The 120,834-nt window shown below is 44.9% G+C and overlaps 4 protein-coding genes across 10 annotated transcripts; 1 reads left to right on the top strand and 3 right to left on the bottom strand.

The window, feature by feature from the left end:
* Positions 1-847: 847 nt before the first annotated feature.
* Positions 848-28,229, bottom strand: SLC12A3 (solute carrier family 12 member 3). Of its 3 annotated transcripts, none has more exons than XM_020806103.3 (26): positions 26,003-28,229; positions 23,416-23,562; positions 21,997-22,072; positions 21,321-21,416; positions 20,595-20,734; positions 19,525-19,635; positions 19,000-19,111; positions 17,429-17,559; positions 16,812-16,896; positions 15,434-15,588; positions 14,040-14,147; positions 13,165-13,288; positions 12,219-12,320; positions 10,946-11,101; positions 10,271-10,370; positions 9,133-9,244; positions 7,573-7,713; positions 7,056-7,162; positions 5,988-6,070; positions 5,439-5,507; positions 4,773-4,874; positions 4,483-4,594; positions 3,308-3,394; positions 2,233-2,368; positions 1,862-1,929; positions 848-1,412 (listed from the first exon to the last, which is right to left on the bottom strand). In XM_020806103.3, exons 1-26 carry the CDS (start codon positions 26,477-26,479, stop codon positions 1,271-1,273), a joined length of 3,279 nt encoding a protein of 1,092 aa, XP_020661762.3. In that variant the 5' UTR covers positions 26,480-28,229; the 3' UTR covers positions 848-1,270. The 3 variants fall into 3 exon arrangements, with proteins under 3 accessions (XP_020661762.3, XP_072836600.2, XP_072836601.2); XM_072980499.2 differs by having other exon boundaries at positions 20,631-20,734; XM_072980500.2 differs by lacking the exon at positions 5,439-5,507.
* Positions 28,230-34,365: 6,136 nt separating this feature from the next.
* NUP93 (nucleoporin 93) lies at positions 34,366-102,559 on the bottom strand. Of its 5 annotated transcripts, XM_020806125.3 has the most exons (22): positions 102,454-102,559; positions 94,020-94,227; positions 93,272-93,389; positions 56,723-56,785; positions 55,685-55,813; positions 51,767-51,841; positions 49,282-49,371; positions 48,436-48,575; positions 46,542-46,674; positions 45,598-45,755; positions 44,960-45,125; positions 43,725-43,818; positions 43,070-43,261; positions 42,348-42,474; positions 42,153-42,225; positions 41,723-41,767; positions 40,845-40,961; positions 39,943-40,061; positions 38,959-39,076; positions 37,598-37,681; positions 36,795-36,923; positions 34,366-34,602 (listed from the first exon to the last, which is right to left on the bottom strand). In XM_020806125.3, exons 2-22 carry the CDS (start codon positions 94,196-94,198, stop codon positions 34,492-34,494), a joined length of 2,460 nt encoding a protein of 819 aa, XP_020661784.3. In that variant the 5' UTR covers positions 94,199-94,227; positions 102,454-102,559; the 3' UTR covers positions 34,366-34,491. The 5 variants fall into 5 exon arrangements, with proteins under 5 accessions (XP_020661784.3, XP_078236591.1, XP_020661787.3 ...); XM_078380465.1 differs by lacking the exons at positions 93,272-93,389; positions 94,020-94,227; positions 102,454-102,559 and adding an exon at positions 72,613-73,901; XM_020806128.3 differs by lacking the exons at positions 93,272-93,389; positions 94,020-94,227; positions 102,454-102,559 and adding an exon at positions 72,522-72,964.
* Positions 102,560-103,145: 586 nt separating this feature from the next.
* On the top strand, positions 103,146-110,324 carry POLR2C (RNA polymerase II subunit C). The gene is made up of 9 exons (XM_020806139.3): positions 103,146-103,302; positions 104,325-104,374; positions 105,647-105,715; positions 106,176-106,228; positions 106,503-106,631; positions 107,008-107,059; positions 107,652-107,820; positions 109,276-109,350; positions 110,005-110,324. The coding sequence occupies exons 1-9, from the start codon at positions 103,217-103,219 to the stop codon at positions 110,147-110,149; spliced, it is 828 nt and encodes a 275-aa protein (XP_020661798.1). The 5' UTR covers positions 103,146-103,216; the 3' UTR covers positions 110,150-110,324.
* A 7,467-nt stretch (positions 110,325-117,791) lies between these two features.
* On the bottom strand, positions 117,792-120,633 carry LOC110085696 (metallothionein-2). The gene is made up of 3 exons (XM_020806101.3): positions 120,477-120,633; positions 118,611-118,676; positions 117,792-118,023 (listed from the first exon to the last, which is right to left on the bottom strand). Exons 1-3 carry the CDS (start codon positions 120,505-120,507, stop codon positions 117,929-117,931), a joined length of 192 nt encoding a protein of 63 aa, XP_020661760.2. The 5' UTR covers positions 120,508-120,633; the 3' UTR covers positions 117,792-117,928.
* Positions 120,634-120,834: the final 201 nt, after the last annotated feature.

Here is a 120,834-nt window from a genome sequence, read left to right as displayed (position 1 = left end):
GGACTCAAACTCCCAGAAGCCTTTGCCACGAGCTGAGCTGGCCAGGATTTCTGGGAGTTGAAGTCCAAGAATATCTGGGTTATCCAAGGTTGGGAACCACTGATCTAAACAGACCTAGTCAGAAACATCATTCTAGTGTGCAAAAAAGAGTCTCCCATTGCCTCCAGGTGGTGTAGTTTGTAGAGGGGCCAATGTTGCACCTACCCTGCCGTACAACTCTTGGAGAATGAGCCTATCAGAAAAGGAATAAGAGAGGTGTCAGCCTTAATTCAATGCAGCAAACCACTGCTTCAAATGTTGTTTTTTAATGAGTAACTTCTTATGTTACTTCCTACTTTTTGACAGCTAACGTTGTCCCTCTTCAATTTACTAGAGTAACTCCTTGAGTTGTTTCTTGCTAATGTGATGTGTTGTCCTTACAAGCAGGATGGAAAAATGCAGGAAAATATTCTTTAGTGCCCACCAATGTCCAGTTTTGATATTGCAGATTGAATATATTTACCAAATTTCAGAAGGCAAAAGCGAATTATACTTCCTAGGATTCCTTGGGATTCCTGTCAAAATTCACCTGAAAAGGCCCTAAAATGCCCTTTAAAATGATCCTTTAATAGTTAACTAAAAACATTCGAAGGAAGCAAAGGTGGAAGGCAGCAGGAAATGAGGAAGAGCAAATATCAGATGGATTGACTCCCCTGAAGGAAGCCACAGCCTTGAGGTTGCAAGAGCTGAGCTGGCCAGCTGAGGACAGGGCATTCTGGAGATGGTTCATTCACTGGAGGCAACTTGATGGCACATAACAAAAAAAGAAATGTTAATCTTTAGACCTGTAAAATAACTCTGCAACTGCTTCTTAAATAACGTTTACTGTAACTTTGTAACTACCCATTACATGACTTGTTACCTAATCAGTTACAGGTAACTATTTTACTTGTAATTAATTGACTTTAAGCTTTGGCATGAGATTTCGTTTGCTCCGACATACAATCACATCCTTTCCATCCCATTTATGAGTACTTTCAGGTAAGTTCTTAGCGAATCACATAGTCCTCACTTCTCCCGATCTCAAGGGCTGGGCTGAGAAAGCCCCATGCTTAAAATTCTTCCTCAAATCTCCTGTGCCATGTAGACAATGAGGACAAGGTAACCTGAGCATTTGCAGAATATTTTCTATCACCAGTCTTTTATTGTCTGCTTTCGCCGGCATGGATGGCTCAGGCCAAAAGAAGGGGCCGGCCTGTATCTCCTGCATTCCCGGGACGTTCTCCAAAAATCATTGGCAATAAAATGTCAAGACGCTTTCCTGGTTCCCTCTGGCCAGGACGACCGGAGGTCTCAGATCTTGTGAGAGGGTTTCCAGCCAGGCCATATAGAGGCTACTGGGACATCTCCCCTTTCTGCCGATCGGCAGGGTTCTGGGAAAGAAAACGAGAAGAACGGAATAGGACAAGAGACGAGATATGTTATGAACTAAAAGCAAGGTCCGTACTTAGAAACGTTGTGTGTGGAGAGGCATTTGCAGTATCAAATAGGAGAGCGGATGGGTTCTTTAAAGGCAAAATGGCATACTATGTTGCCTGTGCTCCCTGAGATTCATGGGAGTTGTAGTACCCAAAAGAGAGCTGTTTTTCTAAATCAGGCACCTCGCTGTAGGATGGTTTACAGAAGCTGGAGATTTTGGGAGAGCATCAAGCATAGCTTGTGGACTTTCTTTAAGGCTATGGTCAAAAGTTCTGCAGGCTTTGCCTCTAAAGCACAACCTTTCCTTGTTTCACCAGCGTTTCTTGAGGGTCCCCTGACCTCCCACCCCCACCCCCTCCTCAAGTTGAGATCAGTCCTTGGGTTTGCCATCTCTCCTGCTTACATGAAGATCAGGGCCGCGTCCCGGGAGTAATCAAGCATAATCTCATTCATCCTCACTTGTCGGAGAGACTAAAGGGCAGAAAACAGAAAACATGTCATGGTGTGAAATTTTATATCGATAAAATAAATAAATGATTACGGGGGGGATATGAGAAAGGTCACTCTGGAAATGTGAGAAATAATCATAAAATAGAGGTCTGGATTGGAACACGCGCTAGTTAGAGGTGACATTTGCTAGAGTAACAAAATACATGTAAAAGGGTTTGTTCCAGAGTTAGTCAAAACTAGTCACCATATACAGTATATATATTTCTTAATGATCTTTTCTCATGCTGGCAACATTTAGCATCTACACCAATTAGGCTGTCAGACCTTAGCTTTGTTTTTCGCAATTTCTTCATCAGAAATCTTCCAGGGGCAACCCTGTCTCATCTCATTCACCACCGCCTCATCTTTGAAGCCATCGTTCAGTCTGAAAGGGGCTATTAAGTCATCAAATCTCTTCACGCTGTTGGAAACAAACAGAAAAATCAACCCCAGAGTGTCTGCGAGTAACCTGACCATCTTTTCTGCATTTGATGCGGGGATCCAGAGCATCCTGTCTTTTGCAGTGTCCCTGACAACTGAGAAGTTCAGTTCGGGTCCAGTTTTAAGTACCAGTGGTGCAATTTAAAACCACAGGTATACAACTTTGAGGAGCCCAGGGAGATCATTTCTCTCTTCACCTCCATCATGGAAACCTCCCACCAGCACCCAAAGTTGAAACAAGATGGGAGTCATGGAGGTTGGGGGGCTCCAGGGTCAGTGAATCCGCTCTGGGCTCCAGTCTGAACATTGAAGGAACTCTCCAAGGTGCTGAAGACAGAGAATATACGGAGAACAGGGCTCGATAATGTACTGTGGTTTGCTCCTGTAGAGTTCAGAGTGGAACTTAAGAACAGATTGGCCATCCCACTGATGTTGAAACCTCCAGCCCTCCTGGGGACTCCAGAGTCATTTCCAGAAGCCTTCCTCCCCTCCTTTAAATAAACTTTAAAAAACTCTTTCTGGTCTTGATTTTATAGGAGAACAACATTTCTTCCAGCCCCCTTGCTTTTCTCTTTACTTATTGGCCTCCATGGTGGCCTTTTTGACTTTGTATGGGTGGTACGCATTTCCATCCCAGTATCTTACATAGCGGGTTATGACTATTCTATTCCAGAAAACCTCTGGATTATAATATAACATCTGGTAGGGACTTGAAATATTAACTTCAGCTTTAAGGAAAGAAGCAGGGGCTGTTATTCCAGATTATGCTTTTCTTTCCCTATCTTGCATTTATCTTTAGCATTGCTAGCTGCCTTGTGGATTTCTATCTTTCTGGAAAGGCAGAGTACAAAGGTTTAAATAAAAAACCAAGTCAGAGATTAAGTTGGGTCAACAATGAGCCATAGTAGTAATGATGTACCGTTCAGGTCGGGGTTTCTGATTGATGTCTGGAAGGATGTGAACTTCATGGAAGCCGAGCCGGAACTTGCTTAACAAGGAAATGATCCTGCAGAGTGGGAAGAGGAGAGAAACAGGGAGAAAAGGATGTCAGAGGTTTTAATAATATATTACTAATGTATCAGCTGGCTGGATAACTCCGTGGTTTAGGCACCCGGCTGTGGAACCAGAGGTTGAGAATTTGATTCCCCCACTGGGCCTTCAAGGGGAAGAGGTAGCCTGGTTAGCCTTGGGTAAGCTGCAAGAAGAGAATGGGAAACCACTTCTGAGTACAATGGTGACTTGCTTAACGGGCGCTCCGTTTAGCAACTAAACCGCATAGCGATGACATTTTTGCGATCGCTTTGCGATGTTCCCTATGGGGAAAATTCGCTTTGCGATGATCGGTCCCCTGTTTCGCTTACCGATCATTGCAAAGCGATGATTTTTTAACAGCTCATAGGCAGTTCCAAAATGGCTGCTGGGTAAACAAAATGGCTACCCGCTGTGTTGCCTCGCTTTAGAGGCACCAAAAATGGCCGCCCCTGTGGAGGAGTTTTGCTTAAGGTTAGTTTTCAAGCCCATAGGAACACATTAAACAGGTTTTAATGCGCTTCTATGGTCTTTTTAATATCGCTTAGCAATGAAATCGCTTAGCAGCGATTTTTGCTGCACAGATTAACATTGCTAAGTGAGGCACCACTGTATCTTTTATCTGAAAAACCCTGAAAAGGGTCACCATAAGTCAGAATAGACTTGATGGCACATCGTCATTATGATGGTGGAAGGTTATCAAACACAAGATCTGAGAAAAGTTACACACTTTTTAAGACTAAAACTCTCAGAATGCTAGCATGTGTAGATGTTATAGTTCAAAACAGAAGTTTTCTGAGCGCTGTTTGAAATATCACAGTCTCATATACAGTAGTGACTAGACAGCTCAAGGCACAACTACACCATTAAATCCTTATTTTCAAGGAAGGCACAGGCTTCACTTGCAAGTCTGATTGCTCCGACGTGGAGATTTGAAGAAAGTGTGTGCACAGGAGGAAAAAGCCACACAGTTCTCTTAATGTGCGATTTGGCCTTGAGCAATCAGGACTCCTCAACTCCCTTGAAGCTGAGCATCTGTTAGTAAAGCCTTCTGAGTCAACGTACGCTTTCCTCTCTTCATCCATTCTGTTGATCTGCCCACCGACAAACACACGAACTTTGCACTTCCCCCATCGTTTCTTGCGACCGAGGAGATACGGGATGAGGAGCGTCAATCCTGCCAGGTGGGAAATTAGATTTTAAGCACTACAAGCCTGCTGGAAAATAAATCTTTTTCAATATGTCACTGAAAAAAGAGGAAGCCAGCCTGGTGCCTCTGGGGACAGCCCTCCACAACCATGCTTGCTACAGCCAATGTCACCCCTGTGTGTGCGAGAGAAGGAAGTCCAACGCACCTCCATCATCAAAAAGCCAGTAGATGTCAATGGTTTTCTTGCCCTGTTCCATCTGGAAGATGGTGCTGGCCTGTTGTTCTGCTACCAAAGCCTCGGGATCCACTGAAAAGGTAAAGCACGATCATCGGGAGGAAGGTACAGGCTTCATTTGCAAGTCTGATGGCTCAGACATGGAGATCTGAAGGAAGTGGGGTGGGAGGAAAAAGCTACAAAAGAGGGTGTCTGTGCAAGGTACAAAACAGAATTACAAAGCTCTTTAGGGAATGAGACAGAGCAAGGAAGTGCACCCTTTTTGGGCTGTAAGACTTTGAACCTTGCAAGATTCAAGGAATTACAGTTGAAAAAAGGTAACTTTCCCCAGCTCTGATTTTTGTGCCTCCGGTGTTTAGACTGCTGTGCTTCCTGGGAGGAGAAGAGCCAGCCTGGGTGGCCTTGGGCCAGTTGCACCGTCCCGAAGAGCACCCGCAGAAGAAGGGAACGGGAAACCACTTCTGTGTGCTGTATACTTGGAAATCCCTGGAAAGCGCCTGCTCTCCAAAGTTTTATATCTTAGGCCTAGAGGTAGCAATGAGCAACCAGGATCCGTACCCCCCCCCCAATTGAGACTCTGTTAACTGAAAGACAAACATCTGGATTCACAAGCAATTTAAGCTGCTCAGAACTGACATGTCCCTACGACCGCTGGGGCCTTGCCGTCCTTCTGGGGATCATCCCCTGGGTCAAAAACCGGATTAACTGAAGAGAGAGAAAAAAAAGAAATCAACATTATTGTACGGCGCTGTGCATACTCAGTTCTACTATATGACAGTGAATTGTGGGGTTTTACAATATTAAATAACTATAACTATAGAAGAATTTGAAGTGTGGATTTATTAGACGGTGCTAAGAATTTCTTGGATTGAAAGGGTGGTTCCCCCCAACCCACCCATAAATGCCTGTTATGATGAATGTTGAGTATATCAAGAAGATTTGGACAATGAGTTTATTGTGACTATATAGGATGCATTTCAGTTTTAATATATTGTGAGTTCCTTTGAATGCAATCTCATAGCCACATATAAACAGAGATTAACAAAGATATTTGGAAATGGTTTAATGGAAGTTTCCCAATGATTATGTGCTCCTTAATCAGAAAACAGAGGTCCCATTGAGCTACACGTGGCTATGAACCCCATAAGCCCCCAGCCCTTGGAAAAAAGCAGCCCAAAAGCTTACCATGTGCTTGCATGAGCCGGGAAATGTTGAGTCCCTCCTTCATGCGCATCACACACACCCCATACCTGAAGTCGAAAGCGTCGCTGGAGCAGAAAAACAGACGTGGTGTGAGATCCATGGCCATTAAGGACAGGGCAAGCCTAGCTCGTCAACTAAGTGCACTGTGGCTTAGAGGTTGCGCTATCCATTTTGACACTTGGGGCTTTGCTGTTAGCCTTGGGCCAAGTGAGATCCGTATATGCAGGAAGAGAACGAGAAGGAATAATTGAGGCTGAGCGCAGGAGGTCCACAGCGGTTCTGTGCTAAGCCTTCCTGCTGTGCTTCCTTCTGCCTGAGAAGATGCGGCTGGAGGCCGTATATGGTGTAGTTTCTACAATCTGTCAGTCTCTCCAGCTCTAACCAATCCTTCCCTCTCACCTCTGGATTCAAAGAGAGCCCCGCCTCTCCGCTGAGCATCCCTCTTCCCTCTCCTTAGAGGGCTGCAAACAGCGCTATCTGTTTGTAGGTTTGCTGTTGATCTGTTCAAAACTCTAAGTAACGAAACATTTTTATTCTTTCTAATGTTTCAGAGTGAGTTATTGAGATCGTAAGTGCCAGCTCATGAGAAAGTGGGGGGAGACCCTCTGAGGGCACTTGAAGCCCTTCTCCTCTTTGAGTCTCTGTACTTCTCCTGCATAGAAAATGAATTTTGCCAGAAATTCTAAACACTGCTACGGGATACATATCTTATTGTTTAATTTGACCCTAAGCTTCGAGCCATCTGGCTGTGGAGATGGAGCTCTGCCTCCTGGGAGGAGAAGAGCCAGCCTGGGTGGCCTTGGGCCAGCTGCACCGTCCCAAAGAGCACCCATAGAAGAAGGGAAGGGTGAACCACTTCCAGATATTTCTCAGCCTAGGAAACTCTAAAAGGCATCACTGTAAGTCAGAATGGACTTGAAGGTACACGATCCTTATGACGTTCAAGTCCCGCCATGGTCTTCAATGTGATCTGCTTTGCCGAGAAAGGGTCCAGGGACCGGCTGCTTCTGTGGGATCCTTTGAAAAGATGGCAAACCAGGACCGACTTACTGGAGAATCCCGATGTAGTCGTCGACCGTCTGGGGATGGGCCGTCTGCCAGTTCTTCTTGTATCCAATCACGAGGACATTGGGTTTTATTCTTCCAAGTCCAGAGGCCTTCACCAAAAAGAAGAGATTTTACTTGGAATGACCGGGGGGGAGGAGAGAGAGAGGTGCACCCTTGTAATGAGATAAAATGCCTCCCCAGTTCATGACTGCATTTGCAGGTTGACGATTTGGCCCCACAAAAGTTACTTTTTGGAGAACCGTTCCAAGATCCTTTTGCTGCCCAATTCTCAAACCCAGCATTTGCCAACTCCAGGCAGAATGTTTCCCGGACGGAAGATTCCGTCTTTGACTGGGGTTTCTTCCGAGGTTCTGCCTACCATTAGCCTCAGCCCCATTCAGCAGGGTTAAAGGTCAGCCACCTCGAGTCCCAGTTCTAGAAGAAAGGTGGCCTATTCTCCCATTCCTTTCTTCATGACCTGATTTAGTGTTCCTTTTTGAGATTCCGTCTTTCATTTTACCTGCATAAGGATTTGCACCCCGCTTCTCAAGTCCTCGGCTAAGACATCCGTGTAGAAAGCCTTGATCTTCCTCTTGGTCAGCCACTTGATGTGGCTGTTGGTATCCCCGCGTAGCTCAGGCCTCACCTGTTTGCACGGCCCCTGTCACAGAGCAGACGGTGGGAGAGCCACCAGTCAGAAGCACAATACGGTTGGGTTGTGAGGTCTGCAACCTTTTCAACAGAGGTCGGCACGGAGTTATACAAACTGCACAAGAATCCTGCATCTCCCTGAACACTGTAGAATTAAGAGTAGGGGCCATGCTCAGAAGGAATTCTGTGCTTAAACAGCCTGTAATTAGAGGACAGTGGCCAGGATCTTCCTAGTTATGTCCGATGGCATAAGACTAAGGTTGCCGTAAATCTCAATGGTGGATTAACGCAAATTAGGAAGCTTTTGTAGGTGTTTACTGTTGTGTGCTGAGTCACAGAGCTCAGTGTGCAACAGCAAAGTTTTATGCCACCGGCTCCCAACCTTGGGTCCCCAGATGTTCTTGGACTAAAGCTCCCAGAAGCCTTCACTTCCTCACATCTGCCCATGGAAGAGAGACCTTCTGAGTCCAGAGATTGGCCTCCCAGACAGGATGCTATTATTTTTAGAATTTCAGCACTGACAAAACAGAGCATTGGCAAACTATTTCCTCAAAGAAAGAAAGAAAGACTCAATTAATTTTCTAATCTGTGTGGCAGAGCCTGTGGAACAGAATGTCATCTCGTGATGAATGGGTCCCACTTTCAAAAGCAGCCTCTGATCTCCATCTTGGCAATTAAACTGCTGGAAGTCATGCTTCCCCATCCCCTTCATTATGGTTTAATTAGCCAGTAACTGTTCCAACAGGGGTGGACACTCATGACAGAGAGATTCTTCACCTTCACACTTGATGGTTTCAGGACTACCAGGAAGCTGATGAGAGGCATTAACTCTGTATTCCCCTAACGTCTTTCCCTCTCCTCTCACCATCAAGAGATGGTTGACTGCATTCCTTTTGATTATGATAATTCCAGGACCATGAACCTCTCCATATTGACTGAGGAATTCTGGGAATTATTGCCCCTAACCTCAACCTATTAAAACTCTCATTTTAGCAGACCCCAAGCATCGTTTGCAAACTCTGCCATTTCAGTTCTGGCTTCACCCCCGTCTGGCTACCATCCTCAGCTCGCTGTGGGGGGTCACCCTGGGTTCGGGATGCATTTTGGGGGCAAGATTCAGCACCTTGGATAGCTTCTGTAAAGTTCAGACTGACGCCCAGAGTGGATTTGCAGCCCCTGTAAAACCAGAGTCACTGGCCTCCATGGGCCGTGGCCCCTTCCGCTTTCCATACCTCCTCCTTGTCAAGTTGTTCCTCACGGAATTAGGTTCTTGATGCAGAAAAGGGTTCCCTAGTCTAGGTACGATCCTTTGTAAATAATTTTGGAGCTGATTTGACCCAAAGGCAGAGACTTGTTCATTCACCAGAGAAGTAAGCGGCACGTTCGTCAAAACGGCCTGGCAAATGATCTTGTCGCAACAAATACTCACAATCAACACATTCCCGCAGAGCATCAGGCTCAGGTTTTTTGTGAAGGTGCCCACAAAGTCCACCAGTGCGGGGCGGAAGTTGGGAGGCCCAGTCAGGACCAGGCATTGGGGCCTGAAGGAGAAACAATGATAGGTCACTCATGACATCGTCAATAACAGAGCCAGCCCTGACATAAGGTAAGCGGAGGCAGGAGGCGCTATGCATGCCAAAGGCTGGGTGCCGTTAAGGGCTCAGAAGACACCCTAAACCACAACCCACAGACCTCATCCTGCAGGTCCGCTCTCCATGCTGGCTTCGTTGCAAACAATGGGAACTCTGCATGAGTCCCTTGTGGGTTTCTCAAAGCTCGGCATGTGGACAGAAGAACTGTCCTGCCGCAAGACTGTTAGTTGAGGGGCTGAGGGGCCTTTGGCATTTCTGCCAAGGACTGGCACATCTTGAGTTAGCTCTGATTTTGTAGCCTTCACAGGGATGCAGTGGAAGGACCCACACACACATACACACTGAGAAATCACAGGAAACTGCCTTCTACCAGGTTATTACCATCCCCTCTCTCCAGGGCTTAAGGATAAAGCACTTCGCAAGAAAAGGCAAAACATAGGCTTTATGACTGAATTGTGGCCACTCCCCAAGGATGGAATGCAAAAGTAACAGATAACGAATTGCCTGGACAGACAAACGGGCAAATTGTTGCCACTGTGTAAGTCCAAAATCTTTCAGGAGCCATTGTGATGCAAAAACTTAGACAGGGAAACCTGGGTTTGAATTGTTGCTGCCGCATCATTTCTACCAATTCATCTTCATCCCAGCTCTCATCGCTTCGGGGGACTCTGGGGCAGTTCATCCTTCCCAGATGACTTTATCGGACTGGAGGATTGTGTTAGTAAAATTGTGGTTGTGGGTTTGGCTGTTCAAGACTCAGACCCCCATCGAACTCTGCCTGCATCATCCGTGGTGAGGGACGTGAGGAATCACAGTCTGGCAAAGCCTGGAAAGGCCACATTATGCTCATCCTTGTTCTACAAACTCTCTCAGCCTCTCAAGGCATCGGTGCGGTCTGGATTACACCTAGAGAGATTTAGTTTGCAATCTCTTCCTTTCCTCCAACACCAACATCACCACGTTATACTTCCTTACCTGTAATTTTTAATGTGGTCGTCCACCTCGTTGAGGCCGACAGAATAGTTGAGGGCCATGTTGTAGGAACCGGCTTGTACTGAAGAGCCCCAGTTCACCACTGGAAAGAAATGTCCCACTAGGATCAGATCTGTCGTCTTATTTAACACCAGCTCCAGTTGCATTAAACAGGAACAGCATGCTTTCCCTGCTCATAGGACCCCCTCCAGAAGACATGAATGGATTTTTAGTTCCAACGCTCTGTGCTTGGTGGGAGAGGAAGCAGTCTAACTTCCCTTGAGAGGGAGGTTCCACAGATTGGAAACAGCCACCAAGGAAATTCACTCTGATATCTTTATCAAATAGGTGTGCAGGGGTGTGTGGGACTGAGAGAAAGGCCTCTCTTGAAAGTCATTAGACCTAGAAGACAGGGTGCTTTTAAAAAGCCAGTTCTAAGCTGCATGGGCTTTACGGGGTCATAACTAGTGTTTTGAAGTGTGTCTGAACACAAACTGATAGCCAGTGGGTTTGTTGCCAAGAGGAGCATCCTTCTCTCATGAAATGAACCCCAGTCCACAATCTGGCCACGCCATCCGGGCCAGCCTCCCCTAGCAGCCCTGCCGTTCCCTGCAGAAGGGTCTGCTCTGATTCTCCCTAGCGATTTCAGCTGCGGTTCCGCTGGTTCCAGTGACCTACCAGGCTTTTTGTAGAGGACGTAGGCCAACAAGAAAACCACGATCCCAATGGCGATGAGGGCGGCCCACCAGGTGAGCAGAAACATGATGATGACAGACACCACGGCCCCAAAGAGAGCGGCCCATTTGCTATAATACTTGAACGAAGGCCTCCAACCTGTTCGGGGGAGAATACAAAAATAGCAGCAACGTCCAGCCACAGGTCGGCTTTAGAGGGAGCTGGGACAAGCGACAGGAGCTCCCTCCGTCGCGTGGATTCGATCTTACGACGGCTGGTTCTTCTGACCTTGCAGCCCAGACGCTTCTGCGGTTTAACCTGCAGTGCCACCACGTCCCTTCTGCGATATCTAGTACTGTCCTATTGCACTCATGTAAAGCCTCAGTGAATATGGAAGAAGAGAGCTATTATGCAAGACAAGCTCATGTATTCTACAAGACCAGCTAGATTGGATAGTATTGGATTTAAAAAGAGTCACTTCAAACATTTACATTGATCTTTCTGTTCGAATGCAAACATTTACTTATCTTGGGTGGTTTTGGGCTAAGAAACCACAACAAACCTCTCAGGTTGCTCCCGTTCCCTCTGGGATCACCGGCTGGCCACCCTCTTCCCTACCTATTGTCTGCTCTTCCTTTCATCCCCTCTTGTCACTCATCAGCTGTCAGGGCTGGAAGATGCTGTGTAGGCAGGGAGTCAGCCTACCAACTATCAATCATAGCTGAATTTGCTGAACCATCCCTGTGTCCAAGATTATGACGAAGCCCAGAGTTCAGAAAAAAAAACACACTTTTGGGGAACTTTTGATTCCCAGCAGCTTGTACCAGTGAGCCCCAGTTTACCACCAGCAAGAACAAATATCATCCATTAAATTGTTTCACTTAATTCTAGCAGCCCTTGAGTTAAACGGAGACTTAATAGGTTCCCTACCCCTCAGCCTCCTTCAAAGGATTTGCATGGATTATTAATTCCAACATAGTGTGTATGTTTCTCACGTGGTTGCCATCTCTGGGCCAGTGCGTGAAACTCCAGAATTTTTGAACTATAGCTCCCAGGACTACAAATCCAGAATTTAAGGAATGGTGGTCCAAAAATGGTCACACACCCCATGCTGTGCCTACATGGTTAAGCTCCTGTGTTGTGGTGCATGGCTCACAAGTGCCAGGGAACCTTCTACGGACATGCTTTCCTCATGCAATAAAATTCTGAGAGTGGAACATTCTGCTTAATGCTGTGGATCATCTTTGTTGCCGAGCTCTCTGATGCTCGTCCTCACCTGGTGAGTTGGTGATGGAGGCATGGAAGCAGCTAAAATTGATCAGAGCATAGGAACACAGGAAGAAGTTGGAGATGATAGGAGCAATGGCATTCAGCTCAGCTGCAAGGATCATGGAGAGAAAAAGGTTGTTAGGTCCAGTCAACTGCGTGCAGCGTGCAAAGTACAGCATCAAGGAAATCAGACAAAATAAAATAAAATAAAAACAAAATAACAGAAAGGTTGTGGCACCTTAAAGACTAACTGGTATATTTTAATTTAAGCTTTCATGGATCAAGTCCGCTTCCTCAGTCCACTAGCACAGACTAACGGCTGCTTGGAAGAATCCAACAAGCAATTTAACATTGTGGAATTACCAATGTACTATTTTTATTTATATGCTGTTATTCTCTCCAAAAAGAGCTAGAATGGTACACAACACAGAACAGCGCATAAAATATACACTGCAATAAATTCCTGCCTATAACTGATAAAGCACATTAAAACCTACCAACAACATAAAGGATTTTAGCTACCAAAATACCATTGACAGAAGTGATGGGATAGCAGTTTCTAGCCTCCAATTCAAACAACTCTGCCTGCCACCCTCTTCTGAATCCCTGCATCATAGGGCCTCAAGGAAAAAAAAATGCCACAGCATGGGGGCAACAACAGAAAATACAGGATCTTAATACAGAACTCAAGACCTCACAGTTATTCAAACCACTCTTAATCCAATGAGTTGCTTGTGGCTGGTTTTTAGGAGAGAGGTGAGATACGAACGAACAAACAAACAAACAAAGGAACCAACCAACCAACCAACCAACCAACCAACCAACCAACCAACCAACCAACCAACCAACCAACCAACCAACCAACCAACCAAACAAACAAACAAACAAACAAACAAACAAACAAACAAACAAACAAACACTTTTGGATGTTTTATCACTCCTCAAAATCTTACCAATAAGAATGAAGCCGACTGCAATGAAATACGTCAGAACATAACCCCTGATGGGTTCATTGTTCTTTCCATACCCTTTCCCAAAAAAGCCAATGACAGGGTACAGCTGATCTTTACAAAGGCACTGTTGGAGAAATGAAAACACCACGTCCATTAAAAGATCCAGAGGTTCTCCTCACCCTCCCCAGCAGTTAAAGACATTCATTAGATGGCATTCATTCAATTAGATACTCCATCTTCTGAACATTAAGAAAATAATGAATAGAAGGCTTGCTTGCTGGAGGGGCCCAAATTATAAATAGGCTTGGCACCCTCAGCCTTATCTTTTAGGCATCCGTTATCCGGTTTTTTGGGGCTTTGAATGAAATTTGTTTCCCCCTTTTTTAATCTGCTCTGTTATCCCCTTTTCTCTACTCCTTTTCTATTTAGCTTCAGTAGTTTCTGATTTGCTAAATGTCCAAGTTCTCATTGTGGTACCCATGGGAACAACTCGCAGATCTCTGAGCGATTTGCAGGTGATCAGCCTAGACATCGGATGCCCAACAGTTGGCCTCGATAAAATAACTTGTTTGGCGCCCTAAACGACTTTGTTGCTAAAACGAAGCAAGCTTGGGACACCGAAAGCAGATCTGTCTATTGAAGCAAGAATGGGCTCTCCCATTAGTTTTGCTACCCCAAACAGGGATCCCTACTTTGAGTCTTTTGCATTAAGCAGGGATCAATGAATCAAGGGGTTCTAGGAAGAAAAAACATAGGGGATCCTGCAAGCTTGAAGTCCGTCCACCCTTTCTGTTGGTGCACAACATGCCTGTCGACATGCCTGACATTCTTCTGAGGGATTTCTTTTCCTTGATTAGCAAAGCAATCCATCTCACCTGGAAAACTTTCGGTGCAGAAACGAGGCAAGCCAAAGCCGAGGAGAGGGTGGCGCCAAAGATCCCGGCTGTGATGAGTGGCGCAAAACCAGACACCATGCTCATGGTCTGGGGGGAAGAAAGCATAAACCAGCAGAGAGCACCACCAACAGATCTGATGCTCCCAGAAGTGCAGGGAGACCCCCCACCTCGCCTTTCCCCTGCGGTGTCTTCATCAGCAGAAGAGCCAGAACCCAGTTTCATGGCAGCCTTTTATCAGAACCACACCAGCAACTGTGGCAGAGGTTCCTAAAACTCATGGCCCCAAATGTTCTCGGACGATCATACCCAGAATCCCTGAGAATTGGCCATGGTAGGTAGATCTCCTAGGAGTTGTAGTCTGAGTACATATGGGAGCCTAAGGTTAGAAACCACTGTACTAGCACTTGACCTTTTTCAAGCGGAATGAGCAGAACCCACTCAGTCAAGTGAGAATACAAGAGCGCCTTAAGACATATTGCTGCCCGAGGCAGAGGAAAAAGTGGAATCTCTTCCCTGCTTCCATTGACTGAAGCTGACCAGATTTGGGAGTTGTGCCTCACTTCAGAGCTGGCTACCTCTACTTCACTTGAGAGTAGCACCTTAGATTATACTGTGCGGGCTGCATTGGATTTGTAAGTTCAACAACTTCCTGGCACTCTCCAACCCCATCCTGTGCCTACTCCACTCTGTCTCCTGCTAGGGCTGGCTCAATGGGAATGTTCATTCACAAATGACCTGAGATGATGAGGCTGCGGACGAACAGTCATTTTGAATGCAGGCTTTAGATTCAGCCATAGGGCCTCTCAAGGAATCGGTTTCCACCTCTCCTTGCTGTCTCCTTCTGGGGCATGATGTGTGTGCATTGGACTCCAAAGAAGAGAGTCACTGAATGACTTGGGACCAAAGTTCTCCCTCTTTCCAAGTGACTTGTGTCTGAGATGTTGGAGAGATCCTGCCAGCCACAGCTGGTAATATTGGTCTAGATGGATCTGAGTTAGTCTAAGGCAGCCTGGTGTGTTTAAAGGAGAGAATGAGATTATTCAGAGATTGCCATGGACGGAGAGGCTAACCTAGCTTTGGTTTACCCCAGGGTGTAAGAAGGCTGAATCCTCCTTCTCCGTATTGATCTAAAGGTATCCATTCCTCTCCATTCCCTGCAATAACAGAAGAACCATCCGTAGCCACAGACTTGGCTACGTCCATGATTTCCCAAGGAGTCCAACCCAAGTTTCATTTGGGATTGAGGCTTTGAGGGAGAGGTTGTGGCTGGCCCCAGCATCATTCCCATACTCCTCCCCCTGAGCAGGCCTTCCAACAGATGAGGGGGAAACAAACGGCATGCCCATTTTCCTTCAGAGTGGTCGAGATGGTACCTGATAATAATTGATGAGCCCGTAGCGACAGCTGTGACTCTGCGTGCACTCGGTGAAGTTCCAGCCATAATGACATGCAGTTCCCTCGCAGCCCACGGAGCCTACGGGGATGGTATCGTTCACATTGCCAGATGCATCCCGGATCACACAGGAACCTGAGGATGGACAAGTTGGGATCAGTTTTGACTTCCTTCTCTCTGTTTCCAACATGCTCCAGGGAGCGACTCACTCATCTGTCTGCGTACGTCGTAGCACCTTAAGGGCTTGGGAAGACTTGGAACTGACTCGTGCTAAAACTGAGGTCGAGAAACACCAAGCCAGGAACTAGCTGTGGTCCCATGGGTGTCCCCATTCAACCTACAGAGTCTTCTCTTTTTCACATAGTCCCTAAAATAAGGTTCATTATTATTTTTTAAAGCTCTAATTGGAGACCACTGGTGGTCAGTGAAGATAATGCTTTTAGAAATGGTTAGCCTGGCAATACAAAGCCAAGCCCTTGTGACTGAGGTGGATAGCTTACGCTGAAATATTTCACACTGGGATTTTTTTTTAAAATCTTAATTTGTGAAATCTCTATATGCATTTGGTCACTCGTGGCTTTTTTTTTTTTGCTTGGCTTTTTTAAAAAAAGTCAAATTCCTGCATTAGGGTGTGAAGGGTTAAGCCTCCTTTTCCTGTGCCCTTTGACCCCACCCGCCCATCTCAAAGCACCTCTTGAGTTGGATCTCTAAATACCTTGTCTCCAAATAAGCCCTGAACAACAGAGCAGGAATGACAATATTTCAGCACCCTGGACAGCAGCAAAGAGGCTGCCTTCTCAAACTCTGGGTCTCAGGTCAAAGATCAGGGGGCATGAGAGTTCAGAGACGGGACCTGTACGGTCATGTTGAGGGTGTGGGGTTAGGACTCAAGAGGGCTTGAGTTCAAATCCTCATTAGGCAGGGGACTCCCTGGATGATCTTGGGTCATGCACAGACTGAACTACCTTGTTGGGTTGGGGTGACACTAAAGAAGGAGGAAGAGAGGCATATATCCTACCTAAAGTTCATTAGAGGAAAGTTGGGACACCATTGAAAGTAAATAAAGAGAGAGAGGGAGGGAGGGAGGGAGGGAGGGGGAGAGAGAGAGAGAGAGAGAGAGAGATCACCTGGAGGGTGAAAAGGGGAAGTTTTGTCTATTTCCACACCAAATATTAGCTATACCCCTTCACCACAAGCTTCCCCAGGTCTGTTGGACAACAACTCCCATTATCCCCAGTGAGCAGAATATAGGCATGCTGGCTAGGGAGTATGGGAGATCAAATCCAACATTTCATGGTGAAGAGAGGCTGTTCTCAAGGTGGGTTTTCCCAATAAGCAACGCCTGGCTGTTCACCTACCAATGGTAGCGGAAAGGACCAGATAGGATATGGTTGTCCAAAAAATAGCCATCAGGGTCCCTTTCGGAATTGCTACCGCAGGGTCCTGGAAGGAGGGAACAAGTGGCATTCAGAAAAAGCAGCATTCCTTGCACATCCTAAAATCATATTAATCTGTCATATAATCTTCTAAATAAAAGCAGAAGCTGGTGGGTGGGTGGGTTTATCCTGAAAGATCTCTGAACTAGTAAGAGCTAGAAATATGATATTTGGTACAGATGTTACCGGGATCCCACCTTAAATAACTGGGTGGGCTTTATCTTAACTCAACACACTGGCTGGGGGATTCTGGGAATTGGAGTCCCCTTACGAAAACAATGAGAGCTAGGAACTTGTAATGTTGCAGACAAGTGGATGAGTTGTCGCGTAACTAGCTGCTCACGGGGCTTGAGGACCTGGAGTTCAGAGACATTACCTGGGGGAGGGAAGTTCAAGGAAAGATCAGGGAGAGTGAGCTCAATGGATTTTCTAGGTTTCAGAGTGAAACATCCAGTTTCTAGGGGGTAAAGTGCTCCATATTACGCACACCCATCCTCACCTTCCCCCTCTTCTCCATGGCTCTGGCTGGCAACACCTACCTTCAGGTCACCGGAAATGTTAGCTCCTGCCAAGATCCCAGTGGCTGATGGGAAAAAAATGGAAAACAAACCAAAGAAGCTCCCATCCGGCCCACGCCACTTTGGTACAAAGTTCTGAGCAAAAATATCCGCTGAAAATGGGGGGAGGAAAAGGGGTGAGTGTAAATTTATATTTCTTTCTTTCTTTTATAGGCTGCCTTTCCCCTGTTCAGAGGACCCAAAGCAGCTCGCAATATTAAAAAGAATAGAATTAAAAACATAATAAGTAAATCATTTTTTAAAAACCCTGTTAAACTATATGTTAATAAAAATACAATTGAATAGTTAAAAGCAAGTAAACATTAAAAACTATCTTATGTTTTAAAAGGCTTTCAGGGACTCAGTCGTGATGGTTAAAAGCCACTCTGTTGTCAGTCATTCCAGGCTCCTTTAAAGGGATTTATTGAGAACAGACTTTTCAAAAAATGAACTTTATTAAATAAATTCACTGGCCTTAATAGAAAACAAGATGCTGGACAAAATAATCCAACAGCCAGGCTGTTTCTGTACTTTTAGGATTCAGAGGCACCATTGGACGTGTAGTTGGCTTAAACAGTTATTTGCCTTTATATCACAGCATACCGGTATATAATTGTGGTGCTGTAATATAAAACTAAACAACTATTTTAGCCAGAATCTGGAGAGGTTACTTTTCAGTTACAACTCCTAGGATTCCCCAAACATTCAGGGTCCTTGAACTATCTCAGAGCATGGTGGTGGGATTCCTGGAGCTATCATCCAAGCAAGAAGCTTTTCCACATTCTGATTTTAATTGGCTGAATCAGGGTGTGGCTACACAGCAAGGAAAACACACTTAGATTTCCTGCAGTCTGCAGTTTTTCAAATCAGATTTCTGCACACAAATGGCTGTAGCTGTTCAGATGATGAACAATTTGCAGGAGTCAGCAGGGGCAGAAGTAGAGAGCTGTGTTTGACCAGAGCTCCAAGAGCAGAAGCAGCCTTTGACAAGGTGCTAATTGGCAACATGACAAGGTGCTAATTGGCACTTCTCACCTCTCTTTTACTCCCCCCCTTGATTGGCCTAGCAATACTCTGTTCCAGTGCTGATTTGAAAGCCTTAAAAAAACCACTGCTTGGAGACAGGTGGCTCTCGGTTAAGGGGAAGATACACCTCATGAATTTCCCTTTGCTTACAGATCAAGCAATAATACACAGCAGAAAGTGGAGAATAGCAATATCAGAGGATTGGAGCAAATTTGATCCTCCATCTCCCCACTAACTGAACAATAAAAAGATGGCTCCCCATAGAAAAGTGACGATTCCACAATAACCTTCCTTACATTGAGCTTTACTTAATCTAGTTGGCAGGTTTCAATTTGAATTCAATTGTGCCTAATCCTATGCAAACAGAGGATGGAGGGAATGGCCAATGCAGTTTTCTCCACTTTTGTCCCAAAACAGCTTCCACTATTTCATTTGGCTTCCTTGAAACAAACGGATTTTCCTAGAGCCCTTCAAAATGTAGGTTATCCACTGGATCTTCTCAGCTCATGGCAGTAACAGTAGCTCACCTCTGTAACTAAAGAATCCTTTTGCTTGCTTCTCCTCACTAGCTGGTATGATTGTCCCCACTATGTAGTTTACGAAAGAGATCATGATGACTACGAAGAAGAGAACCTGGGCCTGGAAAACCAATGAAATGGAGGATGATAAGAATCAGACCGGAGCATAGAGGTGAATGTGCACCCCTGCAAGGCAGTACTCTCCAGATGAGAGAAGGGGTGTCAAAGTAGAGTTGCTGGTTCTAAGGGCATTGGACAGAGTCTTGGGCAATTACTGGTCATTTCCTAGTCTCCAGATACTGTGGGCAGAGTCAAATCACAGGGCAAACGGCAGTTTTGATTTTACCAGGTGGAATGGCTTTAAAGTGCCAGAACCCACTCGTCCAGTGCAAAGAGACTGTACAAGAGTAAAGAGGGTGGCCTCACCAATTTAATCTCTCTCTCTCTCTCTCTCTCTCTCACACACACACACACACACACACAATATAAAGCTTTCAGCAGAAAAAAGGCTGCTTGTCATAAATAACTTCTTACCTTGGCCTCCCACTCCATTCCCGCCAAGGAAATGCCAAGCAGCACTGTCACTGTGATGACCCCGATGATGCGAATGTCATTTGTGGGGTCAACAATCACCGAGTTGTATTCCTTGTGGAAGAAACCGAACCCTCAGCTGTTTGTGGTTTCTTGCATCAGAACAAATGCACTGAATAATGATGGTCAAGACCTCAATGGCGCAAGGAGATGTAGAAGACCCTAGTAGAGATGGATCCATCTCATTGCACACAGACAACCCTGTGTAGAATCCCTGCTAACTGCAGCTAAGAATCTTGGGAATCCATGGGTGGGTTCCTAGATAACGGCACGGCTAGAAGCAGCTGGTGAAGACCCCAGCTTCAGAGATTATGTGAATCCACTTCTGTTTTTGATCTGCTCCTCACTGGAGTTATCCAAGGTGCTGAATCTCATTTGGGGATAAGACTCAGCACCTCCTAAAGCTTGAAAAAATTGTGGAACAAAACCCAGAGTGGATTCACAGCACTTACCAGCTATCACTGGGCAGAGCACAGACTATGAGAGCAGAAGGTTCAAAGCTTGGGAAAAAAATATTTATTTGAAGGGAAAGTCATGGCTTCCCCATCTGTCGGTGAGAAGATCTGGTTGTCAGGAATTTTCCATTCATTTCATGCAAGTCCCACCTGGATATCTGGCAGGGCCACCACACAAGGAAGGCTTGCTGCCACCTTTCCCTTAGAATCATAGAAAGGGCCCCTAAGGCCACCGGGTCCAACCCCGTGCTCGTCAGGAATCCAAATCAAAGCAGATCCAACAGATGGCTGTCCAATTTTCTCTTGAATGTTTCCAGTGTTGGAGGGCTCACCACCTCCCAAGATCATTGGCTCCCTTGTCGTACTGCTCTAACAGTTAAGAGGTTTTTCCTGATTTTCAGCCTAAATCTGGCTTCCTGTCACTTGAGCCCATTATTGTGCGTCCTGCACTCTGGGATGACTGAGAACTGCCCCTGCCCCTCCTCTGTAGGACAATCTTTCAAGTATTTGAACAGTGCCATCGGTCTTCTTCCCCGCGTGGTTATTGGAAGCACTCACCAAGATCAGGTCCCGCACCGTTTCTGCGAAGCCTACCGTATGCATGGCCACCGCTACGGCATTGGCGAAAGCAAAGATGAGGCCAATGGATCCACCCAGCTCGGGCCCGAGGCTTCTTGAAATGAGGAAATAAGTCCCACCTAAGAGATTCGGAATCCAGAATTGTCATTGCGGAAGCGGTAAGCTAGTCCCACTCCCCAAAGCTTGTCTGCAGGAATGGTGGGGGCCACACGGAGGGAGAGCTCCTGATGACAGTGAGGGGGAGAAACAGTGGAAGGAATGGAACTAGGCTTTCTGAAATGATGATGGCTTCTCTCTTTCCCCTATCGCTCTTCAAAAAGGCCAGTAGGAACAGGCTTAATACAGGAGGAGGGATCAAGGGGAAAGCACGAAGACAGAGAGAAGAAATTTAGGATGTGTGCATGAGGGAATATTAAGAAGGCTGCCCCTCTTGAATTTGGGTGTTGTTTTTTAAAAAAATGTTTTAAAAATGGTCTTAAGGGTGGTTTTTAATATTTTTGAATGGACTGTGAACTGCCTTGAATCTCCCAAGGAGAGAAAGGTAACATGAATAGAATAGAATAGAGCGGAGCAATACATTTAAAGCTCAGCGAGGATTTTAAGCCAAGCCCAGATCTTAGAGATGAGAACGCGGGGAGAACCCACTCGCCTTCCATTTCTCATCCTCAACGACATATCTCGTGTGATTTTGGCAAGCCCTTTTACCTGATTTAACTTTGCCGTTGGTGGAGATGGCTGAGATGGATAAACCTGTGATGGTGGTCACTGTCACAGACATCAGAATGATCACCCAAGTCAGTGCTGTTAAAAGAAAAGTCATTTGAATTATTATTGTTTAAGGCCTACTACTGTAAGACGTTAAGGACAGAGCTGCGTTTAGAGAGGAACTCCTGTTTTAAGGGGGTTAAGAGGAACCCCTTATTTGTTGCAGGAACAGGGTACTGATGCATGTAGCGTATGCACCAGTGTGTGTATGTTTCAGGGCAGGAGGAAGCAGAGAGATAGGGAGATAGCTCAGACATTTTCCATTCTTGCCTTTTTCTGATCTATGTTTAGATTTGTACTCTTAGGCTTCTTTCCTTCCTACTTATGCCTCTCAGGTCACCTCTGTTTTTTTCTTGCTTTTCCAATTTAGTTAGAATATGGCTGCCTTGCACATGTGCAAAACAGATCTAGCAGCTGATCGTTCACCATGTTTAGACTTCTCTCCCCCAGCACTTTCTCTAAAAAGGATAGCTTAAGTTAATTAAAAGTCCATCCAGGGGCAAAAAAGGGCAGGTGGCAATATGCTGTACAGATTATCATGGAGACAGATACTGATCCTAACCTGATGTGGACCTGTAGGTGCTCAGAAAAACCCTAGGTGCTCAGAAAGACTTACCTATTCCTGCTTGCGCCGTGATCCATGGCAGCCGCAGGTAGAGAATCACGCCCCAGATATTGAGCATACAACGGATCTAGAAGGCAGAGGGACATGGGCTGTGGTTAAGCTGGGAGAGACCACTGAAGCATGAAGGAGTTGTGCATGCAGGGGGATCAGAGACAGGAATCGGGTTAGATCAGATGCAGATCAGATCACATCAAGTTTAATATGGTCATAGAGCAATATCCAAATGTACAAGTAAACGGACAAAAACAGTAGATCAGATACAGGAATTATGTTAAAAAAACCTTGGGAAATTATTTTTTAAAAAACAATCACTGCTTTGTATCATCAGAAGTTTCATAAAGTTACAATTGTCCCCGTCTGTACTAGTGCAGTTCTACCTCTCTCCCATTTTAAAAAAAAATCTTCTCTTCTGTGCCCTAGTGATAATGTGTTACAGCGCTGAGTTTTTGCTTTTTATGAAATGGTTTGGAGACCAGGTGCACTTGGTTGAGGGGGATTCACACCCCTTCAAGTGCCCTTTTCCTTTGGGTTCGGCAATCACACTAGCAGGGAGTGGACACGTGAAATGTCAAACCGACTGGAACAAACTTAAGCCACCCCTGCCAGCTGGACAAAATAAGAGGCAACACCCCACACAGAAAAGACGAACCCACAGTGCACTGGCCTGGATTGAGCTTAATGTCTGGATAATACACTTCAAGAAGGATGATGACAAATTGGAACTAACTCAGAAGAGGGCAACAAGGATGATCAAGGGGGCTGGAAACCAAGCCCTAGGAGGAAGGACTGAGAGAATTCGGCATGTTTAGCCTTGGGAAAAGAAGACAGAGGGGAGAGTGAATAGCACTTTTCAAACACTTTAGAGGCATTTTTACAGAGGAGGGGCAGGATCTGTTCTCGATCATCCCAGCCTTTAGAGCACGTAATAGTGGTTCAAGCGACAGGAAGCCAGATTTAGTCTGAATATCAGGAAAAAACATCTTAAATGTTAGATCAGTACAGTAAAGATATTTTCCCTGATATTCAGCCCAAATCTGGCTTCCTGTAACTTGAACCCGTTATTATGTGTCCTAAACTCTGGGATGACTTAGAACAGCACAACAATGGAACCATTTACCTTAGGAGGAGCCTTCAATGCTGGAGGCATTCAGGAGAAAATTGGAGACCCATCTATCAGATCTGGTTCGATCCTACATTGGACTCAATGGCCTTATAGACCTCTTCTAACTTGATTATTCTACAATCCTATGATTCTACGTCATATAGTTACTGGGTTATAATCTGAATTCATTTATGCCCAATTTAAAGAAAATTGCAAGGTAAACAGATCATGTGAACCCCCCCCCCCCCGAGTTTACTGTACAGGCCACTGTTCTGGACTTCCTTTTACTTGACGGGTGGCTTACTCACCATCACCCCCTTCACCCATCCAAAACGAACGGGCTCTTCTTGGGGTTTCGCATCCCCCTCAGCCGCTGTCTCTTCAGTTCCTTCTTCAGAGAAGCTGTTGTTTCTGTGGGGCTCATATCTCGGCGAGTGCTGATGGCATGTTTCCTGCTGCAAAACACACACGCACACACACAATCGGATCAGAAAAATAAAGACCAAGGCATCCACGCTAGAGAGCTTCTAGTCCCATTAGAAACATTTTATTTTAAAATTGTGGTTTTCAGGATTCCTTGAGAGATTCTGCAAACTGCAGTCCAAAGAACTATTTTATGTGTATGTGTGTGTGTATAAAATGCAAAGGGATTTTTTAGAATGCAAGTTTTTTGTGCTTTTGTGATTTTTTAAAATAAAGTCCTAAAATGCAAAATGGAGGTGGGGAAAACTCCACCTTGAAATCATGGCTGGCATTCTTGCAAAATAAGAAAAGATTTTCATCACTAGTCCAGAGACTGGAAAAGTTAATTTTCTGGATTACAGTAAAGCACTAAAATTCCTTGGGTGGTCTTGAGCCGGACCAGTGGGAGGGAGTTCCAAAGTCTAGGAGCAGCCCCAGAGAAGGCCCTCCCCCATGCCCCATGTCTGCAGAGTTTTCCCTTTCTGTAACCTTTCGAGACACCATAAGGACTAGAAGGATGTAAAATCAAGCCCCCAGGATTTCCTTTCCCGCTGTGTTTCTCAACATTTATCTTGTGGAAGAGGAAGATGCATGATCTCCTAAGCCTGCACATTTTGGCCCCTTTTGGGGCACCCTAATAGCACTATTACCTCAATAGGGTTCGGTTTCTATCCTGCTGTGGATTTTGGAATTTGTTTTACAGCCAGGATGATGACTACTGCCCTTTTCATTGGTATTTGAATTGCTGGTTGGGTGGGGAACAAAGCAGTGTCTGTCCTCTGAAGATGCCCATGGCCACAGAGACTGGCGAAACGTTAGGAAGAACAACCTTCAGAACACGGGCCAAAGAGCCCGAAAAACCCACAACAACCAAAGCAGTGTCCCTTTATCCCCTCATCATCACCCTCTTTTTACATGGGAGGGGCCCATGCCATGCCCTGGGACCCCTGCATCAAGACCCAAGACCCATCAGGCACCAGAATTCTTTTGTCCAGTTAATATGTCCATGCTGCCTGGGGAGACTCTGGGATTTGTAGTCCAAAAATGGGTGCATAGGTGTTTCGGGTCATGATATTGCTTTCAAGAAATTGGCAAACTTGGGCTCCGTCTTCTCCCTGTATCTATCAGCAGATATTTTCACAGTTAAACCTAAGATATATGAAGGTTTGTCTCCTGCCTAATGGATGTATTTTTATTTACACCAGGTTTCAGTGTCTTAGATTGAAAGCAAGGAGGGCTCACCAGAGGTGGTTGGACTCCAACGGCCATCATCCTCATCCAGCAGGGACAAAGCTCAGGGATGATGGGACATAGTCCAAGCAACATCTGGAGGGCAAGGGATTCCACATCAAGGCCTTAAAGTCCTAATGGGTGATGTGACTTCTTTATTATTTCTAAGAGCCTTGTTCATTTAACTAAAGCATCGGATCAATATGGTTCGCATCCAGAAAAAGGGCTGAAGTCTCAGAGAAACTGTGAGGTTGTGCATTCTTGGTTCTGTGGTATGGCATGGGGTGGTGGGCCATTAAATAAGCAAGATGCATCGGAACTGCTAAGATACAGGACACTAAGAATTTCTCGAGAGGTTGACGGACATAGAAGTGCTCAGCACAATGAATGAAGTCCAAGAAAGAATAAAAATAAAAAAAGCAGAAAACTAGAATACCTTGACCGCATACTGAGAAAGATGGTACACAGATTATCCAAAGTAAAATAAAAGGGAAAACAAGAGTAAGGAAGGACAGGAATTTCTGGGCTGGAGAATCTGAGAAGCTGGCATGGATGCAAAACAATGCAAATATTGAGAACTGCTGCATCCAAAGTCTGGCCAGGAGGGTGTCCGGCCACTGGCAGGGAAGGAAGAGGCAGAAGACCTTTCTTGCTAGAGATATCTTAAATTGCCCTCAACTTCCATGTCGTGCATTCCCCAGCTGCTAAAGTGACCGACCACAGTCTATTTTTCCATTTTGGTAAAAGAACACAAAGAGAGAAATGCTTTGGTTCCTGTCGTGTGTGGCCCAAGACATTATGCTGCCTGAGGCAAAGGAGCAGCAAGGGCCCCTCCATCCCATAGACACAGGCTGAGCGGCTTGGTAGACGAACCTTCCGTCAACACCCCATCACAGAGAGGACCATGTCCGTGCATGGGGTATCGGGCAGAGAGACTGACAGACCTTGCTCTATTATCCGTGGGCTGAGATACCAATGGGTTTGGAAGGAAGAGCTGGGAAGCTCTAATGGATGCCCCCCCCATCACTCCGTCACATGGTAGGGCCAGCCCCCTAGTCCTCCGTCCCAAAATACAAATGGGTGGGAAAAGCTACTGGGACAAAGATACCCTTTCTCAGCCTCTAGCACCCACCCACCACCACCACCACCACCAAGTGGAAGAGTAGAGTCCAGACCTGAATGCATGGTTCAGCTTCAGTTTACCTTGAGGAATGAGTGTAGATCAGCCAGAGTGGGCCTGGGCTTCTTGTCTTCCCCGCTGACCTTCGTGTGGGCATAGTTCTCGTACGCGGGCACAACTTCGACCGTGTTGTAGCCAAAGGTCCGGAGAAAGAGTGTGGCACTGTTGTGGGTGAGGTGGTTGGCTTGGGTGGTGTCGTACACAATGTTCTCGCCGGGGCCGTATAGATTTCGGCCGCTGTCCTCGGTGCTGATCAGGGTGCTGATGGTGAACCTTCCGGTGGAGTGGCCCGGATCGAAGGTTCGCTCGCTCACCGGCATTTCAGCCATTTCATTGTCCCCGCTTGCCGATCTGACTGACCCGGAAAAAAAAACTACAAAGGAGGAGAGGGTGCTGATTTGGGTCTGGAATGCCTCATCTAGGAGGCACGGAAATTTTATACCCCGTGAAACCAGAACAAACTGACCCCTGAAAGGGGAAACTAAATTGACTTGAACCATCCTGAGCTGGTTGTTGGGAAAAAAAATTAAAGAAAAAAAAAGCCTGCAGGAATGTCTAAATAGGAGCTTGCTGGCTTCAGTTCTAGATCAGCCGTATGATAAGAGGTTTTGCATTAAGCCCTAAGGATAAATCAGCTTTAAAATGCAGGGTTGATGAGAGGCTGTGATGAAGACACAATCCATTCTGTTTGGGTACATTTCCTTTCTCGTAGGCCTGGGTTTGTTTAAGCCAAAAATACCCAGCCTGGACTTGTGGGAAAAGAAGTAAAATCTGGTCTCGCCTAAGCAAGTCTTTCTTAAAATAATAATAAAAAAATTTACTGGGTGTTTTTAAGAGCAAACTTAAGACCTGGCTCATTAGGCAGGCTTTCGCTCTTCTCATCACCTAATTATTCTTTGCCATCTTGAATTAAATCATTACTTTTGTCTTTGCTTTATACTGTTTTTATTTTTATGTCTTGCTGTTAGCCACCCAGAGTAGACTTCAGTCTAGATGGGCGGGGTATAACTACATTAAATAAATATTGACTAGCTGAATCACATTTGGGCCATCACATCATCAATGGAAGATATTTTCTGGACTGCATCTCCTGTGATCAATTTTCTTCTGATTGTGGAATTTAGCACACAATCACATGCAGGAAAGTTAGCTACTGGGGGGTGGGGGACGGGGGGATTAACAACGGATCGCACATCTGCCTTATACTTCCAGATTTCCACAAGAGAATTCTGGACCCAGAGCACGGCAAGCAATTTTTTTGAAACATCAACATAGGCTTCCGTTCCAGAGCAGACCAGATAACGTATTGTGATCCTTTTTTCAAAAATGCATTTTTGCCCAACAAACTGCCCCCCTCCTCAAAACATACAAAATAGGCTCAATGTTGCTGGTCATGCCGGGAGGTTTAAGCTCCAAAGTCACATGGCAATTTAAAAGCAGTGACAGATACTGATCTGGGGCGAAAAAAAACATTTGGAATTTAACACTGCGGCTCGCTCCCGCCAGTTAATTAGTTTTCTTCTCCAGTGCCTCCGGGGGGGGGGTGGTCCCTGAATAAAACGTTTCGTTCTATTGTTAAGGTCTTACTCAACACAACCATATTAGTAGCATCTTTCTACTTCACTCCTCCCCACCTTTAAATATTAGTTCCTCCATCATAACTGGTCCCCTTCTTTACCCATCTTTAGAATATTTAGGGCATCTAGTGTCCGTAGAAGGCACATGGATGGCAGCTGAGCCCAAGAAAATGAGGTCAGAAAATTGAGTGCATCTGATAGTTTATTGCAAGGGAAACAATTCTGAGGGTTTTTATCAACTAGAAATCTCTCCGGGGAAAGTAAAAACCCTACATGTTCTTGACAAATGAAGAAAGAACAGGATTAAGCTACTCAGGGGGCTGTAAATTCTCAGGAAGTTTCTCCCCCAAACTCAAGGTATAATTAACTTGTGAACTCAATCTTTGTGGATCCAGATTATGGGTTGCCACTCAAGAGGTTTGATTCCAGTTGAGATAGGTTTAAATGATTTGATTCTTTTTTTTTTTAATGGTTTATAAATGCGGGATATTGTGCTTCTTTACCCATGATTCAAAAAGCCAGGAAATGGCCTGATCCTGCTGCATAATATTGTGCCTTTGTTGCCAGCAGGAAAAAAGATGCCAAGCTTTACCTAATGAAGGGCAGCCCGAATGTTGAGGATACCCATGTCCGCAGTCAAGATGGTCTATAGAGGATGCCTCCTTGGAACCAACTGTGGTTTTTATTGACAAAACAGCATGAAAGCAATCCATGTAGGCATACACACAGAGACACTGATCTTAAGAGTAGTTTTATTTTTCAGTACATTCTTCTTGCTACAACAGGAACAGAATCAATAGGGAGAGGCAGGATGTAGAAGCAAAACGATACTGGAGCGAATCCGTAGCGACTCTGTTGCCGGCCGTGCCGGGAAGGTGAGCGGTATGATGCAACCCTGGTGTAGTGAAATAGCCGGATAGTAAGATGCGCTTTTTGTCGGCCTGATTCACAACACCAGCTGCAGCAACGATACCAATACTGGAAATCCAGCCTGGACCGTTGCTCTTCACGGCAGAGCAGCTTCTCCATTCCTTGTTTCAAGAACAGTCACACTGCAGTAAAAAAAAGAGGAACGGAGCAAAACAGCCACCACATCGGCATTTCCCCCCCCCCCCACAGTTCACATCGTCTTTGTCTCCCAAGCAAAATTTGTGAACAGCCCTGCAACCCACAGGGTCACTGACAAGAAACAAACATAGGGAGTCGTACAGTTCGTTCACTTCACACAAGCTGTATCGGAGGAGACAAGATCAGATTTAACGTTGCCAAACAATAGAATGACTGTACCGATCAACAGCATTTTGAATAAATGCAAATAAAAACATTGCAATGATCAAACCCAGAGTGTGCTATGGCTTTTGAAACACTGAAGGAAAACCTCTTTAATACATATATTTTCATTCTCTGCCTTCAAGTAATGCATCAAACCCAGACTGCCAAGGGAAAAAATGAATGGCAGCCCAAATTCTAGATTAAAATTCCACCTGGCTAGTGAAGGCAATCAACCGTATCCTGCGCACGCTTATCCAATAGTAAGACCAAGTGAGATTAAAGGGCCTTACCCTTAAGAAAGGATGTGAACTCACCCAAGACAAAATGCTTTTTGTCCCATTACGGGTTCAACAGATACTTAAGAGTTAACAACAGCAACAATCCAAAGCAAGCCAGTGTGTTTGTTACCCAGGACAAAGGCAGAAGAATGGACACCTTTATTAGACCAATAACAAATTTCCAACCACATGGTCCTGTGTGTGTGTGTGTGTGTGTAAAGCATTAAACCACAACCCCACAGTCTGCCTGTAACCAGCTTTAAACTCACCTTAAGAGGATGGCTGGCAGACTTTTCCATGAATGTCTTGGGACATCCATTGATCATTTTTCTACACTGTTCACAAGTGACTGGCGCACAGCCAAAGAAGGGATTTGTAATCCATGAAAGCTTGCATTAATTTTTATAATGGTCTAATAAAGGCATCACATTCTTCTACGCCAGATTTAGAGGATCCTTAGATTTAATCATTTCAATGAAATGCAGTTCTTAGGTTTTTTATTTGTCCGAAAAGGGGGTGGCGGTGGTGGAGAGCGCGTTCTTCAACTGAACTACAACTCCCATCATGCCTTACCACTAGCAGTGTTGACAAGGCAAATGGAACCTGCAGTGAATAATATCTGGAAAGTTACTCATATATTCCGAGCCCTGTCTTTAACTGGACGGGCCTCTGATTTGTACAAAATATCCAAGTACAAAATATCCTAGTGACAAAAATTTACCCGAGGCCATGCGCCTGATTGCCTGCAATTTCCAGAAAGCCAGGCAGACGAATTTGAGCAGAGGCACAAAAAAAAAGCGCAGTTGTAACAACAACAACAACAGTAATATGCTGTCAAGTCAATTCTGATTGAGGGCGACCCTTTTTCAGGGTTTCCCCAAGCAGAGAGTACTCAGAAGTGGTTTCCCCTTTCCTTCTTCTGGGACTGTGTACAGCTGGCCCAAGGCTACCCAGGCTGGCTCTCTTCTTAAAGACCCAGTGGGGAATCGAACTCTTCACCTCTCGCCGGAAAGCTAGATTTCCAATTTGTCATTTGAAGAGCAGGCTTAGCCTGTTCAAACGGCCCACCAGCAAATTGCTGATCCACACAAAAATGGACCAAATTCTGTAAGCCACAAAGATATGGTGATAAAATCAAAATGCCTGTTCATCATATGCTGGCTGACATGTAAAAAGCACGATTTCCGTTTTTTTCCCCAAAATAAAATCAAAGAATATGACAGGTGGGAGAAGCAGAAAAACCCTGGAGGTTTGTAAACAGCCCCCCTGCCTCTGCGCTGCCCCCTTATAGTGCCGTTACGGGACTCCGGAGGAAAAACACAGCCCTGGGTAAGGTCAGAGCAATAGTCATCTGTGAACTCACACGCAGGTTAGTTCTGAGTGGAGTCCTACCAACCCCCCCCCCCCCCCCCGCGGCTCACATCCAAACCACTCTTTCTTTCCATTGCAGCCGTTTGTTTAGGAATGTTCTCAAAAGCTGTTCCCAATTCAGTTCTCACTTCGTCTTTTCCATATCTTTCTAGCTTTTCCATTCTTTCTTAACTCCTTCTTTCGTTCTTCTTATTCCTTTTCAAACCTTGGACTAAGGCTTAAAATGGGCACCATGTCACTTGGGTCATTAAATAAAAGCAGAGCTGCCTTAACAAGATATAGAGTGCAGGGGGACAATATTCCTCAAAACTGCGGATCAAACATCTGGAAAAGAAAATAGAGGCCGTGATAGAGGCAGTTGCAAAATGGCAATGTTTTGGGTTGGAATGGAGGAGACGTAACTGAACAAGTCCAATCCATGCTTGTCACCAGTGATGCACATCCAGTCTCGGTTAACTTGAAGGCACAGCTTTTCCATTGCTGGTGGGTTCTTACTGAAATCAGGTGAGCACGAATGAAACTGGTTTAGGCTGCCATGAAACACAGTCGGCACATGTTTGGATTATTGGTAAATTATTTATAGGTAAGAAGTGCTCTCCTCCCACAAGAAATATGGGGAGAAAGTAGTCCTTCTAGAGGGCGAGGATTTTCTAAAGCACGGAGAATGCTCAGAATAATAAATTTGACAGATTTCTTTCAGTTGGTGCAAAACCTACTCAAGGCAAGTTGCCTGATGGTGTCATACTTTTCAAGAACAAAGAATATTATGAGGCTGGAGGTGGGTCATAAAAGACTACTAATATAAGGAGCCATGACAAATCCCTGGGAAGACAAGTTACACACATTTTTGGTTGTCTTGCTTGGAAGAAAAATGCAAAGTGGAGATGTGATAAAGGTGAATAAAATAGACGGATCCTGTCCTTCCCTTAGAGTACCACGACTTGGGACCCATCGGTGAAGCTGAGTGATAGGAGATTCAAGACAGAGAAAGCAGAGTTAAATTACAAACACTCCTGAAAATATACTGTGATGCTGATAGTGGCGTTAAAAGAGAATTAGACACACTCATACAGGACACTGCTAAGCACAGGGTTATAGATTAGCTCCAGGGGATGATCACCAGAGATAAATAATTGTTGTTGGAATGACAAGTGGTATTTATCGGGATCTGTTTTATAAACCTTGGGTATCATCCATGGAATTCAAATGTTGTTGGGGTAACATCCTGAAGCAATCATCATTGAAGTATAGCCACAGTGAGGACCATGAAACTTTAACACACACACACACACACACACACACAGAGAGAGAGAGAGAGAGAGAGAGAGAGAGAATGCAGTGCCCTTTAACTCACTGATACAAAATCTCTCCATTTCCCCACAGAGAACCAAGTTCTTTTAGTCTGAGAGCTGGCACTCCCATCTCTTAAGGCCAGACATTTTTAGGAACCTGCATGGCAGGGGTGGGTGCAGCCAAAGCAATAGGCTCGTCCCCACTAGAGCAGCACATTTTCGCACGAAGCACATCCTTCTAGGAACTAAGACTTAAGAGCAATGTTTCAGCCATTTAGAGTAGGAGGAAATCCATACACAAAAAAAGCTGGGAAACTATCAAACCATGACTGTCTGGAACATCCAAGCAGGTCAAACTGGGAACTTAGGACAGGACAAGTTCCGAGGGCCTTAGGTTGCCAACCCTTTCACTGGAATTATAATTCTTATGTTCTACTTGTCAGTAATAGTGAAACTCAAAGGGGGGGAAAAAAAAGTAAATCCTGCATTTGAAAAACAAGTTCCTTCCCTTGAACCATTATGCTAGATTGCCTGCAAGGATAAATATTTGCTAACATATAAATATTGGTAAAATGGTATTTGGACTGGTTGGCTTTTATCACTGATTATGTTACACGTTGCCATCCTATTAATTTAGCTTTAAAAATAAATATATTTTTATAATGATACTGCATATACTTTTGCCATGATTTTAATTTAATTTTAATAAATGCTCGGAGAGGAAATTTAGTAAAGTCTACCTTAAATCATACTTAGGGTACAACTAACTCATGTAAAGTTGGGCGCTCAATCACAAGCTGTACTGCCCCCTTCCCAACGTAAAGTAGGAAAGTCACAAGAGGAGAAATATAACAACAGGTTTCAGGGCGACTAGAGGTTTTCCTCTGGGGCACCAAACACAACAGCCTTGTGGCTCCTTGAGGAGGAACTCATTTAACTGAGGCACAAGCTATCACACTTATTTGATGACGTGGGCTCTCATCCACAAAAAGATTTATTCCATAATAAATCTGTTCGTTTTTAAGACACTACAAAGCCTTTTCTCTCTGGACAGAGCCAACTCAAGCTTCAATTGAGTTAGGTCAGTTTTCTAAATGCCAATAGTAACTATCTCGCATGTCATCTTGGAAAATGTGGATTGTCCCAAACCCACATCTATGGAACTCATTGACCTACTGTTGGGATTCAGTCTCTGATTGGTCAACAGGTTTACAGGTATCAACCTGTGTTCATTCATGTTCTTATTTCAATTTGCAGTAGAGTTCCTTGAGCAACTTTTGCCATGCATGCTTCTCTCTGGGTGTGTTTACTTCGCCCAATATCTGTCCCACCTTGATATATGTGTGTGTCCAAAATCTCTTAAGACTCACCTTAATGTATCGGATTACGTGGGCTTCTGAATACCCAATTTGCAGGAGAAGTGGTTGGGCTTTAAAGATTCTTATACTCTTTCTTCCGAAAGGACAAGGCAACCTTCCCAATGCTGCCTTCTCCAGATATATGTGGCTACAATGGCAACTACCCCCACCCCACCCCACCCCGCCCCGATGTTTATGTGCGGCCAGCGTTCATCACACCTCTCCACCAGTGATGCTGCCTAGGGCTGGAGAGCAGCCGCCACTTCATGGTCACTGGAGAGCCACGGGCTACCCACACCAGCCACAGAACACAGACAAGAGCATGGCCGAACCCTGAGGCTGCTCCTTTCTGTCTCAGCCTCTCTCTGCTCTCTACTTTGGTTTACCACCTGAAGCAATGGACGGTGGGGAAGGTCAGAGACTATGTGGGGTAGCCGTACAGCAAGGGTGGTGTGAAAACCTGCATTGACGATGGCGGAGGACACCTCCCATCAGTTCCAGCCATCATGGCCCATGGCGAAGGATGATGAGAAGAGTAAAAGCACATAATTTAAAAAAAAGAAAAAAAGCAAAGAGCACTGCTCATATACCATCCCATGTTGTTTAAAGCACTCTTTCTACAGTTCAACGATGCAGGTTACATGTTGTTCCCCCACCTCCTCCCCCAGAAAGTTGGGCATTCAAGTTACCAACCCTCAGAAGGACAGAAGGCTGAGTGAACCTCGAGCTGGCTACTTGGGATTGGCCCTGGGTTGTGAGCAGAGTTTTGGCTGCAGTAATGCAGTTGAACCGCTGTGCTAATAGTTGAAAGTTCACTGCTGCAGAAGGGAAAAGGAATTTATAGCAATGGGGAAAGGAGCAACTGGAAATGTTTCCCACTAATTAGTCCCTGGAACAAACAGAAACAGTTCCTATTAATTACAGCGTCTCTGGGTCCATGTTTTAGATTTTGCTCTGCTTTGTCCAAAATGTTATGCTACACAGATTTTGCTCTAAATGTTACAAAACTGAGCCCCATGTTTTGTTCCTAAATCTGGTGACGACGGCCACCCGTTCGAGGAAACCCTTCAGGAAAGAAAAGAAAGCACACCTACCTGTCTTCATAGGGTCTCTCTGCTAATTAACGGGGGGGGGGCCATCCCTGCACCCCACCTCCGAAAGAAGAAACATTGTGAAAAGGGAAATAAATGGAAAACGAAAAGAGAAGGGGAAAGTAAAATAAAATGTCCAAAAACAAATAGAAACACAAGGGAATTTATTGTGGTTGACAAAAAATACATAATACAAAAGAAAAGAAAAGAAAAGTAAAAACTGGACCCATCCCCTAAGGGTGTGAACAACAAGCAGCAGGTCTTCTCAAATGTCTAATTCATGAGGACCTCCATCTGCACCAGCCGAGCGTTGGTGTCTCCCGAGGTTCTGTAAGGTATCATCCCAGCGAAGGTGATGAGTGCCCGAGCTTGAGAACGCAGTTGCTAAAAGGGAGGAGGACAGAAGAGAGACAATGTTGCTGTGATCAGGGGCGGATGTAAGGATTTGTGGGGTGGGGGAGAGGGACCCTTCTTTGGGATCTGCCCTCTATTGAGCCTCAAGGGCAATGACTACTCATCCCATGAACCCTTGCAACTCCCAGGGAGCACTGGGCCAGTTCCCTTCTTTTTGAAATGAGGAGAATGGAGATCCACATGGAAACCGGCTCTATGGGCTTTTTATTTTTTGCTTCATCTCCAGAATTCAGCTGAGACAATTCTTGCTGATTTTTGGGGAAATCCTTCCAAATATGGGAAGTCCCATGTTTATCAGGTTTACAGTGCAATACATATCCTCAAAGCAAATCACTAAGCTCAGGTTCAGACTGCTTTGAGCGTCCTTGCCCAAGGACAAAAAAAAAGGGAAGGAGCCATATAGCCAATTTGGGACAGGGAAAAGACATTGCAATCTCATGTCACGATTGCGTGATTAAGTCCATTACAGCAGTTGCCCACACCATGAGGTTTTCCTTAAAATTTATACTATACTGTTGAAAATTCAAAGTGTTTGCCTTTCTATTCTGCCTGTTTTAAAAGTCTTATATAACTCTAGAGTCCCTACAATGAGGCTGAGAACATTCCTAGACATGCACTGGATTCTATTTTAAGCAGAAAAATACACGTCATGCAAGTTATCACAGCCTTTGGAATCAACTGATAACATACAAAAACCTCTCAATATATTTTTACTACGACTTCCCATTGAGCTCTGTTTACAAAGTAAAACAATAAAACCAATTATGGTTTTTATGTTTTCTGCTCCTGTGTTTATGGGGGAAATCCTTTAAAGAAATCTGCTTCAGCACTGAAGCTATGAAAAATGAATTAAAACACAATGGCTCTTTCAATATATCTCTGTACTGCTTTCTGCCAGAAATAAATGTCAGTGCATTTAACAAGGCCTTCCTCAGCACATCGGAACGACTAGGCATGGATCCTCTCCCCCATATTCTTTCTATCCGAAAACAATTTTACCTGAATCCTTGTTGTACTCTCTGAAAAGGTTAAAGGAAGCCTGGAGGTGCCGGTGTTCTATTTGCTATAATTATTTAATCAGAGACCAGCGCAGGAACACCACCCAAACGGAGGCACCAGCCATTTCGGCAGCAATTACGTTCTCCTTCCTTTCTCAGACGGCACAAAAGTGCCCTTGGGCTCTAATGAAACCCTGAAACAAATCAACAGATTGTAGGGCCTGCAGCAACACTGAAACTGCTAGTTGTGTGTTTTCCTAGGGCGGGCTGACCTGGCAGAGGAGAGCAGATTTAACTGTGAATGAGACGGCGCTTCTCAACTCCGAAAACTAACATACAGGTGCGCGTCTTTCAGTGTATCAGTAAGTTGAAGCGGAGTTTGTCAAGGAGAAAGAGAAGAAGGGTAGGTGTGCAGAAGCCCACATGGCACAGAAACAAAGGGAAGCTCACCACAGAGGGGCACCTTCCACGAACCCAAACCCTCGTGTGAATACGACGTCACACACTCCCAATATTGAGGACTGAGGTTATCAGTTATTCGCGTGGTGCAGACAAGGGATCTGCGGTTTTGTTCAGAGTCTAATTTGGTGATTTGGATTCTGGATCTGATTCAGATTGGTCTGATCTAATTTGGACCATTTCAAATCAGTGCGATCTGTCTGAAACCGTTGTCTGAAATAGCTAGTGTCTTGCTATAGACTTCCAATCTCTCTTGAGCGGTGGATTAACGGGGCGGCAAATCAGTTTCTTGTCCTCTGCCGTCTCAGTAAAAGGACAGCCGGGCTCCTTTGTCCTTAACATCTCGCTGCCTTGAAGACAGGACAGGTCATATGTTGCAAAACATTTATTTAGGCACAAAACATTTATTTAGACACAAGGAAGAGCTTTTGATTGTACATCAGTTCAGCTCAAGGGAGAGGGTTTGGTCTTGAATCAAGAATATTTGCTGCTAGAGGATCTAAAAGGTCTTACTGTTCACCTTCCGGCAAAGGAAGGCTTACCTTATGAAAACAGAAACCTCACAACAACTGTAAAATAGCGCGGAGTCCTGCGCCGTAAGTTCCAATATACTAATATATCCGACAACCTTGCCAACCAGAACAGAGGCGATTAATTTATCTCTCCGACGCCCCCTCTCGAGGGGTTTAGGGCAGAAACACCTACCGAGTCTCGGTCTTCGATGACGCGTGAAGGCCTAGCGGGGGTGGCCGGGCCGGTGCCCTTCAACCTTTTGTACTGGTTAAACAAGATATTCATCGTGGCGAGGAGCACCTCGGACAAATTCTGCCTGATCTGAACAAAGAGACATAAAAGACGATGAGAATGAAAAACGAGGTGGGGAGAACGGTGAGCCTACGCGGTCGCCCACCCATTGGCGAGAGCTGTAGGCTGACGTCTCCCGATACCCCCACACTTTGGGACACGCCAGCCTAAGACTGGGGTACATTCCATACGTATTTACGCCATCTGTCAGTCATTTCCTCAAGTTGGTTCTTTCTAACAGATTTCTGCCACTAGGAGCCTCCTTCCCTTATTCATTTGGACAGAGGGTACAGAGAAAGGGAGCTGGTGATGTTTCTTCCAACAGATTCTCCCCCCCCCCCGCCAGAAAAATACTTGGAACTTTGGCTGAAGGTAGATCCAACCCATGAAGGCCACCCCTGCTCTGGGGAAAGAGGCAGGCCCTAGGCTCTCTGCCAGCCGAGGAATGGTGAGAGAGGACAAAAGTAATGGAAGAAAACCCTCCCTGAGCTGCCAGACACTCCTGTACTCACACAGGACCTGGGCAAATGACACTGTTCCTATTGTTCCCTGACGGGAACTTCTCGGTGGCACTGGCGGGGGTCTCTGTGCAGGAGGGATGAGGCAACAAAGGGCCTTCTTAAGAGTCAGAGACACCTTCCTGTGCCCCCTGCGCAACAAGGAAGACTGTGAAGGGGTGTGTGTGTGAAAGGCGTCTTACTTACTTCATCGCTGAAATTCCGGAAGGCTGCTACTCTTTCTTCCACGTATTCCTGGCTCAGAGGGACCAATTTGAGCTGTTCAATGATCTAGAATGAAAGACACATGAATGAGCCCACATAATAAGAAAGGAGAAGAGAGGTCTCACTGGAAAGGACTATAATACAAGGAAAAGTGGAAGGCAGCCAGACGAGAGGAAGGCAGGAAATGAGAGGCATGGTTTCAGTCAAGGAAGCCACAGCCTCCAGTTTTGTACGACCTGTAGGGGGGACTACTGTTCATAACGGGATCTTCTTCTGGAGATCATTCATGCAATAATACGGTTGTATGTTGGAAACAACTTGATTGCAACATAATAAATTGGGGTGGTGGTGTTACAATGCATAGACTATGTATAGGATTCCTCCCCCTCCACCATAATTCTTTCTACATTCCTCCCTTCTGCACCATTACACATACACAACAGGACTTCCCTATCCGTGGGATCAGTATCCAATGAGTCACTTATCCGCTGCCTGAAAACAATAAATGAAAAACCCCAGGGTGACTGAGGATCTGGAGTCCATCAGGGCTAGAATGATGAGCTTTCAGATCTTGGCTCCGACCTCTGGGATCTCTCCACCTACCCGGCCACTTTCTAGTTATCTTTGACCTGGCACCGTGATAGATTCCCCAGTCAGGTTGGCTGGACCTGCCAACATGGGCTCCTGTTGCGAGAAGACACGGGATTGGGCTCTTTGCCATGTGCTTCCTGAATTAGAAAGCACAGAATCATGGGGTTGGAAGGGGGCTCTAAGGCCGCCGAGTCCAATCCCCTGCTCAAGGCAGGGACCCCAAATCAAAACAGATCTGACAAGAGGGCTGCCTAATTTTCTATTGCCTCCAGCACTGGAAGACTCACCACCTCCCGAGGTCATGGGCTCCATTGTTTTACTGCTCTAACAGTTGTTTTTCCTGATACTCAATTGAAATCTGGATTCCTGTCACTTGAGCCCCTTATTATGTGTCCTGCACTCCGGGATGACGGAGAACAGATCCTGCCCCCTCCTCTGCAGGACAGCCTTTCAAGTCTTTGAAAACTGTGCTCCTATCTCCCCCTCCATCTTCTTTTCTGATGGCTAAATAAACATGCCCGATTCTTTCAGCCTGTCCTCCTTGGGCTTGGTTTCCAGCCCCCTGGGTCATTCTGGTTGCCCATTAAGTCTGAATCCTGGTTGTTTCTGTCTCTGTTTGCCTGCCTATGTCCTGCACCGAGTACGCTTGCTGCAAGCATTTTGGCTGCTCTTCATGGGAGAAAGGGTGCTGGACTGGATGGCACTTAAATTGTGTTCGTTCTTGCATTCCCCAAAGAAGACTTGAAACTCACATCAAATGCCTTGTCAATGTGACCGGCATGGTATTCATCAAAAAAGGTGATGAGGTCTAACAGAAGATAGAAGGTAGAGTCGATGGCCTTCTTCGTACTTATCCCCTGTGCTTTATATCTGGGGGGAAAAAGAATAAATCATATTTGCACCTGATCTATGGAAACTGCATCACTGTAAGTATGCAAATGGTTACTTTCAGGCAGCCAAGCACTTAGAAGGGTTATTATCTTAGGAAGGAGTGACTATTTACACTGTGCTTCAAAATTCTTCTTGCACTCTGCCATGGTGGTCCCGAAAGCAGTGGTGGGAACATTTGACCCCCCCTTGGGGCAGATGCCCCTCTTTCCCCACTGTGGTCCTGGCCCCGCCGTGGCTGGCAGAGTTGCTGCTGAAACTCTGGAGCAACCCAACGGGAGGGTTGCCAGAGAGCCCTTCCATTCCGAAGACCTTGTTCCACCCCATCTTTGGGAACCCTACCCAACTCGTTAAGTGTTTCTGGAGAGCAGGGTTGCACTGATGGCTGTGGTGGCCATGATTCTGGCAGTGGTAGCCTAGGGTGCTGAGTATTGGCAGTGAGGGACTTGGGGGGTATAAAGAGGAGGTCAAGGGCCCTACGTGACCCACCTGTTGCCTACCAGTGCTTTGTGCCACGCTTGTGAGGTGCATTGGACTTATTCCCCCTACACGATCGAGTGAAGGAAGAGCATCCGGTCTACAGCTCTGCCTAGTGAGCTTATAGCTGAGATGGCAGCTGTTGGAATCCAACTGGCTCCAGGAGTCAGTGGCTGCACCAAAGGCCACCCCCTCCCTCTTCTCCACATTCCCTTCCCACACTGACTACTACGTGAGTCGTGGCTTGGGGGCTGAAGATGAGTTCTGCGTCTCCTCCTTGAGCGCACCGCAAAAGGTGCTTCTCAGACCACAGTCAACGAGGTCCGGATAGGCAAGCCAAGGTTTGACCCCCTCTTTCCAGGTCTTCTTACCTCTCGGCGATGGAATGCGCCATGTTCTTCAACCTCTCCTTGTTGGACTGGGGAGCGCTGATCTGAGCGACCACGGGACTCAGCAACTTGTTCATCAGGTCAAGCACTTTGTCCGGGTTCTGGGGAAGAGGCACAGGCAGGGGGGGGGGGGAAGATGGCGACTACAGAGCCTGGTTCCACTCAATGAAAAGCAAAAAAAAAAGCAAATCCCTAAAAGGCAAGCCCTGGGGGTGAAGGTGACAAGATTCAGGGGAGCTTCTTTACAAAATGCATAAGCCCTCAAACAGTTTGACATCTGAAGTGGCTAAAGTCTAGGAAAATAGGAGAGAAGCTTTAAGGAAGATTCTTGACCTGTATTTGTGTTGGGGTAGCCCTCGGTATAACTTAGTACTACACTTTTGATTTTAGATCACTTTAGTTCCCAGGATTTAGTACTGCTCTGACTGGCCTATGTGGGAACCGAATGCTCTGCAAGACAGAATTTTGGTCTGACCCAACACGGCCTTTCAAATCTTCTTTACCTAGTTGTGATGGACAAAGAAATTAGAAAATTAGCAGGGAGTGCACAAGACAGCAGCAACCTGAGAACCTCTCGGCCTTCATTCTGCAATATACCAACATGGTTTTGACTCCTTATGGCTCTGTCTGATGAAGGCCACATAACAAAGGTAATGGAGTCAGAACTTCAAAGATCGGGGCCAGGAGCTTCACTGCCTCTGTCTTTCCTTTATTTCACAAATCCAGAAAGATATGGAATGTCGACAGGGCTCCTGTCGGTCCAATGGCTGCAAATCCAGTTCCCATTCCAAGAGATCAGACGTCTTTCTAACTCATTCTGGCCAGTTGAAATAATGACATGGACTCGTGCCCCACCCCCACCCCCCTACCGACCACTGGCTCACCTTGGCAAGGTCATAAAGTTTGGCAGCTTCTTCAAACAGTCCTTTACTTTCTGCTACGGAAGCCACTTTATTGATAATGGGTTTGGTGTCTTTAGTGAATTTGTCAATCACTCCAGGCTGATGGTTATGAAGACAAAGAGAGATCATGGGATAAAACACTGGGACCACAGAACAGTTACAAAGTCTTGGACTAATAAAACCTTTTTTGGCACAAAAGATTATTTTCTGCTCCCCCTCCTCTGCCTTTTTCCTGTTACTTCTAATGCCCTACTGGAAAAGCTCAGGGTTGGGGAACCTTTGGCCCGGAGACGTCTTGATTTCTACTCCCAGAAGCTGCAACTAGCATGCTCAAAGACATGGGATTATGGACACTGTAGTCCAAAGCACCTGGATGGAGAAAGAAAGACCTCACATACCTGCTTGGGCTAGTGGCCCTCCACTTAACAACCCTGAACTCTTTTGCTCTTCCCCCTTTTTTAAATCTAGAAACACGTGACTTCCTTATGTATGATCTGATTTATACGCTGCAGAACAAAGGCTAAAAGATACACCTTAGGGGACCTAAGGTGAGGAAACTGCTTCTTTCAATCCCTTCAGATATTGGATATGCTCACAGGGATACACACCCGTTATATCTTGCTTAGTGGACTGCGATAAGCTGGACAAGCAGCTACTTTAGAAAACCATTCAGGGCCCCCAGGTGGCTGACCACCAGATATACATAATGCACAGAACACAATGCAGATTAAGTGGAATTAATTGCAAGGAGCCAAGGGTAAAAAAACTCAGCTCTGAGAAACAAGGAGAGAAGATGTGAAGACAAGAACAAGAAAACAGCCCAGCCAGCACTCAAATGTTGGGATGGGAGGGAGACTTACTTTTCGGCTGCCATCATTCTCCAGTTTTCCAAGAATCATATCAAACTATGAATACAAATAAAAACAAAAAGAAGTTAGGAAAAGTAAGCTAAGTGTTCCAAGACTCCAAGGGACGTTCAACGCTGGGCTTTAAGCTGTATTCAAATTAGACAATAAAGCCTCAGAGTGGTTACACTCACATTTGCTTTAATAAAACAAGGGTACATTTTGGACTGTGCACAGAGTCCACGAAGAATGCACGCAGCACACCAGATAAGCTAGTTGAAGTCCAGCCGATCAGCCGTGGTGGGCAAGCATCTTACAAAAAAGCCCATTCACTAGAATGGATTTCAACTCAATAACATGGAATGCTGCCTCTAGAAGGGTCTCTTGAAGAAGCAGGCATTAGTCTGAAGCCAGGGAGGGGGGAAAAAATCCATTTTTTGCATACCTCTCTGCTTTCAATCACCAGCTCACTCACACAGCGCAGGAACATGTTCTCCCCTTGACTGTCCTTCTCATTCCTATAAAAGAACGGGAAATGACCAAAGCTCTGTAGATTATCTGTTTTTATGCAGCAGCTGTTAAAACAAGATCAGCCCTTACAAAAAGCTGCAGTGGAGTCATGGTGGCTGAAGGACCTCACCTGAGGAAATAAAAATACTGCAGGGCTTCCCGGGGGTCAGTGGACTCAAACTTGCGTGTGTAAAGCATCAGCAGACGAACAAAATTCAGACGTCGAATGGCCGGGGGGTCACCAGCCTCGTGGCTCACTGAAATGTTAAAAGAGACGTACGAATCAAGCAACGGTCCATACGTCTCAAGCATTTGTGTGCCATAGTTTGGCAAACAAGATTGCAGGAACTACTTTTCTATCCCCTGCCACGGCAGAATTAGCAGCTCTCTGTACTGTAATCTGTGCCACCAAATCTCCAGGAGCTTTCTCCCTTTCTTTCCCTTCTGTTTGTATCAGAAAAGAAGCAGGTTTTCTGCCCAGCAATCCTATAAGGCTATATAGGCTTAGGACCTCCATACTTGGCAGAATGCCTTCTCCCACCTAGATCTACTCAAGTTACTTGCTATAGCCAGGAAAGACGGCTGAGGGGCCTGACGCCGAGAGAGGCCTGGAAAGAAAGAACAAGAAACTGGGCCATCTTGGCAGTGGCCCCTCAACTATGAAACACCTTGCCGCCGGAAGTCACCCTGGCGCCCTCGCTGGGTGTTTTCAAAATAACTCTAAAAATAACGGCCATCTATGGCTCAGAAGGTTTGTTTCATACTCCATAGAGATTACCAGTAAGGCCACACATCCCATGAAAAGACCGTGTCTAGAAGGGAAGGCCAGGCAAGGTCATTCGAAAGACTCACACAGCTGTGCGCTCTGCCCAGAAGATTTCAAGAGCAGCTTGAGTTCGAAAAGGACCAACGCCACGTGGACAGCATGGCAACGCAAGCGTTCCGTGCGAAAGAGGAAAGCGGTGGCGGCTTCGAACTGGGCTGTCAGGAACAATACTTGGAAGTAAAGGAAGGGCTGCTGATTCACGGCAAAATGCGATTCGCCTGAGGACAGGAGGAGACAAAAGGAGAGAGCTTGTCAGGGTTGGCACTTGCAAAGGTAGACACGGCTGGTCACAAGGCATCCATGCGGTGCAAAACTGAGCAAATACACCAGGAAAGCAGAAAAATCAACATTGTTGCAGTACATCTATCAGTGATTTAAAGGGGTCATCACTCAAAGCATAGAGTGGTCTATTAGGCCAGATAGGCGGGGTATAAATCAAATAAATAAATCAAATAAATCAAATAAATCAAATAAATCAAATAAATAAATAAATAAATAAATAAATAAATAAATAAATAAATAAATAAATAAATAAATAAATAAAGCCTGCTTCAGATTTGTAACAAATCTGTCCACCCATCTCACTCTGCAAACACCACCCAATGTGCACATGAATGTATGTACATGCAATACACACACAGAGCGAGACTTCTATAAAATCCCATGTCCACATTGACTTACCATAGTCTTCAAGCAGTTGTTTCTGGAACTGGGACAAAGTCAGTCTGTCTTGTGGTGCACTGGAGCCATCATCATCAAAGGAGACCTGATTCAACTAAACACAAGGGGGGGGGAATGTGTTTCAGTTAAACCCTCCTTGTCCAATGGAGGAACGCTCCTTAGAAAAAAGGGAACGAGTAACAAAGAGCAGATAAGACCAAATAAAATCAAGTGAACAACACAGGTGTGAAATCTTGGAAAAGGAAAAGGAAATTTCCTGCCAATGGCCTGGTGCCTTTAAATCTGTGGCATACAACTAACTCCATTCCTTTCTCAAGCACCGATTCATATGGCCGCCTCCAGCATGTCCCTTCTACGTCGCTTCGGTTTTTCATCTATACAAGGGGAATAGATGTGACGCGCCCTGCAACGGTGCCCTGGGGGGAGAGCTAGATTCCTGACTTCCTGTAAGCTCTGTAGCCAGATACCCACCTTAAGAAGATGACTGTTCATTCTACTAAAGGTTATTCATGCAAAGAGATGAAGCTGATATCCTGAGCAACTGTAAATGACTCTGGTGAGGAAGCTCAGGTGGCACACCTTCACCTATGCTAATCCCTCCAAAGTAAAGAGAGTGAAGAAAGCAGGTAGGCTTCTGGATGAAATGGGAGTTCAACCTTTGAGGCACTGGGACACAGAAGACCCAGCCCTTCGTCCCTTGAGAGACAGTGGGACGCCCAAAAGGCCGGCTCTACCATTTTGTTGACGGAGGCGGCTGTTTGTTCCGGTGCTGAAATGCCAGGAGTGGCAGACACCCCTCCCCCACCACCCGAGGATCCCGTCTCCCTTCCGTCCACGTGGGTCCTTTTGTGGCACCGACAGCCCCTGGGCTGCATCACTGATGCCATTTCCCAGCAACCCTGCCCAGTGTACCCTCCCTGGGAAGCGCACAGAACAGCCACTATGACCTGGTGAAGAATTGTTTGCCGAAAAACGGTCTGGTTCCACCTAGCGCCTCGTTAGAGGGAGAGTCCCGAGGGTTGGGAGGCAAAGCCACAGAGAACGGCAATGAAAGGGAGACTCAGCAGGAGGAAAGATTTAAAGGAGTCGTCGTGGCAACTGTGGCTCTTCCTCTCTCGTATAACTCAGACCACTCCCTGGCCTCTTCTACATTCAGCGATGGAGAAGAGATGCATGGTTGTGCAGAAGTTGCAAGCCCTGTTCACTCCTTCCCAGTTTTAGGAAACCACACTTACCTTTAACCAAAGATAGTCTTCCGTCTTATCCACCACTTCGCTGTGGTTATCAGTGATATCGCAACGGCCCAGGATACAGTAAACGGCTCTTTTGTACGGGTCGGTGTTGTTCCTCAGGGCTCGTCTGTAATGAAGGCGAACTTTGTTCTCGGTGGCAGGAGACAATCTACGATCAAAAGAGGCAGTGTTCTTAAGACAACGCATCTTCAAGCAAGACAGCCTCACGGGCTTCTTGGTCTCGGCCAAGCGGCTGCACCACGCTCCTGGCTCTAAGCTCCCCAAAACTCGGCCATGTTTTTCCTCACATATCTTCGCTGCAAACTGCTCAGAATGCAAAGCCCACCTTGCCCACAGGGTAAATAAATATGGGGAACTCCATTACCTGAAACTAGCTCCTTTCAAGTTCTGAGTTTTGCAGCCACGGGTTCAAAGCTCAGAACTTGTCAGATGGGCAACTCCGAAAACAGTCACTTAATTGGCCCTATCGTGCACCCGTCCATTAGGCTAACCTTTCCCCAGAAGAACCGGGAAGATTGCAGAAAACTTTGACCTCTGAATCCTACCTACGATTTCTCTCCAGTGTTTTCTCTTCTACCCCAGAGGCATTTTCTTGGCCTCTTCTGGAAACACCCACCTACCTTTTGTCTTTGCTGTGTATGTATTCCTGGAACCAGCTCTTGAAATCTCCCAGCTGGTGCTGTGCTCGATTCACCACTTGCAAGGCTGCCATTAAATCCCCACATCTCATGCAGTAGTAAATGAGCGCCCAAACAGGGTGACCTTCTACTTCCCCATCCTGGAAAAAGCAAACAAACACTGGGGATAAGTCTCTCTCTCTCTCTCTCTCTCTCTGTGTGTGTGTGTGTGTGAGAGAGAGAGAGAGAGAGAGAGAGAGAGAGAGAGAGAGAAAGCTTAGTTTCCAGAGGTGGGGAAAAAATCAGTCCAACCAGCACCGTTTCAGACTGTGAAGGAATGAACAGAAGAATGGATCCAAAACACTCCCAGAAAACTGAGTTTTGAGGAGAAGCATTCTACGACCTCTAGCTTTCTCCTTGACAAGCTGGAATTTTTCAGTTTTCAGAGGCTTTCCCTCTGAAAAATAAATTACGGAATCACCTTGCACCAACTGCAGGCTTCCCTAAAGGGCAGCCTTTAGAGGAGGTGAACGGGACTGCTCTGCTCTTTCTCCCTACAAGCCAGGCACACTTCCCTGACTCTGCTCCCTGCGGGAGGGTGGGGGGGGATAGGATCCTCTGGAACAAAATGGCACAGGGAAATGCCTCCTTCGCATCCAGTTCACAGAAGCCTCTGCTAAGTCCCAGGGCCATTCTGTGACCAGAAGGATGCCGTTTGGACACAAGACATGATCTGTCTTCGCCGGGTGGAGCTCTTCTTTGGAAGACCAGAGGGATCCACCACCTGGTGCCCTTGCAACCAGAAAGCGGCTTCAAACAGATATTGCTTCCTGTTTCTACTCACCGATAGACCCTCTAATTTCTGCACCCGTGAGCCAGGATCCCCTGAATGGGTTAATGCCATACTGCCTCAAAACGATGGCTGCCGCAGCCAGGATAACACCTACCTGGAGTCCCGGGACAGACACAGGGAGCTTGATGTTCAGAAAACTGCGGACTAGTTGGTAGGTTCCCGGCACACCGCCCAGCTGCGCTTGGTGCAAGTTTCCAAAGACCGTCACCAACGTATAGTTCTTGTAACTGCAAGGAAACAGCCAACTGCCATTCAGTACAAAATCTCATCCATCCAACTATTTTATGGATTCAAATAACGGAGGGTTTTTCTGCCTTCCCTTAAAAAGGATACTCGCAAAGAGACTCAGGAGTTTCAGAAATAAGAGCAATGGACATTAAACACCAAAGTTGGAAGAGTAAAATATTTCCATTCAGTTCTTTATTTTGTAATCACAGGCCCATGCAAAAACCAAATGCGAAAAACACACCCCAGAACAGACAAGGTCTCTAGAAGAATTTATATAAGATACAACGCAGTGGCCCAGATTCTGTTGCTTAGTGCAGTAAATTGCACTCAAGTAGCCCCACTGAATCAATGGGGATCTGGTGAGTCAGCTCCTCTGTAAGTTCCACTGATTGAAATGTGTCTACTCTAGTGACATCTACTATACTATGCAATAGGAGTTTGGCCAGTATATGTACTATAATAACTGAGAACATAAACATTAAAATCAGGTGGCATAATAGATTTCATTAGCATGCACAGTAAATTTTTTATCATATGTAGCAATGTCAGAAAAGCAAAACAGGTTGAGGCACAGATAATTCCCTTCTGAACCTTAGAACCAGAAGAAAAAAAAAGAAATCTGGCTACTCTTCATTGTAGATTTACTTGCACCTGCCATGAATACCACTGAAAAGTCCCACTATTTCAAGAGAATGGGGGATACAGTAAAATAAACTATGTAAGTTCTTAAAGGAGCAAATTAAGCAATGCTGAGCCAACACAAACACAAATGCTGGCCAACAAAATTCCCCCTGTCTAAAAAGGCATGGAAAAAATAAATTTACGGAGTAGTGTCCGAAGCTCCTAATAGTGGGTGCCAGGAGAGCAGTTCCTCAGGGGTTGGAGGAGTGAATCAAAAGCTGATGCCCCATATTTGAGAAGATCTCACTGCACCTGAGCCACCACCAGAGATGAGATAAGTGCCACTTGGACGACACCTACCAGAATAGTTGAAGCAACACGGCCGGGGAATTTTTATGGCCCCAAAACTAAACTTTTCCCAGAAAAATCTCAACCCACCCAACATCTGTTAGTGGGGGTGCCCAAGGAAGGGAATTTAGGAGAGACTTTAATTCAAGGTAAGAATTCAAGGGAGCAGGGCATGCACCCAAGAGTAGTGAATAACTTGGAGCTATTGTTATATTAGTTGGGAGGAACAATTCCCTAGATGAACCCTTTGCCCTTCTGTACATTACATGGGGGCAGGCGGGCATTCCTATCACTTTGGGTCTGTCCTTCTATCTCAGTCCACCCAAAGGCTCTCACCAGAGGGGGGGGGATTTACCCACCCCCTGATTCTTCTATCCTCTGCACCCAGGGTGTGCTTAGGAAGGTGCCATAGTGAAAGGAAAAAGACTCAAGGCACTCCTTCTGCTGGCTTTTAAATTAGCCTCCCATTTTAAATTAGCCTCCCACTTCTCGTTAACTTCAGCCAGCAATGTGAAGGAGGAAGGGGTTTTGTAGTCCAACATCATTTGGGGAAGCCTGGGAAAAACTGCTTCATCGTTATCTATTCCTTGCGTCTCATTATTCATTGATTTACTTTATTAAATTTGTATTCCATATTCCTGCCAATACAGGGACTCTGGGCAGCTCCCAAAATTATTCAAATCCAGATGCAGATTAAAAAGCAGATGCATGAAACCAGCACTCAGATTCTGGCCATAAGCCTTAAGTCAACCCACAACCGCTCCTGAGCTATAATGGCTTCACTATCATACCTTTGCTCGAGGTACTGTAAGGCCTGCCTTACAAATTCCATCTGCACTTCCATACTAGTGCGGACTTTCAACGCATCGCTCGCGGGAACCAGCAAAACGTCGGTCATCTGCTTCACCATCGCCCACAAGTCTGAAATGTTCTGCGAAAGCAACCAGGCCAAGATGACAGAAGCAGCTACCAGGAAAGGAGGCTGCAAACTAATCTTCACGAGGACAGCATTTAAAATGGAGAGATGATTACTAAAGTGCAGGATGCTGAGCTGAGAGAGAGCGGCCACACTGGCCAAGCTATCAGAACCCTTCCATCCAGAGGGTCATGAGAAGGATTATGGACCAGAATTTCACTTGATCTCCTCCCTCCTCAACTCTTATTCTTTGTGTGTCAGGTTTCAAATTTAGTAAATTTGCAGCACTCTGACTTCCAGGTTTCCTTGGGGGTGGCCGGGGCGATTGGACAGAAGGATAACTGACAGAAAGGTCCCAATCCTTTTTGGCAGCTCCTCTATTGATAGAGATTTGATTTGGGAAAGAATATCATCCAAGCTGAGACCCTTCTCTCTTTTTCTCAATGTCTCTCTCTTTCTTTCTTAGGCCAAGAGGGGTCCTATGGGGAGATATGGCCCTTCAGGAAGCCTGGACCCAAGCAGTATAGATCTGTTCACAGCACTAGGAAAGGGGGACAACCCATAATTGGGCCCATGACAGAAACAGCTGTTCATCTTCCGTGTAACACAATGTTCACATTCTTATGTATAGTTTGAAGGGATCAGCTTTGTCCGCCTCAGCCGGAGACCATCCTCTGAACACAGCGGAGCGCCCGCTTCAGCTGATTTACCTACACGGTACCTTATCATCCAGTTCAGCGATGGTAGAACAGAGATCCACCAAATTTGGCTGCAAGTGTCCATTCACAATCTTCTCGTTGTAAACATAAATCTGGAAACAGATGGAGAATCAGCTCTTATTTCCAACCCCCTCTACCACTCTGCTCTCCCCAATCTCTCCCCCCCCCAAGTGCTAATTGCCATAGAACTGGAAATGAGCTCCTTGGCTTTGGGGAAGTCCTCCTGCCAGCCTGCCTCCTTATTCCCACGCCTCACAGCAAGGATACATCAGGGAAGGCACAGTCTTATAAATGCTTCTCCTCATCTATTCCAAAGCTCGGGGGGAAGCCCCAGGGTCAAAAGCAATTTCTCACTGTTCTGCCTGTGACGACACTGAAGAAGACCTAATTCTGAGATTCAACTGACAGCCTAGCATTCTTGTATCTGTAGGTGGGACTTGAATGGTGTGGTCAGATGGTGAAAGACAATAAAACGAAGACATCCCAGCTTCCTATGAAATACACGAACAGCGCAGAACTCTGCCCTTTTGTCCTAGAGAGATGCTAATATCCCGAGTGGAAATCACTATCCAGATAGATCTGCACACTAATAGAGATTTGGAGGGGTTTTTTTTTCCCTTCCAGAATTCTGCGGTTTGGCAGGCTGGCTCCTTTTTTAAAGGAACAAGCTGCTGGACAAAAAAATTTCAATTCCTTGCCAAATTTCTCCAAATCGTTTCCATGCACAACCCTGGCAAAAAAGAGGTCAATGCCAGTATTCTGCTTCTCGGCAACAGTGATAGAGAAGATCAAACCAGACACTTGGAATCAATAGATTTCTCTATGGCAAGTAAAAAAAAAAGGAGGAAAATAAAAGAAATTTAAAAAAGGAAAAGGTCGCCATTCTCAGTTCAAAGCAAACTCAGCAAAGGCTTTTAAATAAAACTGTTAATTCCTACAAGAGTCACGTTTCTAAAAATTCAGCATTTCAAGAGAGGCACACATACACCATTGTGTTGAACAAGAGATCTATATGTAGCCACCTCAAGAGAAGATCTTGTGTACATCACAATATGGCTGGCACAGTTAGGCTTCAAACTGAACTTCTGCACAATGAAGCATTTAGTAAGATATATGAGATATAGTTAGATTTGTCCATCATCAATCTCATTTCTTGTAAAAAAAATCTAAGGCACGAAATGAAGCAGCAGCTTTTGCACATACTTGACAGCTGCTCACACCACGTATGGCTTAGTTCTAAAATAATAATAATCCAGGAATAGCAGCAGAAAAGGGTGAGGAAAGGAACTGGTAGAGGAATAGCACAGAGGAATACAATAGCTCTTTTCTTCCTTTATACTTTGGTGAACTCATAATTGAGTGACAGCTGTACTATCCATTACAACAGCAAGCAATTGCAGAATGCCTGTCTTTGGGGTAACAGATGACAATCCTAAGCATTGCTACAAGCTGCATACGTGCCTGTTTCATGCTGCTATCGCTCTGGACTATCAACCTTTGTGAAGCAAATCTAACCAATTCATTTAAAAATGGGCTCAATGCAGGGATCACCATTTTTCTCAGAGCTGTCCATTCTAGTAGCATGGAGGGATACAAATCCCATCAGCTCCAGCCAACAAAGCTCATGTGCACTGCGGGAACTGCAGTCCAATAAGATCTAAAGAGCTGCCCCTTGCTCTCCTGGTGACCCAGACCCTTTTAGAATTAGGAGAAATTAATTCTTCTTATGCTGTTTAAGGCTAGTTTGCACAACCATTGTAAGTGACTATGGTGAAACAGGAAAGGGTTTAGATGACCCAATATGGACAGGAGAAACCTTTTGATGTAAATCAAATCAGATCTGCTTCAGATCAATGCCTTAGAGCACTGGTTCTTAACCTTGGGTTACTCAGGAGTTTTGGACTGCAACTCCCAGAAACCTTCACCACCAACTGTGCTGGCTGGGGTTTCTGGGAGTTGCAGTTCAAAAACATCCGAGTAACAAAGGTTAAGAACCACTGCCTTAGAGGACTAGCGTCCATTTCTTCTTTCGAATCCATGCCTATTTCATCCTGCTATGATTTTGGAGGGATGAACCTTCGAGGAGAATTCTTAAAATGCAACACCAACATGCAGCTTGAGGTCAGCCTTATTCATTCGTTCTGTCACCTGGAAGTATTAACAGGATTAACAGGGGAGAAGATACTCACCCTGTTGTGTTAAGCAAGCAAGAACCCTGGAAAATGTGGGTTCTTGTTCGTGCACACAGCCAGTCTCCTCTTCAGATACGTCACTGCTTGTCTGAGCAAAGCAACAAGAGACAAGGTGGAGCGACCTTCTCTCCGGTAACCCTGTGGATGATTCTGGATTACAGAACAAATGTATAGAGCTACTGACATGGATTTTGGGTTACCTCTGCAGATAAAGAGTCACATCTGAAACTGCTCTTGGCTTACTGGGGGTCTCAGGGAACAAAGTCAAGATAATAAGGTTCTCTTCATTACTCACTTGCCGAGCATAAGCCATCTCAATGTTGTCCAAAGAACTGCGACCTGGCGGTGGCAACTCACTGATGTAACTGGGCTATGAGAAAAAAAATGTGCTGGTCAAAATGCCTAATACAAACCCATTTATCAACCGGATGGTGCTTATTTGCCAACCTCTTTTGTGATTGAGTACAACAGTGTTCGTTGTGACATGTTTTCCACCATGCACCAGCACAAAGGTGGCCCAATGGCCAGGAAGGTTGGGAGCAAAAACCTCTGGAGTGTCACAAGTTCTCCACCCCGACTCTAGAGATTTGCTTCTGTTTGCCCTTGTCGTTCCCCATCACCACCCCCTCCACTTCTCCCTTTTCCAATACTCATTTTAAATAGATTTGTAGGAAGATAGTTTATCATAGTGCCTTAAGCATCAGGTGGAGAAGTGAGCTGCAAGGGTGGACTTCAGTGATTTTGTAATAGAAATGACAGCCCTTCAAAATTTGAAGAAGAAAGAAAGCCCTCAACAAAGCTTGACCTCTGGCCTTACAAGGAGGGGGAAGAGAAAGCTTTCGAGCATTGTTCGTTCAAGTTGCATCCAATGTGCAGCAACCCTATGAGAGTTCTCAAGTCAAGTGATATATTTAAGAAGTGGTTTTACTACTGAAACTCCCCGTGAATTTCCATGGTCAACTAGGGATTGAACGCAGGTCTCCTGTCTTTCAAACAATATTTGAAAGGCATTATTTAAATAGGACATTGTTTCTTGAAAATAATCTTACATGTACATAGAGGTAAGGTACGTTAACAATCCATGATATCAGACTTAGGGTCTGGCTTTAAGATATTTGAGATGCTAGAATATAAAGTGATGAAAGGACACATGCGTTTGTTAGTCAAGTCCTTCTAAACTGGACCAAGGCAGTTTCCTGCGATACTGCCCAGATAAATTTCTGTCAATATAGCTTTACTGTTTTAATTCTCTGGTTTGTCAGTGCTGGGAGCACTGGAATCATCAGCAGAGGGGCTTGTTTCAACCAAAGAACTCTAATTTCTTTGGCATCAAAATCAGCACTAAAGGCTTTATGGCTCCAGCCGCTAGCAGGAAAAACTCCTACGTTATTAAGGCCTTCTGGAGCTTTCCTCCAAGCACTGAGCAGTGGCAAAACTGTCGGGAAGGGGACCAGTAGAAAGAGGGCATCTGACATGACATGCTATGGCAAATCCAGGGTCAGTGTTGCTCTTTTGGTGGCATAAAAACAGTGCTCAGCATCCACAAAGGACATGAAAGAACTGGTTGGCTTAGGGTGCCTTCCGGGTCTACATCTCGCTGTTTGGAACACACTAAGGACATCAAATGTTGCCATGATGACAACCACTTCATACAGTGGTGACACTTCATTTCACAGGATCATCCGTATCATAGGTGATACAAGGTGAGAAGACGTTTCCGAGGGTGAGTTTGAGCTCGTATAGTAAATGGCAATTTCTCACGGTGGGAGAAACAATTCCAGTGAAAACTGATGGCAGTCCCATGAGGACATCTTCATGTTAACAAAAGGAGTGGTGCTCCAGGCAGGTTTATTCCTATGCAGCTGGCTATATAAAGGTTACTACAGGCTGAAGCTGTAGAGACCGTTGCTATTTTCTGCCCTGGACACTAGAACTTAAATCCACTATCTAGCCCCAGCGACAGTAGGCCTATTGAATCAACTGCTGAATAATGACTTAGCATTGAGTAAATGTCCTGATTCAGCATGTCCACTCCAGTTAGGATCTGAAATCCAACTGCTAGACCCAACAAGGAGAGACGCACTGAAAGACAGAGCAATTCAAGTCTTGTGTAAAAATCCCATTAATTTTGTTTGTCCTGTTCTAATTGGGGAAGCAATTAGGATTGAGGCCAAGGGACCGAAGGCAGCTTCCATCATTAAAAAGACAATATACAAGAATCGGGAACCTACGTACTGTTCTCCCTGAACCGTCAAGCACTATCTGCTAATTGGTTCTTATTGCTCTGAACTGGATATTACTGCTCTTCACTAGTCCTAAGTTGAAAAGCTGGCTCTTTAGCTACCCTCCTTCCTGTTGTGTTTGGATCTGCATCTCTCCGTTGAGTCTCTCTATCCAGAGACATCAATTAAGGTTCCCCTTGACATTTTCAGTCCAGTCGTGTCCGACTCTAGGGGGCGGTGCTCATCCCGTTTTCAAGCCATAGAGCCAGCGCCTGTCCGAAGACAGTTTCCATTGTCACGTGGCCAGTGTGACTAGGGAACGCCGTTTTACCTTCCCACTGAGGTGGTACCTATTTATCTACTCACATTTGCACGCTTTTGAACTGCTAGGTTGGCGAGGAGCAAGCGACGGGAGCTCACTCCATCGTGTGGATTCAATCTTACGACTGCTGGTCTTCTGACCCTGCAGGACAGGCTTCTGCAGTTTAGCCCGCAGCGACACCACATCCCCTAACTCAGTCACTTACATTTTAAAAAAAAACAGGTTTTAAGTGTAGCCTGCCATGGAAAAGCAAAGCAACTACCTTTTAAAATGGCAGATCCACTTGAAGCCCTCGGAGGCCGTTGACTTTGAGGCTGAGAACAAAACAGCACATCAAAGGGTCCTAATGCTTTCCCCTCAGACACGGGGACATTATGTCAGTACCACCCAAGAGAGCAGGCAGAGCAGAGTGACAGATCTCGTATTTCCATCTTTTAACCCTTTGGGGGAGATTATGAAAGGAAATTTTCTTAGTGCCGTTCTTCTCTTCCTCCCTTCAGACGGTGACACCTGTGATCAAGAGATGGCACCCCTTTCACACCTGGGCATAAAGGATGACTAGCTCAGAGCTGTCAGTTCAGAAGAATCCTCAGCATTTGATGTTTCAAAGAAAGACTGAACTCCATTTCACATGAAACCCAGAAGGTTGTCGAGAGTTTCCAGAAAACACAGCCAGATCCAGAAAGCTGCATCTACTGCCCAGCATCGCATCGAGAATTCTTGCCTAGTTTACACTACTTTTCCTCCACATTCTTCTTACTGAAACCTTCTGCTACCCTGGTGGGACTGAACAATGAAGGATGCAAAACAGGAAGACCCCATAGCAGGTCTCTCCCAAAGGGACAGAACTTCTATGATTAGCATAGACCTGCTTCCCCATCGTCTCGGCATCTCATAAACAATTCTCAATTCCCCAAATCACAAGGGAGACCATAGGCAATTAGGTCTAGAAATGAGAACATAGGCGTGGTACATTTCTCCCGCAAAAGACACTTTGAGAGGAAAGCAAAAGGGGCAGAGAGGAGAATTCAGGACAGAACGTTCAAAAACATGAAAACATCAATAGCCAGCACTCTGTATGTTGTAATAACTGCAGAAGCGTAAGTCTGAATAGAACGGATAATACTCCACTACAGTAAACTCTTTTGAGTCAATGGGATTAATACAAGTGTTGACTCACCACTCAACTGATTCAGTGGTAATCTTCTCTTTGGGGCAATGAAGTGGATTTAGGCCATAATGGGCTGAAAGGTCATCCCCTGAAAACTCAGCCTTGACATTTTTTTTAAAAAAAATGCAAGTTATTAGCCTCTAGATCTATGGAGTTACATTTAAAAGGCAAGGAGCTGGTAAAGTAAGGGTTTGAGCAGAGGATCTCTCAGGATGAGAAAAGCTACATTAGGCAGCCACTGAAAACAGCAGCATAAAATATGCAAAATAAGAACGATTATGGGCAGCTTTTATCAATTGTAAAATTCAACCATTACTAGTACACCACTGGGGTTGCCTGGGGCAGTATTTATTTCTTTTCTTCTTCTTTTCAACACAAACACGGTCATGCCTGATCATAGCTTCCTAAGCAGATCATTACAAGCAGCCTGCAGCCAAAGAATCAGTTGGTTATTTCTACATTTGTGAACAGCGACAGATCCCCAAATCTTTTATGTACCTCATTTTCCTGAGTGAAGTCCAAGGCATCTTCTCCCGAAGCCAAGAGCGTATGAAGGATCCTCTGCTTCACCTGTTCCCACTCAACCAGCATGGATTCTCGATGGTACTCCTCGGCCATTGCAAACGTCTACGACATATAAAATCAATGCAGAAAGCACCAAGCTGCCTGAATACAAAATCCTTCATGTTAACCAAGGTCTCTTGAGCCACAGTCCAAAACTATGACCACTGCACCCACACTGGCTCTGTCTAGGGGGGAATGTCTTCGTTAAATCTAAATCATCAATCAGAGGAGAGGATTTGTGCATTCTGTTCCTACAGAATGACTAATTTAAGCACAAATAAGATGGTTAGCTAGTCTAGATGCCTCTTTTCCTTCTCGATATTAAATGCCATTTATAGGAACATTCTTCAAAAGCACAATAAAAGCAGAATAGCGCTTTTGCATGAATAGGGCGGTATATAAATAAGAGAAATAAATAAATAAAATGTATTCATCTTATGTTGGTTATTGCCAAAGAGAATGTCTCCCTTTCTTGGTCGCACCTGCTTTCTAAGAAAGAAGAATCAGAAAGAAGAATCATACCTAAATTGAGACAAGGCTAAACCAAGGCAAGGTTGTGTCCCTCATGGTTGATATTTTGGGGATGCGGGTGTATATTTATAGAGGCATCATCCATCTCTGGGAGCAACAACAGCCATTCAGAGAGAGAAAAAGACTTTGCTAGAAGAGTTTAAACTGCAGAATGGACTTTATTTATTTATTTATTTATTTATTTATTTATTTATTTATTTATTTATTTATTTATTTATTTATTTATTTATTTATTTATTTATTTATTTATTTATTTATTTATTTATTTATTTATTTATTCCAAATAAAACCAGAGGTTTAAAACAGGAGCAATGGATGGTGATGGCATCAGGAGTTCCGGTCAAAAGCAAAACAGGCCCTGGAAGCTGGAAGCCTGCCCAACTCGGACCGAAGGACACATGACAAATTCAAGGTCTCTTTATATGCCTTTCTGCAACTTACCCGTTTCCTTGACTCCTCAATGGCAGATAGCAAAGCATTGTCTTTTTCATTTTTCAGGAACCCCTGCCAAAAGAAGCAGCCTCCGTTAGAAATTGGTGTGATACTGAAAGGCACATATATGTTAGAGATTCGCTGCACAGTCAGTTTAAACTTCATATAAAGAAAGGGACAACTTTCTCCAAAGTGTGCAACAGCAGAGAAGTTCCCTTTCAGTTGAAGCAGCTCCAGTGAAAAATCAGAGCTTGAGGAGAGAGAATATTTTCCACTAACACTCCCAAAATCCTCCACCAGCATGGCTAATACCTGTGCTGGCTGGAGATTCTAAGAGCTAACAACCAAAAATATATTTTTCCAAGCTCAAACTTTCTATGTTGTTTGCTTCCAGTGAAAGATGATTTCTCTGGTTTTCACAGGAATATCTCTGCATCTTTTTTAAAAAAAATGCATTAACCATCTGGAAAGTGCCCTACCTACATTTCTGTGTATTCCTGGACTCCAGAATCTGCTTTCTTTCTGGAGTTCACAAGCACTGGGACAAGTACTTGGAAGAGAGAGATGGACAGAGATAACCCTGGTTGATCGCGGAGACTCATTAAAATGGGAAGTCTACAATGGAACCTCCTAGGTAAACAAAATAAAAACAAACTTCCAAAAGCAAGTTTTCAGACTACAAACCCCCAGTGTCCAAGCAACTTGGGGATTCTGGGAGCCCCTGTACGGAAGGATAAGCTTTGCAAATCCCTGCAGAAGGACCAAGAATACTAAATGGGTGAAGCTGGAATAGTTGCCTTCAGTCCCTCACCCAGGCAGTATTACTCCTTTTTACTGCTCTGTATTATTTATCTATCACACACTACTTTGGAGCAGCTGAACACAGCCTAACTCCTCAGCTAATTCTCTAGGCAAAACTCAACAACCATTCCTATATTGAGCACACTCTACTTCTGACTTCATTCATTCACAAAAGTGCCAACTGAAATAGGCAGCTGGCCAGCCATCAAACGGAGGGAGTAAGAAAACCTACTTTCTTGTATGTTTGCCATGGGCATCTACTTCGTACCCTTTCTGCTGAATACAAACTGTATTCTGTTAGATACAAACTAAGCTGTCAAGCTTAGCAAGAGTTAAAGGAAGGAGTTGTAAGGCCAGCCATTCTTTTTTCTGTGCCCCAGAAGAGCCAGAATTCATTGCTCCATGTACAATGTCAGTCCTTGCTAACAGAGCTGAGGAACATCCGAAAACGGCCATTCAGAAGACTGATTAAACCAGTACATATTGACTGACATATTGATTGCATCTATGTTCTGCCTATTCAGGCTCTTTTCTTTATCTTGTCAGCAACCACCTGAGAAAAAGTATGAGTGGCTACACATTCCGGTGGCTGAACCTGACACAAGGACATCTAGTCCAACGACGCCATGCTTGACTGCCCTCCGAGATCACAATGGCGAAGAGGTTCAAAGGTGGCTGCTAGGGCACACGGGCGTAAGCAACTGAGGGCTCTGCAAATCAAGACAGAAACAGATACCAGGAGGTGCAGCAAAGGCCCACCTTTCCCCCACAGATGTCCTTAAGTAAACTCCAGCGTGCCAAGCTGCCTTCTCTGGAGATGAAGGATAGGTGACACTCGAACATTGCTTCCCCCCTCCACATTCCAAATGTGTTGGGATACAACTCTAATGATCAGTCATGGGTTATAGGAGGAGCAGTGCAACACACCTGGATGATCCCAGGCTGGGAAGATTGGTCTAGTCTTCCCAGGAAGCCCACTTCTTGGGCATTATAGTCACCACAAACTAAAGACTACATATGTCAAGGATGGGGAACCAGAAGACTTGAGGATAGATCCAGCTCTCCCAGGGTTCTCCATAAGGCCATAGATCATATCTCATCACATAACTCATATGGTGGCTTCCCAGATAGTCTCATTCTGAAAAGCTGAAATCCCAAGGCCAAGTCACTAGTAGTAATTTTTTTAAAAAGCTAAAATATACTGTACTACTATTTCCTACTTTTTTTGTCTTAATTCATCTCTGGAAAATGGCCTCTGAGAACTCTTCTGGAATCAAATTTGGCCCTTTGGATGAAACCAGTTCCTTTCATTTGATAAATGCAGTGATGCATTAATGCAACTTTTTTCACCTGTGTGACTAAAAACAAGTCAAGAGACACCAGAGATGGCAAACGTTCCGTCTTTTGCTCAGGCGCGTCCCTCCACTCTGTGGACCACACTCTCCTGTCCCTATAACAATTCTGATTTACCTACATTGTTCCTTTATGCCACCTTTTTTCTTTCCTTGAAAATAATAAGGGATGGAGTCAAAATTCTCTGAAAATTCCAGCTATTAGGTTTGAGAATAATATATGCAAGCTAAAGATATAATTTATTTGTGGCAGAAAGCTAGGATTTTCCTTGGCACAATAAGCATCCCTATTCACATCTTCTAAAGCACAAAAGTGCCAGGAGAGGTACCAATTAATATTCCACCTGGCAAGCATGTCTTTTGGGACTCTGCAGTAAGCAGAATCAAGCAACGACGGGAGCCCCCATCAGCCAACATTCAGGAAGAAGTAATGCAATTTGCCAGGATTTTCTAGAGAAATGCAATTCTGCTTCCTGTAGTCATAGTCACAATGAGCACTGTTGGTACGGTATATTTAGATCTGCATCAAAGCAGACACTGTGATTGATGCAAAAGCCACCTTGCTCTTTGGAAAAACCCACAAGGGTGACACACACGTATGTCAGACTAGAAGTGTGCCTAAGTTTGTTATTTGAGATTTGAGCATGCTAAATAGGCACCCCTCTCTCTTTTTAAAGCACAAAGTAGCAAGACAACAACACATATACACATCATATTCAATATATGAGTATTACAAATTCTGATAATCTGCCCAAGTCCTAAAACTATATATATGTACTGATCCTGAAACAAAGAAAAGAAAAGGCCAGCTATAAAGAAAATGTCTTTGGTTATTAAAACATTTAAGAAACACTCAAGAAAGAAGGTAAGAGTAATGGTTGTTGTGGGTTTTTCGAGCTCTTTGGCCGTGTTCTGAAGGTTGTTCTTCCTGACGTTTCGACAGTCTCTGTAGCCGGCATCTTCAGAAGACAAGAGTAGGAACTCAGAGTATGGACAGAGTTCCTACTCCAGTCCTCTGAAGATGCCGGCTACAGAGACTGGCGAAACGTCAGGAAGAACAACCTTCAGAACATGGCCAAAGAGCCCAAAAAACCCACAACAATCATCAGATCCCAGCCATGAAAGCCTTCGAGGATACAAGGTAAGAATAGCTTGAAATAATTATGTACTACCGAAATACAGTGGTGCCTCACACAACGATGTTAATTGGTTCCAAAAAAATCAACGTTGTGTGAAACATCGTTCTGTGAAACACCATTTCCCATAGGAATGAACTGAAAACCGGTTAATCTGTTCCAATTGGAACAGATTGCCGTCTTTAAGTGAAAAAACCCATAGGAAACATCGTTGAATGAAACAATGTTTCCTCCATTGGAATGTATTGAAGCCGACTCAATACATTTCAATGGCTTTGCGAAGTCCTTTTTCGCTCCTGTAAAAGTGCCTTACAGTGTTTGGAACAGGTTTTAAATGCTTGCAATCGTTAGCCCACCTCCTGAACCCTACGCAAACTTAATTTGATGTTGTTCTGAGTCGTCCTTAATTTTTAGTGATTTTTTTAAATTTTCTCTCATTGGAATGTATTGAACTTTCCGTCCAATGCATTCCAATGAGAGAAAATTCAAAAAATCACCAAAAATTAAGGATGACTCAGAACAACAACAAATTAAGTTTGCATAGGTTCAGGAGGTGGGCTAACAATTGCAAGCATTTAAAACCTGTTCCAAACATTGTAAGACCCTTAAAAATGAGCGAAAATGGAAGAGCTTCAAAAGCACTGAAGCCGGCTTCAGTGCTTTTGAAGTCTTTTCCAATGTCCCTTTTCGCTCATTTTTAAGTGTCTTACAATATTTGGAACAGGTTTTAAATGCTTGCAATCATTAGCCCACCTCCTGAACCCTATGCAAACTTAATTTGGTGTTGTTCTGAGTCGTCCTTAATTTTTGGTGATTTTTTGTTTTCCCTATTTAAATGCATTGAACTGTCCATTTAATTGATTTAAATGGGGAAAATAAAAAAATCACCAAAAATTAATGAAGACTCAGAACAAAACCAAATTAAGTTTGCACATGTTTCACAAGGTGCACTATGGAATCCAAGCATTTAAAACAGGTTTCAAACATTTTAAGACACTTTTAAATGAGCAAAAATGGTCATCGTTAAGTGAAATTCCCCCATAGAGAACATCGTTAAACGATGGGGGAAATTCCTCAAAAAAAACCCATCGCTGTGTGAATTCATCGTTGTATGAAGCAATCGTTGTGCGAGGCACCACTGTACTATCATTGACAAAATTTAAACATACACACCAGAGGACGACATACCGTCATAACACAAAACAAACACCACTGCACACCAAAACTATGGTGACAAACTACCTATTTTTGGGGTGCAGGATAGTTTTGTATCCTCCCTTTACAGAAGACTGTCTTCTAAAAGGGTCCCCAGATCAGTGGTCCCCAACCTTGGGCCTCCAGATGTTCTTGGACTTCAGCTCCCAGAAATCCTGGCCAGCAGAGGTGGTGGTGAAGGCTTCTGGGTGTTGTAGTCCAACAACATCTGGAGGCCCAAGGTTGGGGACCACTGCCCCAGATGACAATCCTCTCTTTGAAAGTATGGCTCATTTGAAGAGCTGTCCAGCCCACCCACGTCCAGTTTGACAAGAGGGGTGGTGGCCTTAAAGCTGCCCCATCCACACCGGAGGAGGGCAAAGAGGTGATCATACTCCCTCATAGGATGAGCTATACTATGTCTCTAGCTAAATCACATCAATTATGTCCAATTTTGCTTCTGCACATACAAATTAGCATGTGCAAATTGAGAATGCAAATCTCTGACTTCGCTGGTCCCCTTTTTAAAGTGATATCCCCCCCCTCTCTTTTGGGAATACCTAGCTGAGTAGATTGGAATAAATTATAGGACTAGTTGGTATTAAATTACACCCAGCTGGAAGGAAGTACTGGAATCTGGCACTTTCTTGCTCCTGCCAGGGAGCTATGATGTGTCCTTCTAATCTCAAAGCCACCTCTACAAATCTGATTATCTGGGATGTAAATCTTGTGCCGTTCCTCCTTACCATGGCATGTCTTTAAAAGACAATTTTGCCATACTCAGCCAGCAAGCAGAACAAGGGCTAATTCTACCATTTGTGTTTGGCATCCTCAGGTTTGCACCTCAAAAGATGGAAACATGGAAATATAATGAAGGGACGAAGATCTTTTTCATTATCTGGATGATTCACTTACTTTTGCGCCTAAATGTTTAGAAATATAGAGACATAGGAGACAGATTAAAGAATTCTGAATTGCCTTTGAAACCTATTAACTGATCAAATTTTAACAATTGCTTGATTTATATGGATGCCTTTTTGAGATTCTAAAGGAAATGAAATCACCAATTCAATGCACAAAATATACTACTTATTGATAGAAGGAAAGACAAATTTTAATTCCTTCTTATTCATTATGACACTCAGAGCAGCTGCAAAATACCCTTAAACACAAAATTTGACCAAAAAAATGTTTATCCAGGATACCTTGCCAAATTAAACAGAGCATATCGGATACAACCAAGTTCCAACTGCAATACAAGCACCACTCATTATGATATATGCCCATTTCAGGACTGGCTGCTGGACAGGCCAACGTAACTTTGACATTGTCTTGCTACGCATCCATTCCTGTCTCATAAATGGATCACAACGTTCTGCCTTTGGCCACAGGAGGCCTAATTTGGCCCTGATGGGAGAGCAGCCATTGGGCAACGTCCTTTTTAAAAAAGAATGGGAAACCTGCCGATCAGAGAGCAAATGAGATTAGAAGCTGAGGGCTGACAAGTCACAGGCAGGGAGCAAGGCCATGAGAGAGGCAAGCTGAGACGTATCAGATCCACGCCAGATAATGCAAGTGACAACAGCCGGGGTTACATACAGCAGCGCTTCCAAGGGGATCAGTGAAGGAGACAAAAAGGCCTCAAAAGTTTTTAAAACATCGCAAATGACTTGAGGAGGCCGTTCGTAAACCCAGCAGGCATAATCATGTAAAGATGGCAAAATGGCCAAGACCAACTCTGGCCAGAACAAATTGTTTTGGGATTCCCTAGAGTTATAAAGACATCAAGAATACGTTAAAAGCATTAGACGCTGGAGGACGTCAGCTGTAACTGAGTATCGGGATTTGGTGCCACCAAAACAAGGCTGGGCTTGGCCTTGAAGACTCTTTGTCTTGCCCACACAATAATGGTCCCTCTCTTCTGGTTGCAGGCAAGCTCTAGTTTGCTATTTTGATCTGTATTAAATCAAAGTTTGCAATATTGGTCAAGACAGCATGCCTTGAACCAGGACAATGAAGGAGGGAACTGTGGATTAGAAGAGGAGGAGAAAGAAGGCTGAAACGCCACCCCGAGGCTCCTTTAACACGAGTTCCTTTTTTGTGTCCAACTCTGCTTGGTGTAGCTCAGTGGTTCTTAACCTTGGGTTACTCAGGAGTTTTGGACTGCAACTCCCAGAAGCCTTCACCACCAACTGTGCTGGCTGGGGTTTCTGGGAGTTGCAGTTCAAAAACATCCGAGTAACAAAGGTTAAGAACCACTGGTGTAGCTGAACAAGCTTCCTTTGATTCCACAAACGACACTGAGCTTATGAGCAGGCAGAATAAATAAATAATACATGCATGCATATGGCAGCCATCCTCTCTACTTGATAACAAAATGTGGCACCGCACATGGGAATTAGGCTGAAATCACTGTTTGTCGGCATGTTTTAGCATTACTGCCAACAAGTGTGATGGCTTCTTTTGTTAGGGACTTTCTGATGTATAAAACAAGAAGGGGAGTTAAAAATAACAGTTTAAAACAATGCTGATGAAGAATGCCTCGTGGCGCAGTGGTTAAACCGCTGTACTGCAGCCAAAACTGTGCTCACGAACTGGGGTTCAATCCCAGGTAGCCAGTAAAATGAGTACCCAGCTCGCTGGGGGGGGGGGCAATGTGTAGCCTGCATAATTAACTTGTAAACCGCCCAGAGAGTGCTTGAAGCACTATGGGGCGGTATATAAGCAGCACACTTTGCTTTGCTTTGCTTTAACACAAGCTAGCAGGATTTTTATACAATGGTGCCTCGCTTAATGATTACCTCGTTAACGACGAATCTGCTTTACGATGGAACATCGCAAAACAATGTTCTTGTGGGGAAAATTCGCTGCACGACAATCGGTTCCCTGCTTCTGGAACCAATTCTTTGCATTACGACGATCTAAAAACAGCTGATCGTCGGGTTTCAAAATGGCTCCCTGATGTGCAAAATGGCTCCCCGCTGTGTTAAGGATGGATTCCTCACTATACAGGCACCAGAAAATGGCCGCCCTATGGAGGATCTTCACTGCACTATGAGGTATTTCGCTCATTGGAGCGCATTGAACGGTTTTCAATGCCTTTCAATGGGTTTTTTAATTTCACTTGACGATTTTGCTTAACAGCAATTTTAACGGAACAGATTATCGTCATCAAGCGAAGCACCATTGTACATGTGGATGAGAAGAATCAGTTTCCTTCCTTAAATGTTTTTAATAAATCCCCTACTGAAGCCCCTGAAGACGTGGTTTAAAAATCCCTGCTTGACCAGGGAAACTCAACTGGGCGAGGGAGAAATGGAACAAGGAAGGAGGCTCATGGTGCAGTGGTTAAACTGCAGTACTTCAGCCAAGACTCTGCTTACGACATGAGTTTGATCCCGACGGGGCTCAGGCAGCTGGCTTGAGACTGACTCTGCCTTCCAGCCTTCTGAGGTTAGTAAACTGAGTTCCCCAGGGTTTTCTAAGTACAGGTTATTCTGAAGTGTTTTACTATTCCCTTCTTCTGTGAAGCTTGTCCAATTCCACACAGGCTGGCCCTTCTCACAAGAGGCACAGTGGGGAACTGAACCCTCAACTACTGGCTTCGTAGCCAGATATCTAACTCAAAGTGCTATCCAGCCAACTGTAAAGTAACATAGCAGGATTTAATGTGTAAATATACATGCGAATGAGGAGATATCACCTTCTTTCTACAAGTATTTGTAACATGTGCCCTAGCAAAGACAGCTAGCACAACCCGCCCTATGCGACAGCTGTGTCCTCTCTATTCCTTTCCGTGGAAGACGCGGAAGTAACCTCCCAGAAGAATGTGAGGACTGTGAACACGTTCAGGAATGTCCCAGGCAATGACAGCATCCTGCTGGCTGGCCCTTCCACTCCGAAAACACCACTGGATTGCTTCCAACACAAACAAAGAAGAAGCACGGCTGGTCCCAAGACTCCGGATGCTTCCTGGCAAAATCTTTACTGTGTAGGTCAGTGATTCCCAACCTTGGGTGACTCAGGTGTTCCTGGGCTAAAACTCCCAGAGGCCTTCGCCACTAACTGTGCTGGCCAGGATTTCTGGGAATTGTAGTCTAAGAACATCTGGAGACCCATGGGTGGGAACCACAGGTGTAGATCACCTAAACTGAAATACGGGATTTTATGGGGGATTCCTTTACAATCACTCCATGTTTTTCCCCTCCCTTTTGAACCCATTTTTTTTTCAAATGCCAAAATCTGATGAGGAAGAAAAGAGAGAACCACTAGTGCAAACTTTTCAAAGAATGCAGGCAGGAAAATGGGTCATGGAAGCAGTGGCTTCTGGAGAAGGTTGAAGGACGCCCCTCCTCGGCCGCTTGCTGTGCATTTCCTTGTTGCAGAGCCCAGCAAAACCCTTCCCTTCTACTCTAAAGCTTCTCAAAGATCCCTCTGAAGACAGGAGCGCTGGCTTTTGAGAAAACACGGTCAGCCATTGCCCAGCCCACAGTCTTCCACCTGGCGTGTGACTTTTTAAAAATCGCTATGCGGCAACTGGGAAACTCAAAATTATGTTACAGCTGCCTTTTAAAAGACAGTATAAAGAAGATTTTTAAAATGACACATGCAGCGGCATTCTGTTTTCCGTCCTCCTCCTGTGTGTGTGTGTGTATGTGTATGGTGGGGTTAAGGATTTAAAGAAAATTCTGTGGATGCAAAATTGAGCAGTAAAAATAAGGGCAAGTTTGAAATTGACTAGAACAAGGAAGCAGTCAAGTTCTGTGGAAAGGTTTCTGAAATCAAGCATGACCCCCATCTCTCCTGGACTATAGGCATTCTCCATCCTCCTCCATGCAATGCACAACAGAGCTAAAACAATGCTGACAAGTCCCATCTTCAAATGCCGGGGAAGGTGTTCAGGATGACTAAGAGGAAGGGAGTTCAGCGTCTACTCCACTACGACAAAACCACTGCCCAGATTGGAGGGGTTGCAGGGTGGCTCTGCGGCTGCTTGCTGGTTTCTTTATAAGCCTGCTTTCTCCCTATGGGGTGGGTGGGTTTCAAGGCAACATATAATCCATTAACAAAACACAATACTCACAATTACAAACGCCATAAGATATAATATTTTTTTTAAAAAAAAATGAATGGTGAACACATAATATCTAATGTTTTCTTTAAAAAATTGGATTTGGTAAATTTAGCACTTCTTTAAAAAAAAATGACTTGTCCAAATAGGAAGTGCCCCAAACGCTTTTTAAAATCAGCACTTAGCTTCTTCCCATAACTTTTTTTTGCTGCTTTCCAAATCCACCAGGTGGTTCCAGTTTAAGCAGGTTGCAGCCCTTGACTCATTTAATATTTCCCAAAACACCACTGTTTCCCACCTCAAAACAGGAGGAAAATGTCTAGCCACCCCCCCCCCTTTTTGGAGGGGGAGGCAGAATTTGTGTTCCCTGGAAGGTGAGACCAAGGCCAAGGCTCAAAAATTGGCTCCTGGACCTCTCAAAGCTCCTTACCCCAGTTCAGATGGACCACACTGGGGCAAAGCACTATACAACAGCCTAAAGAGTCGAAATGCAATGGGAATTCTGCATTTAATATACAATGGAAGAGGAAAGACTGGCAGTGCCAAGAGCTCTGGATCTAGAACCGGCCCTGTAGAGATCTGATTAAAATGAAAGGAAGCGACATAGCAATAACTTAAGAGTGGACTGCAGCCAGCACATTGCGGGGTTCAAACCTAAGCCATAAAGGAGCACACCTAAAAGGGCGCAACCTAAAAGAAGAGCACGTTGTTTAAAACTGTTTTTAAACTCAGATCTGAACTGGCCAGCATGGGCGAAAAGGTCCAGATTTTCCAAAGGAAATGGATTGACTTGCCCTACGTGGGCTTGGCCTGAAAGGGAAAAACATTTGGAAGGGCATCTGGTTCAGGAAATCAGCAGCAAAGAGGAACGCATGAAGGACGCAAGGGAGGCAGGACTTGTATTGCAATCACTGGACTCCATTTTTAACAAGGGCGCCACACCTACGCTCTTGGCAGCCATTTTAAACTTTTCATCTCTGAAACAATTTTATAAATTTACTTTGCTTACTAGCTGAAATTTCTATGCCCTACTGAGCTTAGAAGGTTGGAATGGGTAGCTTTCACCAATCTGTGATTTTTCTCCACCACGTATTACAATTTAATTTTACCGCAGTTACAAATATGAATAGATTAGCACTGGTATTTCCTTACACGATTACAAATGTTCCACGTAAGCGCATTGTAGAATTTCATTCTGAACAAACAGTAAGAATTTCCCTCACCTTCCCTCTACCACTCATTGCATCTACTTTAATAACCTGCCAAAAAGAGAATTAATAAACTAGTGCAAGACAATTTCAAGGGCCGATATAAAGCATTATGAGCAGAAAGTTAGTGGATGTGCACTTTTCCCCCATCTGATCACTTATTTTTAGATTATTCATAGCTTTTGAGTTCTAATCTATGCTCATATCTGTTGGTGATGAAAATTAATATTTTTTAAAAAAATTATTTATGCTTCAGGCTCAGAATCTGCAGAAAGGATGGCTAAAGGCCCGGGTACCTGTCTGGAAGTCCTTCCATGGTCCTGACATACATTTTGAGTAAACCAGCAGATCACTGAATATTTAGTTATCAGGGGAGGGGAGGAAAAAAGATATTTGCTCAAATGCTGTTTTATTTGCCATTGCTGCTGTCAAACTATCTCCAAAATTTCTCAACTGTAATGCAGTCCCATGTTACTGATAATTAATCTTTTCTCCAGTAGAAATTGTTCCTAGTCCATGGTGGTGGCGGTAATATGGAAACAATTAACGTATTCATAAAAAACTTACCTCTTTAATAGATGAGAATGAAATAATCTGCTCCCCCCCCCCCCTCACCGGACTCATGAGTAAAGACCACATAATGTCAGAAAAAGGTCTGCAAAGAGCCATAGTAAGACTGCATCTCTTCCTTTTCCATACAGGAAATAGACAAAATATTGTAAAATATAGGAACTGGTGTGTCAAATGCAATGGGAAAACCAAATGTAATGGAAGCAATGTATCAACTGTGATGGGGTAGTAATGGGACATGGTGTCAATTCCTGTTATTTCCAATTTAATATGCTCTACTGTAAGGAGCTCCACAATAAAATTCCTGCAGTACAATGCTGGTTTACCTGGTGCTTAAGATTTAATCCCTACCTCTACAAATAAGTACCACCAATTCAAGGATGCAAGTTAAGTGTCTTTGTTTGAAAGAAAGGAAACATTTTTTAACGCTCATGGGATAAAGGAGTTTCAGTGAAAGAGCATGTTCTCAATACCAAAAAATGCCATCTTGCAAGGAAGAAAGAGAAATTTGAATTTTACATATTGAAGATCTGCTGAAGAACCATTTGTCTTAGATAAATTAAATTAGAAAAAGAAGAACTAATTCTGATCTAGAAGGGGCATTAAAACAACAACCACAACTGACAGTAGCCATATTGAATGGAGCAACTTTTACAGAAACATGCAGGGGAACGCCCTGAATCAGGGCAGTTAACTAATTTTTCCTTGTGACGCCATTTTATTGCTTTTTGCTGCCATTTTAATACTCTAGTTACACATTTGGCTTTTTTTAAAAAGGGGAACACTGAGATTTACTTTTTTTTCAAGCCCCCTCCCTGATAAACTATGGAATTATTAAGTGTACTTTATGTTTTCGTTCACACAGCAGACCGAGATTTTTTTTTTAAAAAGATACATGCATGAATTTTAGTTCTCTACATTCAAGCCTAGCTTAGAGATAGATGAGAAATCACTTTCTGATTTGTATAGGAAATTAAAAAATGGAAGAGTGTTATCTCCTCCCAGCCTGAAGATACCCATTGCTGGGTAGTCAGAGGCTTAACTCAAAAAAGCTGAGCTATTAAAAACACACACACACACACACACACACACACACACACACACACAAGAACTCAAGATATTTATATTTTTATAACATGTCTAGGCTATAGACAAAAGCCATGTTTAGCATCACATAGAAGCCTATCTGTAGATGCTAAATAGATGACATAAATTAGCTGTTAAAAATCCATACCGTAACTGATCTCATCATAATTGCAGACTCATCGGTATCAATGGGAATACAGCCGCGAATTATTCTTTCTATTAGATTAACACACATCTCTCATGTAAAGCCACACAGATGCCAAAAAGGAACAACAAAATCTATCATATTAAAGAAGCCACCCAGCAATTAAAGAACATATAACAGTCCCCCCTGTCCCTTCATAATTCCTCCTGCTCCATTCTCTCAATTTAAAAGGCAATTCCCCAATGTTCACCATGTCACTCCCATTCACATGATTCACATCTCTTCCCTCTTTTCGAGACCCATCCCTTTCGCTCCGTGGAAGGAACGCTTGTTTGCAGCTTTTTAGAATCGTTTTCATTGCTGGATTTTTACTGGCATGCATAGAGTTTTGCCACTGTAAATGGTGCTAAGGGCTTCCTCCACTTTGTCTACATTAAAATGCAATGCACATGCCCAAAAACAATTTGAGTTTTTTAAAGAAAGGGCTTTTCACACTCTCTACATTTTTACACCCTATGCTTCAGAGTAAGCTTGAATGCCACCCAAGAACTACAACAGACCTGAATCATATACTGATTTTAAAAGAGTGTTTTTCGTCTGCATTCGGACAATCCCAGATACCTGTTTCCGGATCGTGCCTTGGGGAGCACTAAAGATCTGGCAGTTCCTATGAAAGGAAAGAGTGATCATCAGCCCCTGCCCCCCCCACCAGCACCCCACCTTCCCCATTTCAAGGGCTCAGCATCTGCACACACCACCGACGCCCACTGACTGGGCAACGCCTGGTTCCTCCTCAGCGGATTGCTAGCACTGAAACATGATAACCAAGTTAAACCAAGATGCAAAATGCAGAACCAGGACATTGACGGGCTCCCTAGACTGCGGCACTTTGACAATGTCATTCATTGAGCACTCTTCATGATAAATTGGTGAGGGCTAGAAGGGTTTTGCCACAATCAAACTTCGGAAGCCAGAATCTGTTTCACCAGGCTTCTGTGAACAGCACATAGAGGAAAAAGACAAAAGAGGCAGGGGAAATGCCATACTCCCTGAGATATGACAAAAACAAAAAGTATTTTTGAAGAATCAACAGATATAAGACTACTAGTGTCTGAAATAGTTTGTTTTAGGCTTTGCAACAAATTCATCCAGGGAAATTAAAATACAACCATATAAATTATTGCAACAGGATGGTTAGAAGGGAATGGTTAGTTTGTTAAGCAGAGTTTAATAGCGTATAGAATGAACTGGGCTTCCACTTTAACCTGGGGGGAGAAGGAGGGAATCATTTTTGACACAAAAAGTTAATAGGTGGGTAGGCGATCAATTTTTAAAAAGGCTTTAAAAATGATAACATACTTATATTGTTAGATTTCCTATAATACGTTATATGTGTAAATATGCAGCTGTTAAATCTATATAGAATTGTAGCACATGACCCTACAGAATAGCCTTCTAAAAATGTCTAGTAGTAAGAACATATTAAATTAATTTCTGCTAGGAAAAGATAATATAATCTCGGTAAATGTTGTCATGTACAGGAAGAAATATTACTTCCACAATGAAATCCTAGGTTTAAACTTTTTTAACTGACGACCATGAGTCTGATGTGGTAAGGAGACACAGGGAAGACAAAAGGTTTCCATTCCCCCCCCCCCCTTCAACATGCATCTCCACACCCTTCTTTTTTTTTTTCCAAAGTACCCATTTCCCTATAGTATACATGCGGTACACTAAAAATAATTGTGATTCTAAACAGTTTACATATATGTACACACACTGACAACATCAAAATATACAACCAGAGTATTGTTTCATAGTAAAAAAAAAAAGGGGGTAGAAGGAAAGATTCAAAAGGAGGTGATTGGAATTCTTCCTCCTATACATTCATTTACAATACTCAGTATGAACTCTTGCACCCACCCTCTTCAGACAAAAGAAAATATTTTTCTCATATCTTTTGACACACAAAGCAAAGCAAAACCAGCAGTACAATTAAGGCAGTCCCCCCCCCATGAGAAGAAGTCATTCTATCTTTGCATGCACTTTTTCCCCCTTTTTTGGTGTGTGTGTGTGTGTGTGTGTGTGTGTGTGTGTGTGTGTGTGTGTGTGTGTGTGTGTGTGTGTGTGTGTGTGTGTGTGTGTGTGTGTGTGTGTGTGTGTGTGTGTGTGTGTGTGTGTGTGTTTTCACAGGGTTCCTGCGTGACAAAGCCCCTTTAAACCAGGTTTAACCCACACACCCCTGGTTAAGCAAGGTTGCCCTTTGGCAGCACCTGTTTGCAAGCTGTCGCATTTCCCTACGAAGAACGAAGGGTGATACAGCAGACATTTAGGGCTATGCTGCTAGAGTCAAGCCTGCACACTGGGCAGGTGGTTCTCAATTATCTTTTCTAGAAGGATTAAAAAAGAAAACATTCCCTTGAAGCCACTTTACCGGTAAAGTCAGACTATGATGCTATAAAAGAAATTGCAGCTCTCTCCGTGACTCAGAGAAATTGCAGCCTGATACACACACATCAGTTACCCCATCAGCACTGCTAGTAATATATATTCCCAGGCTGTTTTACATAGATGCAAAATTCAGAATTTCAACGGAATGACAAGGTAAAGTGTAACTGCTAATCAACTCTACTTAGTTCATAGCCCCATCAATTAAAGAAGAAATGGAGGTGGGGTGGGAACCTGGTTCTGAAGCCAGGAAAGAATTCAAGAAAATGAAGTATGAAAATGAAGATGTCTGTCACATTGCACGACTGCATTTCTGACACGACAAGAGCCTTTAAAAACAGGTCCATATAAAAACATATTTCTACCATAAGTCAAGACATAAATATATTTTATGCATGTTTATGTCCTAAAAACCTACAATCTACGAGATACTAGCAGGCTATACCTAAAAAACACACATGACTTGTGATTACATTTTAAGGAATATCAGGAGACAATTAAACTAAGGGAAAGGAAAAAAAAAGGAAAGAGATGCCCCACCCTACAGTTTCAGCTATTTAAGACTTTTTAAAAAAAAAAACAATGAAGCAAAAGCCAAAACTGCAAAAAGCAAAGCAAAGTTTTTTGCTGTTGTAAATTGATTCCCAGTTTCTTTCTAGCCACTGAGAACAATCCACACCAGTATCTTTCACAAGTCAAGTCAGGCAGCTCTAGACTGTTCGAGATGGAATCCTTCCTAGAAATTCACACAGATTTCCCATTTCTAACCTGTGGATCAGAAATGAAAAGTTACAAACCTTTGGAAAGGCTGGCGAAGGAGCTTGGTATTTAAATGCTCCTTACCCGGTCTTGCACAGCTCTCTACCTTCTCCTGCATTAAAGGCTCACCGGTTTTTTTTCCTCCTGGGGGGGGCGGGGAGGGAGCAGCGTTGCAAGCTCTGATACGGCTGAGGCAGCAAAGAGTCTAGCAAGACAATGAGAAGACAGCTGTTCTTGCAGCTGAACGCCACTGCCAGCAAAGCATCTATGGTATCGGTTCAGAGTCGTTCTATACCAAGGGCAGCCCTGGTGTGAAACTAGTTCCTGAAGGGAGTGTTTATATGATACAGAAGGATATTTTATTGTTAATGGAATGTACCATGTAAGATTGAAGGGTGGGGAGGGGAAGGCAAAAGGAAAAGATGCATGCAAAGACAGAGAGAGGGGTTCGGCTTGGGTTCTGTTTCCACCCACCCCACCCCACCCCTGGCAAGCCACTGCAATTACTCTGATGTGAATTTTTGATGACTTCCGACATCTTGCATGGTTAATAACCGTTTCAGCTGTCATGTTTGGTTAATGTGGAAAATGCATTTATTGCACCAGAGGTGCAGGGCTGTGGCCGCAGAACTGTCACACCAGTTTGTAAAGCTATTCTCCGAAGAGGGCACCACGGATCTGCACAGCACACAATGCTGAAATCAGGGTTGGATGGATATTGCACCGCAAAACGCTTCTGCCATCTTAAGTCTCACGGAAAGGACTGAAAAAATGTCTACATCCACATTTACACCGTGATGGTTGGCAGATCAATCAGCATCTTTGTTCATTAAAATACAGTTACCTGCATTCCTTCCTTATCACAATAATGAAGCTTCAGACTAACGGGTGGCCTAATAAACTGAATCTGGTATGTGTGTGTGTTTAAACCTGTATGTGTTTATACGTTATATATGCACAAACATTTTTATACAGCTATACCTTGCAGATATACATACATTTCCACACACACGTCTATGAGGACAGAGAACGAGTGTGTGTATGTTAAATCATTCACAGACTTACATGCATTTCGGGCACCAGACATAAAGCATAAACGCAAACATGACATAACAAAAAATAACGTATTTTGTTACTGCAAAGCACGTATTAAAGCTTTACTGGCTTGAAATTAACAGCAGTATAATTAACAGCCATGCAATTATAGACAAAAGGCAAAATGTACTGTGGAGAAGAAGCCTCCAGAAGCCACACATCCGCAACTTAAAATCCTGTGTGTGTAATATATCAAGCATATGCTGATGAACTGCTCTCGCATCCACTGCTGGCAACAATGCAATAACTCCGGGGGGGGGGGGATGACAAAAGAACCAAGAACAACACATAAGAGAGCCAGCCAGTCTGCGATTCAAGGCAAGGCCCATCTCCTCCAGGAAGCAGGTGATGGTGCCATCATTACGGTGCAGAAATTCAGAGAAGAATCGAGAAGTGGGTGTTCCCTCTCCACATCCTACTCCACCCCACCTTCTCACATAGAAAAATAAGTAGCACAAAGTATTAGCAGATGCGCCTGCAGGATGCAAGGGCACCCAAAAGAATTTCACAAAGCACAGCTCACGGCTGCGTGGCTTCCATTAACGGAGAAGGCCCCCGTCACCCATCTGTGCAAATCACCCGATGAACTTCAAAGACAGCATGGAAGGTGGGCTTGGTTTTTACAAAAAGACCCATTCTACAATAAAATCACATTCTTCAACTAACAACAACAACAAAAGTCAACCCAACCCACACCAGCCATTTCCAATGAGAATTTTGTTTATTTTAATTTATTGGATTTATAGCTCAACCTTTTTACTCCGGCTCTAGGCTGGCAAACACTTAATGCCGATTTCATAAAACAGTCAGATATTACAAAATGTTGCATACACGGCTAAAAGATATGCTGCTGAAGGGATCCTTACATATGACTAGATGGTGTGAAACACCTCTATGGGGTGACATTTGTTGTTGTGATGTGCTGTCAAGTCACATCCAAATTATGCCGGCACTATGAATGAGCCATCTCCAAAACTTCCTGTCCTCAACCGCCCTACTCAGCTCCTGTAAACTCAAGCCTGTGGCTTCCTTAAGGGACTCAATCCATCTTGTATTAGGTGCTCCTCTTTTCCTGATGTTTCCCACCTTTCCCAGCATTATTGTATTTTCCAGAAAATTCTGCTTTTTCATGATGTGCCTAAAGTAGGACAGCCTCAGTTTCCACATGTTTGCCTTCAGAGATAGTTCAGGTTTGTTTGGCTTTAGGAGCCACTTGTTCATCTTTCTGGTAGTCCGATTAAGTTCATTGTCCCTGAAGCATTAAAAAAAATCAATTTTTTATGTTTGTAAGTTATCTAACTCTGTACATTAATGCTAGATGAAGCACAAGCTGCTGCATGGTGTTCAGTTCTACTTTGCCAGGCACAAGACAGCAGCACATTCTGTTAGAGGAAAGAAATCAGCAGACTGGACTCAAAGCAGTTCTTTAAAGCACACACTGGGCTAAAATCAAAACTACAGTTTTGAATTATAGCCATCATTACGCTACATGACATTAGTGCAGATGGAAGGAAAGAGGGAGGATACAACATGCTATCAGTGGCAAACAGATGGACTTTTGTACCAAATGAGCTGAATATTCCCAGATCAGCGCATGATTGGGCTCATGGAAAATACAGCACAGCAAAGTCAGAGACAGAATGAACACCTGATTAATTGCTGAGGTTCAAAGTGTTCATGGAAAGAAAAGGTCCAGGAACGGCCACAGAGATGCTTGACCCTCTCCTGCTCCTTCTTCATAAAGATGGCCTGCCTGTCTCCTTTCACCTCATGCAGAAATTGCTTTGCAGTCTAAGTTGACAGCACATAAATCTGCAGACACCACACCCTTCTCTAGGAAGGTTGACCAAAAGGCCCACCCAGCGTGAAAAACCCAAGAACCCCATCAGGAGATCATATGAAGAGCTCTGGAAATCTGGATCTTAGGCCCTACAAAGAAGAAGGCCCCAGCAAAAGTTAGAGTTTTACGCTGAGATCATGTGAAGGGGTGGGTACTTGGCCACCTACAATGCTGTGCAGGTGAGAAGCAAGAAAGGGAAAACAAAACAAAAAAATAGATAGGAGTCAATGTTTCTTGGAGAGCACAATGTCTAAGGATGTTTTTGCGAAGATTGAGGCAATGCCATCTTCACCCAAAATGTTTGGGGCAGCTGTTGTGTTACATACTCTTTCAAGACATTCATACAAATAGTTCTTGCAACCAGGGGTCAGTAAATCAAGGGAGCCGTGAGTCCAAAATATTTGGGAACCATTGCCTTACAACCAATGCTCCTTACAGCAGATGCTTTGAAGTGTACACCACATAACTGGTTTCCTATGAGCGCCACAGAGTCCGACATCATGATGGAAATCAACCACCCTTGGAGTTAAGACTCAGTAAGTTATTTTGAAACTTAGTTCTTGTCTTTGCTACTGTGTCTCATAAGATATAAACAAACAAATAAATGGCAGTCTGGTTCAGAAGATGGATGGCTAATCCTGGGAGCCCAAGTTTAAATTCTAACAAAGTTACAATCTTATCACACAGGTCTGGGTTACAGTTTACTCATTGTAACTTTTGGGAGGAGAAGTGTAGGACAAACAGGGAATCAAGCTGCCACCTCAGCATAAACATGCCCAAGAGATCACAATGAAATCAAATGGACTGATTGTTGTTGTTGTTGGTGGTGGTTGTTTCAATTTGCAACTGAGTTACTGCATGCCAGGATGTATTTCATTCATTTCATTTACACAGTATTTATTTAACTGATACAACCCCTTCTCTCTGCAGAAAGCAGCTGAGGAAAGAAGATTCAACAGATGGCTGGTTTTCACAGCTCAGTGAAATGCCATGAAGTATTTGACCTGCTGAAGGTAAAACAGAAACTGAAACCCAGAGCTCAGAAATTTTACAGTGGTGCCTCGCTAGACAATGATAATCCGTTCCACTGAAATTGCTGTTTAGCGAAATCATTGTATAGCGAAAAGCATTTCCCCATTGGAATGCATTGAAACCTGTTTAATGCGTTCCAATGGGGAAGAATTGTCGTTGTCTAGCAAAGATCGGCTATAGGAAAGCCACTTTGCAAACCGCCGATCAGCTGTTTAAATCGCTGACTTGCGAAGCTTAGGTCCCCAAAAAAAACAAACCTGTTTGTGAGCTTGGAGGGAGCTGTCAAAATCATCGTCTAGCGAAAATTGGTTTGCGAAGCAGGGACCAAACGTTGTCCAGCAAAATTTCCACATAGGAATCACTGTTTTGCGAATCACTATAACAATCGCAAAAAGCCAATGTCTAGCGAAAAAACTGTCATGCGGGGTAACTGTCTATTGAGGCACCACTGTACTTTTGTGGATGGAAACTCCCAGGGAGAACAGTTATTAACTGATGCTGACTGGGCTCTACGGTGCAAGCAAGTAACTCTTCCAAACTCTGCCTTGTAGCCCATAAAGTTATAGAATAAAGCTTGCTGAGAATGTAGTTTCAAATTGCCAGCGAGGGTCCGCTAGCTTGAAACTGGCTCTGAGGCTTCACAAGCATCCAAGTGGTTTCTTTACACTTTCTTCCTTTGAAATGACTAAAACCTGAGTGTTTGGCCCCTGATACTACAAGCAGGCATATTCCTCAGGGAGAGATTCCTTTATCACCACAAGAAACCAACCCCTTATTTCAGATCAAACCTCTGCTGTACTCAAAAGACTAGAGGTGGATTTCAAGGGATGACAGGTGGGTCTCTCTCTTGCACAGATCTTGAAAGGGAAACCCAGATGCATGCCACATTGAGGGGAGTGCCCAGCTTCAGATAAAGAAGACAAGAAAGATTTCTCCTTTCAGATCTTACTCAGAACCCCTTCTTTTTATACTCAGGGGTTCAATTAGTGGACTAGTCCCCTACAGCGCTAGGCACTTCCGCTCCTCAGGAGGGTGAATGTTCCACACTCCAAATATCTTGGCTAAAAAGGGAGAAAATTCAATTTGTCTCCCAAGGACATTTAAGTTCGACAACACCCCCAACTGGATTCTGCCGCTGGACCAATGTTGCAAACAGTGCAGATGTGCATGTTCTGCTCAATGTGTGTAGCCTGTTCTGATCCCACTCAAGGCAAGCCGACAAAACTGTTGGGTTCAGGGTAGGATGATAATGATAGCATGGACACAACAAAGAAGCAGAGGGGACTCTGAAGCCAAAATTGCTTCCAGGGCGGCTTTCACAAAGCCACAAGGCTGGCCACTGTGCAGAACTGGTTTACATATTTATTTGATTTATACCCCGCCTATCTGGGCGACGCATCCACTCTGGTTGCCAGACCCAATTGCCCTTAGTCTGATTCAACAGGGCTCTTGTGTTCTAACCCATGTGTTCCCCAAGTTGAGGTTCAAGAAATCTCCTGCATCTGTGGATTTAGTCCAAAGATATTTGGAAAGTTTTTCTAAACTTATCTGAATTTTTTTAAAGTTTGTTTGAAAAAACTCAGACTCGTCTCTTGCCCCCAAGTCCAAAATCTGGGGTTTTTTTTCTTCTTCTTTCAGGTTGAAATAAATATACTTCCGCTTGAGGAATGCCTATAAAAGAGACAGACAATATTTCAAGTGGCTTTGTCTGCTCTGGAATGAACAGGGAAACTTAAGAGGAGTATGTGGTGTCACATCTTTGAGCTGCAAAAGACAACCACAGAAGTGGCTGCCGTTTGTGAAATTTGGAGATGAACCTTCTTGAAATCTTGGCAGGCTGATTTCTATATAGCTTTCCCATGAAGAACACCGTGCATATACTTCCTGGTCAAAATGCAGTGTCAGGGCACTCATAAGAATCAAGATCATTTTTCAAATCTGGAGGGCTTGTTCCTCTTTTACTTTCGACAGCTCAGTGGTTTAGGTCTCTGGCTGCGGACACAGAGGTTGGGAGTTCAATTCCCCACTGGGCCTCGTTGACAGGGACTGGATTTGACAACCCATCGGGTCTCTTCCAGCTCTGCAGTTCTAACACTGCTATTCTAAAATTATTGTTATTCTATTCCAATCCAGGAAAGCAGGGGAGCAAACAAAATAAAAAATGTAAAAACCTACTTAACAACAATACAGATGTTCTGAGCCAATCCTTGTTGGCAGGCCTAGCCCGATGCTGCATAAATAAAGCAGAATACTTTCTCTGAGGACCTGGCAGAAGTTGTGGTGGAGGGGGCAGACGTGGAATCATCAGGTCTGAAGGCTGTGAGAATTCTGCAAAATAAGGGTTTACAGGTTGTGGTGCAAGGGGACTGCAGTGTAGACAAGTCACAAAAAGATGATAGTAATACCACTCCTGCAGTGCTGGAGTAGGTTGATCTTCGATTTAAGTCTCGGCAAAGACTGTTTTTTGCCTGGGGTACGCAGAGTCTTCCATGAAAACCCCACTCACCAATTAATAGTGTCATTTACTAGGCTGAATAGAGAGCTTGCTCACAGTTGGGCAGCCTAACAGAATGGCAGCTTTTATACACACGAGGCTGAAGCAGGAACCGGTTTTAATTAGAAGCATTTTTTAACAAACAACTCAGGGTATTAATTGCACTCTTGGCCATCAACTGATAATTGAGATGCAATCAAACAAGGAGCAACAAGTGTATATTATTCTAGAAGCACTGTTCTTGTCAGACGTTTGGTCTGCTAGAATGGAAAAAAAGGGGGGCGGGCAGTCCGCACAACATTAAGAGGTGTTGTGAATAGTCAAATTCTTTTCCCCCACTGGACAAAGAAAATAAGAATCATTTCCAATGCATCAACTCAAAGCTGAAAGAGGAGCCTGACAGAAAGCCCCCCCCCCCCCGGTACGGTCAGAACACAACTATGCTTAACTTGGGAGGGGGGGAGAGACAAAATTGCTCGTTCCTAAAACCTGCTGCACAAGTAGCATTGCATGGTCCGCTTATGACACAAGTGCGCTGTTTGCCCTTCCACTGCCAGCAAGGCAGTTCTGGCCCTGCCCCAGCTGTGGAAGCGGCAGCTTCTTACTTTTGTTCTCTGCCAGGGTGAGGCAATCCACTTGCACTCTGAAGATTCAAAGCTCTCCATACTGGTTATGAGCTGACTGGGGAGACAGGGAGGGCGTCTCTTTGATCCCGTAATTAAACAAGGCACCATGTGCCAGGTCTCCCCAGCCCGCTTTAAACAGGACACTGCTGGGGATGCTGTGACACTAACTGCTCCCCCTTGCAGCAACAGCAGTGCGTGTGTGTACAGGCACGGGGCTGGATCAGTCCGGAAGCTGAACATTTTGCTTCATTGATCAAACCCTCCTGCAACATCCTGTGGAAGGCAATTACTTACAAAGGCCTTCCTTTTTGAAAGCACAGAAGGCTAACGGATTATTTCTTTCTCGTTCCCAGGCTACTGTCAGGGCAGGGTGGTCAAACAAGGCCCTCTCTAGTAAAAAATCTCATCTCACTGCAAGGCTAGGCTCTTCCCAGTAGAAATCAAAGGAATATTACATTCAAAGGGCTTTCATATAGACCGTTCAAAGGGAATGTGTCTTTGAGGCAAAAGATTTTTTGCATAACACCATGGTGAGTCAATAGGGCTTTTAAGCTTCAGTGTTCTCTCTCTCTCTCTCTCTCTCTCTCTCTCTCTCTGCCCCCTACACACACAGACTTGCATATAGATGTGCATACCGTCTTTCACATACACACACACTCCTCCTCCTCACATTCTTTATTTTCTTTTCTGCCTTCTTTCATACACATTCCTTCCCTTTCTTCCCCTTCTCTCACATGCACCTTCTTTTTCTCTTACTCCCTCATTCACGCCCCACAAACTCATAAAAACCACCTCCCTCCTTTTTTCATACACATCCTGGTATCACATACTCCACCTCTCCCTTCTCTCTCCCTCTCTCTCACACACTCATACACACCTACCAGTTTTATTATCAGCACTAGGATCCTGGTTAAGCAGGCATGATATCTGAACCCAATTCTACCAGCTTAATAGTGGCAAACAATCAAAAAGACAACTTCATTTATAATATCCACTGCTTAGGTAAAGGTAAAGATTCCCCTTAACATTTAGTCCAGTCGTGTCCGACTCTAGGGTGCGGTGCTCAACCCCGTCTCCAAGCTGTAGAGCCAGCGCTTGTCCAAAGACTATTTCCGTGGTCATGTGGCCAGCGTGACTAGACATGGAACACCGTTACCTTCCCACCATGGTGGTACCTATTCATCTATTCACAGTTTTACATGCTTTCGAACTGCTAGGTTGGCAGGAGCTGGGACAAGCAATGGGAGCTCACTCCATCGCGTGGATTCGATCTTACAACAGCTGGTCCTCTGACCTTGCAGCACAGAAGCCTCTGTAGTTTAACCCTCAGTGCCACCACGTCTCATATCCACTGCTTACTTACTGGATTAACAACAAAATTTTGGACCCAACTCCCAAATCTCTATTGTTTCTCCCCTGAGTATGTGACAAGATATCACATATATTATCTCAGTCCTTAGTTCCAAAGCCAATATGGTGATCAAACTGCTGAATACTTTTTTCCTCACAATCTCTCAGCAGCAGTCATAAAATGTCACAGGTCCTTATATGGTGTTAACAGATTTCCTTTTTAGAGGTAATCAGGCAAAAGCATTGGTGCATGAAATAAAAAAGTCAAAGTCATCACTGTAATAGAAATGTTTCAACAAATAACCCACTATTTTACAAGCATCTTTCAGGAGGTCTCTTCTCAACAGATCAAAAGAAAGGAACCACCTCCACCCTCCCATATTATATCACTTTAATTCATAATTAAGTGGCAGGTTGCAATGCCATGAAGTCACATGCCATGCAGCTCATTCAATTTTGCCCAGGTTAAAAAGAAACTCTCTCAGTTTTAAAATTTCTAAAATTCCATTTTCACAAATCTAATTAACAGAGCCAACTGCAGGGATATCTCATCAGCAGACAGGTAGCTCATCTGAATTAAAAGAAAGAAAGGAAGAAAGAAAAGAAAGAAAAGAAAAGAAAAGAAAAGAAAAGAAAAGAAAAGAAAAGAAAAGAAAAGAAAAGAAAGAAAGAAAGAAAGAAAGAAAGAAAGAAAGAAAGAAAGAAAGAAAGAAAGAAAGAAAGAAAGGGTAGCCAGCCAAATGAGTTTAGAAAGAATTGCCTCAATGCTGACCAGAAACTCCTTGCCAGGTAGAGTCTCCGCAAAAAAGCAAGCAACACATTTTGCAATGCCAATCCTCCCTTTCAGTTCTACTGCTTGGTAACAAGAGCTTCCTAATGGCCTTTGTTCAGTCAGGTAAGCTTTTGCAAACTGTAACATCCGAAAAAGTCGACTACAGTCGATGCCTGTCCATGCCCAATAAGAACCACTGGTCTTTAAGATGTCATAAGACTCCTTGTTGTTTTAACAACAGTATTAATATGAATATATATGATAAATGCTTGCATATGTATCCATCCATGGACATGCACGTCCACACAAAAGGAAGAGGACTGTAATCCATGAAAGCGCATTCTAAAATAAAATCTGTGATTTTTAACAGCATTTAAATAAAAATGCCACAAGATTTCTTTCTTAATTATTTGTTGTGCTGAAACCGACTCACGCGGTTATATATTTGGAAAATGTTACACAGCCAGACTACCAAAATAAACTGGGGGAAGACCAGCTTGGCTATCCTTATGTAAGGCATTAGAAGACTTGAACCAGGGGTGCAAGCAGCAAGCTTGAGGCCCCTTACACTCTGCACCACCAGGAAAACTCTCAAGCTATGGAAATGCCAGCCAAAATGTTCTTCTTTCTACAACATAAGAAGGCAGAAGAGGGACCTTGATTTATCAATAGTTCTCTGAACGATCTGCAGTGGATAAGCAAGGATTTCTGACTGCCTGTTGTTTTAAGACCAGTCCTGATCTCACCTGCAGAGCTACCTCTGGGCTGCCGAAAACACTAGAAGTCTTGGCACTCTTAGTTGTTGTGGGTTTTTCGGGCTCTTTGGCCATGTTCTGAAGGTTGTTCTTCCTAACGTTTCGCCAGTCTCTGCGGCCATGGGCATCTTCAGAGGACAGCACTCTGTGCTCTGGCACTCTGTCTTTGCTGGTCAAATGAGCAGCATCTTCCGCTTGGAACACTTCAGGCTTTTTCACTATGCTCAAGACACTGACCTCAGTGAGTGTGCACACAGGACATTATCTCCCAAGACTAGACTCAAGAGCTCTTCCACCTTCATCAGTAGCTGAAAAATGTGAAAACCAACTGTTTGGGGGGGGGGAAGGTGTGTGTGTATGATTCAAAACAGAAATGGCCTCTCCTGATTTGGGAGGGAGAGAGAGAGAGAATGTCTAAGGGCTGGGGCCAGAAGACCCACCTCCCTAACAGAAAACCTATTTAATTAGAAAAAGGGTTTGAGAAACACAATCAAATCCATGCCCTTTCAGGTCTACCGAGACACCTATTAATTCACCCTCCTGCAGACAGTTTATTATCTCTTGCAATCGCGAGTAACTAAAGAAGTAGAGCAGGGTGACCCAATTTGGCATTGTAATTATTTAAGCCTATAAATAGCCATTGTCACCGTATAAATTAAAATGCTATATGGTAATGCCCTCCTTTTCCCAGTTCCTAAAATCCAAGCTGTGCTGAAATATGCTGGCACATAAGATGCTACAATAGCAACCATAGTGCACAAGCAGGATGCAGAGTTAAAGCAAACGGCTGTTTTTAATACCGGAAGGACAATGCATCTATGCAGCTTGTCCCTCACTACAGCATGCCAAAAAATGGAATCCGTAAAAATCCAGAGCAATGAGTCGAAGGATGCTACTCATGAGAAGCAGAAAAAGCATGTCACAGAGCCACTGCCCTGGATACAGTATGATTCACAACAGCCTGTGAGATCCATTCATCTAGCTAAGCTTAGAAGTGGGTGGTTGTAACACTCCCACTTTGGCTGGTTAAGCCTTGACCATATGAAATACTTTCTAAACGTAATATATACAGTTACAATACAAACCCCTACAAAGCAGATCATCGTAAAGTGAAAAATCGGTTCCCAAAGCAGAGAACTGATCAACGTTAAGCGAAATTCCCCCATCTAAACATTGTTTTGCGATTGCAAAAACTTCAACGTTACACAGATTTGTCGTCAAGCGGGGTAATCGTCCAGCGGGGCACCACTGTATTATAGATGACAAAACAAAGTTTTTTTAAAAAAGTTTTTAAAAAGTGGTGGCACCTTAAAGACTAACTTTTATATATTATTTTAACGTGAGCTTTCATGGAAAAGTAAATTTCATTAGACATGGTTTATGAATGTGGGATATTGTGCTTCTGTACTCAGAAGGCCAGGAAATGGCCTGATATTGTGGCACAATACCATACCCACTTTGCCAGCAAGAAAAAGAATACCAGGCTTTACACATGTCGACAACACCCATGGTAGTCATCACAACAGCCCTACAGGACACCTCTTCTGCTTGCTACCATTCACAAAGTGATACCATGCAAGAGGAAATCCCTAGAACCTGACTTCTTTTTTAATCAGTTTTCAACAGTTAACTATTTCCCACCAAACACAAAGCAATTATCAGGGCAGTTTTTCTGATAATGTACAAAACTTCCAGTGGATAACAACAGTTCTAATCTTGAAGGAGACAAGATGAGCGAATGCGTAGGCAGGAAAGATTCTATGAGGCAACACACAGACGTTAAAAGGATGTTCGTATCTTCAGCTCGCGGTACCCGCTTCTCACAGGACAAACCTGAGTAATGTACACTAAAGAGCCCCTTCTTCTAGTATTGGCAGGGCAATAAATATTAAAACAAAGGAAACTGCAGGCTTCATCTGCTTTTAAAATTAAACCCACATTAGAATGTTAGGATGGATGGCCAATGTCCATTATAAACTGCAGGGCTGCAACCTACCCTGGCCCAAAGCCAAAGCCCTAATGGACGTTCAAGGCACCGAGTAAAGGAAATGATTCTGTATTAATGTCTACAAATAAGTCAACAATCAATGCTTCAGTATTACCGTAAAATGTGATGCACCCTTTGAAACCAGCCTTCCATTAAAAGGCCTAGCGTCAGCTTCAAACAATTCAGCAGAGAACCTGAAGCTCAACTTAAGTTTCCCCGCTATCAAAACAGAGTCGCTTTCCTAAATTATTAAGAGCTTTAACACTACACACCTTATACCCTATGGCCAAGAAAGAGTTCTTTTTAAAAACCCAGTCTTTCAAAGAGTAAATTAACATGGCAGCTCAGCAGCTAGGCAAAAATTAGTGGCAAGAGATTAACTGCTGTATTTTTTTACAGCAGTTCTCAATTCAATGTGGAATTTCTTAACCAGCCTTACTGGATGAGGGGGGGGGGATGGAAAGAAAGGGAATCTCCCCCCCCCCCCCCCCCAGGTAAGGCATACAATTGAACAGGAAGCCATTTCACCAATACAGCTGAGCTGATGCTAGGCAGATTGGCTTGGCCAGAAACAACAGCACTTCTTGCCCAAGGAAAGTGGCTGATTATTGGGGCAGGATCAAGTCTTCTGCCTCAGCAGTAAGTCAGATATGTGAATGAGTAAATTGAAATTGGGATTAGGAAACACAGACCTCTGAAGAGCTGTGGCCCATAGAAAGTGAGTGGCAATCAGCCTGTGGTATGACAAGATCTTTAACTGAACTATTGTGATTCTAAGCATTCAGACAAATGTGCATAATGCAAAACACTGACACATTGCCAGCTGTACAGAAAACAGGGGTAGCATCTTAAATGAAACCATACCACTGGTGAATACAACTGAGTGCTATGCATAGTGGCACTCAGTTGTTTTTTTAAAAAAGCTTACTTCTCCAAATAAGGGATTGGAGGTTTTGGGCAGAAAGCTTGGATTAGAACAGAACCACAAGTACCATAAAAATCAAACCCCCCCCCCAAAAAAAGAGCAAAGTGTGCTGCTATATACTGTCCCATGGCACTTAAAGCACTCTCTGGGTGGTTTACAATTTCATTACAAGACTACACAGGGCCTCCCCAGTAATCCAGGTACTCAATTTACTGACCTCAGAAGGATGGAAGGCTGAGTGAACCTCAAGCCAGCTACCTGGGATTGAACTCGAGTCACAAGCAGACAAGCTTTGACTGCAGCACTGCAGTTTAACCACTGCACCACAAAGCTCCCATATTTAGAAGACATCCCCACATTTTTTAATGTAGTAAACTAAGCAAACTGATACTGAGACTGCATTGATTCCCCACCTGTTGTAGGCTGCTGATGGCTGCTACAGGAGCAAAAATAACTAAAAGTAATGGAGGGTGCTTCTCCTTTCTAAATTGTTCATTTATTTGCTCCAGAGGGAGAGTACACTAAGCTGTTGTACAAGCATCCAGCTTGTTGGCTTCCCTTGCTTCTTCCAGCACAAGAAGAGTGGCTTTCATTTCAGTTTTCACCTAGCCAGAGTTTAGTGTTATGTCCAAACCATGACAAACTGTGCTTAGTGATTACTGGAGTTTACAGAAACTTGCCAACCTTATAAACTGTATTCTTCAGAAACCAACATGAATGTAAACATGCAGCTTTGGGTCAAAGGAACCAGAAAATGAGATGCCTTCCCTGCAACATGACGTGTCTTTTACCCTAATGGAATATTCCTTAATCTGATGATGTCTAGTAAGCAGTAAGTGGTGCCCTCATGATTATTTTACAATATAAGGCTGACTTAAGATTTCTTAAAATGAGACTTGAAGAACACTGAACATCTTCAGCTTAGAACTTATAAATTAGAAATAAAAGCGAGAAGTACTTCTATGGCTTCGGTTCTTGCACCAATAACACAGAACAGATCCATTATAAGCTGTTAAAGATACATATAATTTTAGCCATTAAGATTTATCCACTTTTGGTAACTCGGAGCAGAACGATCAGAAGCAAACCAGGCGAACTGCTGCCTAGACATGTTCTGTTCTGGTAGCTACAGAAAAGCTCTTATTTTCTGCAGAGGTTTCAGCATGATGAAACTCAAGACCTATCACCGAGGGCCTCTGGAAACAACAGATTATGTTCTGAACTGACAATGCCAAATGAAATATTCATGAATTGCATTAGCGTACCAAAGGCTACATTTTGGACAGGCACGGAGCCCAGCCCGCATCTTGCACTTAAGAGACATCTGAAGGCTGCTTGCTTGCTGACAAAAGTGGGATTGTCAAAGACAAGGCAAATGCTGGCCCATCCTCGTACAATCTATCAACGAGGACCACAGAAACATAAGGAAGCAAAGAAAAGATGGGGTACCTGCCCACTTCATCTGACTCCCCACTTCAGTAGGGATTCCAAAGTAGCAGTGGAACTGATCATATGGGGGGTGGGGGTGGGGGTGGGTTCCTGGTGTCGTAACGTCACTTTCACTGCTACTTCCTGTGATTTTTGGGGTGCACGCAGTCCACACACAATTGTTTTGGTTTTTGTTTACTGCTGTTTTCCTCAATGACCAAAACAGCAACACTATTTTTGTTTTAAAGGATTTGTTATGCCATCTAAAAGATGGAGAATCACATTTTCCAATCATCAAGGAATGCTCATCAACATTAGGGAGATTTCACAGAAATAGAATACATAATATTTCAACCGCAGAAAGGAGACTGACCCTCGTTTTATGGGCACTTCTTACTCTGGGGTGGATGGTTCATCTTCAAAGGTCTTGCCGGCCACAAGGAGAGGTAAAATTACCAAGGGAATGGCAGACTGGTGGCTTACAGGAGATGCAGTGTTCTCACCTTGGGGCCATAAAACACTATTATTCAAGACAGACTTTGCTTGAAATAGCCACTGGAATAAATCACCAGCAGACTCCATGCCCAGAGGAGTATGCTGATGAGAGGGTTTCCTAGCTCAGAAACTCTGCAGTCGATGCCTACCAAGGTCTGAGGACTGCAGGGGTGACAAGCGTTTTCTTCTCAGGAGGTTTAAGAGAGAGATACGTAAAAATATGTGGATAACTCATTAAAGCTTTTAAAGCAGTTCTGGCACCACATGAGAACAGTTTCTTAAAGTAAAAAAAAAAGACAACAAAAAACAAAACAAAATAAGCCCTCCTTTAGAAAAAGATAAACTGTCCAATGCAATTCATTTTATTTGCAAGGCAGTCAAAACAGGTTTCCTAAGAAAGATGTCTCGCCATGTCCAACACCAAGAGAGATTCCGAAAGCCTCTAACTAGACAGACCGAATAGTCAAAGCTATGGTTTTCCCTGTAGTGATGTACGGAAGTGAGAGCTGGACCATAAAGACCGCTGAAGAATTGATGCTTTTGAACTGTGGTGTTGGAGGAGGCTCTTGAGAGTCCCCTGGACTGCAAGGAGAACAAACCTATCCATTCTAAAGGAAATCAAGCCTGAGTGCTCACTGTAAGGACAGATCCTGTAGCTGAGGCTCCAATCCTTTGGCCATCTCATGAGAAGAGAAGACTCCCTGGAAAAGACCTTGATGTTGGGAAAGAGTAAAGGCAAGAGGAGAAGGGGATGACAGAGGATGAGATGGATGGACAGGGTCATCAAAGCGACCAACATGAATTTGACCCAACTCCGGGAGGCAGTGGAAGACAGGAAGGCCTGGTGTGCTCTGGTCCATGGGGTCACCAAGAGTCGGACACGACTAAAAGACTAAACAACAACAAAAAGACAGACTGGACAATGGCTAGCCCTAACATTAGGAAGAGTGAAGGTGGCAGATGTATAATGGCAACAGTGAGAGAGCTCCTACCGTTCTTCCTATGAGCCTGGGCCTCTTCCTCGAGAGCAATGCAAAGCCAAAAGTAAAGTGTGCTCCTGATCTACCACCCCATAGCACTGAAAGCACTCTCTGGGTGGTTTACAATTGAATTATGCAGGCTATACATTGCCCTCCCCACCAGCAAGCTGGGCACTCAATTGACCGACCTCAGAACGATGAGTGAACCTCAGTCCGGCTACCTGGGATGGAACCCTGATCTTGAGCAGAGTTTTGGCTGCAGGACCGCTGTTCAACCACTGCGCCATGAGGCAGGTGTGCCACACCACATGGCTCATCCTATAAACCTAAACTGGCCTAGCACACTCCAGGGTGGTGTCTGTGTATGGGATGATGTCCCACTGTGACCGCTGAAGGTTCAGCTCCAATTCAGTCCGGTTCTCTGTGCTCATGTAACGGAAAAGAGTGCCATCGTGTCCTTTTTCTCAGATAGCCAGACAGCTTGGGGACCACCCTTGCGGGAGCAAGATAAAGCACTGCAAAGGTAACCAAAGCAGCTTCTGTACATTTCCCTTTCATCCCAAAGTTCCTTTGTTGGGGCTCAGCTTTGTTTCACCTTCCTAGCAAAAGATAAAAAAAGACAAACACATATAAAATAAAACAAACACCGAGGGCCATTATTTTTCCTTACAAATAAATATTTGGTAGTACCTTAGTTTTTCACGGGCCCTCCAGGGACCACGAAAGGCTGCCTGAAGCATCAAATTTGCCTCAGATATAAAAAGAGATGCATTCACTGCTAACTGTTGAAGGTCTTTTTCCTTCTCAAAATAGTAAGCGCACGGTTTCCTAATCAGGGCTGCTTGCAACCTACGCCGTAGTTTGTATGAACAACCATGAAACCAAAGGACCAAAACAGGAATGTGTGCAGACTACAAAATACGCAAGTAACATTTTTAAAAGATCATCTCTGAGCAGCTAAAGAATGAAGTGGATTCCCTGCAGATAGAACCACAGGAAAAAGCATTTAGCTCGGTATAACAGATTTTACATAATGCTATTAAGCCTGTCAACTTACTGGCAAGTCTGAAGCTAAAGACTTCAAAACAGAAAAAATAACTGTTGACTTTCTGTACCACTAAAGTAGCCCTATAGTAAGCATCACTGTACTTATTACTAGAAATGTGTTTCACATTTACAGAATGTGTCATCTTTAATTCCAGGCAGATTAATTTAGAATTTCACTAAGTGCATACTAATATGTGAAATGTAGCAGCAGTGTCAAGACAAAATCAAATGAAACAGTGAAAAAGGAGGGCTGCAGAAAAGAGTCAAGTCTTCTTTGTCTATGCCTTGAATTGCTTCTCTCACATAATGATTTGGCAGCGTGCATCTCAAATATTGTAAAGGAAAACTTGAAGTGTAATGCAAAGCCTTGAGTTCGCAAATATGGGTTATTAGATACTAAAACTAAGGGCTGACAGAACCTTATTTAAGCTTAAGTACATTTTGTCCTGATTTAGATGGCACAAGAAACTGCAGGATATATGGAACTGAAACAACAACTTCTAAGCCCATTTCCACAACCATGCTGGAGAGATGGAGAAACACCCAAGGCTCTGGGCAGCTTATTCTCCTAACGGCACATCATTGTGTAAGATTACACCTGAACAAGGCCACAGTCCCATTTGAAAGTGGACTGGGCTAGCAAGCAGCATCCCAGTGAATCTTCAATAGTTGTTTCCACCACTCCCTGCGTAAGTCATGTAACAGCTCTTTGGCACATCACCAGAAAGCAAGGAAAAAGCTTTCCAACCGAAATCGCATCCAGCCATCTTCTCTTATGCTAGTGTTGCTCCTGACCTTTTAGGTTTCTTACATCCATTTAACTAGATAGAACAAAATGGCTCAAAAACTCTATTATTAGTAGTGAGTCTCAGGGTAGTGAGGACAGAAATACTTAATGTGTTCTTTTAGCTACCCTATGAGACTCATGGCAAGTGGGGGGGGGAAATCAGTTGCTATGGAAAGAGAACATGGATCTAATCTCTGCAGTCTTTTTTTTTTTTCCATTAATCATTGCACTGTGGTACTCTTCTTCATGAATGCAGCAGGCTCCAGAGAAGAGAGGAAAAGAGACAAACTTGCAATTTCCTGCTTTACCAAAGATTTGCTACTGGATTTCATAAATCTGATATATTCATTTTTTTTAAAAAAGTTTGTTTTTTTGCAAGCCTTTAAAGTTCTCAATACAAAAAAGAGAACTCATAGCATCATCTCTACAGTTGTCATCAGAAGGATGACAGCTGGAAAAGAAAAATTTAAAGGATCAGCATACTTCACAAAGGACCATTCATTCAATCCACACCTGCTCTGCACTGCAGAACAGACCATTTGTGATCATGTGGAACCTGCAAAAAAACAAACAAAAAAAAACCAAAACAAAAAAAAACTCCAAGAGAAACAAGAGGCTCTGTCACATTAAACTCACGTTAATTGAAGCAAAACACACCTTTAACAAAGGCTACTGGATGCAATTATTTAATGTTCTGCATAACACCAATATGTCACTAGCTGTGCAAGTAAATCGGGTTGGCTTCTTTCGCCTTTTACTGCAGAACGCAGTGGACACATGAGGAAAGTAACTGATGGGCGGCTGATGAATCCTTTGTTAAAGGGATCTTGGTGGGACACAGCAAGGAACATTTTATGTTGTGGAAATAGAGTTGAGAGGAATACAGGAAAATGTAGTAGGCTTTTGCTCTGCACATGGGTGGACCAGATGCACTCCAAGCGCCATCCAACTTGATTACTCCACGTCTGCTCCTCCCTTGCACAGAACACCAAAGCCAGCCAAGAAGAAATTCGTCTCACTCACAAATGACAGGAATCAACTACGAGATTCCCATCTGATTCCTCTTACAGAAATCACCTCCACAAGGACCCTCTTTTTGATATATATATAATAATCATCTAAGGTTTATGACTGTTAAATAATTCATGGAAAACGAACACAATTTGGCAGTTTTGCCTCTCTCAAGTGAACAGCAAAAAGTATGGTTTAAAACAGAGGTTTGGGACACCAGGACGCACCCATTTGTTAACCGAAGCAGGAAAGGAAGCTGTGAGGCAGAGATCTTAGGCAAACTGAGACTACTGCACCACTGAAAACCCAGCTTTTACAGGGCAGGATTCCCAGCAAAGCATTCATCTACACAAAAAGAGGAGTGAATAAATTCTAGCCATGGGACTTTAATGGCTCGTTTTTTTTCTTTCTTTCCATTTTCATGTTCCTTCACCGATTCCCAGAAGAGATGAAATGATTTGTATTCATGAAAGAAGGATACATTAAAATTTCATGTTTTTTTCATGTTCTCCCCTCTTTCATTTAAGCTTTCTTTCCACCTGTGTCTGCCAAATCACCAAGGGTATTTTTTTTTTCATTTGATAACACCGCGAAGACTCCTGCAAACAGCCAGTCAGGATACCCAGGAGGGGAACAGGTATTTCGCCGGTGGAAAAGGACCTGCATGAGTTGGAACCCAGATAGCGAGAGTGCTCTTTGCTTCCCAGTCCTTCCTTGTGAGTCAGGTTACTGTGTGATGCTGAGCTCCTTCTCGTGGATCTCATTTCCTGGATTACGCTGCCTGTCTGACTATAGGCCTCAAAGAGAAAGCCTCTGCCTCTTCGTTCGAAAGAACTGGGGTGTGGTATCCAATCCACAGCTGCCTCCGCTGTAACTTTAAAACAACAGCTCTAATGCAGCCTGCATCTTTTATGACTTACATCTAAGAAAGCCATCTGTGGCAACATCCATCTTGCCACGAACTTTTGGACTTTAAGTTCTTCACACTGATACATGCCTGAGGAAGTGGGCAGTCCTGATCCGTGAAAGCTTGCATATTCTATGATGATTTTTTAAATGGTGTATAAAGACACAGCCTGTTCTTGTATTTTTATTGACTGCACGGCTCCCTTTTATTTCGCTCAAAATTCAGAACACGATAAAACTCAAATCCTATTTCTGGGCTCAAAACGACACAAGCAAGGTCAACGGATGGACAGAATAGCCTGCATGCATTTCTTCTAAACTGGCTACTTTCAAAAATGAATCTCTGCAAACCTGGGATTTTCCAGTTTAACAAAAATAAATAAAATAAAAGACTACAGATGTGTGACATAAACAAATTGTCAGGAGCACAGAAGAAGCCACTTTGTGAGAAGTCAAACTATGGGTTCCTCGAGCTCTATATTCTTCTGCGATGATTGGATGATTAAGAGTAGCTTTCAGTCTCTAAATCAATCCTTCCCCAGCTTGTGGTCCCAGATGTTCTCAGACCCTGACTCTCAGGAGCCCTGATCATTGGCTGTGGTAGCCAGGGCTTCGGGGAGATGTAATCCAATGAAACCAGGACATCAAGCTTCAGAACGGCATTCAAAGGTTTCAGACAGAAGTCTTTCCAAGCCTCTCTAAAGATGTCAACCATTGATTGAATTTTGGAATCTTTTAGCCTGCACAGCATGTGCTTTACGACAGAGCTGTGGTTCTTGTCTTAAAGAACAAGGAGGGGCATCATAGGAGATCTGCACAACAGCTCTGACCCCTGGGAACTTTTCACAACGAGCAGTCCTCAAACCTGCACACAGAAATCCCAATTACTGCAGCAGAAAGGTGGCTGGGGTGTGGAATTGTTTTCTAACAACCTCTCCTCCAGCAATAACCTCATGCACCAAACATTGCATATCCTAACATCTGAAGCATCAAAATATTTAAATATGAAATTCTTAAGTGCTTGCACCTCTTTCTAAGCAACCTGTCAGTCATTTACTCTTCTTAGAAAAGAACATTCTTTCTTTTTGGAGGGGGGGGGTATATGGAATCTGGAGCATTTTCACACAATTTCACCAAAATAACCTATATACATATACATATATGAAGTGTTGCAAACTAGGCAGAGATCAGGAACTGTGAGAAACTGTGATGGCACCTCTTCACCATCTACCTTAGAGCTTGCACAAATATACCCTACCTGTATATCTGTGTCTTTCACGGGCTCTAGAGGCTCAAATGTGGTCACTGCACTCAGGCTTTCCAACCGCTGAGATATGTGGGAAATGTCAAGCCCTCGGGACCCAAGAAGAACCGAGCTACAAAAGAGATAAAGAGAGAGGGAGGATAAGACGTCAGCTGCTTCCCAAAGAGAAATAAAGCCCCTGGAGTTTTGAGACACAACTTTTTATATCACAGCAACATATTGCTACCAGCCTACATGGCAATCCTACACATGCTTACTGGGAATTCCACTAGACCAGTGGAGGCAAACCTTTTTCAGCTCGAGTGCCCAAAATGAGGGGATAGGGAAGAAACCAGTGGCTGCCATGCCACCCGGAAGACCTGAACCAGAACAGGAAGTAGCAGTTTCAGGGGAAATCATGGGGATGGACAGTTAAAGGGGGAATCATGGGGACGGACAGGAAGTTAAAGGGAGAAATCATGGGGACAGACAGGAAGTTAAAGGGAGAAATCATGGGGACAGACAGGAAGTTAAAGGACCGAGAACAGGAAGAGAAAGGGGGAATGCCAGCTGCAGCCACTTCAAAAGGTTTGCCGCGTGCCAGAAGAAAGGGCTTCGTGTGCTAGCTGTGACACGTGTGCCATAGGTTCGCCATCACTGCACTAGATCTTCTCCCTAATAAGATTTGCTTAAGACTGCAGCCTGAGCACCCAAACATGGGATAGAAAATTTTAAAGACGCCCCCCCCCCCCCAAAAACTTACGCTTTGACATCTGCTGTCTCCTGTGAGGTGCGGGTGAGAGTCCGAGAGCGTAGGCGCTCTCCAGCCTGCTGTATCTCTTGGAGATTCCGTTCGACATGAGGAAGTTCGGCAATGCCTTCGGTCTCTGCTGCCAGCTGCTCTGCCTGCTGCAGGAGCTCACCAAACCCTTCGGCATCCATTGGCAAGGCCGGTTGCTAATATGGAAAACCTAAGGAAAGGAGGAGCGGAGGATGGCATTTCAAAAAAGGAATGAAAGGTATCCTCAGACCAGCACCATCAACAGTATGTTGCCTTATCACTACCTCTTATCAACAGTTATGAACAAATCAGCCGTGAAGAGCTTCACCGGAAGAAAGAAAATATCTGCTAGTCTGCCTTTTTTTTACTAACTTATTGGTTTTATTTCAGAACAGGGAAACCCAAGACTCTTGTGTTAAAATAAGAGAAATAGCTCGACTACAGCTGCTGCCTCTCTACATTGCCATCATGAAAATAAATAAATAAATAAATAAATAAATAAATAAATAAATAAATAAATAAATAAATAAATAAATAAATAAATAAAAGGAACAATTTCTCTGTACAAATAATCCATATTCTCAAATGATAACTCAGCTATTCCAATCTCCTACATAAGCATCCTCAAAATAAGGTAAGAATCTCAGTTACTGTGTCAGTTTTCAAGAACAGCATCAGTGTTAAGACTTGCAGGAATAATTATGTGAGGTTGCACCACAACATACACCTGTAACGGCTGAAGCATGGAGAACCTGCATCTCTAAAACAAAAGATGCTCTTCTCCCCACTGAAAATTTCTGAAAACAACCTCTCATGCCATTAAAATCTCAATGGGGGCAGGGGGGACACCTAATAAACAACACAGGTGGGGGCATGCAAACAGGAATTCTGTATTTCGTGTGCCAGCACTCTATCTCTGTCACTTTCAGTTAAATCTCAAGATGGGTGAACTCTGAAGGCCTTAGCAGGCATGGAGATTCATGGAGGAGGCAGTCCTCAGTCTACACAACCAGGCCCTCTGGGTCTAAAAGGTCAAAAAAGAGCACCTGGAAGCAAGTATGATTCCAACAGAGTTGCTGTTCTTTTAAAGCCACTAGATAATTGGCCTGCAATGGTGAGCACCCATTAGCAAGACGTCATCTGCCTTCTGCACCATCTACGCTAGAGACAGAATGACATATAATACTTTTCACAATCCAATAAGATATGACTAGTATGCAAGTAACCATGGCCAGACCATGTCCTCCCTTCAAGGGGGTACACAACTGGAAACTCGAGTTGGAGGTTAATACTATGGATAACAGGTGCTGTCTGTGTCTCAGCAGCATTACTGCCGTGCCAGGGGGTTGTCCAGACCAGGGAAAGCAACGTTAAAACTGGTTCACCAGCACGACTTCGCCATTCTTTACCTGAACATCAGAAATACTTGATGAAGGATGGAGCTGTCTGGCCAAGCTACTTCTAGAAACTAAACAGTTAACCCACTACTCCATCCACGTTATTATGTGGATTTAGTTGGATAATTTTTATTTATTCTGATAAAGTGGGGAGAAACTATTGTGGGACCTTGCTTGCTTCTGTTACTCTTTTGATGTCCAGCCTTCTGAACTGTGTGCAGTCTCTGTACAGAGAAAACACTCCTCTTCAGCTCACTGCTTTGAATGCAGAAAGGGAATAGGAGAAGGGATGAACGAGGATGTCATGCTTGCTTTTCTTGGGCATTTAAGCTGTCTGACACCATTATGCCTGAAGAAGGACCAGGGTGAGCTTTTATCTGTCAGCTTCGTGCTCCTGCCACCATCTAGATTTGTGGACAATAATGACCCATGCCCACCTACCTTACATGGCTATTTGAAAGATTAATTAGTCAAATGTGAAGCACTTTGAGTGCAGCCAACAAGCTGGCACTTAAGTGAAGCATTTGAAGAACTCTCTCCTGCTTCACACTCCACAAACCTCAACTCTATGACAGATGTTCTCCATGGTTGCAAGTCCTGTGTTTCACAGGGGCTAGGTTTTTACAGCCAGAATTGAACTAATTACTTGGGTGGGGATTATTCATCTAACTTTTTATGCCTTCCAGTTGCACATTCTGTAATATACATACATATATTTCTGGAGGAAAAAAGCAAAATAGCAGCTATGGGTCTTGTATCTGAAGCTGCATGGCTCAGCTTGAAGCAAGCTCCAAGTTACATTTGAAGCTCTGATGGATTTTTGAGGGAAGATTTACGAGCAGAAACTGGCAGGAATCTAATACTCAATCATGGTTATCTTCCAGGAAATCCACAAGGGGCTTCTATTCTAACATTAACACTTTTCACATGTATTCCTGCGTAGGAGTCATTTCAAAGGACTCTCAGAGCGAGATAAGTTATGCCAAAAGAGGCTGCAATCTGTTAAGTGCTCAAAAAGCCAGAAATCAGAAAGCTCCTATAATCCAAGGCTAATAATATATTAATATTGTTGTACCTCTTCTCTTCTGATGCACTGTTTCTGTTCTCATTGATCTCCCTGTGGGATTTTATTCCTATTGTTCGGAAACAGCTGTCAATCTACCTATTTTGGTCAGCTGATCTTTTGAGGAATTCTCAAGGCCTCTGAACCAGCCTCTCCTCCACTGGATTGAAGACACAGGTTCACTCTTAGGGTAGAAGATCAAACAATATTTGGCAGTTCAAACTAATTGGTAACAGAAAAAGGTAAAAATAAAGCCATTTCCCCTAATCCCATCACACTCAAGGGTACTCAAGAAACAAGTCAGAGCTATAAGGGTAACCGCAGGCTTCAAGGGCCAGGGTACGTACAAACTATCCTAATAATTTCCTTCCACATGAGTCTTTTCATATGCAATGGCTCTGAGCCAATGTGGTGTGCTGGTTATAATGATAGACTCAAACTGGGGATCAAATCGCTGCCTGGCTACAAAGCGCTTCAGGTACCTCGGTACCTTACCTTGCCAAGTTGTGATAGTGAAGATAAAATTGAGAAGAAGATGGCATACACCACCTTGAGCTGAATGGAGGAAAACAGGGAGGGAATATACAATTATAACAACGATTAATAAATGCTGAGCTGCAGTTAGCCCTTAGATAACAAGGCTGTGTGTGCTCTCTTGCCTTCTCTTCACTGACTCCACTTTAATAGACAACTTCCACTGCCACAGAAGACGACTTCCCAGCACATCCTAACCAACACACTATGGTTTGTGTGAGGCCCTCAAACCAGAATCACAAACCATGTTAAGGGGCAAGGAGCACATAAGCAGAAACCTTATTAATTTGTCAGTTACAATTCAAGCCCATCTTTCCTGAGCAGAAAGGCAGGACTGAGCTGAGGGTTGGACTTGATGGCTTTAGAGGCTCCTTCCAACTCCATTATTGTATGATTCTTCCAATGAACTCAAGTCTGTGTATATGACTCTCTTCCTTTATCTTCATAACAACCCTAAGAGGTAGATCAGACCGAGAGTGTATGACGAATCCCAAGTCACCAAGTTAATTCACAGTGCAGTGAGGAGGAGAGCCTGGCTCTCCCATGTCTTACTGTAACACTCATGCCACTATACCATACAGGATCTCAATTAATGCAACACCAATCTACTCCTTGATGTTACTTGCGGAGAGATCCATTGGATTTTTCCCTATGGACAGCTGGCAAAAAAATGTCATGCACATGAAGTGTTCTAAGTGTCGTAATAACTGAAAAGCTTACCTACACCCTCTGACTGGTCTGGACCTTGCCGGCAAGGTTCACAAGAGAAGCAATAAAATACACCTCATGTGCACACAGCTATTCTCAATGCACCCCCCACCCATCACGACTGCAGGTATTTTACAAGTGAAATATAAAACCTGATCATTTCGTTTCAGTATGCAGGCAGACGCCAAACTACCAGTCTGTCTCCAGACAACGGAGCCCATGCGAATCTCTCTCCCCTGCTTCAACATCGCAAGTCAGGGAGCTCTTCGTTAGCATAAATGGCAATCAGACTTTCATAAGCCAATAAAGAGGGCAGACGCTTGGATACAGGAATCAGGGGGAGAGAGCCAGACCATGGTAAAAAGACAATTTCATGCCCTGCAATGCAGTACAGGATGTCGCCTCAGCATCTCCTTGCAAGTTGCTTCCCCCTTTGGCAGAGAATGATTGCACGGCTGCCAGGACAGCTTCTGCTGGCAGACAGTGCCCAAGGCAGCCGCCCTCCCACCTGTGAAGGCTGATCCCGGCCGTTCTAGGAGGGGCAGCAGTGCGTCTGCTGGCGTGGACGTCAAGAACAGCACAGACTCCGCTTCGATCCGGTTCACTTCTCTTTTTCATTAACTAGCTCAATGGAAAGGCAGTGGCAGGAGCACAGGCAAATGTCCCAGACCATGACAGAGTCAATAAGCTCTGAGATGCAAAGCACAGACACTTCCCTGATCATTGAGCGAGGAGGAGGGTTTATTCGTAAAAGACACGGAGAAGTGACCATAAAGTCAGCTGAAACATTAAAACTTCAATATCATGCAAAATCCAAAGATACAAAACAAAAGGCCAAAAAATGTGGTACCTTAAAGACTAACTATTATTAATTCCTGTCGAAGTGGATGTGTCCATGAAAACTGACATTACAGGTTAGTCTTTCAGGTGCCACATATTTTTGTCTTTTTGTTTGTTTCTCTGGATTTTGCCTGATCTACTTGCACATACTAACATGACTACCACTTTTTAAATTAAAACCTCTAGAGTATCGCCAGGCATGGGCCACTTGCGCATGTCTGAGCTATCATTTAAAAACAAACTAATAAACAATTTGCCTTGATTGTAGCTGATTCTGTCTAATGTTTGGAAAGCTAAGCAAGTAAAACTTGGTTAGTACTTCAGAGGAAGACCGCAAGGGAATACTGTACGAAACCCTGATGGCCACCGCTGCTAGTTCAAATTAACACGACAAGACTGGAGGAACAAATGGTGAAATTGGGTGGCTTAAATCCTGTTATCTAATTATGCTGGCCTAGCATGGGTTATATTATTCAGCATATAACTGATAATATCTACTGTGATTTTTTTTTAACTTCATGCATCAGCTCTGCAGCCAGGTACTCTAACTCACTGAGTATCTGACAAGCATCCACACTAGATGAAATACACCTCCACCGGTGTTCTTTCTTGGGTTGGATGAATTGAAAGACTTATCAAGTATTTCCCTCCCATCTCCAACTAAAATGAAAAAGTGAATTAGCTCAGGGTCACCAAGTTGAAGAACTACTATTCACGCAAGCCATAGTTGCCAGATTCTGTGAGCTCTGTTTCTTGTGCAATTAAATCAGCATTTCTACCAAGCCCATCATGTTGCGATGTTCAGCAAACAAGAGCACACGTACAAGCAGGCGTTTCATCTCAAAACACACATTCTAAAATGCTTTCCTTCTTCAATATATGCCAGATGATCAAATATTCTACCCATATTAGCGGAGCTAAGGTGGGAGGTGGAAATTGCTTATGAATGTTACAAACGGATGCTACACTCACACAGAAAGCTGCTACTGACGCGAGCAAGAGAAAGATGGTAGAGGTGTGATCTTGCCTAAGTCAAACTCATTTAAACAACATTAAGCAGGAGGCATTCCTGGTGGGTGGTTTAAGAAACAATAGCTTCTTGTTTAGTTAAATAAACTGAAACACAAACATGGAGAAGACACATATTGGTAGGCTCTTCCAAGAAATAGAAAAGACATGCTAAGAAACACTGCGCAGTGCCAATAATTGAAAATTCATTCACCAGCAGTAGATCTAGCCCCACAAGGCAGGTCCACCTGGTAAATGGATACATCAACAATCATCCATGTACATTTACAATAAACAATTCCAAGTAGTAAAGTAAATAACCTTATGTTGTTTGAATGCAAAGGCTCTGCCCAGATAAGAGCAAAACAGTCCATGGATCCTGGACAATATTCTAATTAATATTATTTCTAAACCCAGAGACCACCACATTAAGATCGCCACATTTACATCCATGCTCCAGTCTACTCTCAGTACGAAAGCTGAATTATTCCAAGTAGTCCAGCAAAGTTCAAGCATTTCTGGCTTGATTTCAGTCATTCAGAAATATGGGGAGAGAAAAAGAATTCTCAATGCAACCTAGCAGGCAAAGAAAACATAAGCAGACTGGTTAATATGCAGAGTCTAACAGTGCTTTACCTAATTCCCACAAGAGAACGAAATGCACTGTTTTGAGCCCATTTTGGGACCTTATAACATCACTCACATACCCTTCCCTCCGTTACTGAACTCAGCACCACTCAGCTTGAATAACACAACTAAGGTTTTATTAAAATAACAGTGTTAAAAGAACACTGCTTATTCTTAGGCTTTAAATTCATTCAGTACAATCCTTCACTCTTTCTATTACCTCTTCTCCCAGCACCATCCCTCTCAGTCTATGCTCTCCAGCTTCTTTCACACATCTCAGACTCCCATACCACCTTCTCCCTCATCTCTCTACACCAGACTGCTCACCATTCTTATCAACATCTCATTCTCCTCACTCACCCTCTTCCATCACCTACTTACAAACCAATACATTTCAAGCAATAAATTTACCATCACTATCCTGTTAAATAGAACCAGCCACCGTACGGACAACTGCCCACCCCACTCTTGGGGGACAGCTATATTAGTGTCTTAGTCCAGGAGAAGAGTCTTGCGATATCATAAGCGCTAATACATTTATTATACCACTACATGTCTGTTAGTGGCATCTAAGACTATCTTAGTCTTCCTAACTCATTCATATTAAAGACAAAAAGTCCTTTTTGGTCTGCCTGCTTACATCCCCTGTTTTGAAATGTGCTAAATGTACTCCTATGATCTAGTTCTCCTGACCCCCTCAGTCTAGCTCCATACACACACAACAAATGTTGTTCAAATAATTTTTCAGATACTGTCATTGTGCCATGAACAGCAAGGGAAAACATAAGCAGGGAAGAAGACTGCACATGTAGAGAAAGAGTCTCAGATCAAAGAGGTAAATTAGAACTCAGTGGATAATGTGTGACCCATGACAACAAGAATTTCACATATGCAGGTTAACTATGAGCCTCCAAATGTTGCTGGGCTAAAAGTCACATCATCCTTCATATTTACCTATGATTTAAGTTACATTCCAAGATTATTTGGAGGGCCAGATGTTACTTATCTAGACACAGAAATCAATAGGATCTGGACAGAACTAACCAGGAGATAGACCTTGGATTCAAGCGGGACTATTCAATATATCAGGATAATATTGCGGTAAATGAAGGAAATTCCATACAGAGATATTAGGGAAAAGAAAGACAAATTCAAGTAGCCTTTCTTCCTGACTCATTCATGCTGGGAATACTGAGCACATTTCTGGTGATCTAGTCACTGACAGATATGGAAAGCTAGAAAAGATGTGCAAAAACAAAATGATCACATTTCCACATTTATCTCTTGCAGATGAAAACAAAATCTTGCAGCCCTAACAGGTTTTTGAGGCGTAAATTTTCGCTGCCTGTAGCTCTCCTCGTTAGATGCCCTATGACTGCTAAAAATGAACATGGGGGTGAAGCAACCACAGTATGATGGAAAGTGACAATGCGACCCTCTTTCACTCTTAAGAGAAAGAAAAACCAAATCATGGGAGATTCCAGCTCCATATCCGGAAGAAGCCAAGGTTAAGGAGGGGGCTATCCCCTTTATATCTCGACCCTAAAAAAATATCTGACTGACCACGCTGAGCAACAGAACCCCTAAACTAGGCATACGTTTTGGTTTGTTCCTTGTTTATTTATTTATTTATTTCATTCCCCCAACTTTGCACTACCAAGTAGTGCTCCAGGTGGCTGACAACCGTCAATTAACAGAACAGGGAAAATCCAGAGGTTGCTGCCAGACACACTTCAGTGTCCACCCTCTTCGAGTGGCTCAGATCAATAGGAAATCTTACAATCTTACAACTGCAGAGCTGGAGAGGGACCCATCGAGTCCAGCCTTGGGTGGCTTTCATTTGGGTTCAAGTGGCTCTAAGGCTCTTTCCAAGCGAGCCGTCAGGCTGCAGAACCCGGGGGAGTGAATCTTACCTTTTATAAGTTTTTTCGGAAGGGACTAGAAACCTTGCTTTTGGGGGGCGTGGGGTGGGGGCCTACAACTCCCATCAGCCCTAAACGCCGTAGCCGGTGGTGAGGCATTATGGGAGTTGCAGTCCCCAAAGAGCCCCCTAGAGGGCCGCAGGGGGGGAAATAGAACCCCACATCCGGGTCCTTCGGCCTCTCACCGCTTTGCTTCCCTCACGGACAGAAAAGCGCGGGGAGGCCTTGAAACGGGACGAAGCCGTTCAGGGACGGGAAGGAAAGCGGAGCAAACCACCGCCCCGCCGCCGGCTCGGCCCCCGCCCCGGGTCTCTTACCTTCCTCGGTTCCCCTCGTTCCACCGCCGGCGCCCTTCACGTCAACGGCGAGCCCGCTCCGCGCCGCGTGCTCTGATTGGCCGAGAGAGGCCGGCGTTTCCCAGCATGCCCCGCGGAGGCATGGGTGCGCCTGCGCGCGCCAGGAGCCATCTTCGGCCCCGCCCTCCGCTTCGCTTTGTGGGTGGTGGAGTGACCAATCAATCAATCAATCAGAGGGCGAGGGAGGGGCAAGAGTTCCACTCGTGGTCGCGATGCAAGCTTGGCTGTCAAAATAGCTGAAGCTACTACTAGGCAGGCTTCGTTGCCTAGGAAACAGGAGGCCTCATCTTCCCTGGCCGCCCACCCAAAGGGTCCAGATTTCCTCCTTCAGTTCCCCTTACACAGTATATCCCTTGTGAGGGGGCGCCACCACGCCCACCGCGAAGGAATAAAGAGAACTTAAATAAAGTCTCAGAAGTCCGTCATTCAGGTCTTCATGCCACATAGTTTGAACACCATGTCATAGACGTAGATCATTGTCAAAAGAGCATACTGGATTCCACACTCATCGCCCGCTTTCCCGTTAATTCATTAACGAATTACTGTAATTCCTTCATTCGGGAAGCTGAGAGACGAGCCCTGCTCGGGTCCTCCACGCCGCCGGGTGGCGATCGAGGCCAGGAGCCGGGGGAGGGAGAGAGATAAGGGGGCGTGGCCGGAGGGGGGAGGACGGGGCGTGGCCTCAGGGTGGGCGGTCCCGCTCCCCTCCATCTCCGCCGCCGCCATGCCGTACGCCAACCAGCCGACGGTGCGCATCACGGAGCTCAGCGACGAGAACGTCAAGTTCATCATCGAGAACACGGACCTGGCGTGAGGAGCGAGAAGGGGTGGGGGTGGGAAGGGGAAAGGGGAAAGGGAGGGGCCGCCAGAGCTGGGCTGGAGCGGCCTTTGGCGGACCCCCCCACCCCCGCAGCGTCCAGATCCCTCCCTCCTGGCTCTTTACTCGCGTGTTGGGGGCCACCCGCCCCCACGTCCCTGGTCATTGCGGCCCTCTTGCTTGGAAAAGGGGGCCGAGGAGAGAGGCGGCAGGTCGTGGTGGCTTTGGATTACAACTCCCATCATCCCCCCGAGGCAGTAGGACCACCATCATCCTCATCCCCCCACACACACACACACACTGGCCTTGCCGCCTGGGGCGTGCGCTGGGGGGAGGGTTGCCGTCCAAAGGCACGGCTTTGCACACACACACCTCTCCTGCGCGGTTTGGAAGGGCCCTCTGTTCCCACTACAAATCCCAGAATCCCCTACACACACACACACACACACACACACACACACACACACAGAGGGTTGCCGTCCAAAGGCACGGCTTTGCACACACACACCTCTCCTGCGCGGTTTGGAAGGGCCCTCTGTTCCCACTACAAATCCCAGAATCCCCTACACACACACACACACACACACACACACACACACACACACACACACACACACACACACACACACACAGAGAGAGAGAGAGAGAGAGAGAGAGAGAGAGAGAGAGAGAGAGAGAGAGAGAGCTGTCTCAGAAAGTCCTAGGGGTGGTCCCAACATCGCACTGGTTTCGAACGGGTTGTGATGGAGGGAGAAACAACCCAAGGGCCCGGTCGGGAGGGTGTGTGGGAAATCCGATTACAGGCACTTATGGGGGGCCAGTTCAGCAGTTTGTGGGGGTCTGGCTACCCTCCAAAAAAACAACCCTCCAGGGGCTGCAGGGGACCCCAAAGATTGGCAGAGGAGGAGGGCTTTTCTTAAACACTGAGGAACAAATATATGAATTTAACGTTTGCTGCAAAAAAATACACTTGAGTTGTGATCAGTGTTTTCATGCTTTTTTTTTTAAATTCCAGCGTAGCCAATTCCATCAGGAGGGTGTTCATCGCTGAAGTTCCCATCATCGGTACGTCCACCTCAAATTTGTTCTTTTGCCTCTTTTGCTTTGACCTACCCGTTGGCGCCAGTGCTGAGCTAGCCCGACAGGGCTCTGTTTGTGCCAACGCTTTCACGGATATAGGCCCATGTGGGTCTCTCCTTCTGGGAATGGGCCCGTCGTGGCCCTCCAGAGGTGGCTGGACTACATCTCCCATCTACTCTCGCTAGTATAAGACAGTGGTGAAGGATTTTAGGAGCTATCATTCAGGAACATCTGGAAGTCTGCCTTTTGCCCAGCCGTGTTCTTTATGAAATGCCAGCTGTGCTAGCATAGTGTTTTCCTTGTAAATGGCTGGGATCCGTTCCCCTAGCATCTCCAGGTACAGGTCAGAAGAAGTTCCAGAAATGCACGGTAGATCTGCAGAAGCAGGGCTGTGTAAGAAGAGCCTGTGGGCTGGCTGGAGAGCTCTGTGCCTTAGGGATTCAACCGTGGAGCTCGAGGTTGGGAGTTCGATTCCCCCACTGGGCCTCGTGGGAGAAGAGCCAGCCTGGGTCTCCTTGGGAAAGCTGTACAGTCCCAGGATACCTCCAGAGGAAAGGGGGGGGGGGGTCAACCACTTCTGTCTGTTCTCTACCTGGAAAACTCTTGGGGGGGGATGGAAGTCAAGTTCATCATCAAGAACACCCTAAGTCAGAATTGACAACACATCATGATGATGATGGACTGATAAAGCACCCATCAGACCTGTGAGGCTGTAGCACAGCGCTCAGGCCTTTAATATGCAAATGGTCCCACATCTGCCACGGCCCCTGCAGCTCCTTCCCACTCCCGTCTTTTGCCCTGCATCTCTAGAAAACAAACAAACAAATTAAAATTAACTAGAGTGCTCTACTAACACAGCAGCAGAGGTGCAAGGTGCATCGTGTGAGGCTGACAGGAATGAGAGAAAGATCTCCTCTGATTATTTAAAAAAAAAAAACACCCACCAGCCACATAAAGAAAGATTCAGTGTTTTGGGTCATGTGGCTATATAGGGCTGAGATTTTCACTTTTACCTTTGTTGCTAACACTTCTGTCCGTGACCTCTGAAACGGAAATAATCTGAGAGATTCAGGGACTGTAGCAGAACATGGTGCGCGTCGTTCCCCAAGCTGCTGTTCCGAAAGTAACTTGAAACCAGACATGGCGAGCCACCCTCGCTAGATTTAAAGTCTCGGCCTCGCCTGAAAGCCTGTGTTCTCTTTCCGTCGGCAAGGGAGAACAAGCTGCCTCCCTTTGATGTTGTGCTTTGATTTGCAGCCATCGACTGGGTCCAAATAGACGCCAACTCTTCCGTCCTCCATGACGAGTTCATCGCACACAGACTGGGCAAGTATTCTGCGAGCGGAACGAAGGGACGTTTGTCTCTAGGGCTTCTTTAAAGATGACGCTGATGACAGCGACGGTCTCAGGGGTGGTCGTGATTTATGTATCACGCTCCCACAATATTTAGGCACGGCACCTGGTTTGGGGTCAAAGATGTAGATACCATGAACTGAAAAAGGAGGTGAAAAACCTCAACCTATTGCATGCTTTCTCTGTATATTCATTGTTTTGGGTTGTTTCTCTGCCAGCTGTCCTGCGGAGTGGACCCATTCTGGTCTCTGTGTGTATTTTGTGTCTCAAAACTTTGTGTATAAAGAGGTTTTCCTGTTCCCTTCCCTAGATATATTTGTGTGTGTACGTATATATGTATGTATCTATATGTATATGCCATCTGCCCACCTTCCAGGCCACTGTTCACTCGAGGCTACAGCTGTGTTTTCATTGAACTCTCTTGTCCCCCCAGGTCTGATCCCACTTACCAGCGATGATGTTGTTGATAAACTGCAATATTCCAGGGTGAGCCTGTGCCCAAGTTTGCACGAGATTTTCGTAGAGATTTCTCTGAGAATGCAGTTAGCGGTGAAGAAGAAGGATCCCTACCCTAATCTTTCCCTAAAGTGTTAAAGAAAAAGGGGGAAAAAGCAGGTTCTGTTTATAGCAGAATGGTTCCCATTGCTACCTGGGAGTTGTAGTCCAAGACCATTTGGGGACCCCGGGTTGGCAGCACCCCTGCTTTGGCAAAAGAGGCTCCTGACCCCTTTTTGAGCCCGTGTCTTTTTCTGGCCTTCAGGAGTGCACCTGTGATGAGTTCTGCCCGGAGTGCTCCGTGGAGTTCACCCTGGACGTCCGGTGCAACGAAGACCAGACCCGCCACGTCACGTCCCGTGACCTCATCTCCAACAATCCTCGGGTGATACCGGTCAGTGCGACATGCCTGCTCTTCTCAGTAAAGTCCCCTTGGCCCCTCTTTATGCAAACCAGCATAGGGGGAGGGAATGCCAGAGGATTAACACGGGAAGGAAGAGCCTCTGGGACACACAGGAGCATCCTTTACTTAGCACTGAATAAATGCTCAGGAAGAGGGTTCGGGAGGCTCACACCTTCCAAAGGATGGCCGATGGCGGCTGATTCCAGAAAGTGATTCGGAGGCTTTATCCTTAGTTCAAAATAAGTTGGTTGAATATTTAAATAATAATAATTCTGGCCTGACTGCATTCCTTTTCTCCAAGTGGAGAACCCACCGTCCAAATTCTCAAAAAGCAAAGCGCGTTGTGCTTTCTCTCTGTGATCCGCAGGTGACGTCCCGGAGCAGAGATAATGATCCGAACGACTACGTGGAGCAGGACGGTGCGTATCCCAGCAGGATGAGATCCGCAGAGAGAAGTAACACTGTAGTGGCGAGGGTCTTAGTTTTTAATTCTGCCATCCTTGGATGAGAAGCAGCCACCGATGTAATAGGGATGGAACGTTGACCGAGACACGTGATGGTCGCATAAGAATGCCTTTAGCGCCTGGTGGCCGCTGATGATCTTGAAGCAGGGTTTGCGACCAAGGTTCCCCTCCAGGTGTGATCAGAAATCTTTATTATTGCAGTCATATCAGATTGCACCATTCCCCGTCAGAATCACATCCAAAGCTCGGGGGGGGGGGGGGTGTTTAAATTCTGCAAATGTGGCAGGACTTCCTTGCCCCCTCTTGGAAACTTTTCCCAAGCAGACAACACTGCCAATGATGTACCTGTGGGGGTGATTCCCAAGCAAGGGAGTGCACTGTGTGTTTACGAAGGGCTGGCCGCTGGAGCGATGCAGCTACACAGAGCTGTTTGGGCTTCTCCTGGGAGATGCTTTGGAAGGACAGGTGCGGCCTCCCCAGGTGTCATGTCTTACAGCTACTTCATCCCTTTGTCACCAAAGGCATGTTGTTTGTTTGTTTTCTTCAGACATTCTTATTGTCAAGCTGCGGAAAGGGCAGGAGCTGAGACTTCGGGCCTATGCGAAAAAGGGCTTCGGCAAAGAGCACGCCAAGTGGAACCCCACGGCCGGAGTGGCCTTCGAGTACGACCCAGACAACGCGCTGCGGCACACGGTGTACCCGAAGCCCGAGGAATGGTGCGTTTCCATAACGTGTGGTTTAAGAGATGATTTAGAAGAGAGCTCGGCAGGTGGTGACCTCTGGGTACGATGTTCCTTCTTGCACACACACACACACACGCTTGCACAACTGGCTACCCCCATCCTAGGTGCAAAACGGTGGTATCTTGCCGGTGTGCCCTGGTGTGTCATATCCCTCCATCTGTGCTGTGAATGCTCGCAGGGAGACTCGCTCTGGCTGTAGAAGCAATTTATTCACATTCAAGAGGACGGTCAGCCGTGGATCTCCAGAGCTGATAAGTCAAAAACAGGCATGGGAATGCATAGATTCAGGAAAAGTAGATACCCCGAAGGGTGAGGTAAGCTAAAATGGATTAAAACGTATCACACTAGGAGAAAACTACTTACGAAAAGCATGCAGGGTGAGAACATACAAAAATGTATATCTAGGGAGTCGAGCAAATGGACAGAAAGCGTGTGCAAATGTTTTCTTGGCTAATAAATAATTTCTCCAGCAATCCAAGTGAAAGGCACTCCTTTGCAGAAATTTGACCCAGACTGGTTGGTACTTTTCCATAGCGATAAAAGCAAGCCAGTAGAGAAATTTCTAATTCATATTTATCTTTTATTAAAGCAAAAAAGCAAAGCGTGCTGCTTCAAGCACTCTCTGGGCGGTTTACAAGTTAATTATGCAGGCTGCACATTGCCCCCCCCCCCAGCCAGAATCCTATTGCCAGCCTGCATGTGTGTAAGGAAAGTTGTGTGAGTTCTGGCACCAAATTGGTGCTCTGAGGAGATGCTGGTGGTTTTTCTGGGCATATGCGCCGGATTGCCTTCAGCTGGGAAGGTAGTCATATAAATAACACCGTGCTGCCTTGTCAGAGCTGCAGGTAAAACTCTTGAACCTTTTGGGCCCTGTGCCTTCTCTGGGCAGGTTCAAGTTTAAAGGTTCCACTTTTCAGCCAACTTTAGATGAGAGTGCAAAATACTGGACCCGCTCAAGATTTCTAGTCACCTTTGCAACCGGATAAGCAAGGATCTGAAACTGAGTTTCTCTTTGTCGGAGCTTAGCATCCTAGCAAGTGTGCTTCCTGGAATCGGCTCACTTTCCCTTGTTACCTTCGCCTCCCTTTCCTTTATCCACCGGCCGGAGGCTAGCTTGCAGTTTTTGCCCCGTCACGAGTCCCGTCTTTTTTTGCTAAAAGCAGGAAGGAGGAATGGACGCCTTCCTTGCATGTGTCCTTTTCTCCAGCAAACTCAGGTCAGGCTAGGCAGCTCCCTCCACTCTTTCTTCTAAAACCCGGTGAGGCTGGTCAGGCTGAGTCGGCGGGATGGGCTCCAGGGCCACCCAGTAAGTTCTCTGGCCGAGTGAGAATCTGAACCCAGGTTTTAGCCCGGCACTAACCACAACACCACCACCCTGTCTCCGAAGGCTGCCAGGCAAACGCTGAGTTCCTCTCCTTTCCATCCTAGGCCAAAGAGTGAATACTCTGAAATTGATGAAGATGAAGCCCAGGCTCCATACGATCCCAACGGGAAGCCGGAGAGGTATGGATATTTGAACCACCTTTTCCCCTTGCGGTCCCTCCAGGTTGCATCGAATGGCAGCCGCCCTCCTCTCTGTACAACGGGAGTTGTAGCGCAGCACCTCCGGAGGGTGCCTGATTGAAGGATGATTAGCAGCACTTAAGGAAAACTGTATTCCTCACCCTTAGCTGTGAAAGGCAGCATCTCCTAGGCACCCCAAAGCCACGAACCCAGGTTGTCCACCCCATTTCCACTCAGAAAGGAGCTCCAGCCAGCCTTTTCCCTCACGGGTAATTGACCCATGTAGTTGTGCAGGGGTCAAGAAGGTCACTTGTACTGTCTAACACTTGTGCATCACATTCGCATGTCCCCCACCGTTTGGTTTCTAAACACAGTCCTATGGGACACGGCAAAGTGACTGCTTGGTATCCTCCAGATGTGCTGGGTTGTAGCTGTCCCACCATGCCATCTGGCTGTGGAAGGTTGGTATTGCAGCCCACCACATCTGGAAAGGCAAGAAGGCCCCCACTCGGATTGGGATTCCCTTTTAGATTCTCCCATGGCGGTGGATCTCCCTTGCCACTCTCCCCCCTCTTAGTTTTTCCCTGGCTGCCCAGGACGGAACAAGGAGTACATCTCTTAATCTTCAAAGGGGCCTCTTTCCCCTCCTTGCAGATTTTATTACAACGTCGAGTCGTGTGGCTCCCTGCGTCCGGAGACCATCGTCCTCTCGGCGTTGTCCGGCTTGAAGAAGAAGCTGAGCGACCTCCAGACCCAGCTCAGCCAGGAGATCCAGAGTGACGTGCTCACCATCAACTGATTCTTGTTTGCCTCCTGAAGCGGTCCCACTGCTGAGGAACCGGGGACAACCTCTTGCTGTTCTTATAGATCCAGAGACATTTCTTTTACAGACAGCCTTCAATGCTCCCTAAACCAAATTGTCGTTTAGCGGACTGCGGAAATAGTGTCAAGGGCATTAAAGACAGTCCGGGCCATTTTGCTCATTTCCTTTTTTCTTCTCATTCCCCCACTGTACTTGGACCTCTCTCTCTCTCTCTCTCTCTCTCTCTCTCTCTCTCTCTCTCTCTCTCTCTCTCTCTCTCTCTCTCTCACACACACACACACACGCACGCACACACACACACACACACACACACACACACACACACACATATGCGTCAACAGTTTTCTTCCTGGTGTCCCCTGTTCTCGGTTCCGTGGGGCGGTGGGCGATAATAAACGTGCCCTGCCTGGCAGATATCCAGGTGATGCTACTGATGTTTTAGAATATTTCCATTTGCTCCTTTGTTGAATAAAAGCCCTTTTCCTGGTTAGCCATGTCTGGAGGTTTGCCTGGTGCTGAGGAAAGGAGACATCAAAGCCTCCCCACCCCCCCACCCCCTGTCTCTTTTCCAGTTCACATTAAGTTGGCAATGGCCCTGTTTGCTTTTAGCCAATTCTATGGTTGCAGTGGGTGGGAACTGTCCATGGTGCTGACCAGGGTTCAGGCCATAATCAGGCATCACTGATGCAAACCAGAGAACCTTCAAATGGATGGGAGGGAAAATACTGATAACTTTAGAACCTGGTACAGGAAGGAAAATGGAAGGTTAGGTTTGAGAAGAAAACAGGCATTGTTTTCAGTGGGGAAAGAGGCATCAGTTCTGTATACTTTCATGGTTTTGTACTGGGGGTGAGAAAAGGGACGGAAAAGGAGATGAAGTCCGTCGCTCTGGAGTTCAGGTGACCACACAGCCATATGGCTGTCCATGCTTGGACCTCTTATCTGTCTAGGCTACTCAGTTGAGAAGATTATCTGGCCCCCTGAGTCTCTCGGCGAGAAGTACCCCTGCAACAAGTGACAGAAATAAAACAAGCCTCCATCAGGATCCCCAGACTGCCTCCAGCAGTTAGCACGGTTACAGGCACTTGCCAGTCCGGTCTTCATATGTTCCAGCTTGCCTTTAAAAAAAGACTAGGTTGCAACCGTCTCCTTTGAGAAATACTGGACCCTTGACGGAAGGGAAAAAAGGCTGGGGGGGGGAGAAAAAACTTTCCCCCATATAAAAATACTGTAGTTAAATAGATTTTTACACCTTACAAAATCTCTTACATGTAGGAAAGCTGCCTCAAGTCACTTTCAAATCCAAGAGAGAGGATAACCGTAGATGAATTCTTAAAAGGGTGAAATGTTTTGAGCTCTATAACTGCTACCGCGTTGGCTGAGACGTTACAGTTTTAGTCCAAAAACATACTATTCCCAAGCACCGGCCATCTACGATGGTCCCTTCATTTATTGGAAGGTGGCAGTGAGCTCGCCAACATTGGAGGCTTGAAGAGAATGTGAGACAGATATCTGACGGATCTACTTTGGATTCCCGCCTTGACTGGGGAGTTAGTTGGACCCAATGGCCTTGAAGGCCCCCTTCCAACGCCATGGTTCCACGAAGGGCTGATGGAGAGGTAGCAAGTGGGGAAAGGTCAGCCACCAAGCTTTGTCGCTCTGCAAAAACTGGAACCTTGGTGTCCCTCCGGGCACCGTGCATGCTCTAATGAGTTCACCACATGGATGGAAAGGTGAGCGAACAAGTGCCAGGCAAACTGGTCAGGCTTCATGCCGCCGCAGCCTTCAACGGCATGCCAAGAAAACTGGACACGAGGCATCGACTAAGGACGTGAGAGCGGCAGCTGGTAACCCTTCATCCCAGCCAACATCGTTGACCAATTTGAGAAGTTGCTAAAGCTGCCAAGCACAAGTTGAACTAACGGGCACAGGAGAGGCTTAATATAATAGTCTCTTTGTGTACAGAAGCCTGGGGGGAGATCTGATAGCGCTTTTTGAAGATGTGAAAGGTATTCGTACAGGGGAGGGACAAGATCTGTTCTCCATCCTCCCAAAGTGTAGGACACGCAACGATGGGCTCACGTTACAGGAAGCCACATTTTGGCTGGATATGAGGAAAAACTTCCTAACTGTTAGAGCGGTACGACAATGGGACCCATGACCTGGAGGCGGGGGAGTTGAGGGCTCCTGTGTTCAAAGCATTCAAGAGAGTATTAAGGCAACCCTCTCTCAGATCTTTGATTTGGGTTCCTGCCTTGAGCAAGGGGTTGGACTGCCCCGTCCAGCTCCATGATTCTAGGGTTCTTCTATATGTGGGGATGCCTGATGCCTGGAAGGGTGCGAGAATGCTCATTTTCACCCCTTCAATCCCTGCCTCTACCCGGGGGCTGAACCAGGAACGGTGCCACTAGGGCCTTGCTCCAGGGCATCAAAACCTGCTTGGGGGGGGGGGGTCTACGGGTTAGTGTTAGGAAAATAAAGGGCAGCCTCTCCCAGCTCTATTAACGTCCCTTTTCTTTTTCCCAGCATAAGCACGACTTTTCTTTTTGCGGGGCAGCCTGGCGTTCCCTTCCTTTTTGATGGAAGAGTGTGATGCTTCTGGCAGGTGCCAAGACGGGTCAGGTCACGGCTTTGCCTATAACCGATAGCCCTCAGCTCCACCTGCTGTGACCCGCCGTGTCTTCTGCCTCAGCCACCGTGCGACTGCTTGCTAAATAACTGGGGAAGGAAGGAAAGAAGGACCTAAACTGGAGTGGCTGTTATCTACATCTGCTGGAGGGCAAGAGGAGAGACAGGAAAGGTGTCATGGTGCCAGACGGGCACTAGGTGGCGCCAGCCATTTACAGGTAGAGAAGATGATCAGACCATCGAATGCACCTCTTAATGCCACCGTGGTCATCATCATCTGAGAACTGCAGAGCTAGAAGGATCCCAGTTTGGATTAAAATACTAAGATGCATAACCTCATGGTGGCTTTAGACTGATTGACTTCATTACATGGTGCTATTCTCTTTCATTCATCAAATCTAACAAGCGGTCTTAATGACCGCTTCTAAAATGTCTTCCATTTTATAACCTTCTGGTGTCCTATTTCTTCAATGTTCATTTGTATGGTGAGGGGGAGATGTTACAAGAGAACGGTGGGTGGGCTTCACAGTTGATTTTCGACTGTCTTTTGTGCTATCATTGACTCGGTTAGCGGTTGCATCTGTTCCTGGCCTTTCTTCCACTGATCTCAAGGCACTTTCTTCCGCTCCCTTTCTGATGACATCAACCCTGTGAGGTAGGACAAGGGAGGGGGAGAGAGAGAGAAAGAATACCATCAGCCCAAGTTTGGTTGGTGAGTTTCATGGATCTTCCCGGTCACGATCCAGCCCTTTCCTTGCTACACCACATAAGCTTTAGTTTGCTAAGACGGCCACACTTTCCCACACTCTGGCCCAGCTCTTCCATTTTAGACGAGAAGCACACACCGGGAATGCCGAAGGATCCTACACCCAAGAAAAATCCCTTCCACCTAGAAAGGTAGCCCAATATTTCCTGTGACTTCTTCATTTTGTTTGCTGGTGGGAGGGTGGGGGAAAAAAACTGTGATTCCCACTGCAGTTTGAAAAACTGCTTTGGCGCAAGCAACGTCCCCACCCTTCCACCGTCAGCCTCCCTCCCTGCGTTGCAAGGCTGAAATGGAAGAGCCAACCTGGCTTGCTTTGGCAACTCATCTCTGCCTGGAGCAAAGTTCCAATTACCTTTGACAGAGGAGCTCAGCAGATTTCACAGGCTGAAGAAAGGATATTCTTTATAAATCAAGAAAGACTCCCTGGCCTCCCTCCTGCTGTAGGTGTTTTTTTTACCCCCTCTGTCTTTGAAAAGGCTTGCACATTCTTGAGGCAGGCAGAGCCCTGCTCACCTCGTAAATGCAAGAGCCAAGTGGGCCTACCTGCCCCTCCTTCCTTATTCCCAGGGACTACAGGGCTCACCTGAGGCAGGAGGGCAGGGAAGTGGAAGCCGGAAAGGTAGCCACCCATGGCCCAACATTTTGGAGAGGCAATGCGCCCGAGGTCTGTGATATTCCCTCCCCCTTTGGGTTCTCTCTCTTGGACTGGAATATGCCTTGGAAAGGAGGGCTAGTCTTCCTAAAAGAGAGTCGGTTGGGTCCCACCATCCCCTTGGCAAGAAAGACAGACAGGGATTTCTATGGTGCAGAACCCCAAATGCACAACTCCCTGCTAAGAGAAGTCAGCCTGGTTCTGACCCTGCTCAGCTTCTTCTGGGCATCAGAAACTATTATTTCCCAAGGTTGAAGGTCCTGAAAATGACCCTTTCCAAGGGTTTCTTTTTCGAAGTTGCTGAACACAATGGATCTGATCTCCTGTTTCGCTGACCCAGAGTGATCTACCCTGTTCCACATTTTTCTGCTCTGAATTTACAAAGAATCGCCGAAAGGCCGCAGAGAGATCCGGAGAAGCCGAAGCTGACGTTTGTCTCCAGAGAGAAGAGAAAGTGTAGATCAGTACATCTGATGCTTCTGTCTTGTGGCTTTTGCAAACTCCATCTTGCAAACTCCATCTGGCAATCTGGGTTCAAGAGCCCCCAGCGTCGCCATAGCTGGACTTTTTGACTTAATCCTAAATTATAGTCCAGCAGCATCTGGGGATATGCAAGCTGCCCCTACCCCCTTACAGTAAGATGTGGGTAGAGATTAAAAAAAGACCTTGGTTCAACTGGAGAATCTTGATGACCCTCATGTTTTCACACTTCCAGGGTCTTGTTGTAAGAGGAAATGTATATATTTCTGAGGCTTATTGTGCATTTTGGAGAAATGAAGTGCCCACAAAATGCCTCCTTTTTTTAAAAAACAACAACACACACTTTAGCTGAAATGCATACAACTGAAGCAGCTGCCCCCTTTTAATCTCCCAATGTGTCTAAATTAGATTAAAATGCATAATACGGTAAGCCACTTTGGCTTAAGAAGAAAGGCATCATATAAATGTTTCAAATAAATAAAATAAGAAAAATGCACAAATAAATGTTTGCATGATGAAAAATGCACAAAACAGGGTCCAGATTCCAGTCCCAGAAGGAAAAAAAAAAAACAAAGATGGGAAGAAAAAAAACAGCCACAATTTGTAGAAACACAACAAAATCAAGAGTAAGGTTTTCCTGTCCTCCAGTACAACAGGTAAGTGTTCTCCCCTGCTGCCTTGCAGTACGACAAAGTTCTTACATTTTGACTTTTTTTCTTCCGCACGCGGTTCTTGAGAGACAGTTTTGGGTTCCCTTGATGTCATCTCAGAAGGGTGTTTTTGTGTGTGTGCGCGCATTCGTTTCTCAGGAAATCTCAATGCAACCAACTCCTGCAGGGCATCCAGAAGAAACAGGTCTCCACTTGCAAGCACATCCTCTAATCTTGTAATCCATATTAGGCTGGTTTTCTGAGAACCAACCTTATGCCCGAGGGATGTCTCCTCTCCCTGTCTGTCTCTCTCTCTCCTCCCTTCAGCCAACCTGTCTCTACCAGGTTGCGTTTCCCGGGGGCCTCGGGGCCCTTCCCGTTGGCCTCCCGCTCTGCTTTCGATCTTTCTTCAGCTCCAGATTTCTTTGGGCGCTGGCTGTGGGGCATCTGGCCCCAAGACAGATGGGCCCGGTCCCAAACGCCTCACCTTTCCCACATGTTCTCCCCAGCTCAGGTGCCGGCTTTCCCCTTTCCCAGGTAGGAAGAACTAAAACCCACCTGGGGCAAATGCGTTCTTAACCGCCACTATACCAAAGTTCAGGAACTTTACAGTGGTGCCTCACTAGACGATGATAATCTGTTCCACTGAAATCGCTGTTTAGCAAAATCATTGTATAGCGAAAAGCATTTTCCCCATTGGAATGCCTTGAAACCCCACATGACAGTTTTTTCCCTAGACATTGACTTTTTGTGATCGCTATATCGATTCGCAAAACAGTGATTCCTATGGGGGAATTTCGCTGGACAATGTTTGGTCCCTGCTTCGCAAACTGATTTTCACTAGACAACGATTTTGACAGCTCCCTCTGCACTCACAAAACGGGTGTTTTCGGGACCTTAGCTTCACAAGACAATGATTTAAACAGCTGATTGGCTGTTCGCAAAGCGGCTTTCCTATGGCCGAACTTCGCTAGACAATGACAATTCTTCCCCATTGGAATGCATTAAACAGGTTTCAATGCATTCCAATGGGGAAATGCTTTTCGCTAGACAATGATTTCGCTAAACAGCGATTTCAGGGGAATGGATTATCATCATCTAGCAAGGCACCACTGTAGTTTTTAACTCGTAAGTTGCATGTGACCAGCACAAGATTCCCCCCACCCAAACTGTGCTGTGAGGTTGCCCTGTGCGTGTTTGGCATGTGAGCGCCCAGCCGACTCTGCAGTTCTCAAAAGAGGTCTAGCTCCTTCTTCTTCTGTATCTTTCAATCATACCTGGGTTGGTAAAACCCTCAAAAAGCTTTTTTTTAAAAAAAGGGGGGGGGGGAACTGCTATTTGGCAGCACCTCCAACAGAAGACTGCTCTCCGAGAAGTCAGAGAAGTGGCCACCTCACTTCACCACCTGCTCCTTGGGTTCCTAGATATTTTATGAGAAATGCTTGAGAGAGTTTTTTTGGCTTGCTTTATTCTGAAGGAAGGCTAAGCTGAGGCATGATGTTTCCCCTAATGTCCCAAGGGTGGCCACAAGCTCTCTTTTGGGGAGGGCGATCCTCCTTTCAAAAGTTTGCCAGAGGAGAGTCCTCTGTTTGAAGGGCTGCTGAGCTCAAACCTGACAAAAAGTAGCAGAAGAGAAAGAGACATAGGGACTCCGATGTTGCTTTTTGTCCGGAGCAATTATCTGGAGATCACGCTCTAGAAGCAGGCCAGTCTTTTGAGTGAGGTACACTGGCATCCGTTCAAATTATACAAAACCGTTTCTAACTGCATATCCATGCATATACATTAGGACATGGGATTTAATGCAAATTGGGTGTCCTCTTCATTGCTGATGTTTACCCTCTTTTGTGGTGACATGTAAGTGCCACCCTAAACATCATCCGTGATTTGAACTCTGATCCTCTCAGTCCTTATCTGACATTGAGTCCCTGCAACTATTGGGGGAGACGGAGACAGTCTTCATACCTGCAAGACAGCCTTCGCACCTGTTTATGAACCTGTGTTTACAGGGTGTGGAAGTTAAGGACTCGCCTAATGAAATTTAGGAGGAATAGTATTACCTGAGCACACAAGATTAACATATTAGAGAGAATCACCAGATCTTTTGTAAGTCTAATGGCTCTTAATCATCCATTCAAAATCAATCTACTTCCCATAACTGCACAATTATAACTAATTTCTTTTAGAATTGTTGTAACCTTTCCACCTGTATATTGTTGATGGGAGAATTTGCCTCCCTGCCTGTTATTGTGATGGAACACAGCTAACATAGCATAGGAAAACTTAAAAGAGGAGGCACAGAAATGTGCGTACATGTATTTAATAACTGAAGGATCATGTGCTGTAAGAAATCAGTTTGCAGGCCTTCATTCCGGGTTCATTTGTAAAGGCTGTGCTTCTCTCCCCTTCACATTTCACACATTAAAAACCTGACACAATTACTTTTTCTGAAATCATAACATTTTATTTCCCAGTCATCTGCAAGAACAACAGCTACAAAATATTCAATGCGTCCCGAAAGTTGCCTTTTCGAAGCATCATACAGAATATTTACAGAACAATTGAACAATGCTGGATTTTTAGTGGCAACAGCTGCATTTATCCGATGACGGCTCTTTGCAGACGCAGCCTTTGGAGCAGTTGTCGCAGCTGGCTGGGCAACAGGAACAACAGCCTGGGAGGGGGAAAAAAAGAGTTCAAAAGCCATGAGTTCTGGGCTCACAACATGAGGGTCTCTTTGAGACATTTAACCGCCTGGCACGACGAGAAATTTAAGGGGAATTCTGCTCTGCAATACCTCTATCTAGACAGTGAGATCACAGGCCAGGAGCAACCAGCTCTGCTATCCACATCATTGTTAACACATGTGAAATTAAAATAAGGATTTTCCACCTGACAGATGTTTCCATGCATCCTTGGAATCCTAACTTGGCCCAGATGCAAATGCATCTCAAGAGTTGTGCAACAATGCTTATTTGGCATTAACCATTTACTATTTATTCAAGAACGAAAAGGTCACAATCCATGTAACACAAACCCCCAAGAAACACAGAAACAAAGGTTACCATCAAACCTTCCACACTATCCAGTTCTGCAGGTATTCACTTAGAAATTTGGCCACATTGTTCAGCTTCTAAGCAAAGACATTAGGAGGCCAGGATTGGATTCTAGGTTTTAATGGTTCCTTTGGATGTTGGGGGGGGGGGATGGCCCGAGGGTTCATCTCCTGGTGTTCCACAGATCCATATTTTGATTACTCACTTTTTTTGCACGAGGTACACTTGCAGTTCTTGCATTTACAGGAACCTGCACAGGAACAAGAGCCACCTAGGGAGAAAAGAGAGAGAGAGAAATAATACATAGTAGAGATTAAATTAGTGCTGCAGACCACCCCACTCAGAAGAATATGCTCTCAATCAAGTTTTTTATGTAATGCCCACAGGGTTGGCTAAAGATCACCATTTTGGTCTCAGTTTCATGATCTATAGAAGTAACATTCAAATATTTTAGAGATGAGATTTAAAGTCTTGTCCACTCATTTTTGGAGTAGCAGGACCCCTGAAGGCAAACGAAGGAAGAGGAACATCATAACTTTAAGTAAGCAAGGCATGTCTTGTTGCCATCAAGGAAAGTGATCTGTGAAGTGATCCGTAAGCACACGGACCTGGAAATAAAACCCCACTGATCTCAAACAGGACGTCTCCCCAGATGTCTAGCAACGGTGGAGTCCTCAGAAGGTCTTGGACTCAAGACTCCCAGAAGCCCACCCCCCCCATGAGCGGTGCTGGCCAGGATTTCTGGGAGTTGTAATCCACAGAGCTCTCTGGAGCAGATAAACGGTTATTTTAAAAGTTGGCCTTAAGGTGCAACTATATCCACAAGACCCTAAGAAGAAATGTCACGTTCGGCGCATCAAGTGCCTACAAAACCATTCGCTCTAAAACGGAAGTTAGCAACTCTCAGATCATGGGCTGCGTCTGGGCACCTGAGAATTTTCCCAGGTAGATCTCCCCGTTTCACCTGCAACTTGCCAGAGCCTCAATTCAGAGGCAATTAAGTCATTAGTTTCCAGGTGCACTGCAGACACACAGAGACTAATTGCTTCCATGAAGAAGTGCTTATGCTCAATTGCATCAAGGCTAGAGGAGAGAAGTAGTATTTTTTTTAAAGATAGATCCTTCTAAGAAACTGACCCAGGATCACAAACTTTAGGTAAATTTGAAAAAGAGGTTTCCCTTAACTTACTTAGGTGGCTGAGCTATTTGAATTCTAGAAAGCGATTCTAGGAATCTTCAAGCAGATAAAACAGGAATTTCCAGGATTATTCAGTGCCAGAAGTGTGGAAAAACATCTGGGAGCCCAGCCAAAAGTTCCATCAGAGAAACTGACTAGTTAAGGGCCCCAAAAAGCCTAAGAACTTTCTCATTGGATGGAGGTGGGTCAAAGTCTCTCCCTCCTTCTTGCCGCCTGAGTTAGCAACCTACCTCACAGGGTTGTTGTGATGATGGAAAGCGGGGAGGGAAGAGATTCACGGTTGGAGGGGAAAAAACAGGATATAAACGGGACCCGTCAGATTTGCAATTTGCAAATTTAGCCGGCAGGGCATCATCATCATTGCAGAAATAAAGAGCTCACTAAGGTGAGTTTTCATGGAAAGGGCAGGATTAGGAGAAGTCCCCCCCCCCACCAAAGTCTAGATTCAGTTTAGGAAAAAAAAAGAAGAAGAAGCAGAATCTCCTCTCGTAGGATTTAAAGTATTTCGAATCTAAATGTATGTATTTACTTCTTTAAAATATTTTCATCCGGGCTTTCTCCTTTAAAAGAACTCAAGACGGCTGACATCTTTGAAAAAGACCGTATTAAACAACTTAAAACGGTTAGGTATACAACTATTCAAAAAATATATATTAAAAGACATGAAACACAGGAAAGGAAGCGACGCGACATCGCCTTGAAAAATTCAGAGCGTCTTTTCGCCCGAGACTCCGGTTGGTGTTCCCTGAGAGTCCAAGGAAGGAAGAAAAAGGGGAAGTCGCACAAGCCTGGAAGATGGGCTTTGTAGTCGATAGCTGTTAGAACACAGGGAAAGCCTTGCAGAGGCACCAAGGAGAAAGAAAGGAGGCTCACCGGTGGCGCAGGCGCAGTCCTGGGGATCCATCCTGTTCTGGAGCTGGCGGAGGCGGAGGCGAAGAGCTGGAGCAAAGGCGAGAGTCTCGGGAGGCGATGCTCCGGGGCCGCCTCCGTCCGGCTATTTATCGCCTCTCGCCAGAGGCTGGCCGGCCGGCCCGCAAGCCGGGCGCAAAAACGCCCGCCTCCTGCGCCGGGCGCAACTCCCAACCCCTGCGCGCGGGCGAGCGAGCGCGAGCGCGCACGGCCCTGGTACACCGGGTCCGGGTGCAAAGGAGCCCCTTGCCCGCATCCGGATCTGGAGCGCCGGCCAAGGTCCGGGACCTCGTCCCTAATCGGAGCCGAGCGCAAGCAGTCC

This window comes from Pogona vitticeps, chromosome 10 (genome assembly GCF_051106095.1).
Source record: "Pogona vitticeps strain Pit_001003342236 chromosome 10, PviZW2.1, whole genome shotgun sequence".
Taxonomy (NCBI): Eukaryota; Metazoa; Chordata; class Lepidosauria; order Squamata; family Agamidae; genus Pogona; species Pogona vitticeps.
The sequence above is the reverse complement of the archived record's forward strand: the minus strand, read 5'-3'. Positions and strand labels throughout refer to the sequence as shown.

Excerpts from the sequence above, each read along its gene's own strand:
- NUP93 (XM_078380465.1), bottom strand. The coding sequence starts at position 73,053 with ATGACAGCTGAAACGGTTATTAACCATGCAAGATGTCGGAAGTCATCA. Across the intron at positions 42,226-42,347 it reads CAGTATTTTTATTTCCTCAG|GAATGAGAAGGACAGTCAAG; the intron begins GTGAGGTCCTTC and ends GTTCTTTTATAG. Across the intron at positions 40,062-40,844 it reads AACTTTATGACCTTGCCAAG|AACCCGGACAAAGTGCTTGA; the intron begins GTGAGCCAGTGG and ends CCTCTTCCCCAG.
- SLC12A3 (XM_020806103.3), bottom strand. The coding sequence starts at position 26,479 with ATGGTTCAAGTCAATTTAGTTTCCCCTTTCAGGGGTCAGTTTGTTCTG. Across the intron at positions 7,714-9,132 it reads TCTGCGGGAATGTGTTGATT|GGGCCGTGCAAACAGGTGAG; the intron begins GTGAGTATTTGT and ends GCTCTGTGACAG. Across the intron at positions 5,508-5,987 it reads CCGGCTCATGCAAGCACATG|TTAATCCGGTTTTTGACCCA; the intron begins GTAAGCTTTTGG and ends CTCTCTCTTCAG.
- LOC110085696 (XM_020806101.3), bottom strand. The coding sequence starts at position 120,507 with ATGGATCCCCAGGACTGCGCCTGCGCCACCG. Across the intron at positions 118,677-120,476 it reads GGACTGCGCCTGCGCCACCG|GTGGCTCTTGTTCCTGTGCA; the intron begins GTGAGCCTCCTT and ends TTTTCTCCCTAG. Across the intron at positions 118,024-118,610 it reads GTGTACCTCGTGCAAAAAAA|GCTGTTGTTCCTGTTGCCCA; the intron begins GTGAGTAATCAA and ends TCCCCCTCCCAG.
- POLR2C (XM_020806139.3), top strand. The coding sequence starts at position 103,217 with ATGCCGTACGCCAACCAGCCGACGGTGCGCATCACGGAGCTCAGCGAC. Across the intron at positions 104,375-105,646 it reads CGCTGAAGTTCCCATCATCG|CCATCGACTGGGTCCAAATA; the intron begins GTACGTCCACCT and ends TTTGATTTGCAG. Across the intron at positions 105,716-106,175 it reads GTTCATCGCACACAGACTGG|GTCTGATCCCACTTACCAGC; the intron begins GCAAGTATTCTG and ends TTGTCCCCCCAG.